Raw genomic sequence first — 144,179 nt, 5'->3', positions numbered from 1 at the left:
TTTTTTTGTCATGAAGAGAAAATGAAGAACGATATCCACCAGAGCTAAAAAGATACACAGACGTTTAAAGTGAGCTAGATTAAATATAGGGACAATGTTATGTTAAGTAGTAATTCTCAGTGTGGGTTTATGAGTGTGGGTTTTAACAGAGACCACCAAAGATGTGAAGCTTTTGAATTCCACCAGTAGTTTCCAGACATTATGCAAACAAAGTAAAAAGTAATGTTTTCATTCCTGCTCCTACTTTAAAGCAGCTATTTGGTCATTTGCAAAACAGACTTTTTATGTTCTGCAGCCTTTAGCAGTAAAACTGAACTATATTTGATGCAAAGTCCGGCTCATAATTTAGCTTTATTGTTTAGTTGCCGAGTAGCGCAGGGCCGAGTCCTTCACCCTAAAGAAATCTCCCTCTGCAGCCCATCTGCTGGGTTGCTGCACTAAGAGCTTCCACTGCAGCTGAATTTGCACTGATGTAATTATGCGTCTAAGATAAGCTTTATAAATTTGTGATCGTCTACTTCTGAATATGGATTTCTTTAGGGGGACACACCGTACATTAAAATTCATGATATTTCTGTGTTTGTCGTGTACTTTAGGGAGAGTTTTATGAAGCAGTTCATCGATCGTCAGCAACAGGATACCAGCTGTCTGTTCCGGCGTCTCCCCTCCGCTTCATCCTCCTCTTGTGACCACTCCAAACGCTCAGCAATTGAAGACAACAAATATATTGACCAAAAGGTGCTTTCACAGACTTCTTTGCCTGCTCGCTTACATGCTATTCCTTTCTTTGTCTCTGTGACTGTAAATATACAGCAAAATGAAGCAGATTGCCACGTTGTACCTAATATTTACAGCTGTGTAGGTTTTTTTTTTTTTTTTTTAACTGACCGTGCTTTCTTAGCTTCGAAGGTCAATATTTAGCATCCGAGCTCGTAACCTCCTGGAGAAAGAAACTACAATCAATAAAATCCTACGGTAAGACACGACTACACCTGAGTAATTGTGACAAACTGTGCTAAATTTGATTAATACACGTATCGTACGCCAGCTAGCGCATCACAGTGAAATGAGGATATTAATATGCTGCAATAAACTATAATGTAACTTATATTTCTGTAACATGTTCACGTTTCATCCGCCTCTGTTCTAAATTTAACCTGCGCGTACAGACATCTTTTGACCATCTACTCCCTGCTTTTAGGCAATCAGTTATTTGCATGTTTTTGTTTTTTTACAGTAATTCATACACTTTCAGTTTTATACCTTCCTTAAAGACTTGAGTTAAATGTGTTTACAATGCATTATCCATAGTCATAAAAATGCATCGTGGGCTCTGTGTGGGTGAAACTAATAATGTGTGTACATATTAGGTGTAGCTGTGCCACAGCAGCACTCTTGTATTGTTAATGCTTCTCTCTGTTTTTTGTTTTGTTTTGTTTTATTCGGCACACACACACACTCAGACGCACACACAGGCCCACTTCAGACTCATTTACTGTTGCGATGAAGTAAATGGATAATTTGCTGTTCAGCATGGCAGAGCTGGCACTAAGTGCAGATTAGCTTGCCGGCACCGTGTCCAATCCGTCCCCCCTCCCCTTCCATTCCAATATTCTGTCAGTCTGAAAGATAGACAGCTTATCAGTAGTCATAACACGATCTGTCTGGCCAGCCATCCTCCACACAAGCACACAATTAGGCTCACATACCAGCATAGTCAAACACACGCGCAGTCCAGCATACGCAGGAATTCATGCGTGCTTATTGCCAGTAAACAAGCAATCGCTCAGAGTCTCCATAAATGATTAAAGTACACACGTTGCTGGTGCCACAATGTCATTAGCTCTGTTCTGGTACATGGCTCTGCTGTTAGTCAGAACAGACAGTAATGATCAGAGTCTCTCTCTCACTCACACACACACAAACACTGACTAATGGAATGATTCAAACCAGTTTCACAATGGTAGACTGGGTTACTACAGTCCTCTTATGGTTCCAGACTGACAAAAGCCAGAGATGACTTGTTACACTAAAAGATGGACAAGAGCTAACTATCTTGTCACACTAGGGGTGGGAATTCTAGTGCAACTTATGATATTTTGATATCACGATATGCTACAACAACACAGCGATTCTTAGGTGCTTGCAAGGCAGTTATGAATGATTAACTAAAGAAGGGGAAAATACTCTTAAAAAGGCAAAAGTGTATTTATTGGCAGCACTGTGGTGTCAGTGTGTGTCTGTACTGAGCATTATTTAATATGAAATTTTTATTAATGTGCCAATTCAGTTACTTCTCTAATATTATGCCCCCCACTGTCAGAAATAGCTGCCATTTTCCTGTCCTTTGAGTTTCTTCCTCTTCACTGCAAGCTGATTAGCTTCAGTTAACTGTACCCTCATTCACTGGATAAACAGCACCGTCTGGAATCATGAACTAGTGACTCTGGTGAAGGACCATGTTTAGAGCATCTACATGTCTTTATAAAAAATTGGTACTTGATAACAAGAGGTAGCAAGGCAGTATATAGTTTTATTGGTATTGCAAACTGTATTGTGTCTGTGTTTCCAAGCGCTTGCACAACACAGCGGATACAAAGTGGATCTTTTGAAGGCCAGCCTGCCAAAGAACGCTCCATACTCAGTGTCCAGCATCACGTGCGGCAAGAGCGCAGGTCTGACGTACACTTTGATGCACAGACAGAAACTTGGACACTTGTGCTTTACTGTCGAGACCTTGTATCTTATGGTCTGCTTTTTGCGTCTGCAGATCTCTGCGACATGGTTCTACTAGTCAGAGGATCAGCCGAGGGAAATCGCTGGAGACTCTCACTCAGGATGTCAGTACAAAGTCACATCCCAGCACATACTTTGCACTAGGCTTGTTTGTTGCCAGATAAAGCGCTTCTGATTCTATGGTCCTTAAAAATATATCTCAGTATATGAAAGAAGTGTAAGAAGATGACAGGGAATTTCTGTAATTAAAAAAAGTCTCATATATGTTGTCTATTTTTTTCTTTCCCCAGCATTCCAGCACAGTGCGTTATCGTAATGCCCAGAGAGAGGATAGCGAGATCAAGATGATCCAAGAAAAGAAAGAACAAGCTGAAATGAAAAGGTTTTCACACACAATATTATAATTACGTTAAATCAAGTTCTTCACCAAAAAGTAACTCAGTTAAGTATGGCTAAACAATGGTTTATTCTCTGACGTGATTGATATGAAGTCACTGGTATTTTCTCCACGTCTTTGCTTGTGTGGCTGAGCAGGAAGGTTCAGGAGGAGGAGCTGAGGGAGAACCATCCTTACTTCGATAAGCCTCTTTTTATCGTGGGGCGTGAGCACCGTTTCAGGAACTTCTGCAGGATGATTGTTCGAGCTCGCTTCAATGCGTAAGACTGGTCTTAAATCTAAACTAACAGACACACACACATACAATGTTTATATGAATCTTTGTAGTAAGAAAATGTTTTGAACCTTGTGTTTTCTGTCTGTCTGTATGTTTTTTGTGTGTGTGTTTTTTGTTTTTCTATGACTTCATATGTAGATCAAAAACTGATCCAATAACTGGAGCAGTGAAGAACACCAAATACCACCAGCTGTAGTAAGTGTGATGAATTATTGATTGCCTGACTCTCCATCGATCTGTTCATTGTGCAACAGTGGAATACTCATTAATTCTGTGGCTTATTATTTGTCTGTTGTGCTTCCCCAAACTGTGGTAAGGAATGAAAATTGTGAAGTGAAGAGCTGTGAAATATATTTCACCCATTATGCAGCCTGATAGTAATTCAGCCGAGCAGAGAAACTGATTACTGAAGTGAGAAGCAGAGCAGTCCTTTGTATCAGATACCGTTGGTGCCTGGGGACATCTTGCTGTAAAACAGATCGGCCTGCTCACACGTACACACAGACACACACACACTAAGATTTATTCACTCTCACTTTCTGATACCTTTCCCCACTCATCCTTGTTCTCTCTTTGTCTTGCCGTACCTATCTTTTTTTATATTGTATTAGTGTTTTTCTGGCTAGCAAACCAAATTGCTCTCTTGGCCTACTTACTGTATACCAAACCTACTTTTTCTTTGCGTGAAATCTGATGTGCGTTTCCCTGCAGTGATCTTCTGGGCTTAGTCACCTATCTGGACTGGGTTATGATTGTTGTGACCATCTGCTCTTGCATCTCCATGATGTTCGAATCCCCCTTCACCAGGGTTATGCACGCCCCCACCCTTCAGGTATTAAAAAGATGACTGATGGTTCATGAACAGTCAAGCGCAGGGATAAATGCACTAAACCAGTGGCGTCTGTTTCAGATTGGGGAGTATGTATTTGTGATCTTCATGAGCATTGAGCTCAACCTGAAGATCATGGCCGACGGTCTGTTCTTCACCCCGACAGCTGTCATCAGAGACTTTGGAGGCGTCATGGACATCTTTATCTATCTCGTGAGAAATCTAATATAAATATTGCTTCATCGTGTTTTTCCATTTAGTCGAGTGAGGCTACATAGACCAAATGCAAAGAGATTATGCATTTTTGTTTGCTATTAACTATTATAGGAGTATTTTGGACCTTTTAACATTCATATGACTTTCCAGAAAATTTTACATCTGACAACCACCTCACAGATTTGTTGTTGCTGCAAATGTTGCCTTACTTAGTGTTATGCAGTAACCATATGAATCAAAAACTGTATCCAGTTTTAGTGCCTTACTATCATGATTTTTTTGAAAGCTGCAGTTTTGATGTGAAATAGAAGTGGTCAATAGAAGAAATATTTTATGCTGAATGTTATTCAGGCTTCAGAGTTGGAGAGTCTTTGGTTTGGGTTCAGTAGATCAGGTTTGTCCAATGTTTAGTACTGAGAGAAATGAAAAGAGAATGGATAGTTTCAGTGTTGTTGTTGGAAACTAAAATATGAATCACGTTGCTGTAAAATCAGTAGGATGCTATTCATGCTTGCTTTGCTGTGTTCGCTGTAGGTGAGTCTGATCTTTCTGTGCTGGCTACCTCCTGACGTTCCTCCTGAGTCTGGGGCTCAGCTGCTGATGATGCTGCGCTGCCTGCGTCCGCTCAGGATCTTCAAGCTGGTACCCCAGATGAGGAAGGTGGTGCGGGAGGTTCTCAAAGGATTCAAGGAGATTTTTCTGGTTAGCACCTGTTTGCATTTTCCACCTGTGTGTGGCAGAGTGTGTGACTTTTTTTTTTTAATATACCAGATAACAAGACAAATAGATTATTTTATCTACAGTAGCGGCAGATTATTGTTTTTTATTAATGAGGGAAACAAAATAAAAACCTTCTCGTGAATTTCGATTAATATAACTCAGTCTTCTCTTACAGGACTTACTATTTTTGCAGGAGAACTATTTAAATAGGGTTCAAATATTTGTTTAAATGAAAATGAACTTTTCTTACCTTAAACTTGATACCTTACCTTCAACCTGACCGCCACACTGCTTATAAAATAAAGTGACACTGCTCAGGAATTTCAGAAAACAAATGGGAAGTTGTATAAAATACAGTAAATGCAATAAAGGAAATAAAGACACAATACAGTGCTTTAAAGATCATAATGCACAGCATGTCGAACAGAAACATTTTTTTGGTACCAGTCTGTAAATAATAAACAGTTTGAACTTGATGACGTCAACATCAAGAAGGATTTTGACGTCATTTCAGTTAAGTTGACCAACTTAACTGAAATTTCTCATCCATGGGATAATAAAGGTTTATTCTATTCTATTAATTGAAATTTAGAAAGCAAAATATTTTCCCATTCATGCTTGTTTTAGCTGCTCAAAAGTTTGAGGTATTCCCTATTGTACTTTTTTGTTTCATATCTGCCAACTGAGACTGCAGGCGGAGTGTTTAGTACTTTTTTTTTTAAAAGAGTGTATTAAATAATTAATGCCCAAATTTCACTTTTCTTTTTTTTATTCATCTGATCAGTGACTTAGTGATGGCTTAACTTGCATTAGTGCTCACAGTGGCTTCTTCTTATACCCCATTATGTATATTAACCAATTTTATTACAAACTGAGCTGTCCGTTTTTTCTAAACGGACAGCATGTACCAGCTTTTCTGGAAACTGAATATAGTTATAGTTGTGTTACAATGTTATAGTTACAAGAAATGTGCTGTAGTTATTGATTTTTACTCTGTCTGATTGATTTTCCTGACGGAGGTTTCTACATCCACTGCTCTCATACTTGGATTATGTTCAACTTGTGTCTTAAATTCCTGATTGATTTTTCTGCAGGTTTCCATTCTGCTCCTCACGCTGATGCTGGTGTTCGCAAGCTTTGGAGTTCAACTGTTCGCCGGAAAGCTTGCCAAGTGCAACGACCCCAGTGTTCTTAAACGGGTACAGCAAGAAACTCCTCACTGACCCACTGTTCTACACTTCCTGCAGAGAACTACAGGCTGAATAAGTAGAAGGGGCCTCCCCAGTCAAATCAATAAACCAGTGTTTCCTTTTATCCTATTTTCTTAACAACAGTCCTCACGCTTTTTTCAGCTTGTGCTAGAACAAAACCTTTTATTTTATAAACAGTTGTTCCAAGATAATTGACTATATCTAGAAAAGTATTTCTTATTTAAGTTAAATGCAAGTGCTTTTTATTTAAGTCTACTGTAATGCACTAGACTTCATTATTGTGAAAGTCTTCGGGTATATTATTTTATAAATCATGAATCCAAAAATAGCCCTTTTCTTCCATTTCATTAAATGTTCTGATTATTGTTCCTTTCTGTGTTTTGCTGTTAAACTTTGTGGCCTGTCACAGGAGGATTGTCACGGGATATTCCGAATAAACGTCAGTGTTTCCAGAAATCTGAACCTGAAACTGAAGCCTGGAGAAAAGAAACCAGGTTTCTGGGTACCACGGGTCTGGTAAGACTTGTTTTTCTGCTTGTGTGTGCATTTGTTTTTGCACAGCCAGTCATTAATGCACACATTATGACCTCTTCTAGGGCCAATCCACGAAATTTTAATTTTGACAATGTGGGAAATGCCATGCTGGCTCTGTTTGAAGTGCTCTCACTAAAAGGGTGGGTGGAGGTCCGAGATGTCATTATTCACCGTGTTGGACCGGTACTGATCCTTAACTTTTCATATAACAATGAATTTTCTCATTTTATGCCTGCAGTGCGTCAGCTGCTCTACACATTTTCTAACTCTTTGTGTCTGCAGATCCATGGCATCTACATTCATGTCTTTGTGTTTCTGGGATGTATGATTGGACTCACTCTGTTTGTGGGTGTTGTCATTGCAAACTTCAATGAGAACAAGGTAAGAGCCGTACTGCGTATACATTGTAGTAGATACACCTTCTTGCCTTTTATTGCCTACCACCATACTGTGTGGTATGTGGGGCATTATGGTGTCACTCTGACCACTAGTTAAACAAAACTGGCCAATTAAAATGCATCTTGTTTTAGATTTTTGTGAGGCGTGTTTCCCTGTTGTTTGGCATCAGATAGAATAGTGCAACACAAATTAAACCTGGTGATGGTGCAGTTATGTGGTACTCCGTCTAGGCCTCTAGGCTTGCAACCACGAGGAGTTAAGATTGTGTCTCATCTCAACAGGGTACTGCTCTGCTAACAGTGGACCAGAGAAGATGGGAGGATCTAAAGAGTCGATTGAAAATAGCCCAACCTCTACACCTACCCCCTCGCCCAGGTTTGAGTGCACATAATAAAATAACATAATACATTTCACCAATGGTTTGCAAAACACAGCTGCAGGCAGCAATAAGAGAACCAAGAAATAGGAACATTTTTTTAAATATACTTTTTTTGCAACATCCCCCAGTGACTGTGTGCAAAACCTGGTAACCAACTACAAGTAACGGCTTACTACTCTGCCATAACAAGTCACGTTTTGGGGATCAAATAGTTTTTTCACTCAATGACAGGCAAATCAATTTATAACTTTTATGCAATGTCTCCCCTAATCACAGTTTTGGTAAACTCTTTTATTACAGCAGTTAAAAAAAGGTTAAAATAGTCAAACATTACAGTTGAAAAAAAAAACTAACTAACTAGCACATCGCACATATAAGATGGCATTAAGTGGCTCAGTATGACAGTGTTATTCATATGTGACCCGCAACAGCACTGGAACTCTCAGTCACGGAATTACATGTCATTGCTTTCTTTTGCTGCCTGCAAGCGGAAATATTTGTTCAGACTTTATCTGATTTTCCTACCTGAGTTGAAGAAAACTGCCAGCTTTATTACAAAGTAAAATCATGCGGCTTCTCTCCTTTTAGTGATTAGAGTCATGAGAACAGTAGAAGTGCCTCAGAGGCAGTGTGGGAAATTGCCTGTTAGTACAGTTGAGGCTGAGAGCTAACAGAAAATCAATCGCTTAAGTTTTAGTCATCACCGCCGCTTATTCCAGCACCATCAACCTGACTTTGATCCTCATCCAAAGGTCTTCAGTGCAGGCACCACTCACTCACTCACTACCCGTGGTTCATTAAAACACTGAGCTGGTCTGTGCTCACACAGTCACATCCAAAGTACTTACAAACACTCTTTGTGGCCAGCAGTCATATAGTATATAGACTCACAACCTGCAAATTTCATTGTTTGATTTTCCTTGTTTTTTCATTTGATATTAAATGATCCTTGAAAGTGGGCAAGAGAAACCACTATATAATATTTAGGAACATTTATATTTTTGAAATATGATGCTTAAGTAAGTTAAAAGTGTCTCACAAACACAACACAACACGTCATGCCACTAAAGAAACAGCTGAGAAACAAAGGCATTGACGTTTATCGGTCTGGAAAGAGTTACAAAGCCATTTCTAAGGCTTTGGGACTTCAGTGAACCACGATGAGAGCCATTATCCACAAATGGAGGAAACTTGGAACAGTGGTGAGCGTTCCCAGGATTAACCTATCAAATTACTCCAAGAGCCCATCAACGACTCATCCAGGAGGTCGCAAAATAACCCAGAACAACATCTGAAGAACTGCAGGCCTTACCTGCTTCAGTTAAGGTCACAGTGCATGTTTCATCAATAAGAAAGAGAGTGGGCAAGAATGGCCTCAGTGGAACAATCCAACTCGAATATTCTGTCGACTGACGAGAAAAAAGTGGGACTTTTTGGAAGGTTGTAGTCCCGTTACGTCTGGTGTAAAATGAACAGCATTTCAAAGAACAGTCAGTGAAACATGCTGGTGGGGCTTCCTTGCTGCCTCATGATGCTGTCATTGATGAAATCATGAATTTTGCTCTCTAACAGAAGATCCTGTAGGAGAATGTCCGGCCATCAGTTCATACCCTGAAGTTCAAGCACACATTGGGTAATGCAGGAGGACGATCTCTTAATGACTCAAAAAAAGACAAAACAAAATGAAGTTTTTGGAGTGACCCAATCAAAGATCGTCTGATTGAGATGTTTGGCATGACCTTTAACAGGCCGTTCATGCTCAAAAACCCTCCAGTGTGTCTGAATTAAACAATTCTGCAAAGAGGAGTTGGCCAAAGTGATCTGAAAGGCTCATAGAATAAAAGTCGCAAAGACACTGCATTCAGACTATGAATGTATTCTGCCTTAGATAACTTAGATTTGATAAGATTAGAAAGGTTTTATAAATATGCTTAAGAGGATCAACATTTTGGTTCATAGAAGTGCAGAAGCTGACGTTTGAGACAGCCTGTCTAAAAAACTTGCCAAATTCACAAAAACTTAAGCATGTTGGCATGTTTTTCCCTTTATCTACTTGAATAAATATGCTGCACTAAAGTCTCATTGGCCAGGTAATAATAATCGAACAGTCTATGAGTGCCATCTGTTGGACAGTAGGGGTTACTACTGAAAGTTAAATCACCCGGGTTATTCAATACAAGAGCCTTTTCAGACATTTATAACTGATCACTGATGATCAAAAATGCCACAATTCTCCAAAATCGTTGTTTAGGTTTCACTGAATTTTTTTGCCTTCTTTTGTGCTTGACAGAGAACGGAGGTTTCCGGGCCAAGATGTACGACATTACTCAGCATCCCTTCTTCAAACGGGGCATTGCTGTGCTGGTACTGGCACAGTCTGTCCTCCTCTCAGTCAAGGTAACACCTCATTTAACAGTATATGACGCCGTATTACCTGAGAGTGCTTCTAATTGTCTTTGTTCAGTTTACACTCTCAGCTGGCTTTTTAATTATCGCAGATGTGAACCCAATTTTATATGTATGAACTGACGTCGGTCTTTTTGTGTTTTTCCTCAGTGGAATGTAGGTGATGACGGCGTAACATTTCCCCTTGCCACTATGTCTGTAGTTTTTACCTTCATATTCGTCCTGGAGGTGAGCCTGTTTTGGGGGGGATGGGTGGGGTATTTGTAATGTACCTGAGTGGCTTTATTTACTTTACTGCTGCTGTTGTTTTATAGGTGACAATGAAGCTGATAGCCATGTCCCCCGCTGGTTACTGGCAGAGTCGACGAAATCGGTATGACCTCCTGGTTACATCGCTCGGTGTCATCTGGATTGTTCTGCACTTTTCCTTACTGGTTAGAAAAATCTGTTAAAGAAATTCAAATTCAGTCAGTATTATTGATTTTTTTTCACTACAGCTAAAATTACTGTACAATTTTCTACTCCAGAATGCGTACACCTACATGATGGGCACATGTGTGATTGTCTTCAGGTTCTTCACAATATGTGGGAAACATGTGAGTACATTAGTCAACAAAAAAGATAAAGTACTTTATCCAAATAGATTTTCTAGTGTAGGAATAAAATTCTGCTTTTTCACCTTTGTGTACGATCTTAAAGGTGACACTAAAGATGCTGCTGCTCACTGTAGTCGTCAGCATGTACAAGAGCTTCTTCATCATCGTGGGGATGTTTCTCCTTCTTCTCTGCTATGCATTTGCTGGAGTTGTTCTCTTCGGAACCGTCAAATACGGAGAGAACATAAACCGGTAATCATTGCTTTTCCGATCTTTATTATGAAATTTCCCACTCGTGGGACTAATAAAGGTATCTTATCATTATTATTATTATTATTATTATTACTATTTTTTTCAATAAACAATACAGGATGTAAGCAGCGGGTACAGTAAAGGAGTTCTTTACACAGTTGTGTCAGTGTGTCTATCTCCTTCAATCGCAGGCATGCCAACTTCTCCACAGCAGGCAAGGCTATCACTGTTCTCTTCCGTATTGTCACAGGAGAAGATTGGAATAAAATCATGCATGACTGCATGGTAAGATGGGCTGCGGGTCCAGTGCACTTCCCCATAGACAAATGTGAAGTGGTTTCTGGGGCCATTTCAGTGCAGTAGGAGGATTTGATTGTTGTCTTTAGTGCTCACAGCATAATATTGTGGTTACTTCTTTATATTTCTATTATTTGGCCATACCCCGCTGATCTCAATGTTGCAGTTCTTCTTAAACCACTTTATTAAAAAAACAAAAAAGAGGACCAGTGGACACTGTTAATATTAGCCATATAAGTAAATAAGAAAACATGTTTAACATGGTTTCTTAGAATATTTGATGTTTGTTTTAATATCTGTTGGTTGATGCAATTTTTTCCCCCTCCCCAGGTGCAACCACCATTTTGCACCCCAGATAAACATCGCTACTGGGAGACGGACTGTGGCAACTATGCTGGAGCACTCATATACTTCTGCTCTTTCTATGTCATTATAGCCTACATCATGCTCAACCTTCTTGTAGGTCAGTCAATGTTTTGTTATTTATAACCTTGTAATGTCATCTTATTGACTCACCTTTAATGTCGGGTCCAAAAACTAGGTAACTTGTTATATTTTATGATTTGATTTGGGTTAGTACAGTTTAGTTTAGGCAAAAGGATAATGATATCAATATAAACTAGAAAATGTATTTTCTGAAGAAACTGCAGTGCGAATGCTGATAGCTGAATGTTTTAAGCTGAAATGACATAAATGCTGAATTTAAGTTAAAAATGTTGAATGAGATTAAAAATACAGAAATTTTCAGAACAGAAAATTCAGAAAGTTCAGAACTGCTAAAAGCCGACGTTCACACAGATGAAGTTGAAAAGTAGGTGAACATGTTTAACCTCCTAAGACCCGAACTCTTCCACGACATGCATTTTTAATTTCTCCTTGATATTTGGGCATGTTGAGGCCCAATTAATGTAAAAACAAAGAATTACCAGATTTTTTTTTTAACCTTTTTTTTTTTAAAGAAAAATAAGAGCCACATATGAGGATATTTGTTTAAAATTTTGATAGAACAGTAGCAGTATAATGTCCTCGTAAGTAGAAATCAGGCCCATGTTGAGCAAAATTGAGTATTTTGGTCTAAATAACCCAAAATGTGATGTCCACATATGTGGACGCCAGGTCCTAGGAGGTTAAAATGTAAATTAGAAAAAGCTGACTAATGACAAAAGAAAAGTTAGAGTCAGAAAACATCTGAATGACAGGAGCGATTTAACAAGTCAAATCAAATCAAATCAAATCAAATCACTTTTATTGTCATATCACATGTGCAGGCACATTGGTACAGCACATGCGAGTGAAATTCTTGTGTGCGAGCCCCACAAGCAACAGAGATGTGCAAACACAACAACACAAACGAGCAAAATACAAGAATGGCCGACCTGAAACTAATAAATATATGTACAATATATAATAGTGTATGCATTTCTGGATGTGTATACTAAATATTTTCCTACATGTGTGTATGTGTGTGTGTGTGTGTGTGTGTGTGTGTGTGTATACACATTTTTACAAATTAAATAGTAAAAAAAATAAAATAAATAATAATAATAATAATAAAATATATAAAATATACAGAGTTGAATATGTGCAAAACAAGTGGGGTCTTTCCTGCTGTTGAGACAAACTCCTGACTAAAAATACAGTGTATTTTTATGGGTCGGTTAGAAGGTTATCCCTCTACTTGGATTTTCACAGTTCAAAAAGTTTACTTCTCTGAGCATTGAAAGACACACTGTTGGAAAGAGAACAACGATGGCCACGTTTTGAGGGTAAAATGAAGGCTGCAGAGCAAACACTGTGCACACAGCAGCAGTTGAAAGAAGTTTTTAAGATTAATCTTAGCATAAAAAATAGCATGAAACTTCTATTTTCAGTTTTCCTTCAGTTCCAGTTGGGAACTGAAGAAAAAGTATAACGTTTTAAAGTTTGAATGGTGGCTCTAGGTCAACGAATGTGGAAGTAGTTAGAGTTGAAAAATGAGTAAGTTGAATGAGAATTTGAAGATTCCCCTACTGAAATACATGTCACAATGAAAACTCATAGATAGAGGAACTGGTATTATTGAATATTTCTGTGTGTGTGTATTAATATCTCTTTTTGTGTCTGCAGCCATCATTGTGGAGAACTTCTCTCTGTTCTACTCCACTGAGGAGGACCAGCTGCTGAGCTATAATGACCTGAGGCACTTTCAGATCATCTGGAACATGGTGGATGACAAACGGGAGGTGAGAAATTAGCAAGAGGAGAGTGGGCACAGTTACCATGGCAACATCTCTGGCCATGATAAAACCATAGTTGGTGGCACATTGACTGTTATGAAGCAAAATACTTTTTTCCCAGCTTATTGGAACACACTAGTGGCCAAATATGTTTGCTTAGAATGTCGTCCCCAGTCGCTGAGATATCAGGTCACTTTCTGTTTGGGACCTTCATAGTTCCTTTGCTATGAAAATCAAAGTTTCATAAAATATGATTTAGGTTGTTGAAGAACTTTAGTAACAATCTTAGTTACTTTGTGAGTAAAAAAATCTAAATGCAGCTGATATTTTACAGCTTTTGAAATACACCTAAATCCCAGGATTTCAGGCTTTTAAAGTTCGTTGCATAATTTCTTAATTTACCCCGTGAACTGTGTGACCATCTCTCTCCAGGGTGTAATCCCCACATCCAGGGTGAAGTTTCTGCTTCGTCTGCTCAGAGGCAGGCTGGAGGTGGACCTGGACAAAGACAAGTTGCTGTTTAAACACATGTGCTATGAGATGGAGCGACTTCACAGCGGAGGAGATGTGACCTTTCACGATGTGCTCAGGTGACTGAGATCACACATAGATGCAGAAGATTAACCCTGAAATAAGTACCTTCCATTGCTAGTGGCCTGGGATAATTTAGAAATAGTTTTTTTCTTTAGTAAATGTACCTGTGTCACAATGTCTAGAAAACATTCAAGAAGCTTTTGTTTAATGTTTTGCTGTGTGATGCATATCATAAACTTTATATCTTAAGTGTTGCTTGCAGTTTAGAAGCTGCTTGAGTGGTAAGACTGGAAAAGCACTTTATAAATACAAGCACTTTACAGATATGTACCTGTCTGTTGGTGCTTTGCACCTGCAAACACTGGTGCCCACAATGTAAGAAATTAGAGTCCATTTCTTCTGAGCCTATTGAGATTAAACTGAGACTAAAGCAGAGATCAGAAGAGGAGTTTGGAGGTCATATATAAACATGTTCAAATCCACACATATGCTTTTTTGCCACTGCTTTGAATCCACTGACTAGTTTGCAAAAAACAAGTTTTGTTCCTTAAGTGTTAGTTAATATTTAATGAATATTGATTATTATAAAGGTTAGTGATCTTAGGTCTTATATGGGACGCTCTCCCTTCTCTCTGAAGCATTAATTAAGGATTGATCATACATCTTTTAATGTCAGACAGGCTCTTATTACATTCTAAATTAATCTGTAGTTCAAAATGTGTTGTAGACATTTATCAGGGAATTCTGGGCCCTGCTTTAAAGGCATAGAATATGGTCAGTATGGAAGTGTTAAACAGTAACCTAAAATTCATATCAAAGTAATGAGTCACATTGTTTAAACCCGAATCAGGGGAGAAAAACCTCTTTTAAGTGCTTCTCATGTTTCCAGTATAAACAGTTGGCAATGTAGAGAGACGCAAATGATGTCATTTTTTAAATATCTGAATTTTTTAATCAGGTGACATCACATTCACCACTTTTAATTCTACCAAACCTATAACTAAATATCTCTCTTTTCTGTATGTTTTTGCATGTGTGTGTGTGTGTGTGTGTGTGTGTGTGTGTGTGTGTGTGTGTGTGTGTGGTTTGTTGTTTGTGTATGTGTGTAATCGTGCAGCATGTTGTCATACCGCTCAGTGGACATAAGAAAGTCTCTCCAGCTGGAGGAGCTGTTGGCAAGGGAACAGCTGGAGTACACCATTGAGGAAGAGGTTGCCAAGCAGACCATACGCATGTGGCTCAAGAAATGCCTCAAACGCATCCGGGCGGTTAGTGTCTTAATAGAAAACACATAGCCATGCTTTGTGTTTTGTTCCCCTGCAGTATCCGCAGTATTGTAAACATGCACGACACTGACCACGAATGTATGCGTGCGTTCACAGAAGCAGCAGCAGTCGTGTAGCATCATTCACAGCCTGAGAGAGAGCCAGCAGCAGGAGCTGAACCGGTTCCTCAACCCTCCCAGCATAGAGACCACAGTGCCAAGTGAAGACCACAATGCTAACAACCCAGACAACCCCTCACAGCCTGAGGTAAAGCCCCGCATCTATACCACCACTCCATACACAGCCAACACATGCTCACAGCGTGATTTATAGCAAGCACATAATATAATCTGCGGGTGTGCGCTTGCATTGGTGAAACAAAGGATCTCTCCTCTTTGTTTAGATGAGTGGCCTCCAGCAGCTTCGGAGCCCCACGTTGTCAGACAGAGGAGGGTACAGGCAGGACTCCTCGGACCTGGGGAGACCACAGAGGAAGCTGGGACAGTGGCGGCTGCCTGCAGGTGTGTCTGCTGTAGTGTGCTGTCTAAGTACTGTAAGAGGCAACATTTCTTTAGAGGGCGTTCTGTAAAAGTGAAAAGTTTTTTCCTCAAGTTTCTCTCTGCCGTGGGAAAATCCAGGCAGTCTGTTTATGAGCTTCAATGTTTTAAAAAAGACATCACCTCGTCTTGACACACTCTCGCGTACAGCGGCACGCAGTGAATGTCCATTTGTGGTGGAATTGGTAATATAACATCATAAATTACATGCAGACATCACAAGACTCAGGGTGTGAATGTCTTTCATTCTCAGGTCGCACGAGTGTCAAGTCTATTGTTTGCAAGATGAACCCCGTCAACGACGAGGCTTCTTCAGGGTCAGAGGTGAAGAAGTGGTGGACCCGTCAGCTGACCGTCGAGAGCGACGAGAGCGGCGACGACCTCATTGACATTTAGAGATGAGCTGCGCGGCATCCTGCGGTGTTTTATAGATGAGCTTGGAATCTTGCTGGTTGACTCCAGTTGTTTCATTTTCTCTTGCTGTAACCCGACCAATGGAAACAAAAATGTTTAGCTCTTTTTTTTCTGATCGAAAAGCTTGGCAGGCCGTGTGCGGAGGCTGTCGATGAGCCATCGATCCGGCAGACAGAATTTCTTTAGGTTTGGCATCGGAATGACTGTTTTTTCCACAGTTTCCACTCATTATAATGAGGACTTTTTTCTATGCAGGCACATATGGTGTTAAAGATTATTCAATGACCGAGGCCATGGCGTGTAATACAAACCAAGAAGCTGCTGCTGTATGTGTTTTCTACTGTTTCGTGTCAATATTTGACACTGGCCATTGTGCTGTTGCAGCTCCAGTTTCTGACATCCTTTCATGTTGATGCTTTGTCTCTGTTCTTCTGTTTTAGTCAGTGTTTTCCCATGACGTCTCTGGTGGTCTTCAGTATTACTCATATAAATGTTGATTTCCTCATAGTCACTTTATACTTAAACCAGACCTCTTGTTCTTGTTGGTGGAACAAGCTACATAAATGAAACTTTTAGATTGATGACTGTGAATGTAATTAATACATCTATCCGTATTTGTGTGGCATTAAAACGTTAACTATTTTGTAAATTATTATAAATTCTTAGCTTTATCAAGTATTCAATTCTTCTATTAAATAAAGGCCCAAACTTGTTGGGCATTTATGAGGTAAAAGACTGAGCAGACTGTTTTACTTTCCTTTACATTCAATTGCATACTTTTACAGGATACCTTCGAACAAGGCAACTTAAAGATTTATAGTTAAGTTCTTAATATAACCAGTCATTTATCTCCGTTCTTAGCAAGTTCGATTATGGGGTAAGTCACAGCATAAACCACGTAATATTCCACTATAAAATTTGAAAAGCATAAAAGCTAAAAATTTTTACATTTTTTAAAGCAGTTAGGTGTCTATAATGCATGGTGTTTTAACAAAAATCAAGGCCCTTGTGATTAAATATGCTGTTCACAGACAGAAAATAGATAGGGATAGATAGGAGCTATACGGTGGTGGTGTCCTCTCACAGTCTAAATATATAGGTGTTTTAAGTTAATTTGGAGAACTGGCCGTGGGTGTGAATGCGTTGGCCCTTTGATGACCTGGCGACCTGTCACGACTGTATTCTGCGTCTTGCCGGTGTCAGCTGGGGTAGCCTCCAGAGCCCAGTGACTAAAATATATAACAGTTTTATTCAAGAACCAGAAAATGCTGTCATTTCTGGCATTTGCACTCAATGCCATTGCCATTTTAGAATAGGTCACTGATGTCTTCAGTGGAATTGCCAAACAAGTTAAGCTTTGAGCACATGCTGTACAGTATGATGCTAAAACGGATTTAAAATTTCAACCTTTCAAACTTCCAAAAAGCATCCAATAAATTGAAAACCTGATCTTTTAAAAGATCATTTTAAATGCCGGTTTAGTGTCATGTGATACAAACTCAACACTGAAACAGAAATGTTGAATTTTTATTGTTCTGAACATTTAATTATCAGGAGCACATATCCCCCCTTCCTATCATGACTTGTTTTTAATTCCAGACGAGTTCACTTTATAGGAAAATTAATTAGCCTTCTATCTAACATATGATTAGACTAGCAACGAGGGTAATTGACTGAACAGATGCTGTTTAATGATTCTCCTCATATGGATCTGCTCAAAGAAAATGGTCTCAACACTGTGTCTGGATTACACTGCCCTCTCCTGGACACAAGCGGTCCTGATGAGCCATACTGTGCAACTTTGATCAGTCTGGCGGATTCTACAGCTAGGCTGACGGGAGGAAGCGAATGCATTATTTACTCCTTCCTCTCCTTCTCGCTTCCTCCTTTGCATATCACCCCTGTTGAGTTACTGCTTATCCTGGTGCTCAGCACTTTCTCCGTTTCACAGCGATGACCTATGATGACAGCCCTGTCGTCTGCTATGAGCAGCTTGCTGTGTATCTAGATGAGCTCAGTTTCTAGCCAACCATCCAGGTCAGTGTGTGTCCACAAAATGAAATGTAGCCGGTCCACTGTGAGCACAGGGAACTCTGCCATTCGCACAAACAAACAGATAAACAGACGTGAGCGTATAAGCCTCTAATTTATTTCTTGTGTTCCTTTGATCATGTATAATGACTCTGGGTCATACTGGAGCTAATTGACTAATGCTCTCAAATTCATACTAAAGTATTTTCCCTTAACAAGGGTCCTTGTTAGACACAGAATTAGCCCATTAAAAGAGACTGGGTCTTCATTTGTCCATTCAAAAGCCCAGTAAGTTTCACAGTTGATGGAGTGTGTATGGGGTTGGCTGGATAATGAATGCAAGGGAAAGCAGAGAGAGAGCAGAGAATCAGCTGCCTGTGGGACGCCTACTTGCTCTATAGAAAGCATGACTTACTCACACATTCCACTCTCTCAGTGACTGAGTGCTCTCCCCGACATATGGTCCTGTAGGGAAACAGTGTGACATCAACCTTCTTGCCAATCAACTGTCTTTATCTTTTCTCACTCTTTCTTCTCTTCAACCATCACCTCTTAAGCTCCACTTAGCTGAGAGCTAGTTCATCAAAGGTTTTTTTTTCTCCATTTTTTTTTTTTTGCTCATTTTCGCCCTGCGTGGTAGAACTCTCTTTTTTTGTCTTTTAATTGCCTCTGCATCACACTGGCTCTTATAGGGCCTGTTGTTTTTACCCTCTCTGTTGTAATTTGCCCACCTCTCCCTTGTGCATGTCCACTGCTTATTTAGGGCCTAATTGAGGCACTTTGGTAATTGAGGAGGAAGTTCTTAAGAGCTGAGGGAGTGAACGAGTGTCTGTGAGTTGAGATTACCTGTAATTAAAGTACATGATGGCTTTGATAGCTTGGTTCCCTCCTGTAGAGAAGCCCCATTCAAACCCAGGCACTGGCAACACATAGACTAAAAAAAATTCCTTCCCTGTCTGTACTACAGTCTGTACACACACATACACAGATGTGAACACTACATGCATGACAGTCGATAAAACCGACACATGCGTACTGTATAGCATGGTAAAATTGTTGATGATGCTTCATGAAATAATTAATAACTGGTTCTAACGGAGGAAACTTTGGAAATAAGATAACATTTCTAAGATACTTGTCATAATTCCCAGCTCACACAGGGACACTTTTGAATATTAACCAAAAATGAGGTGAGAGGTTCCCCCCAAATGTGCTTAATGGTTTCAAACAACAAACAAGTGAGTCCTCATAAACCTTTGATTTGATCTGAGGAACCTCAGCACATTAATGCCTCCTCACACTACAGCTACTGTCCAGCTACTGGTTTTTACCTCATTACTTCCGGTGCAGAGTTAGAAACACCAGAGAAGCGAAGGAAAGCTTCACCCGATTTGAAGTGGAGCGTAACTGAAGATATTGTCATCTGCATTTAAGAGAAACACACAAAAGGAAAGAATGCCAAAGATGCCATAAGCTGAGCAAATAGGTGAGACCATATCAGAGAGAAGAGCCGTCTACACAACCAGTGACTTGAGCCTCAACTGTAAGATTGATGAGAATACATTAGTGACTGTTCATTTATCATTTTGGTACAAAACTACACAAGGAAGGGTTATGGATGGAGGACTATAGATATATATATATATATTATATATATATGCACTCTTTGCTCTTCATTTTAAGCTCTCATCGTGCCGATTTCCTCCATTCGACACATTCTTGCCCTCATAAATAAGGTGGTGATGGTGCAAATTAGCCGCCTGTATCTCGTGTCAACATCTACCCCAGGTCTAAGCCTGATCCTGTCCTTGTGTTTTGAAACAGATGGCTACTACTACAATAAAAAAAAGTAGCAAATTATTTTAGCAGCAGGCAGCGAAAGCAATTAACAACTGGCATAATGTGTTGATTAAAATCCAATCCAGTCTCAATGAAGGAAAAAAAAACCCAACTTTTTTTCTTTTTTTATTCAGTCGCTTGGCGTCTATCCACCCCTCAAAGTATGCTGACCTTGACCTGATCACAGCTGTTGTTCACTTACCGTAGAACTGAAATATGATTTGTTGAGCTCATCCAGCACCACTGGTGTAACTGCAGCATGAGAAGCTTACCTTATGAAAGAAGTTGTCTTTCATGTCATTTCATAAAGAATATAGTGTTTCTGCTGAAAACCATAGTCAAGTTACGGCTCACCCTCCCACACAAATTCAAGCTACCATTTTTTTCTGGATTCTTTTTACTCTTCTCAGCCGATTCAAGAGTCTGATTTCTCCCCAATTAAAATAAAGACCTTCCATTTCATCAAAAACACTTCAAATTAAAAATGCTTGAGGTGTGTCTCTCAGATTTACACTGCGACTTTGACGCCGTGACTCCTCTGCTCCAAATATGATGAATGCACAAAGTCATTTTCAGGCTTTTACCTCATGTACCTCATCAACAGCAGTCAATTGCCACCCCACTGAACAGTGAGCACCGAGTGAGAGGCTTTACTTTGTCTTTGAGCCAGAAAATCTCATTTTCACTAAACACCTAATCAGTCCCATTCATCCGGCTATGGTTCCCTAGTTCCCCAGTCCTACACCTGGCTTTGCCGTCTTTAATTACTAGGAGAGTGGCTTTGTCTGATCAGGAGCCAAGATTAGAATATGAGTGGCAAATTCGGAAAGAAAATCATACAGGGTAAAACCAAGTCAATTACCCACCAATCAAAGTAGAAAGGCCTGTAATTGCAGGGAAACAATGAGAGCCTCTGCTTCAGTCTGAGCATTGAAGGTATTATTAGCAAGAAATAATGCCCACCTGCAGGGGGTGCTATGCTCAAACTATTAAATTTCACTGCAGCGAGCAATCTTTGAGATCACTGGAAAAGCATTTTTTAAATGCGACTATAACCCTCAGTGAGACATTGCATTATAATTTCATGTTTTTACTCTGCTATTATGTCAAATTGTGCATATGGCACTTGTGAGCAAGGATGCAGAAAATGGTTGAGACATTATAAAGAGGCAAAGCTTTTAGACTGCAATGTGCAAAATAGGCAGAAATAGACCAAGTACATGGAAATTACTTTTGCAATGTACTAGCAGAAGCGGCGTTATTGTACAGAAAGAAACAGTCTATCGCAAGAAAGATATGACTGTAAAATCAAACGATTCCTTCATTTCTTTGTTAAGATCGATGTCTTGTCACGTTTTTCTGTCCCAGTATCCTCTCTAGGGATTTTTGGAGTTCTGTATCAGCCTGAGAAAGTCTTCAAAGAGAGGAAAAGAAAAACAAATAGCAATGCAATGTTACACGCTACAGTGGGTTGAGCTAAAGAAATCTGCCTCAGGAATATTGTTCACACAAAAGAACAACATCTCTGGATGTATCCATATGTAGGTTCTTATTAAAATACAAAAGAGTACATATATCATTTCCTCTGTCAATGATTTTAATGATTCTTTAATGTATTTGTCATGTGCCCCTTAATTTTACTGTGCCGTCATTGCAAGCCCAGACCCTGAGATCGAGTGTATAAAAGCCCAGGAAAAGAAATGGAGTGGCAGTGACAGATAGGCTGCCAGCTGACAGAAACCCCCACCAGGCTGCAGAATGGGATAGTTTGGGACAACTCAGGTACAAACTGACAACTTCAATTTTGCCTTTCCTTTGTTTTTGTTTTTTTCTTCTTCTCTCTCTCTCCTTTCACTTCCTCTTTGTGTGGTTGCATTTGAAGACTCCCAATTGCAATATCAAAAGAGAGCGCTGTTGTCATACAGTTTGTTTTCCAAATGTAACCTTTTGCTGCTCCTCAGTCACACTCAATTCTTCAGAATTCAAAAAAACAAAAAATAGAAGAAAAATCTATCTCATGTGCAGGGCATGCAGATGCACATGCCTACATACAAACAGACGGGTACACGGACACACGCTCCAAACAAACAAAATCAAACAACATCAAACGGCATCAAAGTGAAAATCAGTGTCCTTCATGGATTGTGTGATGTTACAGATTATTTTCTGCTTGGCTTGGCATGGCTCTGATTTTTTAAGACAGTGTAGATCTGATCTGAAAATAACATTTTGAAATTGGCATGACAACTTCACAGCAATTAATTTCACACTGGGGACAGGACCTGCCAGGAAGAGAGAATACCTAAATGGCTGACTACAAGTTTTTTTTAAAGGGTAAATACACATTTTAAATTGCTTATTTAATTTACTAAATACTATAACATACTATAAATATATATTCTTTTGCTTTTTTTTCTCAATGTCATTCGATTTTTCGCGCAGCTCTGATGATTGGATGCAACACACTTACTTAAATTTCATTGAGCAAACCCAGTTATCACAAAATACTGTTGTGCCCATCAATATTGTACTTAAAATCTATATGTATCTTCCAGAGGAGGTTCTGCCTTATGTACTAGAAACGGTAAAGAAGGCAAAGAAGCCAGTCAGTGAGTGTACCATCAAATGGTTTGTTAAGCTTAACCCAATCCTTGAGGATAAAGTTGGAGCAGTGTTCACGCTGCCAGAAACAGGCCTCTTCAGTCTCCACACAGCTCATTATTGCTGATGTGAGTCGGCAAAAAAAAAGAAGAAGAAAATCATGGGATTAGCTTGAATGTTCTGTAAGTTTGCTGACTTTGGGCGTGCTGTATATGAATGACTGGACTTACCATAAAACAGTGCAGGAGTAATGGAGACCAAGGGATTGAGGCTCACTGGAGCGCAGACAAACACAGTCTCCGGGTGGGAGAGGGTGAAGCATCTTGGAGTTCAGACCGGCTCGCTTTTTCCTGTTTGAAAACTTGAAATCATAGGATAATGATGGTAGAAATATTATAAAATGAAATAAATGTATCTCTCTTTATAAATGGGTTCAAAAAGAATTGAAATTTAAATCACATATAATTGATTGTGCAATCATTTATTTCCTATCGTGACCCTGCTGTAAATCAATCATGTGACTATTTTTCTGTCTTTTTTTAAACTCACATAGAATAGAAATACTCTGCATACACTGTTAGTCCTGTAAAGTGCTCCTATTTAAACTGACTGTTTGCAATAGCTCGCTGGCAGTTCATGTTTACACAGTAACTTACCACAGTAAATATTTTATTGGCATTTCCCGAGTTAGGGTTAAACCACCAAAAACTTGAAGCCTGCTTGTTACAGTATCTCCACTGTAAGTGAAGGGCAGGTGTCTGACCGCCGGCCACACTGTACAGGACCAAAAATGACATCCTTTGTACATTTTATATTTTGATTTATGTGTAACCTGTGTTGGCCCTTTTTGAAATAAACTCAGTAGAGTGATATTTTTTGCTGGGAAGTATTATATTGTATTATATTTCCTCAGAAAAGCTGAGAGCAGAAGCAGAAATATGTGAAAAGTGCTGATTGTTTGTCTTCCTGTCAGCAAGATTATGCAAAAACAACAAAAAGTGCAAAGCCATATAGAAGAGACCTTTAAAATGCTCTTTGCTTTATTACCAAGTAGCTCAAACTGCTTTTTAGTTTACCGTAACAGATTTCTCTCTCCGGTAGTTTTGCTGCTGTTCAGCTTCTTCAAATGTGAAGTAGGTCGGTAACTTTGCTCTTGCTCCTCAAGTACTCCCCTGAATGCTGTTTGTGCTGCTTTTTCTGACCACACAGTGAGACCTTCAAATAGACCCCCCCAAGAGTGAGAGAAGCATCTCAACACATTACCCAACATGTTATAGGTTTGGCATGAATGGAATGATGATAAGAACACACATTAGTCAGTCCTCTCTAAAGTGACATTTACTGTTATGTGGTTTGTGTTTCAGTGACTTGAATCTATAAATATTCTCATTACCGGTCACTTTTTAATATCGCTTTCTTTTGATTGACAGCAGTTCTTCTATACAGTAGAATATAACCCTGCAAGTTGATTTGGGAGTTATGTTTTGGCATTTTCCATTGAATTCTAAAATCCACAGTTTTTATGTGTTCCAGTATTTCACCGTAGTAGTATTTCACTTCTTTTGCAGTTTCCATTTTCCTGGTTAGTTTTCCTTGTGTTTTAATGTTTTTACATTCCTTGTGTATGACATCTGCCTGTTCCTTAACTCTGTATTTGCTTTTTTCTCTCTTTTTTTAAGTTTTACTTTTCTGCCTACGTCCTGTCTATTCTGACTGCACCGCTGGCTCTCTACCTGCGTTTGATCCTTTTGTGTGCATCAAAACTTCAGATTTTGGACTTTTACCTGCCCCTGGTGTCACGTGTTTCGATCCTCTCCTCTTTGAACCACCACATCGCATATGGATTCATTATCAGCCGACATATTCCGCATGATCTTGGTCTGCATGCAACAAAGAATACTTTCTTTTGTCATTTTTTTCCGGTGTGACTCTGCTGCTTTTGAATAAAACATGATTGCTAAAATAATGTGCAACGGCGCTCTGAGCACTGAGCTAGCAAGGGATTCATTAGGATGAGTTTGAAGATAATCCAGCAGTGGAAGTAAATGCCAGCATCTAAAAAGTGTCTTTCTCACAGACAGTGATCCAACCACAGAACAACCAGCATCAATTAAAAAAAAGGAAATAAATCTGTATAAGCAATGTTCAAAACCACTTACACACATAAACCCTTCAAACGAACATCCACCTCATTGTTTAAAGAAACTGGAATTGGAACATTTAGTGTTTCAGATACCGTGTCTAACAAGTTTATTCAAATGTTTGTAATTAATCTACAAAATTATATTTGCCTAATATATTGACTATTTATCAACCAAAATACCCCAAAGCAACATTAAATGTGTTATCATTTAATTTTGAAGGGACATTATAGCACATGTAAGTAAAGTGCTACATAGCACAGCACATAAAAACATAGTAGTTTTGGTATAAAAGACCTTAAAGATCATTTCTCAGTCACTACGCCTGATGAGACCCCGATAAAGTTTTATGTCTTTGAGCGGTAAACACTGATGTGCTTAAATGTGTCCTTTCTGATCTTCAACATTGTTACCTGTTTATTAAAGGATGTTTAATGTTCATGTTTCAAAGACATCATACTTGAAATACTCAAAGTTATGTATGTCTACTTGCTAACTCCTCCCAGGCACGTGAATCAAACGGGACCAAACTTAAACTTAAACTACCAGGATTGTTATCGAGTATGTAGCTTTTGGAAATATTTCTATAAAACTCAAATCCTTGCAAATTATTTATACTAACTGATTACATCAACAGTTCAGCACATCTGTAAATTGTCGTTTTAATGGCAACATTTCGTGTACGTCACATGTACTTTGTTGGCATAATGTGTACGTTATGGGTACGGGTATGGGTATATGGTACATGTACGCTGTTATTTGTAAATAAATGTTACTGAACGATTTTTAGTGCAGCAGCATTTTGGGGTAACTGGAATGTGTTGTGATGGATGTCTAAAAAAGTATATAAATATAAAAAAGTGTTCGTCAAACAGTGAAACTGATTACTTTGTCTTAAACAATGAATATGTATCTTGCGAAGAAGACGTACAAATATATGTATTGTTCATTTGTTTGGTGTTTATGGATAGCTATTTTTGCCATCTGGCTATATACGATACTAAAACCAAGATAAAAAGAATAACATTAAATCACGTGAGCGAAGCGAACAAAGCGCCACATGCCTGGCAAAAAAAACTGGGCGGGTTTTTGCTAGTGTACATAAAAATATCATTTTTAACTCTAATGAAGGAAACATAAAAAGCGTCCATGGAGAATGTAGTAATGAAGACTTTCTTTTTAATAGACACTATGGTCTTTTATCTACATTGTAATGTCTCTGATGTATTCCCACTACATCATTGTTACTGTTGTTCAAGATAACTTCAAATAAGGACGTTCTTCAAAACACAACTTTCAGGAGAATAAAAGCAACTTAACAAGGAAATGTCATGTCATATAAGAATAACCACACATGTGGTATGATGCTGTACAACACTTTCTTAAATGCAGTCGTGCCCTATGAGTCACTTCCCCTGTATATCTGTGTATATCTGCACACATTATGAATGCCACGCTGGAAAAATCTTTTTTACAACTCAAGCTTCTTTTGTGATAAACATTGCAAAGAAGAAATGAACTTCCATATACCAGTCACTCATCCTTTGTGAATAATACTTAAGGACTCATTAACCCCTAATTTTATCTCCTAAATGTATGATTTCAGCATCTTAGGTCTGTTTTCAGCACGACATGAAACACCAAAAAACCAAAGCATAACTCGACACAAGTTCTGTCTGAATCAAGTGGTGATTTACACCATTGTGTAAAAGATTTTTAAAAATGCAGGTCCAAGACCGATGGCAGTTTTTGATGATCTTAACAAAGATTTCTGCCATGTACAGTAATAGACCTTTGTGGCCAAAGCAACTCTCAGCTGTACGCTGAACACTAATGACTCATAAAGCCTCACCGCCACCTCAACTTGACAAATGGCAAATGTCAGCGGCATATTCTCCTGGTAGGCATAATTTTATTAAGTGCAAATATCACTGTGCTCCTTAGGAGACACTCAAAGGTTAGACCAACAGCTGTAGCAGTTTCATGTGTATTAGCTGGGATTTTGCAGCAAGTCAGACTCCCCTGAGTTGATGGACACAACCAGTCAAGCATGAGGACGGATGCTCTAACTAAATGCAATAAGGAGAGGCTCGGGCTACGATCATGTTTATTTAAAAGTCTGGGACAATAACCTAATGGAGGACAGTAAGGTAAAGGGTTTGGGCAGAAGAAGGGGGGCTAGTGATGAGAGAAAGGCAAAGACAGACTGGTGGTATATAGAGGGGCAGATCATTTTTTTCCCCGTTTATTGGCTGTGGTAATTTGTTGACTCACTCATCCATGAAGAGTCTTTATGTTTAATGCAGGCCTCCAGAGGGGGAAGGAGGGAAGTAGGGGGTGTAGGAAATGGAAAGACAGGCAATAGGGGGTTACGGGGTACCCTTAGAGATTAGCCTCCACCTCTTAGTGCGGGAGACGAAGGTAGATGAATATCAACCCTTAAAGTGGGCCTCAGATGCTAATCGGGGGTTTCATTTTGGCCTGACCCTGCTCACTAAACCTATCTAATAACTGATGGAAATGCCCTGAAATAAATGTTCAGATTTTGTGCTAAAGACTGGTCTGACCTTGCAGGTGTGTATGAACAAAATAAACTAAACTAATTCGACATCAACGTAATACCAAAGCGCAAAAGATGGAACCTTTGTTGAAATAATATGTATCTATGGTTTATGAACAGCATTCACTGATAATAATTTCTTCTTAACTTCCAGTTCAATGTCATCCAGCTGTCAGATGTATATCTGGACTTTGACGTGTGCTGTGGTCTGACATCCATCATCCTTATCCAGCTGTTAACGGCATGCATGACCTGACCTGGCCCTCGGAAGGTTCATGCCCACGAACATTTGTGGCCCACTGTTGGCCAAGGATCCCTGTGAATCCCATTTACAGAAGGGGTTACTATTGTCTGTTTTGCTTAAAGAAATGGGAATCTCAACCTGTCCTTAACATCTTCTGACGAATGCCAAACCTTAAACCTATCGTATTTTTAGTGTAGTTTCACACTGTGAGGTTTCATGGCAAATAAGCGTTAAAATAAGTTACTTTCTGTGGCAGTTGTTCAAATCTGCTTACAAAAGCTGTCTGTTAAAAGAGAAAACTAGCACCAGTAAGCAGGATATTGACACTTGATATATAGGCTACAGAAGAGTTTAGGTCTGAGGGTTGAAGTGTAAGAAGTTTTATGGTTGAGAATTTCATACTTCCCAAACTGTCCCAAGTATACACAACAAAACGCTAAGAAGCAAAAAAAAAGACAAAAAAGTTATGTTTGCAACAGTTTTGTGTGAGATGTTTGTCAGAACATAAAAGTCCAGTGTGCAGCATTTGATTGACAGTTGAAAATTATATAGGAGGATTAATAGAACTGGGATTTCACTTCACTTCTTCATCCTAAGTCCCGTTAGAATTTAGTGGCAGGATTTTGGCAGGTCAAAAACTTGAACTAGAAGAAGACTCCCAAGGACAAGTGCAGGCAAACTACTACTAGGAGCAAAAGTTCCTGGAAAATGCATATTTAGATAACCGGCATTTACTGGTGAACATGGAGAAATAGTTTTAGGTCAGGCATCATCAAGTGATGCTAAGCAAGAATGAGCTAAATTTAGAAGATCTCCAGTTAGGTTTTTTATGAAGCTGTTTTTATTGAGAACAGAGCAGAGCAGTTACTTGAAAGGTATGAGCATTATAAAGGCTGTTACTAAATGTAATCTGAATCAAATTAACCTCTATTTAAATGTGAAAAATTATGAGGTGGACCTTTGTAAAGGGGTCCTTGTCCCCCAAAATAATGACAATCCCTCATTTACATGAGGACTACATATCAAAACAGAAGTTACAACTGATACCAACTTATCTGTATTGATAATCGTACTGTACTGCAACAGAATCCAGCAGCAATAAAAAAAATGTTTTTTTCGTCTTTACTTGCTACATGCTTTTTAAAGATTAAGCTTTCTGTCATGTTACTCCATAAACGCACAAAGTTAACAATTCAGCTTCTTCTGAGATTCGCATCATATTAACTTCAGAACAAAGATGAGACTAACATTTAACTCCTCTTTCTTAACTTTCATCTATTTTGGTCCCCTTTGTTGGTTTAACATTCCTTGATATGTACGCTAGAGGTGTTACATTGCCACGAAACAACATCTCTTGGGCATCGAACTACATAAATAAAACTGTGAAGCTACCGGCTATAGAAACTGATGCTCATAAAGGAATCGGTGGATTGTTCCATATACCCTGTTGCCTAAAATAGCACATCTCAGGAGCATGATACATGATGTGCAAAACATCTGTGGCCCTGTATGAACCTTCTCAAGCGCTTGGTGAATTCTGCCTCTAGAGCAGGAGAATCTACACATGCAGACACATCAAGGCCGAGATGTATTTTCATTACCCAGCTGGTGTGTCTTGATGCTCCTCAGGGCGTGTTTCTGTTTACTGTATTTGTGTGTGCATGCATGCATTTGCACCAGCATGTATGTGTAACCATGTGCGTGTGTGTCCCAGTATCACTTCTTAGCACTCTCTCTCTCTGCACCAGTGCTGTCATAAGATAATGTGACAGGGTGTCAATCATACCAGGGCCTGAGGTACCGGGGCGACAAGAGGGATTTTGGCAGAACACTTTTGTGAGCAACACCAGGAAAGGGGCAACAGCAGGGTCCGCAGTACATAACAAATCAACTTAACCACAGCCACGTCACACACATCCTTTCTTTTTTTTTGCCCCCTGCAATTTCCCTCTGGCCACTTTCAATTCATGCGGTCATTCTCCCGCTCTGAATCCTGACCCCTGTAAGAAAGAACCTGGTGGGAGTCACATGCAGACAAAGCATTTTGTCATGCCCTGAGAGAGCCATCCCTGGCAACAAGGGAATGATCTGATCCACCCCATCTTCATGCCCAGGGGCCTAGATTGTACAGTAGACTAGCTGGGTGCTGCCACTCTTCCACTCTGAGCCGTGATGTGTTATGATAGCTCCGTCATTCTATGAGGCAGGGCTACAGACACCTGTGGAGGCCCTGGATAAAGTTGATGAGGTTGGACAGGACTTAATCTCTGTCGCTGTCCATACAAGACTGTTGCTGACTGCAGGTGTTAAACAATTGTGGCAGTTTTGGATGTTTTGATTTTATTTGGTTTAGTAAGTATTTATGTTGCTGGATTTCATAGTTTTGATAATCAAGCAAATTCCCTGATGCTAACATGTTATAATATTGTTGTGACATAGGCCTCTAAAAATCTGATGTGGCCACTCTGACACCACCCATTGTTTCTAAGAATGGGCTTTTTGTTTGTTTGAAACAAGTAATTAAGACTAAGTTGTAGATGAGAAAAAAATACCAAACTCATCCTGTCAGAAGGATGCTTTCATCCTTTGGGTGGCACTGTCACTTGGTGTTCGCTCTCACTTCCTGTTCCAGCACCCAGTGGTGTTTTTGTGTATCTTGTCTGCGTAGCAATTTAATTAAAACTTCTTATATGAACTTCTTATATCTTATATAAGATTAACTGCAGACTCGGCTTCCACCCTTGAAAAACCCGTAGCTAGCCAGGCCCCTGTAGCCGATGCAACCGAAGGTAGCGTAGGCCCCAACAGCTGCCCCCAGCAAACTGTCCCAAGCAACCGGGGAAACAGGATGGCTGGGTGACGGTGAGGAGGAAGCATAGTCTTAAAGAGAAGCCACTGGTACACCACCAACCCAAAGCACCTTGAGGCAACTGTTGTTCTGATTTGGCGCTGTATAAATAAAATTGAATAGAAGAGAAGAGAAGCCCAAGATACTGCACGCTTAAGCTAAGTCACTTGCAGGTATGGGAATCGAGAACTAGTAGTTCAATTCCTTGGAAAAGGTTAGCACTTAGAAACCAAACATTCGTTTTGAGAGAAACCTGGTCTGTTTTTAAGAGCATTTAATATAACCAGAGGAAGCAAAAGTGGTTGTTGGATTGTTTGAAAGTGATAAACTAATAGAGAGAAGTTATATACTAGTGGAGATTTTTGAAAAGAAAAAGAAATGCGTGCTTATGCATATCAAAAGTGTCTTAACCTGACAGAAGTAATGAGATTTCATAGAGACCGTTTTGCACAGATATTCTCTTTAGTGTGTTTTGAGGACAAATTGTATGAAAACCACTGTTTTAAAAAATGCTTCTTTTTTGTGATCAAGAGTCTTACCTCCATTTAGCTATTAGTCCATCTTTTATATACAATCTTTGCTTTGAAGGTTTCTATATCATCAGTAATATGAAATCATATATCACCGTTATTGTTCAAGTGGATTATTGATTTGCCTACTAACCACGAGTCTAATGATTATGTGGAATATGAAAGAAACCGCCTGCACCAAGCTATAGTATGGTCTTACTTTGATTTAACGTGATAAATCATCTGCCCCAATGAACAATCCAGTTATCAAGGTAGGTAGGTAAAAATGATAACTTTCTTGTGTGGACTAAACCACAGCTTCAAACACCTTCTCAAATCCAGTGATTAATATTGCACTAGGACTGCATTATTTATTATTTACAATAAAGAAATACAGCCTCTCACACATGAATGGGAAAAGCTATTTTGCCCAGGAGTTATCGGTGCCCCTGATGAATATCAAAAGAATCAACCTGACCAAGGAAAATGCAGTAAGTAGTGGTACTGTCAAAGAAATAAGTTATATATGTAAGTGCGAAAGTGACCACGGAGAACTTTTCAACCCTTTGCCTGATCCACCGTAACTGTAACCCTCCCATTGTCAGAAAATCAAGATCACGTTTTATCTTAAAACATCAAAACATCAACTTCACTACTGGATCTGGATGTAATAACGCCTACTGAATATTGATTTTTGAGTTCCCTGAAGACTCTACTTCCACAACAAGGCTCTTTTTTTCTTTTGCTGGATAGAAGTTCCACAGATATTCTCATTATGCTAACAATTACAGAACAAGACAGTGCTATCTTCTCCTGTTTTGGGAGTGCGCTCGTGTCTTCACTTATGCTATTTCATACCCAGTGGCAGATGACTAAGAAAGCAAGGTTTATAGGGAATAAATTCCAAATCTAAGTACGATATGAGTGGATGCGTGCCTGCAGAGCTTCTTGATGGTGACTATCTGGTCTTTAAGTGATGAAGTACGAACCCTGTTTCTGGGTCCAAACTACTAAGGCTGTTGTGTTTTTAACATGTTTTAATGCTTCTTTATCTTGTTCTGTTCAATCTGAACAAGCCCCTAAAAACAGTCAGTGATCACTGTCGGCCTCTCTCGATTTTTATTACCACTATTCATTTTAAAGTTCAGTTTTTAAAACCTTACGATGTAACTACAGCCCAGCCCACGCAGGAGAATATTAATGACTAACCTCGTATTGTGGATGGATTATCTCAGTTGTTCTCCTGACTGAAGTTTGGTGCGTTTACAACATCCTGCCATGTAATTGCATTTGTCCCAAACCATCGGGAACCCTCACGTTAACTTTTAGCGAGTGAAAAAAGTTAGCGTTCATCCTCCAGCTTCAGTGTGTTTATATTATGCTAACATAGCTGTGTAGTTAGCACATCGTTATATATCAGCTGGCCCAACTTCAGTAACCCTACAAAAGTCACTGCTGTTTAGTTTCCTGTCTTCATTTATGTCGGAAGTGACAGCAGAGCTGTACGTTTTAATTTTTTCAGAAATCCTTCAGTCAGAACATGCTATATTGTGTTTAGGTGGAAACTAGCGAGCTAACTTTAATTTAATAAAATCTGTTTTCATGGATGCCTGGATGTTAAACTTAACTGTTACACCTGGTAAAGCAACAACACTGATCATTTTATTAAAGATAAAAGAATTTAGACAGTTTTTAACTCTCAGTGATGCGGCAGTGATCATTTGATTTTGGGACCTGAAGCTGAGTTTGGACCTGGAAACAACTAATGACGTCAGACTTAAAGACTGGACGACAGTCTCCCAGGTTCACATCTTGATGTAGAGGCCTTGTCACAGAGGTCCACCATTCCCCTGAGTTGTCCCTTTGCTTTTTGAAGAGAACAAAAGAATTCACCTTCAGCACCAACTGTCTAATAGTGCTCAGAGTGTGACTTTGTGAAAATACACATATGCACACGTGCTCAATATTTAACAACTGTGTGTAGAAAGCTGAATCAGTTTTATTAACTCAGATGTAATAGAAGCTGCATGAGATGATTATTATTTAGGCACATGAGGCATGTGCTGATGTTAAAAACAATAATATAAAATTATCCATGCAAACACACTGCTTTAGACTAACAGACACACAAATTCCTAAATAGGAAAAGAATCAAAATTCAAATATTTCTAGGCGTGTGCATGATCCTTCATATAATACATTCAATATAACCCATGTTGCCCTCAGCATACACTGCAATAATAAATACAACAATTAAATAAAACAGGCGTGTTCTCACATTTGTCTGGGAATCAAGTCCTAAAGAAAAAGATGTGAATACTTTCCAAAAAGTCCAGGCATAAACATTAGGAATACTCTGAGTCACTGAGATATTTAAAAAAGGAATTTTTTGCTTATCTTGCTGAAAGGAACCATCTTGTTGTAAAAATACTGAATTTATCTTTCAACCTTTGAAAAAAAATCGACGTTTGACATGTGGACAGTCTTATAATGAAGCTGTAAACTGTCCATCAGAAACAAAATTGGCTTAAGAATCAGTTCTACTGCATATTTCCTTTATGAAGAAATTTACTTTGTTTCACCATAAAATGCTTACTTTGCACTTGTGCATTATTATAATGTGTCATCTCATCCCTTTTTTCTGTAGGCAATGGATATTAGCCACCATCTTAGCTCTTTAAGTGATAGTTTCTTGCTCCTGCCTGCTGTGTTTCCCCTCATTAATGGAAGCTATTCTCCATCACCATCCTCTATGAAGGGACTCTCCTCATGCAGGCCAAAGCACTTTGACAAGAATAAAATTACTGTTAGCTTACACACCTAATTAAAGTGTAGCTAGTTTGCTTTCAATAGAGTTGATGCCATTCCACGGGGCTTCGACTGGAAATAGCTGCACTTACAGTCGATAGATGGATGCTGTATACTGTTGCCTTCCTCCAGCTGCATCTGTCAGACAGAGTCCAGCTGTTTTCCATTCAGCTGTAGAGCACATCCATAACCCAATAACTGCAACACTTAGTGTCAACATCATGCCCTGTTTCAGATACTTTTGAAGTACATAAACTCATCCCACATCCAACTCCAGAGAGCAAAAAGTACGGTTTTGTTAGAATTTGTTCACGTTCATTATGAGAACATATTTGTCCAAGCTTGTTAACTGAAGTGAAACTGAGTAGCCAAGGCTGAGAAAAAACAAAAAACACTCCTGCTCAAGAATAGCAGGTAAAAAAAAAAAAAAAAAGTTGGCCATCTATTTAAATACTATGCTTTGTGCAATTTTGCACATGCGTATGTGAGCGTAGGTTTTGTGTGCTGCATATCTAAGTGAGTGACAAAAGGTGAACAAATTAGCAGTTCTTACATGCAGTTTGGCAGGGGGAGGTTTAGAAGAGCCTTGAACATCAGCAGCTACTGATGAAGAGCTTGGAAGTGCTTGAAACAGTGTTTGATTTTCCACGCAAAGTCCCTGTGGCTCAGCTCAGATTTGGATTCAGCACCTTTGAGGTGAGCATTTCAAAAGGAAGCAGTTCAACTCCATCGCATCAATAGTCGCTTACAAGAAGTTTTTGAGGAGATGAAACGCGTATAACGATACAGTGCTGTCTTTAAGCATAAGTTTGGGGATTGTGATATTAAGAAACTTTTGATCAGAAAAGATGAGGCTTACAGCTGTATCAAAATAATGAGTGAGGAGCGCCTTTTAAAGAGGTTCAGATGGGGCGTGTGACAAGTGATGACTCAGTACACAGTTTTAAGTCAATTAAATCTCCCTCACCTTTGTTGTAGATGTCTGTTAAACCTCTGATACTCAGACAAAAATAGGAATGTTTTTCAAGAACGCTTTGGAATCCAGTGACTTTCATAGGGGAAAGATGTAGAAAATAAATGGCTGTTGCATCTAGGAAAAAGACGAGAAAACTTTAACAGCTGAATACAGAATGCATTTTATGTTACTGACTAGGCTTAAACAAAAAAAGGATGAGCTATACAAGCAGTTTTCTTCGAAACGTGATTCCACTCTACCTTTAAAGTCAATCTAACCTGTTTAGTCTGTCATCGATGTACAGTATCCAGTCACGATGAAAGAAAGAACACCCTCCGTCAGTATATAGTTGATGCCCTGCCACAATTATATCAGTCTAATTAAGGTCTGGTCATCGCTCCACCGCTGTGCTTGACAGTTGGTATGAGGAGTTTGTACTGATATCCTGTATTTGTTCTTTTTTATTTTTGTTTTTTCCAAAATGGGCACTCTGCATTACGGCAAATCAACCTGCAAATGTTTGCAGTTTGTTCGGATGCATCTTAGCAAACCTAAGTCTTGATGCAATGTCATTTTAGAAAGAAGAGACTTTTGCCTGTAATCCTTTTAAACAAGCCATACTTGTTTGGTCTTTCAGTCTGTTTCTTCTGCAATGTCATGACCTTTAGCATTTAACGTGTTAACTGAGCCCTGCAAAGGGTTCGACTAAAAGCCTTAAGTGCTAAGTTATCAGCTAACGCTAGCTTGGTTAGCTAGGTAGTGTTATCCATAAACTGTAGCCTAGCTGCTAATTGTTTAAAGCATCAAAATATTAAACTGCTAGAGTTTCACTAACCAAAACTGAAGCACAAAATTCCTGCAGTTTTTACATTATACCCAGTAGCACAAAAGAGGTCGTGTTCAGTGACAAAAATGGCGTGTTCATTTTGATTAAAAATGTGATTTAGTTTTAGTCATAATTAAAGCATTGAAATTGTTCTAGTTTTAGTCTAGTCTAGTCTAAATATCATAGGATTATAGTAGACAAAGTTTAGAGTTCATTCAGTTGACCAAAATATAAAGCGTAAAAGTTTGTTGTCATTTTACTAGTTGGTCCACACGGTTTAAAAATTGTGTGTTATTTTAGTTTATATCAAATGCTAAATTTATACATCTGCTCTTCTCTTTGTTGTGTTTCCACGTGTTTCGTGTTTTACATGACAAACACAGAGCGTGAGAGCTAGTTGTATCCCCTGCCCCCTCAAAAAAAGCTGTGCTGTTTTCTGGGGCTAATAAAATATCGAGTAATCTAGTATCACTATACTTGATCTCAGTTCTTGTCCTTGTGTATTAGTGTTTATTCAGTTATCATCTTATTTTCATCAGAAAAAATGGTTGTTAATGTAAACTATGAAAAAAATGTACTGGTCAATGAAATTAACACTGCTTCAATGAGAAGATGTGAAGGATAGCTGTTAGCAGCTAACTCGTAATACCAGTTATTCATAAAGGCCAAACCTGTATTTTGTACCAGACATTAAGCATAAGCATTTAAAAACTAAAGTCTATGGGGACTCACTGGTATTTGAGACTTCTGCATTCATGTTACAAGTATCACTCCCAGAAACAGTAAGGGTCAGGCAGAGGATATAATATGGGGTATTTTTTCAGGCCCGAAAGTTGGTTCTTCAGTAGGCACAGCAAAACCATGTTAGTGGCAAAGGCAACAGAGATACTTACCTGCTCGATCATCTTGATTTCCTGCTTTCCCGTCGTTTTTTTAGTGACTTGTCACCATTGTCTTGGCTGGCCCTGCTCCCAATGTTTGGGTAAAGCCAATATGCAGAGATTCTTTGTATGTGTTATGCATGGCTGTTTTTTTCTCACATTGGTGGTTAATACAGGGAGTGCAGAATTATTAGGCAAGTTGTATTTTTGAGGAATAATGTTATTATTGAACAACAACCATGTTCTCAATGAACCCAAAAAACTCATTAATATCAAAGCTGAATGTTTTTGGAAGTAGTTTTTAGTTTGTTTTTAGTTTTAGCTATTTTAGGGGGATATCTGTGTGTGCAGGTGACTATTACTGTGCATAATTATTAGGCAACTTAACAAAAAACAAATATATACCCATTTCAATTATTTATTTTTACCAGTGACACCAATATAACATCTCCACATTCACAATTATACATTTCTGACATTCAAAAACAAAACAAAAACAAATCAGCGACCAATATAGCCACCTTTCTTTGCAAGGACACTCAAAAGCCTGCCATCCATGGATTCTGTCAGTGTTTTGATCTGTTCACCGTCAATATTGCGTGCAGCAGCAACCACAGCCTCCCAGACACTGCTCAGAGAGGTGTACTGTTTTCCCTCCTTGTAAATCTCACATTTGATGATGGACCACAGGTTCTCAATGGGGTTCAGATCAGGTGAACAAGGTGGCCATGTCATTAGTTTTTCTTCTTTTATACCCTTTCTTGCCAGCCACGCTGTGGAGTACTTGGACGCGTGTGATGGAGCATTGTCCTGCATGAAAATCATGTTTTTCTTGAAGGTTGCAGACTTCTTCCTGTACCACTGCTTGAAGAAGGTGTCTTCCAGAAACTGGCAGTAGGACTGGGAGTTGAGCTTGATTCCATCCTCAACCTGAAAAGGCCCCACAAGCTCATCTTTGATGATACCAGCCCAAACCAGTACTCCACCTCCACCTTGCTGGCGTCTGAGTCGGACTGGAGCTCTCTGCCCTTTACCAATCCAGCCACGGGCCCATCCATCTGGCCCATCAAGACTCACTCTCATTTCATCAGTCCATAAAACCTTAGAAAAATCAGTCTTGAGATATTTCTTGGCCCAGTCTTGACGTTTCAGCTTGTGTGTCTTGTTCAGTGGTGGTCGTCTTTCAGCCTTTCTTACCTTGGCCATGTCTCTGAGTATTGCACACCTTGTGCTTTTGGGCACTCCAGTGATGTTGCAGCTCTGAAATATGGCCAAACTGGTGGCAAGTGGCATCTTGGCAGCTGCACGCTTGACTTTTCTCAGTTCATGGGCAGTTATTTGGCGCCTTGGTTTTTCCACACGCTTCTTGCGACCCTGTTGACTATTTTGAATGAAATGGATTGATTGTTCGATGATCACGCTTCAGAAGCTTTGCAATTTTGAGACTGCTGCATCCCTCTGCAAGATATCTCACTATTTTTGACTTTTCTGAGCCTGTCAAGTCCTTCTTTTGACCCGTTTTGCCAAAGGAAAGGACGTTGCCTAATAATTATGCACACCTGATATAGGGTGTTGATGTCATTAGACCACACCCCTTCTCATTACAGAGATGCACATCACCTAATATGCTTAATTGGTAGTAGGCTTTCGAGCCTATAAAGCTTGGGGTAAGACAACATGCATGAAGAGGATGATGTGGATAAAATACTCATTTGCCTAATAATTCTGCACTCCCTGTATTAATTTTTCTGGAAGGTGCATATATTTTAAAAGTAACCACAAATGAGTAAGCACAACCATTTTGCAAGTTGTGGCAGGGTTTCTTTCAAGGTTCTTTCCTTTTTTACCCTTTAACTGTTTGTATCCTTGTAGAATATTTAAAATTAGCTTCAGGACTTTCTGGATTGCACGTTCACAGTGGGAGCCATAGGAACTAATATGTGCCAGAGCCTTCCTTTGCTCAGAAAACAGTCTCAAATCTTTGAAGCATGTATTCCACGAGACGTTGGAAGCACTCCTTTAAGTCAGACCTTTGTCACAGCAGACATTTTGACATGTTATAGCAGGAAAAGCACAGGTGTCTTAATGATGGCTGCATTCAGCTTATGAGAATTCCAGCTGTGCGTGCTGGCTCTCTGTCATGGCTTACTGGGGCACTTAAAGAAACTGAGCCATTGTTAATGAAATTTATTTCACCTGTGCTTTTCTTGCTCCGACAAGTCAAAAAGTCTGCTGTGAAAAAGCCCTATTCTGTTCCATGTTGATATGATTGCATCACGTAATTTCTGCAAACTTGTCAGGTGCACATTGATGCTGTGAATCCTTTTCCACACCATATCACAAAGGTGTTCTATTGGATTCAGATCTGGTGCCTGGGGATACCACTGTAGTACACTAGTGACATTTTCATGATGAAACCAGTTTGAGATGGCTTCTGCTTTGGGACATGGTACGTTATCATGATATAAGCAGCCTTTACGAGATGGGTAAATTGTGACTATAAAGGGATGCCCATGGTCAGCAACAATACTCATACAGGGTGTGGTATTCGAATCATCACTGAAACACTCATTTCCACCTGATAGGTTTGCCTTTTATGGCAAATTCTGACAATAATGTCTTTGTCAGGGCAGAAATGTTTTTAAAAAACTTAACTTTCAATGTCATTAACATAGGTCAACACACATCTACCAAAACATAGAAAAGACTAGCTCAAAATATGACAGACAGAGAAAGTGTGACTTCATTACTACACTGCTGTTGCCTAGCAAATAGCTGCTCACTGCTATAATTATGTTCAAAGTGTCATACATCGAACCTTTAAATGGACGGCCATACTGGGTAGATGTGTTTTGCAGGTTAAGTGGAGAGTGGGTGTGTAGTGGTTTTTAAGCAGGGGTGGCAAAAGTACACTCATTCATCACTTAAGTAGAAGTTCAGATACTTGTGTAAAAAAAAATACACAAGTATCTGAAGTACTGATTCAACTTTTCATTTCTACTCAAGTAAAAGGGAAAAAGTACAAGCTGTGAAATGTACTCTGTGAAAGTAAAAAGTGTCTCTGCCAAATTAACTGAACCTCATGACATGTCATGGCATTTGAGTCTCTTTGTCCTTGCTTCTCTTCTGCTGCGCTAGGTTAAGTACTGTAGCCACGACTTATGGACATCTGCACCAAAAAACCCTTTAACACTCGAGTATTTTGCTATAAATGATGCATAAATTATGTATTTTTGTTGCTCTTTCATCTCTTTCTGTGTGATAAGCACCACTTGTGTGTGTTATTAGGCTCAAATCAGTTTGACTGCACAGTGATAGAAAATAATAACTCCTCTCAAATGTTGTAAACGTAAAACAAGAAGCTTGTTTTGAAAATGTAATGAGTAGAAAGTTGAGATAATTGTGTTAAGTTGTAGGGAGCAAAGTATATGTAACATGTCAACTGGTACTGCCTGCACACTAAATCATCTCCATTTGAGACTGAGTTTGTTTCTTTTTTCTTTTTATTTGGCCTGTCTTGCACTCAAAAAAATAACTCTTTAAATGAACATAAAAAAATCATGGAAAGAATTTCCACGTGATTAAATTGCTTTATTTTAGCATTATGCAATTCTGTTACTCCAACTTAATGCACTCAAGTTGGACCAACTTAATTAAAGATTGATGAATCAACGTATTTACTGCATTTTGATCCAATATATTTTAATAGTGTTGATCCAACTTAAAGAGTTTGGTTCCAACTCAATTCAGTAGGTTTTCTCCAACTAATTTACTAAATTTGGTCCCAGCTTAAGTTAATTGAGTTGAACCAACTCATACAAATTAAGTTATTCCAACACAAGTCTTTAATGCTAATAGAAAGCAATTTAATCACGTGGAAATTCTTTCCATGATTATTTTAAGTTAATTTAAAGAGTAATTTTTTGGAGCATTTAACAAAGTCTAGAGTCTGGTTAACATACATTTCACTATTACATCTAAAAGGTAAATAAAAATTTGTCATACACATCTTTTTGTTTTCTCCAATTTATTGAATTTATAGCAAATTTCACATAATGTATAAAGAATACATGAAATGCAAGTACAAGTTACATAACAGAAAAAAAGTAGTGGACAAAGTGGAAAGTTAACCTGTTAAAACAATTTTTTAACAACAATGAATGGCTGAATCAGATGATTTTCCGATGACCAATACAACTACTTTGAAGGTCAACAGATGCACTTTCAAAAAAGAAAATATCTGCAATTATTTTAGGTTCATGGTCCAGATACATGGTGTAGCTGTTGTAATGGAAACATTTCTCAACGAGAAAATAGTGTTTTGAGAACCTGTACTTTGTGTGCTGTTGGATAGTTCGTGTGCATCTAATTCCATAAGAATCTTCTGCAGGACCTCAAAGGTGTACCTGAGTTCCAGAGGGTAGCTCAGGTTCAGTGAATAGACCAGACCAAGCAACATTGTCACTGCAAAAACTACATTGCCCAACTCACCCATCACTTCCACCCCCTCTAGAACAATCACAACATCCTGAGGGTCATCGCCAGGCTCCGCACCCTCTGATCGAATGACACAGATTCCAAAGACTGTCTCTGCTATGGCAGTGGCGATGCTTTTATCAACTTCCTGTGACAATAAAACAAACAAAAAAAAGATAATGATTTCTCACTAATGTCCATTGCAAACAGTTTTAAAAGTAAATATCTGTTTTACATTAATGTAAAATACCTAAAAGCTTTATTCATTCAAGCCTTATAATAATGTAAATGTAATCAAAAATGACTGCCCGATATTTTTCCTGACTCAAGAGAAGTTCATTCAATACCTCAACAATGTCCTGTCTTTCAAAATCTTGAGTTGTGACAGGGCTGACTGTGGCACAGGAGGTAGAGCAAGTTGTCTACTGGTTTAATCCCTGGCTTCTCTAATCTGATACTAAAACTATCAATGGGTAACATACTGAACCCCAAGTTGCTCCTGATACATCCATTGAAGTGTAAATGTTACATAAAAATCTTGTATGAATGTGTGTATGAATGAGGTTATTATAATGATATTATAATAATGATAGTATAAAACACTCAAGAATGGTGTGTGTAGTATCCAGTGAGAAACATAAAGCTCTTACTTTTCCTATTTTAAAAGGTATTTTTTACAGCCACCGGTAATTTATAGGAAAACCCCATCCCCTGAAACTTTTTGTATGTAGTTCAAGCTTATCTTTGATCATCTCCTTAGTTAAGGATACAGGTAATGTCAGGGTCCTGGGACTGGGCGACCCAGGATCCCTGAGCAGTTATGAATTATATTATTATTATATGTATTTTGGTGTTGCTGCTGCTCTTCTCCATGCTTGTGTGTGTGTGTGTGTGTGTACGTACGTCTGCGGGGATGCTTGGAGGATGGAGCTCAGCCACCTGCAGGCCTGAGGGGTGTGGCCCTGCGGAAGGACTGGCCACACCCGAAGCCACACACCTGCCGCTGATCAGGGCTCGTCGGGGGAGCTACTTAGGAGAGTCTTGGAGCTCCCACCGACGCGGGATCATTGCTTGGGACTCCACGTTAGTTACCCAGTTGGGGTTTTGGTCGTGTAGTGTATGCCTGCCATTGTTCAGTGTCCTGACTGCTGCCGCTATTGTTTCCCGCAGGAGGAGCGTGGAAGGCTTAAGGAGCAGCGAGCACCGGGAGTGCAGACACGGGAGCAGAGAGCACTTGGAGGACACGACACGGGAGTCTGGGGAGAAACACGGGGATTTATTGTTGTTTGATATCACCCTCTGTAAATAAACGCACTGCTTGAACTTTGAGCTCCGCGCCTGGGTCCTCCTTCCCCACTTCCCCACGGTCTGCCAGCCAGACCGTGACAGAATGATCCCGCCAACCACCATGGACCCAGCAAACTCAGGAGTTGCCATGGAGGAGAGATCGCTCGCGCAGCTATGGGATTACTGCCGGAGCGTAGTCCAGGCCGTAAATCCACACAGGAGACACATACAGGTAGTGTTCCTTGACAATCACCTCACATCCACTACCTTCACCACGAACATTCTGGACATTAACAAACTTAGGCACCTGGTCGCTAGGTTAAGGGAGAGCTCGAGTTTTGAACTATTTGGCTTGGGTGGTCCGAGCATGGACAGTTCGGCTGCTCTCCTAGAGACTGTAGCCGCTTGGTTTTTCACGCGTCGGCGGAGGGTTTTCCCGTCGATGCTCGCGGCACAATCGTTTGATCCGCCGTTACGGAAGGCATGCCGCACTCTCTACCATCATCCCATTACGCCTCAACCCACTCCTGCGGTTTCAGCCCGGTCAGCTGGCAACGGACCAACAGCGCTCATCACCGCAGTGAGTAAACCCGACTCGTTTGTGTCTATTAATCATGTCATTGAAAATCACAACCCAGATGAACAGCAGAAGACTGTTTCCATACACCCGGCCCCGCCTTCACGGAGGAGAAGGCGTCCTCACAAGCAGCGTTCAACCACATCCACACTCACTCCTGTGCTGGTCGAAGACTCAGGACCAGCGGCTCTGGACGCCACAGTGAGTAAAATGGACTCTGCCGGTGTTATAAATCCCCTTCCTGAAAACATAAAAATAGAAACTGTTTGCTGTACCTCCAAAGACTCAGCAAATATTCCCTCTACGACTGTAAGCTGGGAGCTAGGGGGTTCCGAGCATACAGACCCAAATGACTTTTTGGCTCAGTCTGGCCGCATGGAGACGGAGGTTCTCCCCAGGGCCTCCCCAGAGACCGAACTGGAGGTCCCAGTTGCCTCTGGACCCCTGGTATTTGTTGGGCCAGCTGTAACATTTTCATCCTCTCCACCCTTCATAGTAGCCATCTCACCCTCACCTCAGCCTGCTGCCCAGCTGGTAGCTCAGTCTTCAGTCCAGTCAGCCTCTCACCTTCATCCTCAGTTGGAGGTCGATATGCCGGCCGGACCACTTCTGCCATCATTTCACCCATCTGTCCCTGCATCGCTGTCCAGTCTACCGGGAGTAGCTGCCACACCATCGTCGCCTCCGGATCATCCATCTGTGGCTGAAGCACAGCCGTCAACTCATCCGCCTGCAGTCGCCCCTCAGCTGTCTTCTTCACCGGCCGCTACGTCACCACCCGCACCTGCCCTGCCCGAGCGGGAGCCCGGCGAGCCGGAGGAGCTCGCGCTGCCGGAGCAGAAGCCCGGCGAGCCGGAGGAGCTCGCGCTGCCGGAGCAGGAGCCCGGCGAGCCGGAGGAGCCCGCGCTGCCGGAGCAGGAGGAGCCCGGCGAGCCGGAGGAGCCCGCGCTGCCGGAGCAGGAGCCCGGCGAGCCGGAGGAGCTCGCGCTGCTGGCCGAGGAGGAGCTCAGCGAGCGGGAGCCGGAGCTCAGCGAGCCGCCGGCCGAGGAGGAGCTCAGCGAGCGGGAGCCGGAGCTCAGCGAGCCGCCGGCCGAGGAGGGTCCCGCTCGGCCGGAGGTCAGCGGACCGGAGGGACCTCCACGTCTAGCGCGGCCTCCTCGCCGTCCACGTCCGGTGCATCCACGTCAGCGATCGGCGCGTCATGGACCTGGTGCCACGCCTTGCTGTTGTTCACCGGAGCAGCGACGTTGCCACCGGACCCGTGGCAGGCCACCAGAACCGTTTCGCTGCCACCGGACCCTTGGCAGGCCGCCGGAGGAGCAGCGCCGCCGCCGCCACCGGACCCGTGGCAGGCCACCAGAACCGTTCCGCCGCCACCGGACCCGTGGCAGGCCGCCGGAGGAGCAGCGCCGCCGCCACCGGACCCGTGGCAGGCCCCCTGAACTGTTTTGCTGCTGCTGCCGGACCCGGGGCCGTCCGCCGGAGCTGCTACGTTGCCGCCGTTGGGCTTGAGGTAGGCCCCCTGAACTCTCTTGTTGTGTTGATGGGCCGCCTGTGACTGTTTGTGGCGTCTTTTCGTTTTCTTTTTGCACCGCTGCGGGATGCGCGGTCTGACTCTGAGACTGTGGACTGGGTCGGTTTGTTTTGTTGTTTTGCTTGTTTTGGTTCTGGCCCTCCGTCCTGGTTCCCCCGCCGCCCGCCCTGGGGTGGTTGTGCTGTTTTTTGTTTTGGTTTTGGGGTCGTCGGGAGCCGACCCTTAGAGGGGGGGTACTGTCAGGGTCCTGGGACTGGGCGACCCAGGATCCCTGAGCAGTTATGAATTATATTATTATTATATGTATTTTGGTGTTGCTGCTGCTCTTCTCCATGCTTGTGTGTGTGTGTGTGTACGTACGTCTGCGGGGATGCTTGGAGGATGGAGCTCAGCCACCTGCAGGCCTGAGGGGTGTGGCCCTGCGGAAGGACTGGCCACACCCGAAGCCACACACCTGCCGCTGATCAGGGCTCGTCGGGGGAGCTACTTAGGGGAGCCCTCAAGGAACGCCGGGTGGCGTTCCTTGAGGGGGGGATACTGTTAGGAGGTGGTGGGTAGGTGTATTGTTGTTTGGGTTTTTGTTTGGGTTTTTGTTTGGGTTTTTGTTTTCTTTTTGGTTATAGGTAGGCGAGGCGGGGCTTGATGGCATTCCAACACACCTGCGAGGCATCGGACGTCATCAGTGAGCGCTTTTAGGGAGCAGAGTCACGGACGTCTGGTGTCGGAGTATTGTCGCTGTCATAAGTGGTAACGAGTTAGCACAGGCTGCATCTGTTGATTTTACGCTGTGGAGCTGTATGTTTTAAGGATCCACGTTTTGCCTGCTTCTCTTTGTCTTAGCCTGTTCCATCGCCTGCCCGCCTACCTAGGATTTTGTGTTGGCTAGTGTGGATCCGCGACGGAGTGCCACGTTTCATCAGGCTGCGATCACCGCAGCGGCTGTGGTTTGGGTGGTCAAGTAAGCTCTCCAACTCTCTCCGTCCACTTGTGTTTAACGTTCGGCTATCAACGGTACGCCCTAAGCTCTGTTTTGTTCCTTGTTGTCAGGAAGCTCCGGTGCGTCTGCTGCCTACCTGCCTGCCTCGGCTCCGTCTCATCTCCTCGGTGTTTATCTCCTGGCACATTTTTATCCATCACTGTATATAGCCCCTTCCCTTGTAAATATCCCCCTTACTCGTGTATATAAACTTGCATCACAAACTATTTTTGCGTCCGTGTGTGTGTTTCTGCACGTAATCCATCTGTGTAATCCAGTACACCTGACAGAATACTCCGACCACTTTGATGGATTCGGCAGAACACACAGGTCCCACGTCCGGCGATTTACTCCAGAAACACGAGGAGTCTTTGTCAAGCTTGTCTCGGCAGTTGGCGGCGTCCGAGCAATGGGCGGGCCGGGTTAATGAGACCCTGTCAGCCATTCAAGAGACTTTGGCTCGGTTAGTTCCTCCTACTGTTCCCGCTGCTCCTGCCCCCCCGCCCGTACCGGCTGCCTCACGGGGTTTGGGCTCGGTTCGTGACCCCGCTCCCCCGGCTCTGGTGCCTTTTACGGGAGAGTTGGGCCGTTGCGGGGGTTTTTTGATTCAGGTTTCTCTGCTTTTTCAGCGGTATCCTCAAGCGTTTTCCGATGATGCTTTTAAGATTTCTTATGTTATCGGTGCCCTTCGTGATCGTGCTTTGGACTGGGCCGAGTCTTATCTCGCTCTGCATCCCGTGGAGACTGTCACGTATGAGCAGTTTGTTCGGGATTTTAAGGCTGTTTTTCATCACCCCCTGCGCTCGGATGAGGCCGCGCGGCAACTGCACGGGCTCCGCCAAGGGGGCCGGTCGGTGGCGGAGTTTTCTATTGATTTCCGGGTTAAGGCCGCGGAGACGGGGTGGGGTGATGACGCGTTGCGCGGGGCTTTCGTCATCGGATTGAATGATCACATGAAGGATGAGCTCGCCACTCGTGACGAACCGGAGAGTTTCGAGGCTCTAGTTAATCTGGCTATTCGTATCGATAATCGCCTTCGCGAGCGTGAGAGGGAGAGGGGTGGCCGGTTCCGTGCTGGGAGTGGTGAGCGCACCGCGGGGCGCACAGTATCCCGTCCCCCTCCTCCCGGTTCGGCCCGCGCACGGTCTCCTCCGGCGCCCGCCGCTGAGGAGCCTATGCAGTTGGGTCGTACACGGCTGACGCTGGAGGGGCGTCGGAGGCGGTTTGAGGGACGGTTGTGTTTGTATTGTGGCCAGTCGGGCCATTTTGTGTCCACCTGCCCGTTGCGGCCAAAAGGCGGTGCCCACCAGTAACGGTGGGGGTACTGGTGGGTGGCACCTCCTCTCTTTCCCAAATTCCCCGCATGCAGCTTCCTGCTATCGTGAACGCCGCTTCTGGCACTTTCTCCACTAACGCACTTTTGGATTCTGGCGCTGAGCAGAATTTTATTGACGGCGGTCTTACGCGGCGTCTCGGTATTGAGACGAAACCCCTGCAGGTTCCCGTCTCCGTTGTGGCTCTCACCGGTCAGTTACTGCCCTCCGTCACTCATGAGACTGAACCGGTTTCGTTGATTCTTTCTGGTAATCATCGTGAGGTTCTTCGTTTCTTTGTTTTTTCCTCTCCGGAGTCTCCCATCGTTTTAGGTTACCCGTGGTTCGAGCGTCATAATCCTCATATCAATTGGTCCTCCCGTTGCATTGAGAGTTGGAGTAGCCACTGCTTGTCTCACTGTTTACAGTCTGCTCTTCCGCCTTCGCCTGTCTGCTCGTCTAAGCTGGCGCCCGAGGAGGTGGATCTTTCATCTGTACCTGAACAATATCATGATCTGGGGGCGGTTTTCAGTAAACGCTGTGCGCTCTCGCTTCCCCCCCATCGTCCTTATGATTGTGGCATTGAACTGTTACCTGGAGCTCCTTTGCCCACCAGCCGGCTGTATAACCTCTCTGGTCCGGAGAAGGCAGCCATGGAGAAGTATATTTCGGAGTCGCTGGAGGCGGGCCTGATTCGTCCATCGTCTTCGCCGTTGGCGGCGGGTTTTTTCTTTGTGGATAAGAAAGATGGATCTCTCCGACCCTGCATTGATTTTCAGGGTCTTAATGACATTACTGTGAAGAACAAATATCCTCTTCCCCTGATCTCTTCTGCTTTTGAACCTTTACAGGACGCGGTCGTTTTTACGAAGCTGGACCTTCGCAATGCGTACCATCTGGTGCGCATGCGCCAGGGAGATGAGTGGAAGACTGCCTTTAACACTCACCGTGGACATTACGAATATCTGGTAATGCCTTTTGGCCTGACGAATGCGCCGGCAGTCTTTCAAGCATTGATTAATGATGTGCTTCGGGACTTTTTGAATCGGTGTGTGTTCGTTTATTTGGATGACATCCTTGTTTTTTCGCGGTCTTTTGAGGACCATGTTCAGCAGGTGCGCAGCGTTTTGCAGCGCCTTCTGGAAAACAAACTCTTTGTGAAAGCGGAGAAGTGTGTGTTTCATGCTCATTCTGTGTCGTTCCTGGGCTATGTCCTTGCTAAGGGGCGGGTGGGGCCTGATCCTGGCAAAATCAGAGCGATTGCTGATTGGCCGACTCCTTCCTCGCGCAAACACCTGCAGAGGTTTTTGGGGTTTGCTCATTTTTATCGCCGATTTATTAAGAACTTCAGTCAGATCACCCTTCCGCTCACCCGGCTTACGTCCTCGGCTCGAGTTTTCAGTTGGTCTCCTGAGGCCGAGCAGGCGTTTGCTCGGTTGAAGGAGTTGTTTTGTTCCGCGCCCATTCTCGCCCACCCGGATGGTGCCAGACAGTTTGTGGTGGAGGTGGATGCTTCTGATGTGGGTGCGGGGGCGGTGCTGTCGCAGCGCTCGCCCGATGATGGCCGTCTCCATCCGTGCGCGTTTTTTTCGCGGCGGTTTTCTCCGGCTGAGCGGAACTATGACGTGGGTAATCGTGAGCTGCTGGCGGTTAAGCTGGCTTTGGAAGAGTGGCGTCACTGGTTGGAGGGGGCGGAACAGCCGTTTGTGGTTTGGACGGACCATAAGAATCTCTCTTACATTCGGAGTGCGAAGCGGCTTAACTCCAGGCAGGCCAGGTGGCAGCTGTTTTTTAGCCGGTTCCATTTTACGATCTCGTTTCGCCCGGGTTCTCGCAATGTTAAGCCGGACGCCTTGTCCCGTCAGTTTTCCCCCGCGTCTGAGTCTACGGGGGTGGTTCCGATCATCCCCTCGTCTTGCGTGGTGGGGGCCGTGACATGGGAGATCGAGAGCCTGGTGCGCCAGGCGCAGCGGCAGGATCCGGACCCGGGTTCGGGCCCGCCGGGTAAACTGTTTGTTCCGGCGGCCGTGCGCGCGCGTGTCTTGCACTGGGTGCACGCGTCTCGTTTTGCTTGTCATCCCGGCGTGCGTCGTACGGTTTCCCTGTTACGGCGCTTCTTTTGGTGGCCCGCTTTGGCGAGTGATGCCCGCGAGTATGTGCTGGCCTGTGACACTTGTGCGCGCAATAAGAGCCGTCATTTGGCCCCTCCCGGGTTGCTGCATCCCCTGCCTGTCCCTGGTTGACCTTGGTCGCATATTGCAGTTGACTTTGTTACCGGGTTGCCGCGTTCCGCTGGTCACTCGGTGATCCTCACCATTGTGGACAGGTTCTCCAAGGCGGCGCATTTTGTCCCTTTGTCTAAACTTCCTTCTGCCCTGGAAACTGCTCGCGTGCTCGTGGATCACGTTTTTCGGTTACATGGGATTCCTTTGGACATTGTGTCGGACAGGGGGCCTCAGTTTGTTTCTCGGGTGTGGAAGGCTTTTTGTACTGCTTTGGGGGTGGCGGTGAGCCTTTCCTCGGGCTATCACCCGCAGTCTAATGGACAGACTGAAAGGGCCAATCAGCAGTTGGAGTCCGCCTTGCGCTGTGTGGCCTCCTCTGACCCCGCTTCCTGGAGTGGTCATCTTGCTTGGATTGAGTATGCTTATAACTCTCTCACCTCGGCAGCTACTGGGTTTTCTCCGTTTGAGGTCTGTCTGGGATATCAGCCGCCGCTGTTTCCTTCTCAGGAGGCGGAGATTGCGGTTCCGGCCGTGCGGGATCATCTACGTCGCAGTCGGAGGATTTGGCGCCGGACTAAGGCGGCGCTGCTCCGGACCGTGTCTCAGACTCGCCGGGCTGCTGATCGGAGGAGAACGCCTGCGCCTCAATACACCGTGGGCCAACAGGTTTGGCTGTCCTCTGCAAATGTTCCTTTGAAGTGCGTGGCCAGGAAGCTTGCCCCTCGCTTCCTGGGTCCTTTCACCATCCAACGCATCATCAATCCTGTTTCCGTGAGGCTGCAACTACCGGCCTCCATGAGGATTCATCCTACGTTCCATGTTTCTCAACTGCAGCCAGTTTCTCGCAGCCCGCTGTGCCCGCCCGTGGAACCTCCTCCGCCCGCCCGGGTGGTGGACGGGGGTCCTGTCTATTCGGTCCGGCGGCTGCTGGATGTGCGCCGTCGTGGCCGAGGTTTCCAGTTTCTGGTGGACTGGGAGGGGTATGGCCCGGAGGAGCGCTCCTGGGTCTCTAGGGCCTTCATTGTGGACCCGGCGCTTATTGTGGATTTTTACAGGAGGCATCCTGACAAGCCTGGAGGACCGCCGGGTGGCGTTCCTTGAGGGGGGGATACTGTTAGGAGGTGGTGGGTAGGTGTATTGTTGTTTGGGTTTTTGTTTTCTTTTTGGTTATAGGTAGGCGAGGCGGGGCTTGATGGCATTCCAACACACCTGCGAGGCATCGGACGTCATCAGTGAGCGCTTTTAGGGAGCAGAGTCACGGACGTCTGGTGTCGGAGTATTGTCGCTGTCATAAGTGGTAACGAGTTAGCACAGGCTGCATCTGTTGATTTTACGCTGTGGAGCTGTATGTTTTAAGGATCCACGTTTTGCCTGCTTCTCTTTGTCTTAGCCTGTTCCATCGCCTGCCCGCCTACCTAGGATTTTGTGTTGGCTAGTGTGGATCCGCGACGGAGTGCCACGTTTCATCAGGCTGCGATCACCGCAGCGGCTGTGGTTTGGGTGGTCAAGTAAGCTCTCCAACTCTCTCCGTCCACTTGTGTTTAACGTTCGGCTATCAACGGTACGCCCTAAGCTCTGTTTTGTTCCTTGTTGTCAGGAAGCTCCGGTGCGTCTGCTGCCTACCTGCCTGCCTCGGCTCCGTCTCATCTCCTCGGTGTTTATCTCCTGGCACATTTTTATCCATCACTGTATATAGCCCCTTCCCTTGTAAATATCCCCCTTACTCGTGTATATAAACTTGCATCACAAACTATTTTTGCGTCCGTGTGTGTGTTTCTGCCACGTAATCCATCTGTGTAATCCAGTACACCTGACAAGTCTTGGAGCTCCCACCAACGCGGGATCATTGCTTGGGACTCCACGTTAGTTACCCAGTTGGGGTTTTGGTCGTGTAGTGTATGCCTGCCATTGTTCAGTGTCCTGACTGCTGCCGCTATTGTTTCCCGCAGGAGGAGCGTGGAAGGTTTAAGGAGCAGCGAGCACCGGGAGTGCAGACACGGGAGCAGAGAGCACTTGGAGGACACGACACGGGAGTCTGGGGAGAAACACGGGGATTTATTGTTGTTTGATATCACCCTCTGTAAATAAACGCACTGCTTGAACTTTGAGCTCCGCGCCTGGGTCCTCCTTCCCCACTTCCCCACGGTCTGCCAGCCAGACCGTGACAGGTAATCCTTCACCAGCTTCTCAGGATCTTCATTCAGGTACACGCAAAGACCTTTGGCGATGTATTCTCTTCTGATTTCAACAGCATCAGTCTTTATACACAGAGGGGGAAAAAAACAAATATATACGGAAATCCATCTCAACGACCTAGCAGTGGGATTAAAGAACTTTTAGTTGAATTACCAGGAATTTGTGAGAAATACAGAGGCTATTGTTTTACAGTCTTAATCTTTTCAAATAGTATTTATGCATTTTAGACAAGTCTGTCATTTTAATATTGTTTTGTAATTTGTGTATTAATTTAATCATGCCATACCCCCAATTCAAGAAAGTTTAGATGATGTGTACATAAAATCAGAATGCATTGTTTTCTTGGTCTCAAAACTATATGTCACTTACAAATGAATATATTACATTTTTAACATGGGAATGTGATAATTTTCAAGAAAAATATTAGCTCACCATGAATTTGATGAACTGGCCTGCCAGCTCTCCAGACCTTTCACCACCTGATAAGATTAAACATTTATTATCTTTACAGGAGGGAACTGCAAGTCTCCAAGTTTATTAAGTAGAAAAATATTTAATTTCAAAAAAATTAAAAAACAGGAAAACATATCTGTTCATGTTTTGTGTTTCCTCCTCAGTGTACTAAAAACACATAAATTGTTAAATAAACCACTGTCCATCAGTTGCAACTTACAAACTTACAAATTTCAACAACCCACACATAAAATGTAAATTTATCACAACAGTCTCTGTGGTACAGCCAAACTAGTTTATGTGCAGAGGTTAAGTTATAAACAATATCTATATTTGGAGTAGCTAAGTCTTTCATATTAGGCTATCATGCTAGCATGACATTGTGCTATATTCTTGCACTAACGTGTTAGCTACCTAGAATGGCATAAACAAACAGATATTTTTTAAAAAAAACAAATGTGAATAAATAGAACTGAAAAGAATCAACAAACTAATGATACCTTTGTGCAAAAAGTATTTTCATCAAGATGGATGAAGATAGATTCACTCTTACCTTTCCAAGATGACCGCGAAGCAAACCATGTGCTTTCCTGCCTCTTGTTGTTTAGAATCTCACGTGATCTTGTGATATCGCGAGTCTTTAAGGCAGCTAACCACTCTTGTTAGATTTTATCATGTCATATCAACAAGAATGAATTTAAGAGGCGCTAAGTTGGTAAATTTCATGTAGATCTTATATGATTTTATTACGTTCACCTTAGAAACATAAATTCATTGTGTTCAAATTACATGTTAGAGTCTTGTAAATGCAATAACCACCAAATTTCACTTTTTTGAGTGTGTTTGGTACTTTAGCAATCCGAATTGTTGTCTGAAGGCCAGGATAGAGCCCATGACATTTATTTTTTTAAGTGGAGAAATGCCATATTGTTCCACTTGATTAATCTATATCATCATTGTTTATTTATTTTCTTTTATTTTAAGTTATTACAAATTGGACAGACAGAGGGGAAGGGGGGGGCAGTAAAAGAAGACACTGCGAAAATCCGTTGGATCACCTGTTAAAAGAAGAAAAGAGAAAACAAACAACAAGAGAACAACACAATGTAGAGAGAACAACCTAGATACGTGTAAGTAACATTAAATACAAAATATTGAATGTTATTAAGCAGCACGCAGGACCGACAGTGCACAAGACGCTTTAAGGTAGCAGCCAAGGAAGATATAGTTTCTGTACGTGAGCACCCGGGTGTACACCTGTGTGCGTGAGCGCGCCTAAGTTCAAAAGGTTTCTTCATATAACGATCTGCTAGAAGGTGTGGGGAGCCATAGCCCTCCCCCCCAGAGCATGAAGCGGCCGCGGAGGAGACCCGGGCCCGGACATCCATAGGCTCCCCAGAGTGCAAAAAACCTGGTCCTCCTTGGGTTTGTTTCACAATTGCTCTGAGCCAATGACCGTGTTTGGGTTTGGTTAATTGTATTTGATTGCTCTTACACTCTAGTCCACTGATATGCCCCACTGCAAACACTGCTGTCACAGTTTCTCTGCGCATGTTATAAGATTTAAGATGGTTTATATTAAGAAATATTTTAAAGTAGATGGTCTTTTTGTTCTCCTGTGAGTTTTACAATGAAGACCACATTGTGGTCCCTAACGCCCATGAATAATGGGAGTCAACTGTTTGTGCTACAGGATGAAGGAAGAGTTGGCTTGCTGAGACTGGGGAGGATTGCCAGCCTACCCCGTACAGTGTGGTGGGACTAGAGAGTGTAGCTGACCTCTGGCACAGCTGGCCCTGGCCTTTGACTGTGTGTTTTGTCCTTTATGCAAGTGGTGCACTGGTCTGTTTTGGCTCTTAACTTTTATGCTAATACTGTAGCCGGGGCTGTTTCCATTTGATTTTGTGTGATAAATTATATTTAAAATTTTCTGATTCAGATGGATCAGACTGTTGCTCAGACCTAGAACATGTCTGACCAGGTATCTGGTACGTGTTGCATACAGATAACTGAAAGTTCTACTTAAGTGCCTGGACTTTGTTACCTCGGCTGTTGAGTTGACTGATATGCAGTCCACGCCCCACGTGGAATTTTGGTTTTGTGCCACACGTTTTACAGTGTGACATGTTTTTCATTTACAGACGGATGGCAAATTAAAGGAAAAGCAAGCACCAAGCAAGAACCTTAGATTCCTACTGTGAGGGGAGCCTGAACTACACAACCTAAAAATTAGTCTAAATGAAAGCAGATTTTTATAGATCAAACTTGAGCATACTTTCACACACTTTAGGGTACTTACTACCAACTGAAAACATCGTATTCTTTGGTGAGTTACAGCAAATAAATAAGCAAAAGTAAAACTATGTATTACGATTAATTATTATTGTCTGAAGCCAAAAATATTTGATGCTTGAGGTCTACAGGGGAAAAACACATACTGGCTCAAGATGTATTTTTCTACATCAAGAAAAATACATTGCATCTATTGCATCTATTTTTACCATAATAATGCATGCTCTTCTTACATATCTAAACCGTGTCTGTCATTAGTAAACATCTCCTTAATAAACAAGACTTTGGAGACTATCACTGTATGTCACCCACTGTGATCAGAGAGAAGAAAACAGCGCCAACTAACATTAATAGTTAATGATGAAAAACACATGCAGGCTACATTGTTCATCTAAGGACATTGCGTGCTGCTTAGTCAATTTATTTACTTTCACGCCATTTGACCCTGACCTTTCCTCTCTGCTGTGATTCTGTGTCAGACTGCACACAATCAATGTCTGTCCCCTTCTGCGTGATCACAAAAACAGTAGACGCTCCCTGACAGGGACTCCACTGGCAGCCCTGTCTTCTTGCATTTGGGCCACTAGATCATCCATTGGTGGTACTGGGACATCCCCCTCATTATCTCCTCCGCCCCACCATTGCCGTTTCTGAAAGCGATGCTAATAACATGAATTCCAACAGATTGACATGGGTGAAGAGCCAGGAGATGAAATCCATACTTCATGCATTTTGCATGTAGAGGTAATTAGAGGATTTGGAGGGTATTAAATGCTTCTGCCAAAGTATCCAAGTTCCTGATGAGATGGTAAAACAATCATTTTGAAGTTTATAGCATTAAAAATAGATGTTAAAAGAAAAAAGGGAGTAAATAAAGACTCATGCTAGTACTTTAAAGTGATTTTAAATGTTTTAGTTGACGAAGAACATAGATAGATAGATAAGGTCATGTTATGTAAAGCAGTGATTTGCGCCTTCAGTTTTAATGTAACCTTCAAACCTTGAGGTTTAATCCAACTGGTACAACCCATAAAACTGCCTGTGACGGTACCAAGGGCTATGTTCTGAAGCGTAGCCTTAATTATGCACACTTTCTTGCTGAATAAGTGTCTGATTTTCTAACTATCCTTGAGACCCATGTTTAAAGGTCTAAGAATGTGCCCTTGACAATCTTTCTCCCCTCTCATCTCCCAGGGCCCCTGACTCTAGCCATTGGGGAGATCGCCTGCCTTCCCTAAGCAATGACAGGTGAAATGGAGCACAAAATCCCAAAGCTCGCCAAAAGCCCTCTCCACAAACGCAGTACCTCTGATTCTTACATACACTTATCTTCACACGAAAACACAGACGAACCAGTGTTTGCAACACGCATACCTATTATCCTATAAAATAAACAAAACCAAATAAAAGGTGAATAAAAGACCGCACACTCGTGCTTTTCCTACATTTCTTAAAATTGTCACTAGGAGAAACTTAAATATAATATACCGTGTTTTATATTGTGTATAGTAGAACATATAATAGATTGTTACCCATATATAATGTCTGAGGTCAATGTGAACTTGCTAATTCAAGGCATACATTCTCTATACCCAAAAACATTAAAATCAACCAACCAACAGATCAGAGTGACACTATTTAAATGCATCACAATTTCCTTGCCTTTCCTTCAATGACCTACGGTATAATGTCACACAACAAAATAATTTCACTATTATAAGGGGAGATGTGCATATGATGCTATTCTTTTAAATGCAAATAAAAAAAATACTTGAATATATTCTGTTACACCTTACAATACTTATCTCGAAATGAAATCAAAACACATGCATAATGCTTTGATTGAAAAACACATCACATGCAGGAATGATTACCCCTTCTTCCTGTTATTGAAGCCACTTCATAATTTGCATGACCAAATCACCCAAAAAACAAATTGCCTTCCTTTTCAGTCATACTTTGCAGTCGAGTGCTTTAACAAAACCACAGTTTAAGGTGATAAACGAGTTACTAAATTACAGAAACATGGCAGATTGTAATTTTTTTGAATGTTTTTTTAACACGCATAACTGAAATGCTGGCAAGACTGTTTTGCACTGGTCTCTGATCTGATGTTTCAGCTGCTCTGCAAAAACAAGGATTGACAATCAATGACTGGATTATTACATTGTGTCAAAGGCTGAACCAGCGGGAGTTGCTAAACTGAGTAAGAATGTCAAAGGAGGAACACAGATACATTCAAAAAAAAAAGAAAGCAACAAAAAATAATCATAGTTGAAGAAAAAGACAAATTTAACAGACCTTTTCACAGCAAAAAAAATAAAAAAATTGACTTGTCACAGAAGAAAAGAACATGAATTGCTAATACCATTTAAAACAGTGCTGTTCTGTTCTCAGACATGACACTGCGACAAGAAGCCAGCATCAAAAATTAGATTATTCACATGCTTTTCCTAATATAACATGTGTGATTGGTAATGTCTTACATAAAACTTAAATTAAACCAGGTCTCTCCAATTACCAGGACAGTGCTTCCTTTTTAAAGGCGAATCCCAGCTAAAGCTCCCTTTGTGTGAACCAGGAAAAGGGTTCGTGTCATCGCAGCATGACACCTGAGCTCGATAGGAAGAGCTGATCATGGATACTTTTATCATAATCCAATTAATGTGAGATGCTTCGCTGTGTGGAGCCAGTCTGTTCTCCTCAAGGCAGTGTTCGAATTAGAAACAAAGATCCAGTCCTGTGGCCAAAATACAATCAGTCTGAACTGTAGGACAGTAAAAGAAGTTTTCTGTGGCTCATGGCAAGATAGATTGCTAAATGAAAATTGAATATTCTATGTTGAATCAACATTTTTACGGAAGTTACAGCTTACGTAGTGAAATCAACATATGTAGTGCATCAACATTTAAGTGCCTGAGTGTATCACAGAATCCAAACATATGTAAACAGACCCAAAAATTCTAATTGATAATCAGTAACTTTTCACAACGGTTCTAATGAATGCTATTAATGGAGAAAAGTACAACTGTGGACCTCTCCTCGGGAGATCTTGAGCTGTAAAATGCTCTTCCTTTAGAGTCACAAACACAACTGTAACTCCATTTTCACCTCAAAAGTATGAAAGCAAAGGGGCTGGTACTAATACAGTAAAGCCATTAAAAACAAATTCAAAGCCAAGAAAGACGATACACAAGGACTGAAATGTTCTGGTATAACTGGACAGAGCCCTTCGATAAATTGGTGACCTGTACAGTGTGTACCCTTTGTCTTTAGCACTATGACAGCTCAAAGAGGCTACAACCAGGACCCTGAACTAGATGAGCGGAAGAAGGTGGATGGATGGATTTGCACTTGGTTCTCAGCACAAAACTGGAAGGCTATTATGACCTCTGTAATCAGCTAAAGAGAATCAATAGTGAAATCAGAAAGGTCAACTCCAACTGATCATGGCAGATGGCTACCCCTCGCTGCCTGGTTCTACTGGAACTTTCTTCCTGTTAAAAGGGAGTTTTTCCTTCCCACAGTCACCAGGTGCTTACTTAAAAAGAGGTCATCTGATTATTGGGGGTTTCTCTCTATTATTATAGGTTCTTTACCTTACAATATGAAGTGCTAAGAGGCAGTTGTTGCAGTGATTGAATGAACTGAATTGATTTGAATTGAATAGGACTTTTTTCTGTCCTTTCTTTAAGGCTCATTTACATACTTATAAACTGTTGGTAATATAAAATAGAGCATCGTCTTAAAAATAATCTCCAAAGTTACCCAAAGCCATCAGCGTAAAGCTTCAAAATAAAATGGAAGTTATTCCAGGGGGACAGAGCATTTTGATAACAAACTTTGGCCTACATTCACTGTTGTCCCCCTGTTATATATTATTGGAAGAAATGTTTTTATGGCTTTGGAGAGCCTTGTACTGCTACAGCATCAAAGCGCTCTCCTCTGCTCAACCCTGCACACTCGTGTATCATTCATCTAGCAACAAGTATTGGCTGACACTGAACACGTGACTCTGACGCTAAAGAGGAAGTCGTTTACTCTAGCGTGCACATTTGTTTACAGCCTCGAGTACTCTGTCCGTACCTCGGCAGGACTGTTCTGTGCGATTCAAGGGCTTTGCTGATTAGTATAATAGTCAAAATACTGTCCGAGCGCCACTGCAACTGCGCGCCTGTCATTTGTTTAGGAGCAGCAGAGACCTTTTAGCATGTCTCAGACATGCTAGCTGGCGACACACGAAGAAACCTTCCACGTTATACTGTGATGCCCCAGTGACCGCGTCATCATCGTACCTGTACATCGCCGCATTTGCATGCAGGTGGGATTCTCATGTCTCTGAGCGAGTCAACGTGTACTACCCGTTAGCTTTCTGGCAGACAAGCTAACATGGAGGTAACACAAGACACCGTGACCTCTCAGACGATGAACTGAGACAACAAGGTGTGTATGCAGCGTTTGCACTGTGTTTATTACGCAGTTATCAGTTTTTACAACCTGTGATTTGAATTGACTTCCTGCACCCATCTCTTCTCCTCAGGGATAATGAAACTGAATGACCAAAGACCCAGCAGTGCACTATGGCATTGACTGAAGTATACTGGGACCACCACATACCCCTGCCAAAGCTTGCTCCTGTTCAGGCCAAGGTCACCGTTGCCCTGGTGGCACTCCTGTGCTTCATTAACAGTTATGATGGAGACTTTGTATTTGATGATTCTGAAGCAATTGTTAACAACAAGGTGAGTTTTTCATTCATCAGCAGCTTGACTCCAGTTACACACTTACACTGGCAATAACCGTCACTCATTTTGTTTTTGTGGTTGCAGGATTTGCGCCCAGCAACACCTCTGAACAACATCTGGAGCAATGACTTCTGGGGAACCAACCTGAGTAGCAACTCTAGTCACAAATCCTACCGACCTCTCACTGTCCTTACATTCAGGTAAGGAGTCCTACTTAGTGTCTGAGTTTATACACACTTTATACATTCACAGCTAAACTAGTAATCAGATTCAAATCAGTTTAATCTACAACTCAGAATAAACAGGTCCACACTGATTTTTGTTTTGGTTGCGGAGGTGTGTCTCAAAACATCTGTACATGCTCCCTTTGTACATTGTAAATGTGTGCAGATGTGCACTCGTCTTCTTTACAAAAAGCCAAACTTGTTCTCTGTTGAGATTTTTTTTTTAATACAACTTTTTGGACTTCTAAAATGATTAAAAAAGCACTACACAATAACAGGCACTACTGGACTTGAAATACCTATATGCACTCACTGGCCACTTTACTACCTTGTTAGCACTATTCTGGATCCCCTTTTTCCTTTAGAACTGCCTATGTTCTTCATGGCACAGATTCAACAAGTTGCTGGTAAAATTCCTCAGAGATTCTGGTCCATATTGACATGATTGCATCACACAGTTGCTGCAGATTTGTCAGCTGCTTATCCATGATGTGAATTTCCCTTCCCACCTTGGACCAAGTGATCTGACTGTGGAGGCCTTTTGAGTACAGTTACCTCACTGTCATGTTGAAGAAACCGGTTTGCTGGAAGCAGCCATCACAAGACAGGTGGAGCTGACGGGAGTGGCACCTGGTGTGTGGTATTGCACCTAGTTTCTGCCGTGTGATTTGTTTTATTAGAAATTGCATTAATCAGTAGCTGAACAGTAACTAATAAAGTGGCCAGTGAGTGTATATTAAAGGATTTGAATAGACATGTGACTAAATGTTAACACAGCTGTTGAGAAAGATAAAAGCATAGCACATTCATCATTTTTGCATTTTGCATTGATTCAATAATCTGTTCTATCAATCTAATCATTAGACCACATCGCATGTGCACAGTTGACCTGAAACCTTCAATCCAAAAGAGTTCAGTCAGAATTTAAAAAATATGTGCTTATAATTTCAGCCACACACATTAGAGCATCATTCTTCGAATACTTACTCCTCTGTTAATTGCCAAAACCTCTACATGGTTCCTGTCAGTAGTTTAACCACAGTAGGGACTTGACTGAAAAAGCATAACATCATACTGTTTCTGTAGGTTACTTCTTCCTGCAGGAACTTGCACAATATTTTAGGTCAATCAGCACCTGTGTGCATGTTCTGACAGCAGGAAATCTCTCTATAGTTTCTCTTTCAAAGATGTTTTCAGGGTGGAGGAAAGGTACTTGATCCCCTAAAAACTGCAGGGAAGAACTCGACAGCAAACACAACCACTGGAGTCTGGTGGATAACGACAGACTCGAGTAACAGTCTTCTCCAGTCAAACGTTACCAACAGCTGCTTAAAATTATCCACAGGGAAACACCAGAGACGGCATCACCACTGCTATATCAGTCTGATGTTAATATATTCATCACTTGCAGTTTGAAGCTGTTGCAAATTGATTACATCACCTTGTGAGGCTAGTTAACCTGCAGTGGAAACCGAAAGGATGATTAGGGGCCATTGCTGTAAACGTTTGTGCCATTTAGGAGTTCTGTTGTGTTTCTACAGTGGGAAGGTGCCTTTCCTCTATTCTCGGCATATAACTGTGCAGTTGATGGTGGTTATTGATGACCCTCACCATGTCCCATTGGCTTCATCGTGTCACATTATGCTTTATAATAGCTTCACCATACTCACACATATACTTTCCTACACCTGCTGTACATTCAGCTCTAGTTTTTCTCTTGTCTCGCTGTTGCAGGCTGAACTACCTCGTAGCGGGAGGCCTTCACCCCGTTGGCTTCCATGTGCTGAACATCCTCCTCCATGCTGTCATATCCGCCCTTATGATTGACGTGTTTGCAGTACTTATTGGTGGACTGGCCTACGATGAGAAGGGCAGGATACTGAACCACGCTCCGAAGACCTCTTTGCTTGCTGCCATCTTCTTTGCCGCACACCCAGTTCACACAGAAAGTGTAAGTAGAGTTGAAGTGTTTATTTATATGCATAATATTATAAGTAAAGAGACAATCAAATAGTTCAGTATGCATTAAAATCATCATACACATGAGCGTGTAAAGATTCATCTGTATGATTATTGTGTAGTTTGGACTTATTTGAGCAGTAGGCGTAGTCTCAAAACTGAAAATACAGTTTTGCATTAAAACGCAAACAGTAAAGCTTAAAGAAAAACAATTATAGATATATAGATAGGTACTTTATTGATTTCACAACCGGAATTCATGTGTTACAACAGCAAGGTAATGAAAAAAAACTAGAGTCTAAATAAACATAATTAAAGTGGTACACAGCCATGATGAGCACCTTATTTAGTGAAATAAAAAGGTTATATATGCAACAGTGATTAGAAAAACAAAGACTTTAGATTTTACAAGAGAGTAGTAAAATACCATTCATAAATATCTTTACGCTATGAATCTAAGAAATAGCTGCAAGGAGGTATAATACAGAAACGTGTGATGGTTTAAGGTAGGACATTTTTAGGCTGTGTGGTTAGGAGATGATACACTAGTGAATCCTTGATTCTGTTCCTATCCTGAATTACTTTTTACTGCTCTTTCACCAGTATTTCACATTTATTTCTACAGCTAACTTCTAACAGATGACATTTAGCTAGTAGTGTTTGGCCATGGTGTGTTTAGGTATTTCTTTTTATATATTTAAAATATTTTCTTTCTTTCTGCATGCTGGCGAATGAGCTGTTAAGTCAGCTCCAGGTTTTTATTTGAACTTGGTTGGGCTGTTACTGTTAGGGACCTGTGCACCTCAATGAGGTAGTTTTGATTTTGGGCTACAAATAAACCTTTCCTAAAAACATGGTTTCATCACGGCGTCAAGACAAGCCAATCCAGAGCCTCCAGTGCTTCTGTGCCAAGAACAAATGCCCCATCTCAGCTGGGAGCGTGGGCCAAGGTGCGTGCGATAGTACGACCTGACTATTAGCCACGTTGGGATGCTTATTGACCTGCCCTCATATGTGTTTTTCTGCTGTAAAGCATGGCTGGAAAGAAGCAATTCCCTGTCCATTTCCCTTTAATCATGCAGGGCAAGGACTGGGTAAGACCTGGGGGGGGGGGGAGGGAGGCAGACTGTCTGCTTGGGCCTGCTGTATGTATCAAAGCAGGCAACCACAGGATGCCAGCCATACTTTACACACACACACACACACACACACACACACACACACACACACACACACACACACACACACACACACACACACACCATATAGAAACACACACACATAACCGTGCTACACTGGTAATGAGAGTTTCTTCTGACATCTTTTTAATAAGCTTCCTTTTGTACTTGGATGCATTATGCAAAACTAATATATGGTGCATGTGTAATAAAATGAATAATTTCTAAAGAGGTTTACCAGATAATGTTGTTTCTTCAAGTATTTTTTGTAGTTTAATCAGTCCTTCCTGTCTCATGTATCATAGCTTTTTTTTCTCTCGCTTTTCTCTGTTTCTCATCAAGGTCGCTGGCATAGTGGGCCGAGCAGACCTTTTATGCGCCCTCTTCTTCCAGCTGTCTTTCCTCACCTACTGCAAGGCTTTTAACAAAGGTAGGTACCTGACACGAGTATTACTCTTTAGGTACACAGTAATTCTATACTGCACAAAGCGCTTTCCATATGTCACTGGCATCAAAACGTTATCGATCTGCCAGCATTCGATGCATCTGTCTGAACACCTACATTTCAATCCTTTCCTGTCTCTGACCAGCGTGGTCTTGGCTTTGTGTTCTCAGGGAGTGACAGAGATGACAGGTTTTCTCTCCAGTGGGTTGTGGTCAGCCTCTTGCTGTGTGCTGCAGCAATGCTCTGTAAAGAACAAGGCATCACTGTCTTGGTATGAAGTCCTTCTGTAAGGTCATTTTTAGATCTGATGTTTTCATCCTGTCTCGCCATCCCACTGTAATTCTTGCAGGAGAAGGAGAAGGAGTCTCACATTTTTTTACATATATGTATATATGAAATGAGCTAATTCGTTTTGTTGCTGACCTATATACATTTAAATGCCATTTCTCCTTCTTTCTCTATGTATTTTCCTTCAGGGTGTGAATGCTGCCTTTGATGTCCTCCTGATCTGTAATGTTAATGTGTATGAACTCAGCCAGAGGCTACTCCTTAGGAAGAAATCATTTGATGTGAGTTAGGTTTGCACACCCTCCCCTGCTTTTCTGTCATAAATTATGCACTGCTTTGTATGATTTATGTCACATTTCATACACTGTCTGTATAAAGTAGTTTGCAATTGAGTACATTAGCGATTAAACGGTGACTGAAAGTAACTAACAAGCTTTATATTTTTAATTGTAAGTGACAAGTGGTAATACTCTTGTGACAGGTAAGTGAGTTGGTGCGAATGGGCTTGCTTACGCGACTGGGTCTAATGGGTCTTGGAGGCCTCCTGATGCTTTACGCACGCTGGAGGATCATGGGAACAGGACCGCCAGCGTTCACTGAAGTAGACAACCCGGCTTCTTTTGCAGAAAATATCATCCTCAGGGTAAGAAAGATTAGTTTGTAGAGTTTATTTCACAATATTTATTCATGCATTATAATTACAGACAATTTTATCTTTAAATGATTCTGATTGATCTATGTAATTATAAATTGACTTTTACTGAAGCATATATTCCGTTTTTTTCATAATTTCAGTTTAATTCACCGTCTAATATCATGTTTGTCCTGAGTAATTTGCATGGTTTTTAAACACTGTTTACTTCAGAATTTTAAATGCTTTTCCCCTTTTTCTCCGCTGGTTTTGTTGCTGCTCTCTTCCTTTTCTGTTCCGTTTTGATTGGCAGATAGTGAACTATAATTACTACTACTCCCTTAATGCCTGGCTGCTGCTGTGTCCCTGGTGGCTGTGTTTTGATTGGTCCATGGGCTGTGTGCCTCTCATTAAGTCAGCCACTGATTGGAGGATAGTCTGGCTGCTGCTGCTCTGGTGCATCCTGGTAGGCTTGATAAGCCAAGCCTTATGCTCACAGGACAGCCAGAGGAGGAGGTGAGTGAGGAAAGCCATCTCAGATTTGCTGGAATGAAAGATGAAATAAAGTACATGTTGACTTCTAAAGACGTATAGTTGATTGTGACCATAAAAGCATATTCACCGCAGTGTCACCAGTGCACAACGCATACTTTTTGCTTGGTTTAGCACAGACTTGACAATTTTTTTGGGTCCAGTATTCAGATTCTTAAGATTAAATCTCAGACCACATGTTTTTAGATGCTATGTGTGTGCTCTGTTTTCCTCACTAGGACTTTGACCCTGGGTCTGGTGCTACTGGTGGTCCCTTTTCTGCCTGCGAGCAACATTTTTTTCAGGGTGGGCTTTGTCATTGCTGAGAGAGTTCTCTATCTGTCTTCAGCCGGCTACTGCCTACTGCTGGCATACTCTTTAGGACACTGCTGCTGCCGTTGGTCCAAATACAGGGTACGCCTAAATGATGCCAAAAAGATCACAATAAAGCAAAGGACACCAAACACTGAAGCAGTTTCTAGTAAAGGTTTATTTTCCAAAGTTGTCGGTTTAAACTGTCTTGATTTTAAACTCAAAATCTGCTTTTAAAACCAGCTTTGATAATTCAGTAACTCGCGATGCAGGGAAGGTACAGATATGAGAAATGTCTAATGACTTCCCTATAAAGGGACGATGACAGCAGGTGGTGTCCATGTGCTGCAGAAATACATTTTGCAGGTTATTAATTCAGTGTCACACATCATTTGACTTGAAGCTTAATATTGTAATGCTTTATAGCACTTGGCTGTTAAATGGTTCCTCTTCTCTTTTTGCAGAAGTTGCTGTGCGTCATGGTGCTTGCACTGTTGTGTGTGTATGTAGTGCGCTGTGCTCTCCGCAGTCACCAGTGGCGTTCAGAACAAAGCCTCTTCACCAGCGCCCTTTCTGTCTGTCCGCTCAACGCCAAGGTAAAAAAAATACATAAAAAATCAGTGATTTGCGCTTTCCCGCCTCGCTTCAGTTTGTGCCAGTAAATTATTTTAGTGCACATTTGAAAATGAATTCTAGTCATAGACACGTCCTGATGCTTTAAGTGCTAATGATTGTTCCCTCAGGTGCATTATAATGTGGGTAAGAACCTGGCTGACAGAGGGAACACCACTCCAGCTATTATATATTACAGAGAAGCAGTCAGGTATGTGTCCTTACAAGCAGTTACGACCTACTACATTTCTGACAAAGAAACAGTCATTGACTTGTTTGTTGCATGTTATTTATGGCTTTCAGGCTACACCCTACATACGTCCATGCAATGAACAACCTGGGGAATATCCTGAAGGAGAAAAATGAACTTGTGGAAGCAGAGCAGCTGTTGTCTAAAGCTGTTTCCATTCAGTAATGTTGTTTAACATCAAAGTTTAAACCAACGAGCTCTTTTAACAGATTTAGACTCCCTGTTCATGGCTTTGTGTTCTTTTTAAAACCGTGCAGGCCTGACTTCGCTGCAGCTTGGATGAATCTGGGAATAGTTCAGAACAGCCTGCAGAAGTTTGAGGAGGCAGAGAAGAGTTACTGGAACGCCATCCGCTTCCGGAGAAAATACCCAGACTGCTACTATAACCTGGGACGCTTGGTGAGGTCCCGGGCTCAAACCACGCAATCTGCTTTTGCCCGTTTACCATGTTCACTGTGTAAGATTAAGCTGTTAGCAAAACAAAACAAGGATAAGACAAACTACACCTCTACATGAAGCAGCACTAGCTAAAAAGTGGCGTTTTTAACTCTGTACGCTGACTGTTCTTCGCCAGATTCACTTAGCTGTTCTTCTTTTGCCATGTTTATATTGGTCAGCCTCAGGGAGGACGCCCCTGACAAAAGCCCCAAATAATTCTAACACGTTGTGAGGCGTCCCAGATGACGCACTACACAAGCTCATGTGTAGTGTTGTTTTTATGTGATACATGTTATATGTTTCTCTTCTACAGCTTCAATCCACAATTTAAACTAAATTAAAAAAAAATAGAAATTGTCATTGAATTCAAAAAGAGTTTTCTAACACTGTACCTCATATTTCAGTATGCCGACCAGAACAGACACCTGGATGCCCTAAACGCCTGGAGGAATGCAACTGTGCTAAAACCTGACCACAGCCTGGCGTGGAACAACATGGTCATTCTGCTGGACAACACTGGTAGTGGAAAAGTGCACCTGCTCACACACAGACATGCTTTTAATACAACAGACACTAGACTACATCTATTTTATTGTTTTATGTGATGCGTTTTATTGTGTTTGTTGTTAAAAACCAGTAACTGATAACATTCAGCCTTTTGTGAATTTACATGAAAATGAGTCACTTTACTTAAAAAAAAATAAAAAAAAAGAAAAAGGAAAAAAAGCCTCTTTTGTGGGTGCACTTTGTTACAGGATTCAGAGCCAAGAAACAAAGTGTTGTTATTTTTGGGAAGGCAGTAAATCTAAATGGCCAACAAGATTAGACCGGAAGAGCAGGAATCAGCAATGCTTGAAATTTATGTATTAAAGCTTTGTGTTCTGAGTTTTGAAGGCAGTCTTCCCTGCCGTGTGGAGAATGCTCTGATTTCCAAACGCTCGAGCCGTTTTGTCAGAAGCTGCTCCCGTGGGGGCGGAGTCTCCCAGGAGGGTACTGGAACTGTCCAATCAGGGCCCAGTATGTTCCTGATCAAACGTGGGCAAGCACAGCCAGAACAGCGCCCCCTCAGAGGTTCCCCCACCGCATTTGTTCCCCAAATCTGACAGAAATAATTCTACCCATCTCCCCAGCTCCACTCCAAACACACAAAAAAGAGAGGAAGAGAAAAGAAGAACAATAGGTGTCATTTTGAAAAAGTGAGGAACTGGGAATATTGTTTTCACTTTGGTCTTGGCCCCTCCTTCTTTGTTTTGATCATTACACAAACAAAAGACGGGATCAGTGTAAATTTAGGCACAGTTGCGCATGTAGTCATGTGTTGGCGAGCTGTCTGAAGGGCATGGGCCATGACTCAGGACATGACTGCCATTGTTTTGCCCTCCGTTTCTCTGTCTGTCTGTCTCTCTCCATTTCTGGCCAGACATCAGACGGATCTTTGACAGAGATCAATAACCCAGTGGGCCTTGTGTTCATCCTTAATTAGGAGACTAAACCAATCCTCCATGTGTGGAGAGAGAAAAACTCTGCTCTAGATACTGCTGACAAATAAAGCACACGCTCAGACTCTCTGTGTTTTAGCCGCATCTTTGAATTTGTGTTTTCAACAGTCTGAAACGCTTTCATGTTGGGCAGCATTTTTAACATAATCCCCATGATTTCAATAGGCTTTGTCGCATAAATGTTAGCTGCCTTGCTGTGTAGATTACACTAACAAATACATAGCATAGATTTGCTGTGTGTATATTTGAATTTTATTTTCTGACATTTTTAGTAATTTTTCGTTCTCTCTGCAAGGTAACTTGGGTCAAGCAGAGCTGATCGGCCGAGAGGCTCTGAGAGTCCTCCCAAACGACCACACCATCATGTTTTCACTGGCTAATGTCCTGGGGAAATTACAAAAATATGAGGTCGGTAAACATTAGTACGCATAGTAGGCATTATAAGGATTTTATCCCTTACAGTACTCTGTCTGCTCTGAAATATGACTGGGACTAGTAAAGACAATTCAGGATGCGCTTTTTTTCCCCCCTTTGTTTTATCTCAGGAGTCAGAGGGCTTCTTTCTTCACGCCCTCCGGATCAACCCAAATGCTGCTAGTTGCCATGGAAATTTAGGTAAGGCGATTTTGGTTGTGTCACATATTTTACAGTGTTGCTAAGAGCTTCCAAGCACTCAGAAGCAACAAATATATATATATATATATTTATGCTTGCTAGTAAAAGTGTTATTGTGCAGTCTAGCTGTACCGAATGAGCTAAATGAATAGAATTAGAATCAGTGCAGCTTCTCAGCTTAAAGCAGCTTTCGTTCTCTTTTTTCCCCCTCAGCTGTGTTGTATCATCGCTGGGGGAAGCTGGAGCTGGCAAAGAAACACTACGAGCTTTCTCTAAAGTTGGACCCTGAGGCTCCTGGGACCAGAGACAACTACAACATGCTGCGACGAAAACTGGACCAACTTAAACGCAGCACACCCTGAGGGAACCCACTTTGACTCCTGCCTACTGAAGAACAAATTGTTTCACTTGATATTATTTGAGCTCACACTAATTCTGGCTTTGAAACATTTGGAAATAAAGACCACGATCTGTTAATAAAGCTTCTGTTCTGTTATTTATATAATAAATATAAAAGAGAGAGGGGAAAGGAAAATGTAAAGCAATACAATGTTTTCTTTGCTAGTGTTAAAATGTGCATTGATTTCATCAGATGTGTCCAGGTTAGGACTGTCAGATGCCTGTGCTGTTTTGTTGCCCCATTTGAAGGCCATGTGGACCTGATCCATGTTGAACCCCGTTCTCTTTTCATCTTTGACCCCATGTTGTGTCAGCTGGATAGAGCACCGTGCACGTGCAGAGGGTCTGCTGTAACATTTATTTGGCTTGGCCCTTTTTCAGGAGTTCCAAATGTCCCTACGCTCAAAAGCTAAAATAGTTTTGACCAAGAGTGCTCGTCTGCATGTGGTCATAGCATCAGTGTTTCTTAATGCCCATCTTTTTAGTTCTGACTGGGATTGCCCTATGAGCTATAACCACCCCCGCCTCACCTCTTTACTGCTCCTGTCACCACTGCAGTTAATGGGGGAAAGGTGTTGGGGTTTTTTTTATTTTTTTTTTTTAGCTCTGACATTTTTCTCAAGTGTCCATGAGAAGATGAGAGGTCAGCTGAGACAGGAAACCCATGGCCGGTGCTGTATGAAAACAGCTCTATATCACAGAACCTTCAAAGGGAGACGGAGATTATCTCCCGGGGGGGGGGAGTATGCGTGCACGCACGCACATACGTTCCCGCACATGGGCCTGCTTCTCTTGAAGAACACTGAAGAGGGGAAAGGCAACCCCAGTGTGGAACATCAGTCAACAAGTGTGCACCCGGGGTCAAAGTTCAACCCACTTCTATTTTTTCACCTGCTTCCTACAGCTTGCAGGAAACTTTTGAAGCCATGGTGGGGTGGTATGGCTTTGCTTTAGGGGCTGCTAAGTTTGTTTGCACATAAAGTACAATACACCACTTGATGCTTTGATGCTTGAAAGATGTTACTGATAACATTGTGGGGGTGGGGGGGACAGCACACACGACCATCAATATCCTCTGTGTATATGAACTCTTAAATATGAGTCATCACGTGAAGAAATGTCTTTGTTACTCGCCTGTTTTCATTTTCCTTTAAGTCCGTGGTGGATGTATAAAGCATCTGCAAGTCCCAACAAAGCAAAAACCTATAGTGTATACACAGCACACTCAAGCATTGTTTCGTTTGAGATGAAATGCGTTTCAACAAGACTGGCAAAGGTCAGTGCAGTGAAAAGACTTCATGCTATGGAGCGAATGCAGACGCAAGGAGATCAAAAAACATTTGGATAGTGACATTCAGCACTGAAAGCGTATCCCTCGTATTATTTTTCATCACGCCGTGTAACGCGCAGTGCCGCCAATGTACGATTGGCCACACAACCATCAGCTCTTCGCTTTATGTACTTATGGATCCTTTCTTTACTTTCTGTGTGATCCTTTCATTCAGTGCCTGCAGCTGACTGTCTAGCTGCACAGCTGTGCTGGCACACCAGTGGGGGAGCCCACTTTTATCATAATCATTCTTTGAATACCTTTCATTATCATAAAATATGTGAGTATTAAAGGGATGGATTCACCGGCCCCGCCAACATCTTCATTATCCATTCTGACTGACAAAAACCTGCTGTCCTAGGGAGTGACATTAATAAAAGATGGGATACTACAGCCTTATGAAGTCTTCTCCTTGTTCTGTGGGTTTTTCACTGTACACCTTTTAACTGCTTGGATGCTCCATCACAATGATATAATGAAATCGTCTCCCAGGTGGGGTTCTTTATTGTGTTCTATTAATCACACTGATGACTTTTGATCATTATAATCAATGGATTAGGCGGAATCGCGTCCGATTCTTCAAAGCCAAAACCGCTCAAAAATCTGTAATGCCAAATTCGACGAGGCGTTTTTGTTTTGATTGCCATGAAACTTGTTATGAAAAAACTTATTGTCACCCTTTTGTCGCCGCGGCGTATTCGACAGGGGAAAAAATGGAAGCAGGGGAGCACTAATTTGAACCCAGTGAGGGTGTTTTGGAACAGCAGGTGTGCTATTTTGCATCTGATAAGCAACCCCCCCTCGCCCCTCACCACCAACAAAAAAAAGAATCACAGGGCTTATCAGAAGTGCTACATGACAATGTGCTGAGGTATTAAATGAAGCAGCGATGGGAATAAATGTGATGGTCACCCTGAAAAAATGACTTGGAGACTCCCTAAATTGGAGTGGAGTTCAACTATGCTGTATGTGTGGAAAGGAGCACACACACACACACGGTTGCAAACATGCTCTATAGCTATAAGAGGGGTTTTGAGAGCGTTCTCATCAATGTGACAGGATGCGATCAAGGGCAGTCCTGTGATGCGTCTGCTGGGCCTCTTTAGGGCCCTCGCTGTCCCTCCCTTATACTCCCCCCAACCACAACAATCCTAATGGGCTCTGATGGGCACCTCCATCTTGCCTGTCTAATCGATGTAAATACTGCGCATTTGAACCACATCCTTCCCACCATCCCGGCCGGCCCCTCCCTCTGTTTCTTATAACAGTAGGGGTCAGAGGTTAGGCTGACTGAGTGGTCATTAGAATGGCATTCCTTATTAGAGGAGCAGCTTGTCTGACACCCCGTCCGTATCCTGGAGAGGGACCCACCCTGTCCGCTTCATCTAGATCATATTACATGACACGACCTCACAACAGATACTACCAGTGCACTACAGCACTGTAGGCCACTAGGGCACAGTGGCATTTTCAGAGGGGTCTCCTCGCCTGTCACAGCGCTTCCCTGACAGCACTCTGTCTGTCTGGCTTGGATGGACTCTGTCATTTTAAGGAGGGCTACTGTCAGTGGGCATTGGGACTGTCGCGTCTACATGCCCTGGCATTTTCAGCAGCGCTCTCTGTAAGAGAGCATCCCTGCCATCCTCTCGAGAGTCCGTGATGTCGTGGCCAATGATTAATAGTTAGAGATGGGCTATAAGTGTCCAGTGTGGCCAGATGCTAGTCGGGGCTTTGTTGTACTGATATAATGGACAGAGTCTGCCAATTTGGCTCCCTGACAAAGCCTGGAAGTTCCCCAAGATTGATTCTGTTTCTATGTAGTGGTGCCCTGGGGGCTGAATTTTGAGGATGCGCTCTTGTGAAAAATGTTGCGGTGTATTATCTTCAGCTGAGAAAAGCGCTATGAATGATCACGGATTAAACAAAATGGTCAATATACCAGCTTACAATTATTTTATCACTTTTTTTCTAAGCAAGGAAAGTCTCTCTGGCTGTGTATGAATTGGTGGGTGGGTGGGTGGGTTGGGGGAGGACTGGGATAATTTGCAGCGGGAGCCCTATGAGACTGTTTTGCAAAACAAAACGAAGCAGCCAGACCCTTATTGAAAAATATAGTGCAGTGAGACGGAAATTTATTAACTGGCACCAGTTAATGTGTGCATTATTCATTTCTGGTGAGCATGAAAAATGATCTAAAGAGGTTTGAAATTGCAGACGCACAGGCTGACTGCACAGTGGCTGGGGTTGCTGGTTCGTTTCATCCTCTTGCAGGGGTGTTTGGGCGGAGAGGTGGAGGGCTGGAGAGACAGAGGGATGCAGGATGGAGGGGAGGAGTGTGGGCCCCTTTTTCTGGACAGTAGGGCTTTCCAGTAACAGCTGTGCTACTCTCACGAGGGGGCGGCAGCAGCACCGGGAGAGAGGCTGCTTGGGACAGATGGATCAGCACCACCTCCCCTCTAACCTCCCCACCACCACCGCTCTTATTAAAATCTCCAATACTACCACAAGGTACTGTCTCTAGGTAGACGACTATATGTAAATAAATAAGCACTCGTGTTGCACGAGGGTGTTTAAGTAACTGAGAGGATTTCTCATCGCTTTATTTATCTGTATAAAAAGTATGGCTCATATGAGTAAAGTAACTCTTTAGGGGAAAAAGACTTGTGTGTGTTTTGCGAGTTTTTGGCTCCAGTATTTCTTCTCTCCTGTCGTTCCCACTACTTTCTTTCTCTCCTTCTTCTCTACAGTAAGAGTTGGTGGGCAGGAGTTGGTGCCAGTGGCATATGGCTCGCCACTGTGCTAAACATTCATACAAAAGACAGGCCCATCAGTCATGGCTGTGGCCGGATGAGGGGAGAGAGCAGGCCACTGATGAATGGTGTTTAGGACTTACCTGCTGTTAAAACATTACCTCCCAAACATCAGCTCCCCCGAAGCACGCTGAACATTAAGGACTGTATCACACTGTATTTTAAAACACAACCCTCGTGAGCGCACATCATGCACGCCAGGTTATAGCAAATAATAAATTTGCTTCCTAAACCCTTTGCACAGAACCCCGGGTCAGGCCTTCATAGACCAATTAATGCAGAGCATCTGCTGTATAGAGGTTGCACGGAAAAGAACTTTTGAGCCATTTTAGGCTATTAAATAAGGAGGAGAGCCGGTTCCTGCTTGCTCCAATAGCTCTCATTGCTAGAGTGACCATGGAATGGGTCTCCTCGATTAGACCGAATTAATCCATTCTTTAGGGATTCTTTTTCTGGTTCTATGGCGAAACCAGCACGCCTTTGTTCTTCCTTGAGCCCCGGTGTTTTTTCTGCCAAATTTAACAGAAGGCTCGGAGGGTAACAGGGGTCCAACCCAGTATCACCTTCTGGAGCAGAGCAACTAGCAGAGAAAGACAATCAGCCTGAACCCTGCTGTCTGCAGCACAAAGTGAAAAGACTCTAATTGGGCTTTTTTACGCTGCATTTTCCTGCAGGATTGCTGGATCATGAAAAAGCAATTAAACCTCAGAGACGCAATTCATTCATTCTCATTTTTATCCTTTCATTGGAAAGAGACAAATTTGAAATCACTTATGCAAGTCAAGACTTATGCTTTTTGTGATATTTTTTCATTTATGGCTTAGAAGGATTCCTATCTCATACTTGGACAAATGGAAATACAGTTAAATGACAAGAAAATGATGCTTCATCAATAAGCAGGTCTGTGAATATAAACATATTACATATATTATTTAATTTTTTTTTTTTAAAGACTTCATCAGTTTCACAGAAAGGATCTTAAGATTTATTACAAATTCTGACAGGACTGTAGTTCTCGGTGTTACACCTAGAGGCAGTGCTGCCCACAAAACCCCGACCTCAGGACCCGAGAGAAAAAAGTGAAAAAACCTTCTTTATGGGATATTGCTCATCGTGTACTTCTGAGGGGAAGAATACATGCCTGATTGGGGGTCACAGATAAAGAATCAAAGGAGGCTACATGTCTAAATAATAGTTTTAATGTCTGTAAGTGGAGGGGAAGCGCATGGCCCATTACTAACATAAATGTGTAATACATGTCATGAATGAAGATTTAAAATCTTTTATGAATTACAGATTGCTTTGCTGATATAGAAAATTCAGTACCAGAAGGATCAGCCCTGTAGAAAAGGGATAAAGTGTAATATCATCTGAGAGACTCTGTTCCTAAACACATTATGTGACTAAATAATTTGTTGATATTGAAGCTTAAATTAACTTTTGATGTCTCTGTTGTAATTTATGCAATAGCATTTTCCCCAGAAAAAAATAGCTGAAAAAGGTTTTCTCAAATATAGGAACTGCATTAATTTCATATTATTATCACACAAATAAAAGATGTAATCAAAATCTGCCAATTGAAAAAAGGGAAAAAGTTATAAAGAAATGACAACATATTAAAAATAAAATTTAAAGTTGAGCGTATTTAAAAATTGAGACTATACTAATTATAGTTAAATTGTATAATACATTTGTTTTTATTATTTGACACAACTAACAGAAACAAGGTGTTTTTGAATGTTTAATTTTTAAACTTATAATGTGAAACACACAAAATGACTGTTAGCCTCTCGTCCTGTTTTCAATCCAAGCAATTTAAACCAGGCGCTCAAATATCTGGTAACTACAAACGTTCCAGTCCGCAGAGTCCATACATTGTAAATCAGGTCTGTTAATGCACTCTACTCTGCTTGCAGACACAGAGAGGGACAGTGGTGGGTGTAACTGCACACACACACGCACGCCCACACAAAGCACACACACACTCACAATGACTATGCTGTGGGGTTGGCCTCGCATGCACTTTTGTTTTCCCACCATGCACAAAGTGATCAACTATCACACCCCAGACGGTGAGATGTCAACATGAAATACCTTCATTTGCATCAACTTTAAAAACTGCCTGACTTCTTGTTATGCCAGCGACCCACCAGCGTCTCCATAAAATTCACTTTAGCCACGGGGGTCCTGAGACCTTGCTAAATACTGCCCCAATACTGCTGTCAACAGTCCGTCAATCACATGACAAATCCTTGTGATTAAACAGAGCTTCACTGGCTCCTTCACAATGGGCTGGAATTAAGTCTGGATAAGTCTCTGCTGCAGAATTATGTCATTATGCAGTTTTCACAAACTGAACCCATTTTTACAGCACAGAATTTAATCAAATCAAACTTTTAAAATCTTTTATGTAAGCCTTTAAATATTAGTGATTTTGTGCATTTCTAACTTTGGTTTAGATTGACATTTTTGGATATTTAATTAAATCCCTGCAAATGCAATGATCTGCAACAGGAAAAAAGAGCTCAAGACCAACAATCCATGCACAAACACTCACATAAAATAGTCAAACTTGTTGCTGTATTTGTCCAAATTAATTTTATACAATTACTTTAAATAATTGTCCTTTTTCAGATTTTTAATACAAAATATACACATTATAATAAATTATACCTCTTTAAAAACATATTGGGTTGTGTTCTCTTTTGTTTAGATTTGATTTAATAAGTAAACCAGCAAAAAAAAAAAAAAAAAAAAGAACTCGCTGCTGAAGGAAGCAATGAGTGGACTCGTACAAATCGAAGTGCAGTGCTAAGAAGCATCTAAGCAGCCTGCAAAAGCCTCAGACAGACAGCCGAATAAAAAGGCAGCTCAAAAGATAAGAGACAACATCTAATCTGACTCAGATAGCTGATACAGCCCAGCCACATCTAAATCCTGGAGGTTTGGTCTGAAGAGGAAGGACTTAACTTAAAGCCCCTTTCAATGTGCTAAATGTGTTTTTGTAATTAAACTCATACAATTAACACTGACAAGCACAGGTCAAAAAGAGCACAGATCCTCTGTTCAAATGAACCTCTGTGAGTGAAACGGGACATAGAGGGAGGACAAGAGGGAAAGACAGAGAAAGCCCGAGAGACAGCACATGCTGCCGCACTACACAACTTACACGAGCTGCTCGATACAGGGACAGAAAGAAAGCAGTGAATGAATGAAGGGAGAGGTGGGGAGAAGAGTGAGGGAGGCACCGTCATTCAAGCGGTATGGATTTCAGTATTCAGGCTATATAGTGCTCTGCAAGTTAACCTCAAGACCACAGTGTTTATTCAGGGACTGTGTTCCAGATCTGGGGGGATATCCAGTTCCCTGACATCAAAGTAACAGAGCTGTTGGAACAAAGCTTTTAGCTGCTCCTTAAAGCTCGACATTAGGTGAATTGGAGCAGCTGTGGCAATATGTGACAATATTTTTACTGTAAATAAAACTCCACATGGCCCGGGGTAATGGATAATTGTAATTTTAATGTTTTAATGTTAAAAAAAAAAACCTTCAGTGGGACAACAACGAAACAAAATGTTAATTTGTTTCTAAGTATCACTTGAGACAGAAACTAGTGTAAATGCAAGGACACCAACTTACACACTTAGACTTTGAATGAAAGTTCACAAACAAATAAAAGGTTGGAAATGAATACAGTGAAACCAGATTCAAGGAGTTATGTAAAGTTCCAGATCTCACAGTGGATATTTACCTGTATCAATTTCATTGAAAACATACCAATTGCATTTTCTTGAAATCTTAAGTGAATGATGTTTGCCTGTTACATTTCTATAGCTTTTTCAACTTGATATTACATTTTTCTGTTGGATTTTTTTAAACTACATTTTAAAATTAAATTTATTACTTAAAGTTCTGTATTATTTTAATTTATTCCTGTATTAATGCTTTTGTATTTTTTAATTGGACCTAAACAATTATATATAAAAGCTATAACAAAAAGTCGATACTTACAATGCTGGCAGCACCATAATGGAGCATTTGTCAGTAATGAGTGAAGCAAGGCCTGTGTACTGAAAATGAACAGAAATCTTTCTTCAGTCGTTGTGTTGAGTTATTTGTTTATTTACTCACAATTTGCATTTTATTTTCTGTGTAAATGTTTTTTCACAGTCATTTCTTTTTTCTTTTCTTTTTTTTTAAAGTAACACACTGTTCACAATCTCACAACAAAGCAGCAATTTGTTGTTTCTTTGTAGCACACAATTGCTTTTACAGGAGTTTTGTTAAAGCACAGGATATGCATGTGTTTATTCTCAGTCTGAATATGCAGAATGCAGAGCTCTATTTACATGTGAAAAAATAACAACTGCAGATGTGATAATGAGCATTTTTTTTTATATATTTTCTTAAAATCACTGAAAGAAGCAGATTTTCTGTGTGGGATGGAGGGTGGGGGGGTGTTCATGAGGGAGCCTCTGCACATCTCCTCACTGCACAAACAGCTAGAAGAGCTGCTTTGCTGCCATGATCTTAGTAGGTTCTTAGCGTGTGACCCATGTCACGGGCATCATGGCCTGATGGACACAGCTGTCTTGCCGCAGGCAAAAAGGAGCAAGGAGGGATACTGGGAAAAGACGGGAGAAAAAAAAAAGAGAGACAGACAGAGAGGGCAATAGATTGTGTGTGTGTGTGTGTGTGTGTGTGTGTGTGTGTGTGTGTGTGTGTGTGTGTGTGTGTGTGTGCGTGTGTGTGTGCGTGTGTGTGTTTCGCGGAAATGTTGATTGTCCTCTGGCACTTTCTGGGGCATGTGCCCACACAGCGTGGCATCCCGCTCATTCGGCACCCCACGCTGACCCCACCGAAAACTCCACACAATGGACAGAAAAGCAACAAAAGTAAAGTCAGACAAATGCTTTGGACACAGAAGGAAACAGTAACTCTCATGTCTCTGGTCCATGTACTGCATTAGAGCACTGAGACACATTTCCATGAAACACTTGGGGCTAAATATTCAGGCACACACTCAGGTGCTCGGCATGGACACGTCACTTGCGACATGAGGAAACAGGACTGGTGAAATTGCCAGTCACCAAGGAGGAAGGCACACAGTTAATCCCACGAGGCGTCCTCGTACAAGAACAATGGAACGAATGCAAATACCGCAGGAGTTGGCTGGGAAAGTCTGGGAAACAATGACGCTCATGTAGAGTAAAAATTTTCTATTAAGCTGTGCAGGGATTAATGCTTGTTTTCAGAATTCAGCTGAGACTTAAACGATTATCACAATGTAAGTGTCAGTGTCTCCAAATACTTCTGAAACAGAGAGCTGGAGGGAAGCTTAAATTCACCACTAATTAATTAGTATTTTATTCTGATAAGGACATACATGGCAAATACGAGGAAAATTATCTGTTAAAAATGTGCAGCAACGGATAACTGCCGGCTTTTTAATTTCAGTGTGTTTGAAATCATTAGTTTGGATTACTGAATTTTGTAAATAAATAGCATAATATTAGAATTTCCCCATAACAGCTCTGCTCTAAGCAAATAAGTTTAAAGTACAGAATTATTTAAGTGTTTTATAATTTAGCACACCCTCTTAAGCTTGGTGAGGCCCTGTGTACGGCGGGCAGACAGGGCCTCACAGAGCCAAGCAGGGCTGGACAGGGAAGGGGAGGCACAGCGCGCATGTTAGCAACAGAGGAAGGAGCCACTCAGACTGGAGGAGAGCCACATGTGCCGGGCCACGGAGAGAGGCTCCGACACTGCTCATACTGTCAGCGTGCTGACATATACATACGCAAACATTTGCGAAGAGGAGCAGAAGCGCACACATACACACACCAATGCACGCACACACTGCAGGGCCAAGCCAATTAACACCCTGCCACAGCATAGATCATATACGAAGCAGTCGTGGAACAGGAGGGCATATGTGGATAATCATACATGCAAATTAGATGAACAAGAAAGGCACCTGAATTCTGGCAACAACTCGTGAAAACGCGTCAAATACAGCGTCCCGTCAGAGTGGGTATTCAAAGAAGAATACATGTATTTGTGATTTACTGGAACATTTTGACACGCTTTTAATGAAACTCGTAGAGGTGAACTTATTTTGGTTGAGTTAACCGGGGCAGAGTGGTGATTGCTGACTAATTTGCAACAACATTTTCAATGTCAAATGAGGAAAATAAAAAGAATATACACATCTCTTACATTTAAGCCACAAATATAAGATGAAGCACTTAAGGGTCTCAGGAAGGAAAATGACTGTCTTCCCTGAAATTTGACTCCAGAACCAGAAGATGGCAACATACCTCTGGCTGAGACCTTGCCTCCCTATACTCCTTTAGCTTTCTTTTATGCATTCACATGTTCACCTAGTGCTTCATTAATTTATTTATTAATTTACTTGCACTGCAATACAAACATTATAAGTCTTGAAGAGAGGAGCAGGTAAATATAGTGAATTATTCACCGGGTTCCTGACTTGACTACTGGTGGTTAGGCAAGATAAAAGCCAGACAGACAAATCCCTATGGTTGGCTTTGAGTGTGTGCTGTATATACATGCGCGCATGCATGCACGCCTGTGTGTGTGTGTGTGCGCGCGTATATTCACTGTATATTCACAGCCTGTAGGTAAAAGGAGATGGATTGGTGATTGGATGATCGGTGTGGTAGCTGCAGCTCCCCCCCCCTTACATTTTTAGCTCTGAAGATCAGTTTACTATTCTTCACTATTCCTCGCTGTTTTGCTTCTTCTTCCTCTCCTCCTCCTTCTCTTCACTGTATGACGTTTGTTACGTAAGCCTAACGGACGGAGACCACTACGGGGTTCCAACATTAACACCCAAAAGCAAAAGAAATCAGAGTCAGCCCTGACTAATGCAGAGTGGGTGCCTTTCCAGCAAGCGTTTGTGAAAAAGAGACACAACTGAGTGAATGGTAAATGAGCCTCTCAGTTACAGTAGTCGGTCCCCACTATATGACAAGGGCTGATCCACATTACCCACTCCTCGCAGCACTGACTGTCACTTCAAACAGACTGCGCTAAGATGAGTCTATTTGCCATAGTAAACAATTTAATATTTGATGCATAGTACAGTAAGCAACCCACCCCTTGTGTTTTATACCCCTCTCCTCTGTTTGTTTTCTTGTGTGTGTTTGTGTGTAGTGAGGTGGGAGTAAGGGTAGGGTGTGTGTGTGTGGGGGTGGGTGAGGAGCGGGGGGTTGCTGGCATACTCAGCAAGGGTAAATGAGGCAACAAGAGTATTTGAGTGCATACATAATCTCTCAGAGAGATGACGATGGAGAAATCGCTGCCTGCTACCAAACACTCAGACAGCAGTAGGATCTGTTCATCCTCACCGAACATGATAAACATGTAAAAACTCTCGTCTTTTTATCCAGGTCTGTGGTTTAGAATATACTCCGGTTTAGAGTTTTGACAGATTTCTGTTCAATAAAATAAATAAATAAATAAATAAATAAATAAATAAATAAATAAATAGAATGAAAAAAGAAGGATCGGCAACACCATATCCAAAAGAGACTTTGTAAAGATGATTTTCTGAGGAGTGAGGGCACAGTGAACCCAACTCTAAGCAGCACAGAGTTATAATAATTAATAAATCTGTATTTTCTGTAAAGACATTTCACATCAGCATATCAAACTGCGCAGTTCTATTTAGTCTTTGCGCTGGGGGTGGTTGGTGGTGGGTTGGGGTGGGGTGGGGGAGTGATGTGGGTCCATGCCAAGACAGCCCATGAGGGCAATGTGGCACAACCAGGAGGTAGGAGCCAGTTGGATGGCTGAAGAGTAAGAGCTACAAGCAGAACAATTACAGCAGTCACTTAACATCACAGTGTCTGGTTGAAGCAATGGCACAGCAGGATGCCGCAGGGCAAGAATGAAGCTTTCATCCAGCTGGTATCACAAGATCAAACTGGTCATGCCAGAAATGACAAAACAATATGCTGAGCCCAGTAAAAGGTTTTACAACATTTTTTTTCTCTATCTTTCCATTGCTTGCATTGATTTTTTGGAATAACTGAGACTTAAAGATTCACTCACCTGTTACCACTTATTTGAGAAGATGATAAGTCCCTAAAATAAACGAATTAAATTAAAAATCTCTACTAATTCTGTACTCTCATCACTTTTTTTTGCATGCTTGCCCTCAGCATTTGTCATGTGACACCTGTCAGCTTAGAGAAGGTCCAAAAACATACGTGATAAGCATTAAGAGTCAAACACTGCGGATATTTTGTCAGCTTTCAAAGTAAAATGGAACATCGTACAGCTAATGAAATACTTTGGGTCCAGATGGAGACTGTGACTGGAGCGAAAAAACTAAAAAAAAAAAGAAAAAAAAAAGGAAAAGACTTGACTACATGTGCCAAGATAACCACCCACAGACATGGCCATTCAACGGCATGTGTTTACACAGACATTAACATATCTGCATGTAAACACTCAAACACAAACGGGAGCGGAGGCAGCTGACCGCATTTGCCCCTCGTCCTCAGGTTCAGTGGTGGCCGCTCCTGCAGCCTCACCTCCCCCTGTCAAGTCTGATTCTCCTGGTAGGATCCATCATTTGGTTGGCAGTCTGGGTGCCAGTCAGCAGCGTCCCAGGGGACTCCCAGGCAATGGGAGCCTGGAGGCACTGGGCTGAAGCCTCCACAGCTTCGGCAGCAGCTGTGTGGGAGACAGAGAGAGGTGCGGCACAGATGTGGGAGTCTGGAGGCAACAGAAGGTATGGCTGATTTCAGCGTCGGCCATGTTTGTTATTATACCTTTTCCTGGGAGGAAGAAGCAGGCCCTTGATCTGGCTCGCAGCTAAACACTTAGCCTTTGTTCCCGAGATGAATAACTGCAAGGAGAACGAGGCAAGAGGGAAAAGAGGGAGAAAAGGAAAAGAGACTTGGGGCCAAAGGAGAAATCCGGTGACATGGTGCAGAGTGAGGCTGGTCATTCTATACCCCGCTAAAGCTGAGCCCCGTTTACAGAACGAGAGCCACTGACACATCTTTGCCATTAAAGCTCACACGCATTATTTTACAATGCCTAAATTCTAACAACATGACAAGCCAAGCTTCACTCTCCTGAAAAAAGAAGTCAACATAACATTAATTTGCATAAAGAACAAAGAGGTTCGATGCCTTTTTGTACGTTAATTCTCTTTATTAAAGTACAAAAAAAGATGTCTCAGTTTTCTGCCTCTCCACTTGCATTTACCAAAGGTGGGAAGGGATCCAGCCCACCATAAACAAACTTGCTCCGCTGACTCTCAGTGGACCCATGTGATGAATAGTATCAGTCAAAATCACTGCTAATGCTCATAACCAGATTTTCACAGGGAATTTTGCACAACTTCATTTTGTAGTAACACTATCCACCTTGTAAAAATGAACACTCTCGTCTAACAGCACAAGTGAGAAATGGGATAGTTTTCCCACTGAGTTCCCAGATGTAGGATTGCCATTGTATTCACACACCCGGTGTTAGCCCAAGACGGCACCCTCAAATACAGCTCTGTCTTGGCTTTGCAGAAAAAACAAGGCTGTGATATGGAAGAGGTGGCAGTGTGAAGCTGTCAGTACAAAAAGCTTATTTATACCAGAACGAGCCCAAAAAGCAGAATGGCTCTTCTCACGTTGCATTTAAGAAACCGTTCTCCTAATAAATATTTGAGTTCCCATGATATGCCTGATGCTGGAAAATGCCGTGCATGTGCATGTGCACGTGTGTGTGCAGTACAGCGGAGCAGAGTACATCTGCAGTGGTAAGGAAACAGTCTGTTAGCATACAGCTTTGACAACTCCATCAGGCCAGTCTCAAGGTAGCTGTCAATCACAACAAATCATCTCATCCCTCAGCGCTGCGAGGACCTCTCTCCACTACTACACACATGACAGGCCCCTACAGCTCTATTTACCCATGCACACCCTCCCAGTGCCAATTGGTTTGTAATTAGAAAACAGTAAAAAGAGAAAGGGAACGGGGGTTGCTGCTAAAAAGTAAGTCGGCAACAAGTTTGGACACAAAGCGAGTGAATGGTGCCTTTCAGTGGCTATATTGGCATTTGAAGAGTGGGTTGGCGCTCGCATGGTGGCGGTGCATTGAAAAGCGAAGGCATTCTTATTCACTCTCTCATTTAGGGGACAATGTAAGTGTGTGTGTGTGTGAGCGTGCGCAAGTGTTGGGGGTGGGAATGGAGAGTAAGGTTGTCTCACACACACACACACACACACACACACACACACACACACACACACACACACACACACACACAATCCTGATTTGCAAGACTCATTTTCAGCTACCTATAATTAGATTAATGTGGTGATGGCATAGCACAAAGCCAGGCTCACACCACTTCTATCCGAGAGCATATGAATTAGGGACTAAACACATCTCTATTCCAAACAGAGAAAGCGGCGGTGTGAGTGTTTAGCGTATCCTTTATGATGGGGAAAGATGTTAATTGTGTGCCATTACCTCTAAACTGTTTGCTTGTTGCATTAATCACTGTGCTAATTGATGCAGAAATAAAATTGTTGCCACGGGCGAGGAAAGGGAGTGAACCAGAGTGCGGGATGGCAGATAAAAGATTATCGTGGCGAACATATGGAGATGGCACTGCTTTGAAAGTCTGCTCTATATGCCTACCCACGCCACATGGACTGGTGAGTGGAGTGCCAATAGCCCAACCCGGTGAAAGGTTTAGGCAGAATGACACAAAATAGGTGATATGCAGGTCCACATATTTGGGGGGGAGGATTTAATTGATATAGCAACTTTTATGGTACAATAATATTGACTATGGCTTTATTGATTTTATTAAAGCATATTTTCAAATATTGAACACACAGAGCTATTAAGTCTTTGACATGACAAGTCAGGCGCTTAATAAGAGATTTTAAGGAGGATAACAGAAATACTGTTTTCTAATATTCATAATAATTGTGTCACTGTGCCATTATGCAGCACATAAAATAGCTTTTATTTCCATATATTATAAATAGCTAATAACCCGTGAAGTTGTTAAATCAACTGCATATTTAAGGGTAATAGGAAAGTAATAGGAAGGATTTATATTATGCTGCTGCTACGGAGCTTGAAGCATCCTTTTTCCCTTTCAAAGTCGGCTTGAGAAAGTCAGGTTTTGTCATGCAGATAATAATTCCACAGGCTTTTCCAAACATCTTCAAAATTCAAGAATTTCCAAAGAGTCTACCTGACATTCAGCAGGTAAAAAAGATGTGCAGGTGCCAACCGCAAGCACAGAGGTTTTAATGTGTGGCTGCATGCCTCGCCGCCTCCCTGACCGCCAGTGCTAACAGGGAATAAACAGAGGCAGCCATTTAAAGGGCCGTGAGTCCATAAGGAACAGGGAATGAATGAAGAGATTCAGAAAGCGCTTCAGAGGCCCTCACCAGCGGACCAGCCGCCGCCTCCAAACCTGCTGTGTTTTTGTATGCAGATTCCCCTTGTCAGAATTCATTTATTCAAAGGAAGTTATCCAAGAGTGCGGGCTGCGAGACCAAAATAGTTGCATTCACAGTCGTCTTGAAAAACATTTTGGAATGGTAATGCCATGAGAACATGCCATTTATGTGCCTGTGTTTGCGTAAGAATCCGATCCAGCGTTCCCCTCGGCTTGCTGGCCGGGAGGCACAGTTCACAGAGACAGGAGAGCACTGATGCCACTTACGGGGTTCAATAGCCTAAATCTCTTCTAGGAACACTTTTTATATTGCCAGGAACATGTAGCATTGGCAGTCAGTATATGCAGCAGTTTGATCCACTGGTGGAAAAAAAAAAAATCTATATTTTTTTTACACAGGTCATAAGATCATTCTGTTCGCAGCCAATCTTCATAAAATTGCAACTTTGTTTATCAAAATAGATGCTCTTGGTGATGATGACAAAATTGCTTGGCCTAAACAAAGAAACGACAAGTCTCTGGCGTTTTTACAATAGCTGAAACCACAGAGTCACAATCTTGTTCTCTCTGTCTGTCTCTCGTTTCTCCCTCCCTGCGTTTCTCTCGCCTTCTCTCTCTTCCCTTCTCTCTCCTGCTCTGCACAGGTGGTAGAAGCTTCCTGGTAGAGTCTTTTTCATTCCTTTTTGTTCCCCTCCAATTGCTCTGATCGGGAGCTGTTGATGGTGATGACAGTGTTGGCCGTCCATTGATTTGCTGTGGCCCCTAGTTGCGAGTTCACAGCAGATGACACTCTTCCTTTGGCTTTAATTAGAGCTGGCCCCATCTTCTCTTCTTTCGGCCCTGGATGTGGTTCAACACATGAACACAAAAAGCTCCTACACACAAAACTCCCTGCTAGGAAATAGCCAACACTTTGCTACTGCAGCTAGTATTTAGTGCCCTTGACTATGAAACCTGTATAGGTTGTGTTTCTTGTGCTGTAAATAAAACCATACTGTGAGCACAACAGACCTTTCTATTCTAGAGTACAGAAGCAATGTAAACTCTTTTGTCCTCTTGTGCATACATTAAACTGCAGTAGATGAATAAATTGAGATACAAAGTATACACATTTAAGCATTCACTGTACACTTTTATTTTCCCGATCCACAGGATCTACATGATAGAAAAAACAAAAGCAAAAAATCTCAAGAAACTGGCTGGATGGGAAATTTTGTTCATCCCCATCTCACCCATGAGGCTTTGTCCTACCCCCTGCACTGTCATGAGATACAAGGGCCTCAACTTACCATCTGTCCTGGATATGAGCCACTCCAAACCTTGGGTGGAGCGCAGCGGAGGAGAGAGTGGACAGAGAATCCGTGGTCTGGGCAGGGGCTATTATCTCAGTGGTCACGGGTCCTTGCACATATTTCATGCCTGCTCCCAGGGTGTCTTCGCTCAGCTATTAGCACACTGTATTCATTTAAAGTGCTCGTGGGTCACTTGTGGCCTGCATAAAGCTCTTTTGCTGATAAGAAGCAGATGAGATAAGAAGCACAAAAGGTGAGATCTGAAAGACAGTCACAACACAGAGAACATTCAATTATACTTCTGTGGTGTGTCCAACACCTATTGCTTAATTGTAACATTGTGAATTTGGGGGCTTTTTCCTCCTTTTCCTCCATTTTTTCTCACTTGCATGTTTAAAAAACAATGAGGTGACAACTCCGGCGCAAAACAAATCAAAGCAAAATTTTGCATTCCATGTTGCAATTTAAAGCAGACATGTTCCTAATTTGTATTCCAAGCATGACAAGACTATTAATGAGACTCACTGGCAAATATGTTGTCTTGGTCTTTCTTTGACATACTTAGTTCAAAAGTGCATACTGTTTATTTCCTCACACTAGGCTGCAGATTACATGTGCATGCCGGGGGTCAGATAGCTGTCACCTCATTATGGTTTTGTAACATTTTCCAGAACAAGTTTTGATAGATAACATGAAACATGAGAAGGCCCTTTGTCTGTTCTAATTATTTCTAAAGTGAGGTTAAAGGTACTCCGGTGAAGGTACTCCTCATTCTAACTGTAAGTCTGTGATAAAGTTAACAGCAAAAAAGAGTTACATTGTTTCACATCACTGAAGATCAAACCTATCCTGCCTCGTGGGACAGTTGGTTTGAGGAATAATGTCACCCAGCTCAACACTTTTTAAAACCCCAGAGCATCAAGCTCATAGAGGGCAGATGAAAATTCACTTACTAAAATGAATTTTCTGCTCCGCAATGCAAGTAAATAATAATCTGCCATCTCAAGCAAAAATAAATAAAATAAAAATGTGTTTTGGTATTTTTTCTGTTTTCTATTTTTTCTTTTTTTGTTAGCATTAAACATGTCATTTTGCAAGTAAGTAAGATATTATGTTAAGCATTCTGTGTGCTAGTTATCCAGTTTTTTTCTTCTGTTAGTTTAGTGTGATATCTAAAAGAGCAGATATTCTTAATGTGTTCATCTCAGACACACAGGTGTTGCTATAAGCATAGATGCCCCACCCACCTGCTGTTAAAATCTTTTTTCCACAGGCAACCAATCAGAAGAATGTGGCCTTATCTGCATAAGTATAAGATCAGTACAGGACCAGTAAAAGATAAGATAAATAAGATTTACTCTGACTGTGACTCATGCAGAAGTACTTCTATGGAGTTGGAAAAGAGCATATTGGTGCATAATGCGCAAGGGTGATGTTTTTAAGGAGCACATGCTAACCAAGAGTTTCCCCAACTAAATTGTGAGTGCAAGTGAAAACCACAAAAAACGTCTAGTTTTCTAACTGTCTCCTGGTTGACAAATTTGTTCTTTGCATCACTGCCACATGTGCTGACTCCTTATGGAGATGCTGTCAAACCCGACACTTAGCTTTCAGCATCCAGTATTGCTGCTGTCAGTACATTGGTACCGTTGAATGAGAACATGCTGGATGACGACACGATCCTGCCAAACGTCCTAAAGATACTGGCACGACTTTGGTCTATGGACACGCCAGTTTACAAAAGCTCGCCGCAAACACAGACAAAAATCTTCGAACACGTGTCCACATGTTCAAAATGCACATGCTTGATCGCATGCTTGCAGAGAAGCACATAATCAATGCAGTCTTTCAGCAAGCCTGACCAGTGGGGGGGCATGACCTGCCAGGTGACCCATGCATGTCTCCACCAGTGCCAGAGCATGCCCATGAGTATGTATGTGTCTATTAGTGTGAAAGTCAGCTGTTCATCCAAGCGAGTATTGTGTGTTTCAGTTTACAAGTTTAGCAGCGTCACTACATAATGAAGCTGCAGCACGTACACGGTCATACAGAAAAAGGTGAACGGTGTACTTCAGATATTCCTAACTCATTCTGTTCCCACAACAATCATACCTCTCAACACACTAGATCGATCCTCCAGTAAATCTTTGTCAAACCCTTCTCTACAGTCAAGGGTTAGAGTTGAAGACATCCTGATGACATTAGTAGGGAACAGAGTGGAAGTCCAGTCATAAAGCCAATCAGGGGAGTCCTCAACGGGCCTCGTAAATCTTTTTACTTTGTAAGGTTACTGGGAGGTCTGGGAAGTGGAGATTTCCCACTTATTATTCTCGGGAAACCACAGACAACCTCCCTCTGAACTCAGGTCAACAAAGGTTATGACCTTGGGATGATCATCATTGTTGTTTCAGTTACCATGGCACTAAAGCTCCCCAATGTGAGAGTCATACACTTACATATACAAAAAAATCAGTTACTATTTAGACCTTCATACATGTGGTACCTGTAATATTTTAGACAAAAGATCCATTCAAATAATGATTCTTTACAAGCATCATCTGTTAATCAAGTATCCTGGTCGACTCAGAGAACTGTTCTAATGATACTGTACAGTACAGTTCTAATGAGATTATGACTTTACAATCAATTTTTAAGAAATCAAAAGTTGCTTTATGTTATTAGAGTATTATTAGTATCAGTTAGTAGCAACTTTGCCATTAGAGAAAAATTACCAAAACATCTAAATTAAACATAATACTTCTATGTTTTTTAAAATGCCTTAAAGCACCTTACCACACGATTTGCAGACACGTTTTTCCATTTGCAATTATCTGTGTCTGCTGTGTGTGTCTGTGTATAATTTTTCTTTTTTTCAATTGCACCTATCTACTAATATTCTTGACAGCTTAACAGGCATAAAGACACATTTCCTGTGAAAGATCAATCATCACCACCTCCAAAGTGCGGTTCTCCAGGACCAGCCCGGTGGCATCAGCACATGGTTAAGCTTTATGAAAGAACTCTGACAGGCTTTCAGAGTCACCTCAGGACATTTCAGACCCCGAGAGGATCAGCGGGCTTCCAACAAGTGGTCTTCAGGGCACCTCAGGCTTTCATACTGGGAGAGCCTCTAACAACTGAACCACAAGAAAGCAAGTGACAGGAGCCAAAGAGCAAATACACTGCAGCAAATATATCCCTGCATCTTGTTCCCGTATTTTGTGGTACATACTCTCAATTCAGACACAAACACAACTTTTGAACTGCTTTTTTTTGTCCAAAACGCAGGGCCAAGTTAAATATATATTTCTTTTCTGATGGGTCCGCATTGTTTAGACAGCAGGATCAAAACGTCACTATGTGTCATTAGTATGTGAAACAAGCAGCCCATTTCCCACACTGAACTCAAAATCTGAAGCGAAAGGTAGACAAAGCGCACCTTCCACCTCACCTCTAGCACTTAAAAAGTTTCCCCCAATATATCTAAACGTCTTTTTATGACTTCTGTTCCACTTCTAGTTCTTGTAACAGCCATGTAGGCCATGCCAAATGTGCCCAGAAATAAGCTGGGCCTCCCCACTGTCTCTGAGATTGCCCACCCAGGAGTCTGGCACACGCCACAGTGAGCAGGAGGCCCTCTGGATTACAGTAATACACACTATCTCATAATGGAAAGCTGCCGTGCACATTTCGCTCTCTCTGCCCTCATTGTCCACACTACCAACTGCACAATCAGGATATGAGACTGTGATTGCACCCGTTAGCATGTGTGAGTTTACTGGTGTGTTGCTCAACCCCCTCCCTTTTTCAGGGCTTGGCGCTGCTTGGCTCCAACAAGGTAAAAAGTGAGTTAAAAAAAAGGTGCTTTATACTGCTAATAATTATGTTGTGACAGGTAAGAATCTAGTTCATCACATCATGGGCTCTTCCAGCTAAAAAAGCTACTTCAACCTTTAGACATAAATAGTTTGATTAATTGAAGGCAGCAGAAGTCGGGGGTCACGAGGAAACAATGGCACTTAACCCGAGATAGTAACATGGTTAAATAAACAGTCCGAGTCCAAATAGGGACGGCGTTTGGACCCGCCACAGGTTAGGCAAACTTTGCCACTTTTCCTCTCACCCTGTAATCATCAGAATGTGTAATTAAGTGGGAAGCTGACCTACAGTTTGGAGAGGAAATCCAGACAAAGTTGAAAGCCATTAAGGAAAGGGGGGGGGGGAGGACAGAGGCAGGCATGGAGGACGTTGCACTTTGTTAGTCAGCCTTCCCTAGGTGACTAACAAAGGTGCAGGTGGGCCAGGAGGATGGAGACCTATTTTACCTTGAGTTTAGACCACAAGGCCACCACAGACTGTACATAATTACACCGCAGAGGTTATTTACTCCACTAAGTGGCTTGCCTACCAACCCTGTTGGTGAGTGCACACTAATCAGGCCGGTGCGCCAAACAATGGACCATGTGTGCCTCTGAGTGTTGTGGGAGGAGCAGAGGTGACCATCAGACCGCCACTGATCAACACGGGCAATATATTTCAAAAGGACTCAAAAAGCTCTGAAAAGAGACTGAGGCAGACAGACAGACGGACCGGTAAGGGTCCGATAAAGTTGCAGATTGGCACGTCTTAAAACCTATATTTAACCAGGAGGTTCAAGAGGATAAAGGCGGATACAGTGACACTTAGGACAAGCATAGAACAGATGCTTTCTCACACAAGGACAAAAAGGATTTGAAGACTTCAATAACCCAAAGGTCTCAAATAACCACTTTATGGAAATGGTTTTGGTCTATTATTTTCTGTTACTGCTCACATTACTGTATTATATTTCAGTGATAGACCCTAAAGGTAACAATTGTATGTGAAATAAAGTAAAGTAAATAAAAGATACAAAACAAATGGCAGGAAAGACTTTAAAGGATTCCATTTATCCAAGTACAAGTAGCCTTAAACCAGGACCATCAAACATAAGGCCCGGGGGGCCAGAACTGGCCCTGCAAAAACTCCAATCTGGTCCACTGCATGAATTTGGGAATAGTGAAGGAGAGCATAAATTTTGGATTTTTAACTGTAATTCCTCAAGTTTTATAGCTTCTTCTACATTCATACTGCATCAGTAATTACTGGAGCAGGCAGTAATTACGTAATAGCAAAACAATTAAATGACAGAAATGTTCCTGTTTTTTCAGTATCTATGTTTTAAAATCGTTTTGAGTTAACAAAATCATTTTGTTTTATAATTTTTGCAGAATATATCTGGAATTTTACACTCTTTTACACTCATTTCTTTATCATTTATAAAAAGTGAGATCTGAGGTTTAAATTGCACTTCTTTTTCTCATATTAAGACATCTATTTAAATGTGGGATTTGGGATTAAATGTGTAGTTCAACTTCTTTACACTGACACTGACAGAAAAGGGCCACAACTTGAGGTGACAGTTGATGTGATTTGGAGCTATATAAATAAAACTGAAGTGAACTGAGATCAAAGTGGACTGTATGGGGCTTTCAACCATAGTGAGCGTCACCTGGTCAATTGTGGTTTGTTATATGATCAGATAGCTTATCTTTAGAAATGGAACGGAACAATTTAGTACTAGTACTGCACGATTATAGCAAAAATTATAGTCGAAATTATTATATTATGATTACATAGAATATCATATCTTCACAGAAATTAAAAACTGAGTCCATTTTCTTGAATCCTAAAGATATTTTAGTAGAAAACCAAATTAATAAATGAAAAAAGGTTTTGTGGGAGGACACAGGGCCTCCCAGATGAGAGTTAGGGGTTGTTTTTCACAGTGAAGCACATTGTATCAGAGAAACTGGCAGACCCCACTGGCCAGAAGCCTGTTATAGCTGGCAGCGGCCTCCACCATAGGAGGCCCTGTGAAATGCACAGGAGGCACGGGAGAATGCATCACTGACCCTCTGTGATCCCGAGACAAAGGAGTGCGCGCAGCAGGCAGCCATTACTAAATCTTCTACAGGTTTTCCTATGCAAACCTTTCACAAGTTTGCTTCCTCTAGATAGAGCTTGCTGAACAAAGACTCTCTGTCAAACTGACTACACATGATCATCATGCTTAAAAAGCATTTTTGTTCTTGTTACATGTCAAATTTTGGATGCTAACTGCTAAAAATTTACAGCACTGTTATCACTGTTTCCCTTTTTATATACCAGCCATAATCACAACAACTGTTGTCTCAAGACCCAATATCGTTAACATAACATAACAACATAACATAACATAACATAACACAACATAACACAACACAACACAACACAACACAACATAACATAACATAACATAACATCCTGATTAGAGCTATTCTTCCCACCATTAGTATGAGTTTACATATGAGTTTCACTGCTCTGCTATGATATATGTATTGCTAACAAGCCAATCACTCCTGCCAACAGAAGCAGTGGAAGCACAGAGAACCATTAAAGGCCTGGCTCCAGCTACAAAAACAAAACCTATCCACCTGAGACCACAGAGGGACAGGATGCAGGCTACTTATAGCAACCCAAAACCAGCGCACAAGAATAGCAGGAAAAAACGGCTCTGTACGGGAGCTACACTTAGCCTTTTGAAGTGCGCCACCTCTAAACTATTCTGAAAAGGCACCCCAGCATCTTTGAAGGCAGGTTATCCTCCATGGCCTTGTGTCCTGTTGTGGACGAATTGTTTCCTCTTTCACTTTGTCTCTATTTCCCTGCAGAAACTGACACTGTTTTATTGTTCTCCTGGGCTGAACAGTTGTCATGTGGCAAGTGAGGGACGGGACCTCTCGCTGGTCTCTTGTTGGTGCAGGAGGACAGTAGGTAGCCAACAGGTGACGCAGGAGTGGTCATCCCGAAGAATCGGGAGAAGGATGGCCCCCTGTTCATGGCTACCGTTTCCTCTGTCCTCAAGGTTATGACCTTACAATGGCCTCTTGCCTAAGAATGGACCATTTGAGTAATTAATCAGTCAGCAGTAAGTGATCTCACTGCACAAACATGGCCCAAAAATACGGAGGACACCGGCATGTTTTGTTGTTTTTCTTGTGGTTTAAATGGTTGTGGTTGTAAATACAGAAGATTTATGGTACTCCCAGGCAGGGGGAATATGCACCTGCTAGGCTGTAAAGGGAAAAAAAGACAGCTTTCAGACTTTTACAAGTTATTGTAAGTAGCTTGAAGTGAAGTGATCTTTACCGATGCTTTATGGCTAATATGTGGCTTAGAAACAACCTGTTATATTTATTGCAGACTGAATGTGCTCTATAATGCAATAAAATACATGTGTTTGGTTTTTCATACTTCAACAGAATAAGTCATACTCCTGCGGTGTAAGAGAGACAATGCTGCAAGGAAAGAAAGAAAGAAAGAAAGATATTTTCACCTCCGAGCATTTAACCGAGTATTATCTGTGTAATCTCAGATAGAAGTACAGTACATGTGCTTCCCTTGACTCCCGTGGAGACGTAGAGTTTGCTTTACACTCAATATCAGGGAATCTAATTGCACTTACAAATCATTCCTTCGTTCCTTTGGCTTGCTTCTCTGGAGAAACTCTGTGGCAAATAGTGTCTTATCACACCCCATCAGGTTTATTACAGGCACCAAACTAGAGGCTCAGTCCTGGCAATATGATGCAGAACAGGATGTGAGGTCAATCTTTCATCATCTTTCTCTGTCATTGAATGTTTCTCCCAGGTAACGGGGTTATCTGAAAATCTTTACATTTGTCTACGGCAGTGTTCGTGTGTGTGTGTTTGTTTGTTTGTTTGTGTTTCTGTCTCAGCCATGAGCTGTTTTCACACATTGCCGCTCTTTTTCTGGACATCGCCCAGTGGAGCTGTATGTCAGAAAGCGAACGTCCAAACCAGTAATCAGACATTAAACGGGCTTTTCGCTGCCAGCTCCCTAGCAAAAAATTGTGATATCTGATTGATACAGAGTGGGCAATCGTCCACAGAAATCACAGGGAGCGTGCTGGTATCAGTATATGTTCTGCCTCCTGCACACTCTAGCCACGTCCCATTCCTCGCCTTGGTGGGGGAAAATTGTCTTGATTCTGGAGTCAAAGTCAAAGTCAAATTTTATTTTATTTTATTTAACCTTAAGTATTAATAATTGCTATCTTTCTCAGTTATCTGACCTACCTGCCCTGCCCCATGAGATTCTTCTCTTATACCCTCTTACTCTCTCTTATTCTAAATGCACGACGGTGAACATGAAAAATATTATCAGCAGACAAGTAATGTTTCTTGCTGTGATGATCTGGAATGGATTATTAACCTGATCTGAATGGCAATGAGTATTTGATCAAGAAACATTGACTCATGTCTTGTCCTGCTGTATCACACCTGACTGGCACACATTTCTCCCTGCTTAGCCTTTCCTCCTCCACTGTAATAGAAATTAGACCGTTTACTAAGACTACACAGGGCTTTCTGACAAATACTCAAAGGAGGAAGGGATTAACCTTTGCTGAATGCGACTATGAGAAGAGGCGTTTGTAGTCACTAGGTGAGGATAACCATGGATGGTTATCTGTGGCATTTGATCCAGGGTAGAGGTCAATATGTCTGACTGCTGGCTTACATTAAATGCACTGTGCTTTTAACGATTTCTGGTTCTTGTCACACAACCACATAGAAAACAGTTCAACGAACACTAAACACAAGAGCAGAAATCAAGGGCACATTTATTTTGTCAGTCTCAGATTTGTTACTGAGACAGAAGAGTTGGACAGTGTTGAGCAGGGGTGTCAAACATAAGGCCCCAGAGCCAGAACCTGGCCAACAAAGACTCAAATCAGGCCCACTGGACAGCTTTTGAAAATGTGAAGGGATGTATAGATTTTATACTTTCAACTGTGTTTGCATACATTTTATAGCTTTTTCTATTGATGAAGACTGCCCACCCCATTGCCCTTCATACTACATCAAAGTAATTAACTAGCAAACAATTAAATGGCAGGAAAGTTCCTGTTTTTATTTTTCCTCTATTAGTGAGTCCACAGTAAATTAACAACACATTTATAATTACAGGGCAGTGCAACGAACTGAATGAATAACATTTATCATGTAGTTTTATTGGTCTGGCCCATTTAAGATCAAAGTGGAGTGTATGTGGCCCACAATATAAGATGAGTTTGCCATCCCTGGTTTAGAGCATGACCTGTGATACAGATCAGACTGGAGAATTTTAGCCAAAGTGGCTGGTAAGAAGGAATCTCCAACCTTTATGTTGACATAACTGTCTTTGGTTTGCTACTATTTTTCCAATTGCAAACGTGAGCTTATAATTTTATATCTGTACTGGAACATATTTTCTTTTAAGGGTTTTTATTTGCAGCACGAATAAAAGACCCTTTACACTGCTACATTTTGTTGACTGGATGAGGAGGTTTGAGAACATCACATTTTAAAGCACATGTTTGCTATCTGGAAACTGATTTGCAATTTTGGCATTTGTGATTTCTCAAAACTTGGCTTTTTGGCTTGTTTTCCACATTGCACATTGGAGCAAATGAAAGCCTTCGTGCACATACATTTTCTTTTAGTGCCAAATTGTCATTCACGAAAATTAAGAGAGCTAAACAAGAGAACTTAAACTATGGAGTATTTCTTGTAGTAATGACAAGAAATGAGGATAATGGATTGTTAGTTCATTTCATAATGATGCTAGATATCCAGGGAAGTGTAGATAGGCACATTAGAAGTCAAAGACGGTTCTAGAATAATAGGAAGGCTCAGAGATAATGTACTCTCACAAGGGGGCCACGACATTAGCAACAGCCCAGCAGGACTCAGCTCGCACGTGTGCCAATGACGCATTAAAATCTTCAATGACAAAAGATACAAGAGAGGTATTTTTGTAGGCATATTTTTTTGCTGCCATCATACATCAGATGCAATACTGTACATTCTTCTGGTACACAACCAGTTTTTGAGGTGGTTAGTGGTGGCTGGTCAGTATGGGTAAGGAGAGGGCAAGGAGGACACACTGACTGGAACCAGTGAAGATTTATTATATGAAAGCTGCCCTCCAGAATGCCCCAATTATTACTAGACTGTTAGATGTCTTAAAAAGCAAAAACGAAAAAGCGATGGAAATTATTGCTCTGTATTTTAAAAATAATGATTTAAAAAAGACTCTGTACAGGAGTCACAACTCTTTAATCAGCTCACTGTGATGAAAGCTGGGATCCAACATGAACCATGAACATGAAAAGATGAAAACACAAATAAGACAAAAAAAGAAGTAGAGATGACATTAACTTCTGCTCAAACGAGCACAGCGGGAGAGAACCCAAAGTATTTAGCACCACTTTTTCTGTCTTTTTGAAGTTGTTTGTCAATTCACGGCATCCAGTGCAGTATTTAGTGCCTTCAACCTCTATCTTCCCCCGATGGCACTAGTGCAGGGTGAGTGTAACAGTGGACCTCTACTTCATTAAATATTAATTTATTCATTACATGTTAACTCTGTGAGACCTTGGAAGGAGACGCCAGGTGACTCTTCTTCATTTGGTCCCCACTGCTCTCCGCTGGGCCCAGGAAAACCACAGTAATGCCACGCAGCTGGGGAAGTACAGAGCAAATTATTCAGCTCCATAGAGACAGACTCTTTGTGGTAAACACGCGGTGGGACACTAGTGCTGTCATAATTAAATCTGTAAATCCATAAGAGCAGGGTGCCTCCACTTGGTACACAAATATGTAGTGTGGGAATCACAATCAAACAGAATCCCACTTGAATATTATACAAAATATAGCTTTGTGAATCTCTTCTCTAAAATTTCAGATCATTTTATACTCTTCTGGTTGGTATGTTTTCATAGATTATAAAGTATATGGCACAAATAGCAATTGTTATAGAAGAAAGGAAAAACTGAGCAATGAGAGTGGGGAAAAGTTAGGCGTGGCGGTTGGGCAGCAGAACTTTCTAACTTCCTCATAGAGGGCAAAAGACCGCTCAATCTTCGACCGAGCCATGACAGATCAGAGAAAAAGACGCCAGCGAGCATCAATTCTTTGCTTCTCTCGGTGGCCCATCAATGGGGGAAAATCCCCAGTGAACAGGCAGCCTGGCTAATCCACTGCTAAATGACACCTCCAGACGCTAATGCCCAGACTGACCACAGAAGCAATCCGCGGCAACTCCTCCACACATGTACCCACTGATGCTTTTCAGCCAAGGGAACTTGAAAGGGCCGGGGCCGTCTCTGTCTCTCTGTGTGCCACCTGCTTAGCATCCCCGCGCTGCAAGCTGCTATAGAGAGACATCTCCGGCAGAGGAGAAAGGCCCATTGTGTCCAGACGCCTTTGAGGGCATTGTTCTGCTTCACTGAGGCCAGGCCGACATCTGCACCATTCACGCCGAAGGAAGTTGTAATCACTCCCCTACTCTTAGCTCTCTGGCTCCAACTTCATACCAAGAAGGCTTGTGAAGTTGGGCCTGCGGTAAACAACGGGGCGAGAGGCGGGGGAGTGGTTGCAAAGGATTTGGAATGGTGGCTGTTTTTGCTAAGCAGCATCAGTTTAAATAGAAACTCTTACACAGCCCCATACAGGCCCCCTGATCCCCACCCTTGCTTCTAACCCCCCACCCCGCAACTCGCCCAAGTGCTCCGTCTCCATAGCACAAAGCCGAGAACTGATTTGGGGTTACCTCTCCATCAAAAGCGCTGATTAATTGCTTGTCTTTCACAAGTAGGCCAAGATATTTGAAATGTGTCCGCGTGAATTATAAAAAGCGTCAGGCTGCCGCGCTTTCAAAATACTCTTTCACTTTCTTTTCATCAGTTAAAATAATGAAAAGAAACGGGAGGGCTCTGAGGGCAAGGAATGTTTCAGTGGTCAACTTGCAAAGGGGTTTTTATGTAGTTTTCATTTACATATAATTACACTTTAATAGAAGCCTGACTGGCGTGGGGTACGAGAGTGACCGTGCGGGCTGCTGAGGAGACCCCCTATGATAGAGGATGACAAGCTGTAGTGCTAGCTCCATCTCTGGCTAATTAAACGAATCAATTAAGAGACTATTGTTGTAACTGTGTAACTGATGTTCTGCAGTGGCAAAAATGGTCTCTTGGGGAGGCCTTCCAACCATATTAAAACTGCTATCCACTACATCTCTATCTGATACCAATATAGACACTTATTTGCGCCTTGCTGTCATGTCATTGGAGGCGGGCACATTATGGAAATTGAAATGGAGGGGTTGAGGGGAGCAGGACTGAGCTCAGTGTGAAGCGGCGGGGTTCACTTCCCATCACCCTCCAAGGAGAACTCGCTTCAGCAAACTCCAAAGTCCCTCAAAGTTCCCTAATAGCAGAGCTAGAGCCAGCACACCCAGCTGTGTGCATCCAGTCACTAGGTAAGGGTCGCGCAATTAGCATACTCCTCCCTGCCAGGCAAGTCGCGTTGATGCAGATAAATTATCATATTAGATTTACCCTCCTCAGTTCAACTGATTGGCTCCCAAATTGTTTTAGATGGCCGTCATTAATCCTTAGCATAGGCTAAGTGCTTTGGCTTCAGATCTGATTGCACTGAGGCGCCTAGGGTCAAATTAACAGAATACTAATGTCTGAACTCTATCTCATTTGCAGTTTCACAATGCTGCTTCTATTATAGGCAACAGAAAAGAGTCAATTGCCATTTGTCTAATGTAGGATTTAGAAACTCTCAAGATGATAATTGAGGTCCAAGGTAAGAGCAGAGACGACGTTATTGAGTGAAAATATGTATATAAATGAGAAGCAGGGAAAAAGAATTACCAGGAAAATATCAAAGCATAATTTCATTTCAAAGATGCGAAATGTTTCAAATGCAGCACTTATTATTCCATACGTTCATTGCAAAAAAAAAAGTAATCACAAGAAAGACAACAAATGGCACTTTAAAGCAAGCAGTGCTGGTGCTTAGATGAAACAAACGCCCACCCCATCCTCAACCCCTGCTTTGAATGTGCCTCTGTGTTGAGAGAGACTGACAGATTTATGAATAGACTGAATCAGAGTACTTGACTGAGAGTCCAGTGGATCCATGTCCAGTCTTTGTCTTTGAAAGCTGACCCTGTTTGTTTAAGTGCTGGCACCACATGAGTGGAATGAGACTCCCTTGGCGCCTGAGCTGTCCTGGCTCTTCTAGCCAAAGTCAGCATTGGCATGTTGCTGGGACCTTCTGAAGGAGATCAAGGGATTATCCCCACCTCACACAGAGACATATATTCAGTATATATGTATATAGTTTCAATGGACCTGTAAAGTTTCAAACATCATATCATGGGGAAAATTGTACCTGATAGTCCTGTGGTATCAAGCCTTGAAAAATCCCACAGGAGGACAGTCTGAACAGGCTCAGCTGAGGATGTCAGATCCTGGGAAGCTCCCCAGGATTGCACAGACACTGTATAAATAAAACTCTGAAATATCAGTTGTTAGATCTGCAGATCCCAGGCTAAAATGCAGACCAATATTTGTGGTTTCTTTCTAAGAATGTGAAAATAATACAATGGTTTAAGGTTTTACAGGTTTAAAACAAGCTGATCGTGGCTTGTGGCTGGTTGGAGTCTTATCATGTGTCAGAATGCACAGCTGATTCAGGCTACCAGCACAAGAACCAACAACATTGCTCCTAGAAGTAAAATTTTAATACGATGCAGTGTCAGTGATCTATTTTAACACACACACACACACACACACACACACACACACACACACACACACACACACACACACACACACACACACACACACACACACACACACACAGAGCATTTTAAGTAATAATAAATAGATCTTTAAAGAATCCTGCAACCTAAAATGTCCAGGATGCCACACTATCTTTAAGCAAAACTGAGCTGATAAAAGTATTATTTATGTAAATATTTTCTTCTCCTTTCATGCAATAAGCTGAACATTAAATTATGCAGTGAAAGATTTTGATAATCTATTCCAGCAACTAAAAAGTTTTCTCCAGTTATTTCTATCAATTTAAAGAGCAGTAAAGAGAGAACCCCTGAAGTTATAACATGGTATGATGCAGCTGTTTGGATGAACATTTGCACAGGTACTAAATGGCAGATGGATGATTTTTTTCCTCATAAATCCAGTATTATCGATCAGCTTAAAGAAGGCCTACACATCAAATGTCAAAATATAGTCAAAAAACCTCATATTCCTTTAAAATAAAATGTATTTATTTGTTGTTTGCATGAATTCTTATTGAAAATACACTTTTACTTTACTACTACTTTCTGGACTCCAGTTTATTAAGATTATATATTGCATAAAACTGGTGACAGTGATACATTGTAAGGTTGGAGTGGTAGGCTGTCATTACACAATTTAAACATGCTAAAAATTGAACTGTAAATGGTAAATCTTAAACATAAAAGCAAAATCTCGTTTCTTCAAATGTATCCCCTACCACATGAAACACGCCCACGCAGTATACAGTCTGTATACTGTGACTGTGTAACTGTATAGTTAACTCTATTTATTTATCTAAAATCACATTGTGTTTTTTCCCTGTAATAATAATGCTGAGCATGTCTGCACTGTTTACATATTTGGATATTTTCTCAATAAAGATAAAAAGCCACTCCAAAAAGCTTTGTTAGTTGCCTAACCGGGACCGAGGACAATTCCAACTTCAAAGTCCAGATGTACAATGGGACTTTGATTCTGTGTGTGTGTGTGCCTGTTTAGGTCTGCTAATAAAAACAGATAACAAATTGTCTGATGGGCAGAGCTTTCATGATCTATATTAGTTGCTAATATTTTTAAAAAGACAAGAGTCCAAAACATCTTTGTATCGAACTGCTGCATAACAAGGCGTCTTGCAACTAGACGACCATATTTGATGTTTTATTCCTACCATTTGAAAAAACCCATACAACCCTACATGGTGGAAAGCTTCCACCTAAAAGTCCGTTAAGAATTCTGAAGGAAGTGACGAAGAATCACCTGACTTTCAATAAGGTTTGAGTTTAATTTAGAGACTTGATAATGATTGGAAATTCTCAAATTCATTAACTCTTAAAAGTCTCTTGGAAGTGCTTGCAAAGGCTGGTCAAAAGATGCCATTAGGAACTGTCACCTGATGAAAGCTCTTATTAAATTTCTGACTCTTTAAACCTGTGGAAGCACTCAGCAGTGGGCAACTGACTGAAAATATGTTGGGGAAGGTAAGAAATCTATCAAAGTGACTCCAGCTTGCAAATTGCAGGAAAAAGGTAAAAAAGAAAAGAATTAAGAAAAGCAAGCTCTGCTGACAGGCGAAGCAAAACCTGCGTTTCTTTGCAAAAGCAGAAGAAACAAGGGTTGCATCATTCCACTATGTGGCAACACTTGCAAGAACAGGTTTATCACAAAAGCCAACATTGGAACTATGAAAAGCAACATCTGGATATGCCTGAGTAAATTTAGAAACACATGTTCTGTACAGATGCTAGTTAAAATGACCCGTTTGGCTACAATACGTAAAGAAATATTCGGAGCAACATTTGATGAAAGCAAAACTTTCCAAACTTTCAACCGCGAAACAGGATGGTTTTCTTTGAGGGCTTTGGATGACATTTTGTGCAGGTTTGTGCTCATTGTGAAGAGATCTGCAAAAATTACCATAACTGAGCAACAAGTAAAATGCACAAAAAGTAAAGAAATTTGTGTTTGGTCGATTATTTCTTTGTTATAATGATGCTTCTTAGAAATAAATTGTATACCAGTGGTCCCCAACCCCGGGGCCATGGACTGGTACCAGTCCATGAATTTAGTACCGGGCTGTGAGAGTTGAGGCTCGAGTGTGAAATTTATGGTTTTCAGGGTTTTTATCGGTTTTTATCATTGTTTTTTTTTTTTTTTTAAATCTCTTTTGATTATTATGAATGTGTTATGAATAAATCTTCTTTTTTTTGGTATCGGTACTGGTTTTATTTTGTTGTATTTATCCGCAAACATAAAAGGCCGGTCCGTGAAAACATAAACCGCAAAAAAGGTTGGGGACTGCTGTTGTATACCATTGGAGAGCCTGTTATTTACCACTTAAATGGTGCCACATTTCTAATGAAAATTTATCACTGAAACTGGTGTGATGGCCAAACCCATGGCCACACTCTAAAGTTGGTAACTGTGTATTTTCATTTCTTTGTTTGAACACAATAACACACTTTAGTTTCCAATAACTTTATTGATTGGTTTGGATATATTTGTTCTATTTGTAAGCGTGCACATTTAGTTTGCTTATGTATTCATACCAGACTATACTGCACTGTTTGTTGTTTACAGTTGTGTTTTGCTTAGTTACCCTGTGACTCCTGTTTTCAACTCGGTCCATCACACTGGTATTGACAGATAAGATTTGGCCGAACAGCTTATTCTGTGACCGACACAACCACACTGGCTGACTTGTGACAACTGCTGGTTAAGGAATGGGATGCCATCCCACATCAGTGTGTGACCAAACTGGTAACCAACATAAGGAGGGTGTGTCAGGAGGTGCCAGTGACTCCTGTTTGGTGTCATTTATTGTATTATAAGATTTATTGCCAAGAAACATTGTTACAATAATCAACCTTTTCTGACGTCATAGTTTATATTAATGTTGGTAGAAGATGCGCGCCTAAGGTTCAGTTCAGTTCTCACTCCTGGCTTCCCCAGGTACAGACTTTTGCAATCGCTTCACTTGGACATCATCATTACCATAATTGGACTGTCATACATATGCAACATTACAATCTCAAAGTATCTAGTGGACAAATAATTTTAATCAAGAAAGAGCTGTTGCAAAATGAGCATTCTAGGTAGTAGGCAGGCATGTTTACAGGGGTCATAAGAGGCAGTCAGAACTTACAGAAGTAATACATTTAATCAGGTTACTTTATGTCCATTGTTTTCACTCTTTGATTAAAACACACCTCTCTTGAGGGCATTTATGCCCAGCTGTGTTTCTGAGCTCTGAAACCCTGTTCATTGTCCTTCAACTCACTATGATTGTGTGACCATATCTATGTGTCTGTTTAGGTGTGTAGAAGAAGCCTGCCCTGTATTTCTTTTTTGCCTCTTGAGCCTCTCTCTGCGCCTTCCTTATACCTGTCATCTGGCAAGGCTAACCCCTGGTAGCTCCCCGCCAAATGCACACACATAAAGGCTCGCACATACACACATTGTGAATCCCCGCCAAATGCCCGCCCTTCCAGCCCCTGCGCACGCCAGCCGGTGTCAGCGAATCAGCTGAACCGTCTCCGCCCTGAGAATAACCCCATGACAGACAGCCCTAGTGGCCTCCCCTTGTCAACACAGCCTGCCTGGAAAGCTGACAGCCAGGGCATAGGGTGGACAGGCTACTGTAGGCAGGAGTTTACACCGGGCTGGGCCTGGAAAGGATGGGCCTTGGAGAAGAAATAAGAGGTGTGAGCTTGTAAAAACAAGGCCGGAAAAGAAGAGATCCTACAGCTAAAGACTAGAGCAGCAATTGAGCATACGACTAAGAAGCCTGATGCGTGTTATTGAAATGTATTTGAGTTTAATTGTTTTTACTGGTAATAATAAACCAAAAGACAAAGGCAGAAAAAAGAACTCACCTGTGGATGAGAATAGAAGGATTATAATCACAGAGGTCAGCTCCTGTCAAGGTTACTGCAGCAGTTTGGCTGGCAGAGTCGAGTGGCCAATCCCTGCAGAGCAAAGATTGAAAGGTTTGGGTTGGCTTGCAGCCTGGAGATTGTCATTATTCTATCATCTCTTCCAACAATTAGGTTAAAAGACAATCCCTTCAGCGTTTATAAAGGACTGCTACTCACACATTCAAGGTATAAATCTGAATTATTTCTAGCTTTGAAAGAATGATGGACAACACATCACAGAAGAAATCATCAGGTTACTATAACAAAAATAGAATGCGCACAGAATGACTGTCATCATGAAAAGTAACCAAAAAAAAGTGCTTCAATTTTTTGGGGCTTGTTACTCTTTTTCTGATTGTGTCTCACCTCTTTTTACTTTGTGTAAAATTTGAGTATCAGGTGTCACGTAGGCCTAGAGGGAAGTGACTAAACAGCATATGTTAGGCAAATTCTCTTTCCACCGCAAAGCCTTTTATACAAGTACATCAACCAATATTCTGGTATTGTGTTATTATTTTAGGGTAGTCATCTAACAAACTACACAGCAACATCTACTACATGAAAAATCGGTGAGCTATTTGATGTTTTTTGTTGCCTACTATGTGCAATCAGTTTCACACTGCATTTAAAAATGACTGCAACAAAGATTCCTATTTGTTCAAAGCCTAAAACCGTGTGTGTGTGTGTGTGTGTGTGTTTTCAGGGAGCCATCAGTTCTTGTTTATGGGTGATCTTTCTAAATTCTGAGAACTGTCAGAAAATACAAGCACTTCTTCTCGTTAAAGCTAACAATAGCATTATTAGGAGAAAGACAAAAAAGGAGCAGCAACTTTCACAAGTCTAAATAAAGGCAAGTAAGTAAGGGAGGAGGAGGAGTGCTTTAAACATGACTGTAGGATTACACAGAAAGCCAGTTACTGTGAGTACTGACATAGTTTTAAACGCACATCTTCACTTAGCAAAGTGCAAACCTGCAACCAAGGAAACGCAAAGACAGAGGAGTGGGAGCAACTTAGTGAATCTGCCACGCGTATACACAAGCACAGAAACACGCCTGCTCACACTCTCACGCGCACACACCAACTGTGTAGATAAAAAGGCATCGTCACATGACAGATTCCCAGCAGATTGTACATGCAGAGATCTTAGGTTTTAGCTTCTGTGCCTTTTGACTTGAAGCACATGCATCCTCAGAAAACACTAGCTGCAGCCTAAATCAAAATTCAGGATCAGGATTATGCACTCAGTCAGACATATCTCAATTTCCAAGGTAAAAAGAAACAGAAATTCTTCAGGGAAGATTTAAGTGAGGTATTTTTAAGGTCTTATTCCAATGTAGCTCATTTGAAGTCTTTGAAGCCTCCTTTACTAGCGAGCTTTGAAACGAATCAGAGCGGTGCCAATGAAGCCATCAGTGAAGACTGACACAGAAAGATAGATGTTTATATGGTGCTTCACTCCAAAGGAAGTAGTGCAGCTTCTAGACTTTTGACTCTATTCTTTGTTTGGAACTGTTACAACAGTGGCATGTTATCTTTACACGCGCCCTGCTGCCCACCTTTACATTTCTTATGTAGTGGCAACCTGTTACAGAGATTCTATCGCCAATCTTATTTTTCTGTATTTCTTTTAATGCGAATGCCCCGGGAAGTTGCATCCTTTACTTGTGAAGGACTGACGAGTGAAAAGGAGCATAAGGTTTGGGCGGGCAAGGCAGAGTCGAGAGCAGTGGGACTACACGGCTTAAGCCAAATACATATTTATGAGTAGCATCCACCCACAAGCATGACTTTTCAAACCCAGCCAAGCTCGGGCAGGCATGCAGGCATGCAAGCTGGGCCAGAACAGGGCAGGCTGATTAGGCCAGAATCTGCAGGGGTTTGGGTTTCTACTCAACTTTGTTTATGTGCTATTGTGTCCTCTCCTTTCATTACTCTTTCAGTTAGTTGACTGTCCAAAGAAATATGCAAACATTTTGTGAAATTAGAATTATAGAAGACATTGTAGATGAAAGCTGAAATGCCGCAACCTTTAGGTAAAGGGTGGAAGTTTGGAGAAAACAGAGAGAGGGGGTGGATGACGACTTCCTCTAAATGGAAAAAAAATTGGATGGTGTTCATTTAAAAAAACAAAAAAAAAGCACCTCCAAGTGAAATCTTGCTGGCATTTCTCTTTCTTGTGTCTCGTGATCGTTTCCTCCTCAAGGTCATTGTGTGAGCATTTAAGATCTGGCAGCATGGGGATAGAAAAGGCGCTCATGTAGCAGTGACTTGGAGGAGCAGTGCAGTGGTGTTGGCTATCGACTGGTCCATCCAGTGTGGCTCCTACCACAGTTTGGGCTCCTTCACCCAGTTCTTCAAGGCTGCCTTTAATCTCTCCCTGTGCCTCCCAATCCGTGCCTTTGATGTGGAGATGCCCTTCCTTCACTTACTCAATATTTGATCTATCTTACTTCATACAGCTAAATCCAGTTGAAGTGGATTCACATAGACAGGGTACTCCCTCTCTTCTTAGTTCTTCCTACCCCTTTTCCTTACTTGCTCCCATGTTCAGCAAAATGATCTCCTAACCAGCCACACACACACAAAGAAAATCCCCTTTTTTCGTTGTCACGTAACATGGAGCCGAAGTGTTAATTGATAGAACAGTCGATCGTGTCTGCGTCTACACACGGCACAGAGAACATACAGTAGATCGACATGTAAACGGGCTGAAACGTGTGCTGCGGTTGTGCTCACTCGCTCTGCACAGATACACGCGCGCGCGCAGACACACACATTGCAGTGTCTTAATAAAAGTCAACCAGCTGCTGTGCTCTCGCCCACCACGTTGAGCCAGAGGTGTAAGTATCAACTATCATCTCCTCCCTGGCTGCACCCACAGACGAGCCTACGAAGTAGAAACAAGATACAGAATTACTGCCTGTTTACTTCAACTGGAGACCTAACACATGTTGTGTAGGAAGGCAGACTTTATTGTCAGCATGACAAAAGCAGTGGCTGTATTTCCATAAACATCAACAACAGATGTTTCACTGCACAACGACTTATTGCTGAAAGCATGCAGTCAGATTATACAGTTTGCAGGCATTGCTGACTGCGTGCATATACTGTATACTTCTGTCTCTTTATGATGCACACTGGCCGATGTCAAGGAGTGACCCTGTGCTTCATTTCTAAGTCTTCTCTGTGTCAGTAAGGCAAGGAGACATCCACCATATGGCCTTGCCTTCTGCATCCTTATCCCTGCATAATTACAAGCCTATACGTAACATTTCAACTGAAACAAATAAAAAAAAAAACATAAAAAAATAAGACCTCTAAACGTGCATATCTAACAAAGCTGAGCGAGCTTTCCTTTATGTTTTGATGAAGAGAACAGCTCCGTTCCATACCAATTACGATAAAGAAAAGCCAAAACACAGACAGCCACAAAACAAACGAGCAAACCCGAGATTTGTTTGTGGCATGTCTCGGATCAGTGAGGCGCTCTGCCACCCGCTTAACAGCTATCACAGAGTCCTTATTCCAGAGCAGAGGGTTTGTGTAACACTGAAGCCAAACCGTCTACTATTCTATCCCACATTAGTTCCACTTAGTTGGGTCCCAATGACCTATTCAATGTAAATGTACTGTGCAATAATGAGTGGCGGACTGCAGCAGCTCTTTAATGGGTGGGTATGTGCAAGGGAGAATGAAATGACAAGGCAGAAAGAGAGAGAGCGAGAGAGAGAGAGAGAGGTTCATGGCCTTTCGGGATAGGCTTGTTTAAGCAGGGTAATGATGGGAAAGTAAATGGCTTTAAAAGAATAATTAGCCTAAGATAGAAAGAATGCCAACCTTGTTTCAACAGATACACCTCTTCAGATGGCTAAATAAAAACTCTGCCCGGCTACTGTTAGCTGTCCAAGGGTGACTGGTGTTTTTCTTAAGTCGGATTTCAACAAATGATCACAGACCAAGAAAAAACACAGGAGGATAAAGGGGAGAAAAAAAAAGAAAAATGATCTGTGATACTCTAATGGCAACAAGATGGCCTCAAAGGTAAAGGACTTGCAAATCAGCCAGAGTCACACCTCAAAGCTATACGCACTGTTTTGATTTGAATGTTGTTTAAGTGAGAACAAGCCCAAATTAATGAGTGAGGTGAACAAATGATTGCATCAGAGACATATTAATGACTTATGTGTTAAGAGGAGTATGACAGTCTCTTCTTTGCTTCATCTCATTTGGCAAGAGAAGGTGTTTGGGGGGGGTGCAGGCTTTTGACATAGCACCGTGTAGGCAGCCAGAGAGTGTTAGAAGAACTTGAGTCAATCTGTCATGCTCTGGGACCGCCTCTCTTAATACCGCTTTAACCTAATGACCCGAGGTGTAGCTATGTGTGTGCTGAAAAGAGCGTGTGGACATTTTTCTGCCTATGTTTGAAGTGTGTGTGTGTTTTTTTTAAGTGATGAGAGTATACCCGTAGGTCCTTCGGGTGCTGTTTGATGCTAGGTATTACATGCGGGTGCCAAGTTTTATCTCACTGGAATCCCCTCTCTCATCCGCGTCCCCTCTCCCACTACCCGTCAGAATCCCATTGCAGGAGCTGGAAGACAGGACTGTTACCTTTGAGACAGACACCAAGCAGATCTCAGGTTGAGCTCCCTGTTACCATGCGGCAGCCATTGGAAACAGATGGTCTCCAAACAGCCTGTCATGTTTACTGCTGCTGCCATAAAAGACAAGAGTCCAACAACACACTCCCTCAGGAGCCCCACGGGATCGCACAGGGGCCCGCAAACAGCTGCCTGGGGGGTGGGAGGGGTGGGAGGGGCATTGGCCCTGCACCTTTAAGCACACACGCACACACACACCTATACTCACACCTTGAACTGACTCCTACCTCAACTACTATTCAAATGCCTCTATTACCAAACACGTAGCGCGCACATACACACCCAAAAGAGCGACACAAAAAAGGCCGGGCTCGCACTCCAAATGTCCTCCACCAAGCCGTCCGGACATGCTACATTTACTGCAATTAAACAAGCATGCCATTTGAATATCTGATGACACCTTGCAACCTGCTCCATGGGCTCTGAATATAATGGTGTCCCTGTGGAGCCCGCGAGAAATTGTCCATGTCACAGTTAATGAAGGGAATTTGCATTGTTATCTCAATTAAGGCAGTGGAATAATGAAGCTCACTTCTGAATTAGTTAATCGACAAAAACTTGTACAAATGTGTTTGCATGGCCTATAGGTATGGCCCACAGCTAATGTATATTCTTCAGGGTTACCGGGGTTACGTCAGACCAAGGGAGTGCAGACGGTAATGAGGCAGGTGCTACCGGACAGTTCTCTTCCTCTCCTCGGGAGGCTAGATGCTACTCTGACCTCCCAATGCCTCATCCTCTGTCTCTTCCTCCGTGTCTTGCCATGTCTCACCCACCTCGCTCAATTACCTCTCCCCCCCCCATTCATTTGCATGGCACATCAAATGCACAAACCAGAAGCAGGTAGCAGATTGGAGGAAGAAATCCAGGTGTTTTGCCTCCACCTCGCATCACACTCCTCCCCGCTCCATCAAAATATCAACCCTGACCCTAGCCGGAGCTTCTGGATACAGATACTAGTCCAGGCTAAGTGATAAAAGGCTGAACGGGATAAAGGAAATATCTATTTGCTTGAGTACTGTCAGGTTGAAAAAAGCTTTGACATAAGAGGATAATGTTGAATTTAGACTTCCCATTGATCTGCTGTGACAGTTTAAGTGGCCGCTTTGGTGTGGTTTGTGAGGAGCGTATTCTTGTGTGTGAAGACTGTTTAAGTGGGTATTTGTAAGAAGTAACTAAAGGCCATCACTAAAGGCTTGCACAAGTGCTCTTCTGCTCTGGGGGCCTCAAATGGCCAATGAATTATTTATAACAGCCAGGACATGAGCTGATGTTGGGCTAGAGGAGGGGTGGCACCCACACACACTCACTCATAAACAAACACACACAGTCACGCCCACGGGTGTGCGTGTACATACGCGCGCTCACTCACACCCACACACACACATACACACAATGTATCCTCTTAAGCGGGTCAGTGTGCCAGACAGCCACAGGCTAAGCAGACAGCTCACAGTCAAAGAACACTGTGGGACAGTAGATAGAACAAGACTGGTCCGAGGGGAAGTGACGGGTTTGATTGTTGTTTTCTGCTCAATCTATTGCCTGCTTGAGGTAAAGTGAGTGGTAAATCTAAGAAAGCACACAGAAAAACAGTGTTTCATATAAATAGTGTACTTACTGAGTTTCAGCTCATCATACAGTCCATCATCTTGGCATTGTATTTATTACTGGTTTTAAAAGAGTAAACAGTCGACTTGAAAGTAAATGCATCCTTTGCCTCCCAGTATAGACATGTTCATTATTGGCACTATCTCATAAATGTACATAGGTAGCACTGAAACGTGTGTGCATAACTGAGATTTGGAAAAACCCTTTCGTGCAGTTACTAATAAAATAGAGCAGATTAAGACACTCATCATATTTACGCTGTGTAAATCCTTCATCCTCCTATCATATATGAATATGACTTCAGGGATTAACATAAACTCCCTCGTAGTCTTATAACACGGTTATAATGGTGTTTTAAATATCAGACCCGTTTTCAAACAGCAGCGAGTCATCCTTAAAATAAAACGAACTGCACAATACTGCCACAATAACCACAATATAATGAAGATGAGCACAGTTAACGTAACTGTATGTTTTTTCCCAGTTTAATCTTTGGTTTCTTAACTGCATTTTTACTGCCATTTGGCATTTGACATCAAAACTTGACGCATTTATTTCACACATTTTTGACATAATCTGATCCAAATTATGCCCCATTTTCCATACCTGGGAAATAACGTCTTCATCGCAGCTTTCTATTAATTAAAAACACAAGAAACATAGGAACATATTATGAAATCATACATACATACATTTTAGAGAGATTCTTGTGTTATTTAGAAATGTAAATATCTTATGTTGCCATGTTGGCAAGGTCTCTCTTCTTTTGTTCAGTTAAATAAGAGGACATTTAATGAATATTTGATTTTCTTTTGCTACCTTTAACTTCTGATGTTGATCTTTGAGATTCATGTTGTCTTCAAGGTGAGCTCAAACTCTGGAAGAAACAAAACAAATAATCTTTTAACATGTTGTTGAATGCAGCTATGATGAAAGAAGACAGAAAAGACTGTAACGAGGAAAGAAAAGAGAAGAATAACCTGTGGCTACGCGAGCCAAAGAACAACATCTAATCTGAGGTTCAACGAGGGTTAAGTCCAAAACAAAACAAAGTGAATGTGGTTGTCAGTAATAAAAGCTTCATTAAAAGGTCAGAGGTTGGAGAGGTCACTTAGATGGATTCTCCCCACCTCTGAATTGTCTCCCTCATTCCCTGCAACACTAGAGTTGCATCCCAGCAGCCTCTCTGCGGTGATGCAACATGGCATCTTAAAATAAGCAGTTTACATTGAAAGGTCAGCTGGGGGAGGGCACCTCTCTGAATCTGTGGCTCAAGATGAAGAGGACATCCAGGCAATGACGATATTAAAGCACAAATATTATATACACGCAGGCCTGTCTGTCTTTTTCCTTTTTCAGCAGAAGGTACATGCATCCTGTAGGTACAAACATAAATACTGTGCATGTAGGCATATGCAGAGGGTTTCATTCTCTCTCAAACAACACAAAAAGTACACAAACAAGTGTATAAATACCAAAGATGCACAGCTCGCCTCCTAAAGGTTAGTCAAATCCAAAAATCAACAAGAGCAGAGTTTAAATGCCAAACAGTTTCAGATGAAGATAAAGTAAGATTTCCATTGTTGCAAAGGACCCGCAAAGGAGGTTAACCTGAGAAGCTGAAAATAAAAAAAAAGGTAAAAAAAAGAGTGTTAAGTCAAGCTGACCTGGGATGCAGTTTAAAAAAAACCAAAAAAATGTACTACGCCTTTTACTAATTAACTTAGTTTTAATAGATTTTATAATGAGATGTATAAAGCAGAAACAGTTGCAAGGTTGAATATATATCTATATATACTTTAATTATGTGTATGTGTATGTGTATGTGTGTGTGTGTGTTCTTTGAGTGATAACTACTTCCTCCTCTGACAAAGACCCACAGTAAGCTGCTGCTTGATTAATTCTGATCCACTTAATTAGAAAGCTGCCGATTTCCCGCGTGAATACTGATAACACGAGGAACTGCTGTCATTGACTGTTATTGACTGATGGGTTCATTAAGACTAAGGAACGTGGATCTGAAACTTTCTTTCCTTAAAATACACACAAATACACACACACACACACACACACACACACACACACACACACACACACACACACACACACACACACACACACACACACACACACACACACACACAGAGTGAGACAGAGGGAGAGAAAGAGAGAGTGAGAGCAAAAAAAACCTCACTAACCATGAAAGCTAATATGGGATCCTCACTTGTAGTTTGGTTACATCTCACACACATATGTAAAAGCCAAGTTGTAAAAAGCAAATAATACAGACTTCTTAGAAGTTAAGCGCTAAATCTGTGCGATTGCAAAAGAGGTGCAATAGAGCTGAAGCAATGAAGATGCAGCGGGACGTGTCCCATCCAAGAATCTCCTTCTTCCTGAAGCAAAATCTATGCTTATGTGTGCCGGAAAACCTTATGTGAGCATCAGCAGGAAGTTCTGACAGCTGCAAACGTGCAGGTGCAAATTCTTTCTGTTACCATGAGCACGGAGATGCTTTCACGGCTGTCGAGAGAGAAAATGTTCCCTCACACTGCACCATATTGTAAATATGACAGAAACATGCAGAGACGCAAAGCTGCATGATTGAAGTGCTGGAATACCGTGACTCCTGTTTACTTTTATTTAGGTTAGGTTTGTCAAAACAATTTTTTTCCCCTTTTGCTTGCTTGTTAACACATTCCCATCGTATTGATTACACAGTGGCAAACAGAGACAAGTGCAGACCTTTTCAAAGATGTGAATAAAGATATCAGTCAAACGGCAGCACAATGAGCGGAAGATGGACAAGCCAATATTAGGAGTATGTAAGGAATGTGCACGACCGCTTTAGATGGATGTGTGGAGGTCCAGAGGGCACTCTTTCCCCCTGTGGAGATCTCTCTGGTAGTGCAGACAGTGATAGCATGGACCCCTGATCTCCACCACCACCAACAATCTCTGTTTGTCCAACTCCTGCTGATCGCCAGCAACTCTGCAAAATGCTTCATCTTTCCATACTCGTGGTCTTAGCTTTTCTCTGTTTGGCTCTGTTTCTGTTGTTCTTGCTTACATGACTTTTCTTACCCTCTTTGTCATAAATCTGCGCCTGCTTCCATCAATAGGAACGCGGAACGAACTGACAGCTCTGTCAGGGACTGGTGACATTCTTCTCTTCCTTCCACATAAGGTATGCTGATGTTTACTTCAGCATCCCGTAACTCAAACACGATTAAATCATTGCGGAGAACGAACGGGTGACAGGTCTGCTAAAATCTGTTGCCAAATTCAGTATAAACAGATGCAGTAAAACAGGACGATTCATCATTCGAATTTGAACGTCTGTCTGCTTCACTATAGGGGCCCAAATGCATACATACTCCCTAAGTGAATTGGTTACAGGCCTCTTTTCTCCTACACACATCTCACTCAAATCAACTTAGTCAAAATTGAAAAGCCTCGATTATGTGTAATTCTGATATATTGCTTTGGTTTATTAGGAGAAAACACAGAACACAGAAATATGATCTATTTCTGTGGTGCTCCCTTTGCCATTTTGGCATCTCCCACTCACCCCTACAAAACCCAATAAATGTGAGTCTTGTGCATAAACACGCACACACGCACGCACTTACAAACAGATCTGCACACATCGTGCGGCAAAATAAAACAGGTTTGGCATCAGGTTCCCTGCGTTATAAGTTCAAATTTGCCAAATTTAGGTCATGTATCAATCTGAAGGGAGACGGGAAGGGAAACAAACTATTTTCACGAGAGACGAGCTGTATCGTTCCCATCTGAGAGAGGTCGTTTGCATAGCTTGACATTCACAGTGCTTCCCACAACCCTACAGTTGCCGGCCCCAACCTCCTTTGAAGTCAGCTAGAATTACTTATGACACAATAAGCTGCAACAATGAAGTAACAAAAGAGACCAGAATTTAAAGGGCATTCCTCTTTACCAAACTCCACCCAAAATACTCCACGGACTCTCCAGTAAGACGTGCCTTTTGACGTGTTTTACTGAAGATGCGTTAAAAAAAAAAAAAGAAGAAGAAAAAAGGCAAAGATTCAAAAGAGCTCGCAGGTGGTGCGTCTACCGCCACCGAAATGTCACTGCGGTTTGAAAATGGAAAGTATACAATAATGCTTTTAATATGCTCTCCCATGATTAACATCTCAGTGTAATCCAGGCTTGGCAAAGAGACTTAACCAGAGCTTCCACACTGGCATCAAGCCAGACTGGCGCTGTGACTTGTCTTCCTACAGACAGAGGGATGAGCTTGGGACGAGATGGGAGACGCGGGGGCCTGGATGGACTGGCTGCAGAGACAATGCTGGCACTGTGACAACAAACACCGATCAAGACTAATCTCGTACTCCTAAATACGACGCACACATGCACACGCACACATACTCTGGAAACTCTCATTTCATCATTCTTCGTTCGAAAAGGTTATTTACGTTTTCCATAAAAAGTTATTTTTGATGTATTTAGGGGGGTTTTGTGAAAAAAATAAAAAATTTACCAAAAGAATGACATGTCACATGTGACATTACTTGGCATATTGTGCAAATGACAATCATCACTCTTTACTAATGATGAGTATTATTTAGAAAGTAAATCTTGCATTGGATATTCACGCTTAGGAAATGTATAACCAAGAACAACTTTAAAGCTAACTTTGAATTCATCTGAGACGACCAAAAGTCCATCGCCAGCCACCGCCATGTTCCACGGTCACTTAATTGGACCCTTTACTTGCCAGTTACTGCTACAATCAAACTGGGCTTATGTATATTTTACCAGAATCACTGTCACTGCAGATTCCCACATTTCTTGTATCTATATTTGACTGGGTGGTTAGGAGAACGAGCGGCACATTTGGACATAAAACACTGTTAATAGTCAGAGCATCATTAAGGGTTCTTTCCGCATAACCGGCTTCATGGGGGCAGAGGAATGATCAAGAATAATGTGCGGTCCTTTGTAGCCGCCCAGGTCACAGTCTGCATACAAATCTGCAATGAGGAGGAGAGGCAGGAAAGGAGTGAAGGCTAGGGACGAGGCAGGGGGATCTGGAACAGTGGGTGGGTTTGAGAGGGGAAGAGGGAGAGAGAGAGCGAGAGAGACTGGGGTTGAGGATAACTGATCACAATAAGGCGGGTCATTTCTGTGTAGCAAGTTCAGAGATTCTGTGGGCCCTTATGGGGAAGAGGTGGAGGGAGGTAAAGGGGAGGGGAGGCTATTTGGGGAGAGGTAACAGGGTAGAGGGGGAGTCTTGCGCAGGCTGAGGCCCAGAGCTGTATTCAGTGGGGGTAGCCTGCTCTAGCTCCAACACTACTACAAAGCTGGACTCCTAGGGTTCATGAATAAGGCGAGGAAATGATCAGAAAAAAAAGAAAAAGGACCCTAAGAGATGTTTAGACAGATGGCCCACTTAAAACGACGCAAGGACACAGACAGAGAAAAGTGATTTTAATGAAACTTCAAATTTGGCAAATAATTGATCTTTATTTCCCCCCTTAAAAACCCAGCAGAAAGGTGAAAGTAAATTTAATGTGTTACAAGTGCCTTTCCAACAGACATTAAAAGCTACTGGTTGCTTTAAATCCTTTAGATTGAATTAAATTGACATCATGAGAAGGAGCTGGAAAAGAGTTGGTGTGAGGGGGTGGGGAGGAGGGGAGGAGGCAGGGAATCAAATGGAAGGCGTTCAGAAAAGAGCTGTGGTGCCAAAGAAAATAGATAGCAGGGGACTCCTCTCCTCCTCCAGTCGTTCTTAAAGGGCCACTGAGAGGCTCTGAGGGAAAACACGCTAGTCAGTATTTTTAGAAATTTCATTTGATTGGATTCTGGCAAACATCTCTGCTCTGGGCCTTCAGATGTAATATCAAATGTTACTTGCTGGGGACAAGACGTTGTTTTATGAATTTAGCGAGCATGAATTATTAATGGCCAAACTGCAATCAAATATCTAAAATGTGCAACTAATTATTTGATGGGGGGAGCCGAATAAAAAGGTATCGCTTTTGTGACTCTGTCAAATTAATGCTGATTATTTGACCATGTCAAACCTTCACACTTGAATTCCCTCAAAAGAGAAAAAAAGCCAGGGGAGATTTTAAATGCTACCATAACAGAGGGCTACCGAAGGCTTTGAATAGAGGAGCTTAGAAAGTGTAAGGTGCATTGCAAAGGCACACTGTATAACATATAAATAATAATAATATATAAATAATAATAATAATAATAATAATAATAATATAAATAATAATAATAATAATAATAATAATAATAATAATAAATCATTAAACCTACAGCTTAGACAGAAAGGACAGGGAACTCCTGGGGTGTGCTTCACCACGTTAACATTGCAGTGTAGGTGCAGTGCCAAGCTCTACCTGTCCTTTATAATCATAATCCATTTCCACTGCTATTGTCCTCCATGGAAAAATCTCGCTCCACGAGATCACCAAATGAGTGAGAGAAAGACAGAGAAAGAGCGCTAACAGTCTAGAAATTGTGTGCGTGTGTTGAAGGCAGGAGCTTTCACAAAGTGAATGCCTATTAGAAAGTGCCCCTGAAATCAACCTGCCTATCCCACCCACAGTCTCCCCTCGGCCTCACCCAAACCTACCAGGGCCTAATCATACGCTTGGATTTCTTTTAGATGACATGACCATAGCATTGGAGCAGTAGCTGTTAACTGCCCCTTTTCTAGAACAAGGAATTACATTTAGAACGGGGATGAAACCAAAGCCTGCTTGATCCTGGGCCCGTGCTCCAGTCCTCAGCACAACATTTAAGCTTTGTTTATTAATCCCTCTAAGACACACTCTGGTGTTGGTGTGTAGTTGTGTTCATGTATGTTTGCCCAAAGGCCTGTCTACCCTGCTCGGGGTCTTCATTTCTCAGTGAGTGAGCAATAGCTGTTCTGCTTGGCTGATGAAGGGAGCAAAGTGTTACGCCTCAGAAAATGGGTTTTCTGGATTTTGCTTAATCAGATTTTGTGTTTGAAAAAAACAAACATATGAATGATATCAAATACATGCATGAATGGAATTCTTCTTCTGTAATTTTATATTTATATATATATATTGGTTATATTTGTTTGTGTGTGTTTGTGTGTGCAGTATATTTTGTTTGAAGGGGTACACAGTGGCTCACTTAGACCCAAGTACCCTGATCCTTCAAGTGTCCCGTGATTATGATAGCTGCCATTACCACAAACACTCCAAGTGAACACACGGTACTGTAGAGAGAGACACATGGACCACTATGGCCTCAACAGCTCACCAGTATTGATTTTCATTTAAGTCTTACAGGTCCAGTATACACCTCTAACCCCCTGCCATCCACAATATTTACCTAGTTGCCAATATTTTGTCAGGGTGCTGTGGTGAAAGCTATGTGTACAATGTGGCTGAGAGGCCTGTCCTTTGACATCTGCGCTGGCTCTATTCAGCTACGCACTACAGGGGAGCCACGTATGAAATGCCCTCTTCATTTGTTTGTTTCTGCTCTATCTCCGTCCACCTGCCTCTCTAACTGCCCTAACTGCATTTCTCCTGCCTTTGCTCCTCATCGCCTACATTGTGCTTCTACATTGGAAATAATGGGTTTCCTTTCTTAATAAATTGCGTTCTTACACAAACTAAATCATCACCAAACAGAACAACACAGTGGGAGAAACAGACATAAAGGAAAGATCATGCATTTGTGTCTTACAATACACTTACAGTTTTTCAAAAGGTGTTTCTTCATGTCTGTCTACAGAGGATAGTCCTTCTTGTTCTTAATATATTACAATGATTACTTTGTTTACTGTTTTTTTTTTGCACTTGATATTCAGAATTAGGAATATCATCAAGAATGAGTTTATGGGAACTTTTGACAATTCTTCAAGAAGTGCATTTGTAAGGTTAGACATTGATGTTAGATGAGGTCTTTTGTCGAGTTGTTTTAGGGGTCTGTACAGGCCAGTCAAGTTCTTATGGACCTTGCTTTGTGCATTGTTGAAACAGAAAGCCCCAAACTGAAATCCCCACTGTTCTCACAAAGTTGGGAGCATGAAATTGTCCAAAATGTACTGTCATACTGAAGCATTAAATGGCTTTTTCAACTAGTACCTACTTGGCTCAGCTTGACTCGACTTGATTTTTTAGGGTTCTCCATTAAGGGGTAGTACCTGGTAACAGGTGCTTTTTTTAGTACCTGCTTGGCAAGGTTCCAAGAGATCTGACTCATTCCAAAGACATGACATCAACAGAGTGCATTCCACCGATTGGCCAGTCATGAGAGTGACATCTTCACAAAAAATCAAAACCATGATCCAGAAATGAGGTGCAAACACTCACTGGATTACCAGAAGGTGAAGTGTGATTTCTCACTCCAGAGAACATGTCTTCATGGCGCTACGGTCAAGTGACGGCATGCTTTACACCCATTCATCCAACGCTTTGCATTGCACTTTTGCAGTGTGTAAAAGAATAAGTCCGTCCATCCATCCATCCTTCTTTTTACCAATTATCCAAGATATTATGGACACCATCCCATATATTACACTGGAAATAAATGAAGTCTTAAAAGTAAAAACATTTTCCAAATAATTATCTTAAATAAGCATAACCAGGCTAGAGGCTCAAGCCAGCCCTAAAAGCCAGATGCTCTCCAGACAGCTGCAAGTGTGGAAAACCTTTGCATGAATCCAATGGTAAAAGATTAAAGATCAACTTGTAACGGTATAAGATGCTTATATTATGAACTCTCCCAATATTTTTCAGTATAAATATCGCGAGAGTCAGGTCAGTTATAGACATCGGACATGTGCATTCTCACTTCCATCAAGTAATGTCTAGAAAAGTTAAGAGCTGCAGAAAATATGTGTGAAATTGTCTTGAAGCATGCTCTATCATCCAGTTAAGGAAATCCCAGTTCATCCAGACATTTTATTTTTAATGGAAGAAACGTTTCATCACTCATCCAACTGATATCTTCAGTCTCAGCTGACTGGAGGTTTCCTCAACTTTATAAACAGTACATTTGGATAATGACCACATCTAACACCATGTCCTAACAAACTGTTACAACCATTGATCAGTGGCCTTGAATACCATTCGCACAATACCCATTTCGGCCATGTGCTCCTTTCCATTAATCTGATGACATCTCAGCATGCGAGGTAGGCACCCTGGTAACTTTTCTGTAAACACTCCTATGGCAGATCTACTAGGATGGACCTAGAAGCATATAAACACTGGACAAATCTGACCTATGCTTGAACGACAGAACAGCCAGCGATGTCAGCTATCCGTACCTGAAAAGGGATTTAGATAAAAGACAGAAAAGATTTTTCATTTTAGATGCTTTTTCCATCAGCATCGTGCATGGGTTAACTCTCACACTGTGCGTTGCGGCAGGCAATATATGATATTATAGCAACCACCTTATCTGAATATTCATGCTGGCACATTTCCAAGTCCAGTGGTGAAGGAGAAACACGGTCTACGGTGCAGATTAAAAGCAGGAGTCAAAGTCCAGGGGAGGAAGGGTGGAGGCGTGTGTGTGGTGTGTGTGACTGTGTGTGTGCAGAGCGGTGGGCAGATTTTAATGCATGGTCAGAGGCAGGCATCATCGATTTCAACGCTAAGTGAAGGACAAGGAGTGCAGAGCTCGATTCCAAATCAATGATACAGTCCAAAATGTCTGCCACGCCGAGTGCAAGGCACCTAGATTAATGTGCAAAATGAGTGGCACAAATTTTGTCAGACACACACATGACAAAGCCTCCAGGTGTGCAAGGAGAGGAAGACAGTCACTCAGACAGACTCACAAAGTGAACCAGACGGTGCTATCCCCTGTGACGTATATAATGTTGTTGTTTTTTTTACCCCCCATAATTTTAAAATTAAAAACACAGGCTTGCCTAAGAAATTGCATGGCATATGCAAAGGACCACCACTTACGGGGATCCTATAGAGACCAAAGCAGTGGGTGTGATGGACTAATTAAGTAGGGCCTGTGTTCTCAGACATCAATAGGTTCCGTCAGACTGCACATAGCTTCCCATGCCCTATCATAGAGGGAATACTGCTGATTACACACCTGCACGTATGCACACACTTGAAAACATGCAATGGTAAATCTGTATGAGGTTAACATTTGTTTTACAGATAAATATATCTTAAATATACGATTTACATGAGGTTCAAAAAAGCTTATTGTTTCTGCTTCTTCCACTTTATATTAAATAGTTTTTTCTTCATTGCTTGTAATCACATTTAAATCAATAAAGTTTCAAAAACAGGAAGTGAAAAGAAAGATGTAAATCAATTTACTCTGATCCTTTGACTGGTTAAAGAGTTGGTCAAAAAAAAGGAGAAAGAAAAAAAAAATGATGTTGCACAAAAAGGAAGAAAAGGGAAACCTCTGACTGTTATCCGAGTGGAGGTGCAAGCAGAAATTAAAATGTTTCATATCGAGCAATCTGAAATGAATTGGGTGAGGCAAGAAGAGAGAAAAGAAAAATCAATGGATCTCTGGCTGCGGTGAAAGGGACGGCATCACGAATGGGATTTGCCAGTGGGGCACAGCAGCTGCCAAATAACCTAGAGCTAAAGAATTACAATAATACTGATGAAGTGTGTGAGGGCTTTTAGAGGCATTGCTGGAAAATTGCTCTGATGGAGGCATAACAATGCAGTCTAATTCGAGTGCCCTCTGTACTGCTTTGAAAAGGCACAACAAGATGTAACACTACCCTCCAAAATCAGCTGCAAAAAGCAGCAAAAGGCAGAGTGATGTGTGGGCAACGGTGCTTCCACTGATGTATGGGAGGAAAGGTTTTACATCTTAATGTGTTTGCAGGGCTCTCTTTACCCATATATAACTCTACAGCTGATCATCACGTGTCAAGTATCAGGGAACGTCCTTGCCTCTACTCCTCCACAGATTTTATTATTCCAGCTGTGTATTACGTGTTGATGAATACAAAAAAGGAAAGCGAGAGCAATGTAAGAAAAAAAAAAAGCAGTATTCATCCATTTCATTTTGAGTATGCAGCTGTTAAACAAAAAAGAAAAAGAAAAACAGAGGCAGGAGGGAGAGATGAGACGGGGTGAATAAATAGATGAGAGGAACAAGCTCCCATCATCTATTTTTATGCTGCATTTAATTTACATTTTCTTTTTGCTGCCGATAAAAGTGGACAGGGAACACAAGGACGGTGACACCCAGAGAGCTCCCCAGGTCAGAGGGCAGCAGTTAACCTGTCAGAAGCAGAGTACTGATTAGAATAAATCTACACACTCACTAGAGGTCAACTCCGGCCTCTGCTACCAGTCTGACCCACCACTCTTGCAGGCGCTGTGTGTGTACATCTACCAGCTATGGGTAGTGAATGTGTGTGCTATAGTGTGCATACACACAGAGTGTGCGAGGGTCTGAATGAAAACATGAATGTGCATTAGTGTTTGCTTTACTGAGAGAGCTTTTACTTTTCATACAGTATGGGTTTTCCCTGCTATAAACAGGCGACGTCGTGCCACCTTAGAGCTAAGAACTGCACGTTTATTGATCTCTTCAAGGATTTTTGTACAATGCTTTTAAACAGTGGCTTAAACAGATCTGCCATTGTGATGGAGAGGTTCTTGTTTTTAATTCGGCATTAGTACGACTTTCTTATATTTTTATAACTTCATGGTTACACAATATTGATTTAATATTCCCTCAAATAGTTTACTGTTTGCCAAGGAGTGCTCAGCTTATATTTCAAAGCACACTGCTATACATCATCCTTTCTGCTTCGTTTAAACGTGACCAAAAAAGCCACAGTTACGAGGACATTGCTCTATCAGAGCAAAAGAAGACATCCCACAAATAGATCAGTAACACTTCTTTCCAGCAAATATTTATTATAAATATTTACTGCCTGTAAAAACTGACTACTACGAAAAAAGTAAACCACCAAGCTGTTGTCCACATCTCTTCTTTAATGTGAGTAGAAAGGGAGGCCGTGCTCTGTGGGATGGAAATCTAACGCACATAAACACTAGACTTCATCTCTGGGGCTCAGAGGGCAAGACCCTGTGGCCCTCTTACAGAGGATGAAAGAGCTATCGTTGAATAAAAGAGCGAGACTGCCAGTGTACACATACGCGCACACGAGCAGATGCGTGCGCGCACACAGAATACCTCATATGAAGAGCTGGAGGCTATCACAGTGTGAGCTACCATGTGGAATGTTGCTGGGCCCACACCTATGGAGGGTGTAAAGCCTTTGCTGAACGTGTAGGGTGAACTGAGGTTACCCACAGGAGAACTGGAAGACCAGGGTTGTACAATCACAGTTAATCAGTTATTTGCTTTCCTTTGCCTTTTATTTGAACACTTTTCTAGAAACACTTGAGAGATGCAACAAAGGAATACACTTCTTTTCTTAATTGTTACCAATGCAAGTGACAGCGTTAGTAGTACAAAAGTAAATATGTGCATGCAGACAATACATTTCTGTGCATCTGCAATTTTAAGCTACCAGAGAATGAAATAGCAATAATTTGCATCTGTTTGCAGAGACTTTATTCTGATTGTTTCCCTGTCAATACAAATGCTGTTTTTTGCCTCCAGTATGAATATATTTGAAGATGACCCAAGAGCATGTTTTCTTTAAGTTTTTTATGACCTGATCTGATTATACGTAAAGCATGTAGATAATTAATGCTTATTAGACCAAGACTGAAGCAAACTTGCAGGCTTAAAAAACAATATCTTTCATTGCTATTAAGTCTTAACAAGGAAGTCTGAGGTTAAAATCACAATTACCCGAAATGTCTGTCAAAAATAATAGCAGTGAAGCACAGATTGCAAAGAAAAAATTTTTTTTTAATGAGATCAGTTTTAATCACAGTATTAAGAAGGGTGATGAACCACGCGATGAAGCCATCGTCATTCATCCCTGCAGATTTCTTGAAGGAGGTAACATGTGATGGGGTTGTAAAAAGGGCAGAGAAAACACTCACACAGCTAGCTGTTGCAAACACCCTAGTGGATCTGCTTTAATCGTATCATTGTGATACGATTAAAGCTACTGTGTCTTCCTACTTCTAAATAGTGTATGTACCCTTAAATAAATTGCTAGTAGGCTAAATGGCAACTCAGCATGTTAAATATACACTACAAAGTCCATGCATAAGCAAAATGTAGGAATAGCTATAGAAGAAGCATGAAACAGAATCGTAAACGATCTTTAATAGTCTCAAATCTGAGAGGAAATCTTACAAGTCTGCCATCAGGCACTGACTTTCTCTCACCTGTGTGTCTTAAAACTCCAAATTGCAGTGAAATTCTTAAGTGAGGCAGGTGCTTATGCAGCAGCAGCAGCAGTGGCACACAATACCCACAGGTATCTCCTATCTCTTTCTTTGTGTGAGTCAGCCAGAAGAGATCAGTAGTGTCAGAACTATCAGGCCCCAGTCTCAACAGAAGGGTAGGGTGGGGTGGGAGGGTGTTTGGGGTGGGTGGAGGCAGTGGGGGTCAGGTCAGGGGAACTCTTTCTTCCTCTGACCCATTGTTCTTCCTCAGTTTGAAAACACACCGCGGCTCTTTCATCTGCGCCTCTGCACCGAGAGAAACAGGAAGTGTCTGCATCACAGACTCCATCCATCATCTCCAACTTAAAGACCTGTCACATTTATAGACTTTTGACTCTCATTGTTATCCACTTCGAACATGACTGACTCACACCATTATTCATGGCAATATGAACACAGTCATCATCATTTCTTCATCGTAAACATTTTTTACATACACACACACACACACACACACACATATATATATATTTATTTCATTTCTTGATTTTCGTTGGTGATTTTTATGGTTAGAGACTGACACGACAAGTGTTTCAATCTGATATGACTTGAGCTCTGCTACATGAGACGGGCAGAGCGGTTCACTCAGACAGGCTTAACTCTCCTCATCTCTCTTTCACCCAGCTCCAGGCCAACTCTAATAGCAATCAGTGAAGACCCAGACACAATGGCTAATTCAATTTCCCTGCACCAGTTTTCTCATCAAGGCTCAAGGTCCTGTCCCCAGCTGATAGGGGCCCCCAAAACATGTCTGGAAGTATGAGGATTTAGCCAGGCCATCAGCCACCCTTCTGTAATAGACACAGATAACCGGATTGTTAGAGGAGAAGTGAGGTGAGGAGCTGAGTGAGATGAGAAGCTCACCTGCCTGCATGCCCAAAGTGAAGGGCCTTACTGCAGCCGCGAGAAACATCGCTCTCCCCTATCCGCCACCACTTCCTCATCCTCCTCGATTAAAAAAGACTTAATCAGGAGACTTCAACTCACACTTTGCTGTCTTCAATGAGATTTCTGAGACTTAGGGCAAAAAAGGTGGAAAAAGAGGGGAAGAGACTTAGAAGGAGCTGGAGGAGTTCAGTGCATGTCTGAAGGGGGCCAAGGGGAGATTAACATCTGTGTGGCTTCAATTTACTTACCTGGGGTTCCCAAATGGTTCCCCGGCTGCAAAACGCTACATATCCCAAACAGCAAAAAAAGCGAGAGAAGAGTGGATAAGAAAAGAGGCGGCACCCTCCTCTCGTTGTCTGTCAGCTGGTGACCCAGGGGGCAGAAGTTTGAGGAGAAGGGATCAAAGACAAACTGAAAAGCAGAGAGAAGCAGTATGTGAACAAATATAGGGGGAAAAGACAGTCAATGATCTCTTTCTGTCTCCTTCGATCTCCAGCTTTTTTATTCCCCCTTCTCTTTGCTTGGCCTTTCAGCTCTCCTGGACAGTAACCTGCTGTCCGCACCAGTCATAGTAAATAATACAAGGCTAGAGTGAGGCCTAAGTGGGCAACAATCTCCTACATGCACTGGGACAACAGAGTAAACAATACAAACATCAGAGACACAACAGCCCTCGGGCTCTGCATTCTGGCTCTCACACAGCCTCTGTGAAGTGTGTGCGCGCATGCTTGTGTGTGTGCACGCACGCTTAGACTTTCTTTTTTCTTTCATTCTTTTTTTTTTTCTTTTCTTGCGTGTACATGCACGTTCAAATGTCATGTTCAGCAGTGTGAAAGCAGATATACTTGCGTCTCCAGCACCATTCGGGATCCCTGGTGAGAAGACATCTGATGGCAGATGCTGCAGTCTGATGGCAACTGAATTATCCAAACACACCAAACCATTACCTCTACCTAACTCAACTTATGTTCACACATAGCATAGCACACAAACACACACACACACGCATACACGCATACACAGGTGTACAAAAACATGCAAACACATATGCTTACTGATGCACACCCAAAAACATCACTTAAGAATCCAAAACAGCCAGGAAACAAAAAAGTGAAGGAAAAAAACTGACTCAATTCAGCATGCATCAAAACAAGCAAAGGAAAAGGCATCCTTTTACAACAAAGGAAATGGGCAGTAAAACCAATAGAATCACTGATTTCCATTCCTAATGCATCAGACATGGTGGGGAGATGTTGTTTCTGAGGTCTTGAATGGCGTGCCGGCAGTTGTCATCTGTCTGCTGTACTGTGTGTTAAAGCCGGCATGGCAGCCCAGTCCAGACTGGTGTACAATGAGCTGGATGCCAGCCAAAATGTCTACTCTCCGAACATCACACATTTCAGACGTCCCTTTTAACTCACGCAGGATGGAGGAAAGGCCGAATTTGAAGAAAGGAGGTGTGGAGGGGGTGGGAGAAACTAAAGAAAAGAAGATAATTTAATTTGTTATGAGCATGAAATAAGAATTAAGAGGCTGGAAATTTCCAGAAACGTCTAAAAAAATAAAAAAAATAAATCAGACAATGAAATAACACCATCAGTGTGATTAATGGAAATGTCAGATAATTGTTTTCTGGCAGCATTTCATTATTCTGTGTCCCCTCTCAAAAGCCTCAACCAAAGCAAGAATTCATAAAATATGTAATTTAGCTCTGACCTTTGGCAGAGTTCAGCAGGTCCCCATCTGTGTGTGAGGAGCGGAGAGGAGCAGAGAGAGAGAAGAATGATGACCCCTTTAACAGCTTGCCTGCGACTACCTGCTGATCCAAAAACACTGGCCAGACATGAAGCCCCTGCATAGTCAAAGGATCAAACAGGGCCAGAGAATACTGCTTATTTCAGAGAAACAGAAAGAGGGGGGGGGGGGGGGGGGGGGGTGCAAAGACTGAAGGGGGTTCTGGGGGGCTCCAGTGGTACGTTTTGTGCTACTTTGGCCACTAAAGGGGAAAAGGGTGGGTGGGGGTACAGACAGAAAACAAAAACATTAAAGAATAAATGGGCTTACGCCACCCTTACAGATAACCCAAGCCTTGACTGCTGCGAAAAGACCAAATTTACACAAACTGTACCGTTTGAAGTCTAATCCTCTTATACATTCTTAATTAAGAAACAACAGCCCATAATACTCTTTGCTGTGCTGACCCACACATGTGAAACTCATAAGTGAGGCTGTGTTAAGATACGAGGAGAAATGTTTTCACTCTCATCCAAGTACACATTCTACTGCACATAGTCAAACAAGATAATTTTGCTATGCAGCCGTTTTGTCATCTCAGTGACTAATATGATTAAAAAATATATTTTGTGAGCAAACAACGCTTTTAGAAATGTTGCTGCATTGTCACTGAAGAAATACAGCAGGAGCAAATGCATGCTAATAAGCTGTCTTGGATACTGGAGCCAATTACAGGTATGTTGGGCAGCCGTAAGTAAATGTTATTATTATAGTAATAGATAGATAAGTACTCTGGAGCTCTTTAGGCCACATCATTTCCACTCTCTACTCCTGAAGTTACACATCACACATTTTCTTCTTATCTCATCTCAGTGTGGGCCTTCTATGACTCAGAGATCCCTACATACGCACACGTCTGTGAATTTATGTGGCCTCACACACATGCGTGCACTCAGAAGCAGCTGGGAGCATGGGGCAGGATGACGTGAAGTGCCCACAATGGCTCCAGAGGGATTAATTTCTCCCACTTTATTTGTTTATTACTATGCGGAGAACAACTGGGGTGGCAGTGACACAACAAACCGGATATAGTAGTGAGTAGCATTCTCCTGTGGCTCCTGAAGCCTCGTGCTTGTCTGTATATTAAGATCAGTAAACGCTATATGCTGCGTTATACAGTGTATAGCACTGAGGTGGCGCTGTATACCGCTATAGGCTGCTTGGATCCAAAAACGTACATTTATGAAGGCAAATAAAGGCAAATAAAATCGGTGTAATTACCAGCAACATATTATTTGGATTTCCATGATCAATGGTGTCAGTGGGCTGATGTTACTAAATTAAGCTACTGTGCAGCTTCCCTACAGTTTAGTAATGCACAGGCATGTTTCACACTATCAGTTGTTTGATATTTTCTGTAATTTTCTCGATTGCCCATAATTTCCTCATTATCGGTGACCCTTTGAGCTCACTGTTGTATCTGTATAAATAATGTAAGCAATTAAGTCTTTGTTTTTTCAGCAAACACTTGTCTTCCACTTTTGCTGAAGCACTAAACTATCACACAACCACAACCACAAAGAAGTTTTCAAGCGTTTGTGTTCGAACGTTTGCATAAACAGATATTTATTGCTTTTATTTGCCAAGATGCTATTCACTTATGATAAAATATAAAAAAAATGTCTTCATCTTTTACTGGACTTTAAATAAAATGTTCTATATAATGTTCCGATAGTTGCAGGAATTGAACATATGTCAGTCTTCACAGTCTGCTTACATTACCCCAGTTTAGAAATACACTGTAACATATTACGAACATCTTTGCCAGCTAATACATTTACTGACCTTGAAGAATTACATGCAATTATATGAAGAGAAACACCTTTAAAATGATGGGAGCATGGGTGGAACGAAATGTCCAATTGTAGATAAATACTCCTAAATAAGTGGAACTTAATCTGGGCCCCAGCATCACCCTGGATGAGCTTGACCTCCTTTTTATATGACATCCAGAGATATTTTTGTACCTTCTTAAGCCATATTCCTCTCTTCTCACAGCAAGAATCTCACTCTGCCTATCTCATATGGGACTAATGAAAGTCATATTTACAGTACCCTAACCCACACAGGCAAGGTACATACACAAATCAGATGTGGTGCTGCGACTGGTTAATAAAATATATATCTAAAAGTGTGAGTGAAGAAAGGTAAAGTGGTAGCACTGCACGATACAGCCACCAATTTCTCTCTGATTATATTTAAAATATCAATACAGTAAAACAATCTGGAGATTTAGAAAAAAAAGTATTTATCTAAGTACTATTCTCCTACAAGGTATTTTTAATTAAGTTTAATTAAGGAAAATAAATGTATTATTCTTATACATGGTATTATTAGGAATATGGGCTCTTTTCTAAAATATCTCAACTCAGAACTTAAAAATAACTGTTAATAATAAAATCAACCTAAACAGAAAAACAAAGTCTAAATTTATGATCAAAAATAATCTATTGTCCGAAAGGTTTGCCCCCCTTAAAAAAGCGTGCAGCGAAACGAAAATACACTGTCATCGCTAACAATATCCAGCCAGCTGCTAACAGAAGGTTAACACCAAAGCAACTTAGGTCCACCTCAGCTAACAAGGTTATAGCGTGGCGGCAAACAACTGCAGCTTACTGTGTTGTGGAACTCGAGCTGTTCATCAAAATAGACTGATAGCAAGAAGGATCATGCAGACAATAAATCCTTTCAGCTTCTCTCCATCCTTCACTCTCATCAGAAGCTTTCTGTGTGAATAGCTGCACATTTGAACGCTATAACAAAGAAAAGCAAGCTACTGAATGTTTGCTACCCAGTTATTTATAAGTGTTATTGTATTGTGATTTAAAATAGCTTTTAGTTCTGTTTGTTTGCTTCCAGAGCCTATGTGTTCATCTGCATCTTTATTATTGTGCAGAAATATTTCATTGTAGTTCATTTATTATTCACATATAAATGTGTGTGTGCATGCATGTATAATGTGTTTATCTAGTCTGTTTTAATTATTATTATTTCCACATATGGCTTTGGTTTTCACTTTACATTTACTTAACTGTAATAATCTTGGGCTATAAACTGACTTGATACAAAATAACTGTAAAGCTCATCCAGTTACTAGCATGTCTATTATTTAAATCTTACCAATAAATGCATAGTTTTCCGTGGAGGACATTGCCACCAATATTAAGTAATCACATCTGACTGACAACAGTATTACTGTGCTGCCTGAGTCAGATTGAGTTAAACATAGCGAGACATCCACGCCATAGGGGAATACTGTGTCCCAGCAGCAGCAGCTACCTTATTCTGGCTAAAAGACTGAGATTTTAATCACATTCCATCACTTAAATAGCCTTAGTATTTTATAAGAGTCCCAAGTGGTATGTCTGCAGTTGTAAAATACTAAGATTGGTGTAGAAAAGTACTTTTTCAGCATGTGGTCCAATGCAACAAAACAAACTACAACCTCAAAAATAGGAAAACTCATTTGGAGGCTGTAGTTTAAGTCTGTATTTGTTGTTTACATGACCAGGAATTATGTTATAGGTTATATCATAGTTATTAAAGAAGTGCAGCAGGATGTTGTCAACAAAATAGTTACAATATAATTTATTTATTTTGGTCTAAAGTCCTCTTAGTTGTTACCTATTTAAGGGCTTGTACCTGTTTCATATGTACCAACACTCACAATAAAACAAATCCATACAGTAAATACAGGGAAAATACAAAATAAGTTGTGGGTTATATTATCCAGTAAAGGGAGGCCTCTTAAAAATGAGCATCAAGCTTAAAAAAAAGAATAAAACAAGAAAAAAAACATTAATTAGTCACAATGGAACAAAATCATCCCTCATTATCAGACTATTAGCTTTTGCATGGAAAAAGAATTTTCTTAATTTAATTTAGTAATGTCCTTTTCAGTGTCGTGTTTGTCCATGTTTTAATTTCCAGCTAATTTCCAGCTAACTGGCAAAATGATATTCAATTACTTAATTAAGTATGATCCAGCTGCGTGCCATCTCTCCACACCAGGGGCTGTCTCCCTGTGGGCTGCTGGTTTAAGCCTCTCTGCACTAATTATCACACTGACATTATCACACTGTACCTGGCATTCTCTGCTACCTTAAGCACTGCACCATTATGGACTTTTAACCAGAGCATCATAATAAAAGACAGCATATTATGTGCCGTCTTTGTCTAAAAAGCATGACAAGAGCTTCCAGTTATCTCAGCTCATAGAAAAAAAACCCATATTTTTTATGTATCCCAAAATTTCACGTAGCTTTTCATAACCCTTTTTGACAACATTTTGCAAATGACTACTTAAGAGTTGAAAATTTCAGTTCTTTTCAATAAAACTCCTCTGCACTCGTTTCATAGTATGAAAAATACAAAAATAAACATGGTAGCAGTGAGACAATGAAGATGTTTGCTATTATATGCAGAGTCAAAGGGATGCTATAGATAACCTCAAAGAGACATCCTGTGAGCTGTAATATGTCCCATAAATGACCACACATAAAATAAGCTCCTGTTCAGCAAACACAGACAGGTGAAAAACAGTTTTCCTGCTCCTACCAGCTCCTACTGCATTTAATGGTGAGGCGTATTCTCTATTTCCAGGCTCTAATAGGGTCTTCCATGGATGGGAATACCTAATTAAAAACAACTAGGGACCTAAGACGGTACACATAAAGTGTCCATCCCACCCATGTCTACCTGACAACTGACAGCCCAATCTGATTAAAGGCTGATGAGAAGAGGGGCCTCTGCCGGCCGTCCACTGCAGGCCAAAAGTGATCACTATGGCGATGGGTAATTACTGCTGTCAACGCATTCTCCATCCTGCTGGCACCAGCTTGATTGCGCTCGGCAACAATGATAGACAAGCTTAGCACGCTCTCCACCAACCACCACCACGCTCGTTCCCTCTTTGCTCTGTTTTTAGCTGACACGCAACGTTCACATGGCCACACAACACAGGGCAGTCATGGCATCCCAGCCCAGTTTTAATTGTTTCCCCTCTCCCTTCTTCATTTCTTCCCAGCCTCAGCCTCATCCCTCTGTTCCCTCCTCTGTTCTCCCATCTCCCTCTCCTCTCCCTCTCTCATGCGGACGGCCCAGAAGTGCAAGTGTTATTACATGAAACTCCCGCTGTAGCATTAATTGAAGGGAGATATGGTGGGACAAAAACGACGGGGGGTAGAGCATGTCCATTATCACTCCTGCTTTCAACAGGTCTCACATTTGGAAACTGCAAATTGCAAAAACTTGCAAGGGCAAAATGTTTGACATTATTTGATCTGCAACCATATGGTGCAAGCAGGGAGGGGGAGTAAACACACACACACACAACACACTCACACACAAAAACAGATAAATAAGTAAACAAAAGGAGCATGAAATGCAGGAACACGTGAGGAAATGTGGGCAAACAACTCAAGAAAATAATTATCTTTAAAGTAATTAATGAGAGGTTTTTTCTTGCAATCGTATGTCAAGTGCTCCCCCACCCCTGACTAACTTCTCTTCTTGGTTGCCTCTCCTCTGCCATGCCCTTGCTTCCTATCTTATGGTTGACTTTGACAATAGCCATACTGTGGATGCTAAACAGCCTATCCTGAAGTCTGGGAGGCAGGACTACAAGTTCACATTGAAAAAAACATAGCCTTCCTGCTAGCATTGTGACGGTTGATTTAAGTTAGCAGTATTAATGAAGCCGAGTGTAACTGGACAGGGCTTCCATATCCTCTCTTAATTACCTGGCTTTGTCTCTGCATGCTTGTCCTTAATCTGACCTAATGTGGCTAATAACTGAACTTGAAAACAATCAAAACAGCAATTAGAAACAACAGCCCAGAAATGCTGAATTCTCAAATTAATTCTGTGAAACTGTTGCTGCCTTTTATGACAGCGGGACATATTTAAATGACATTCCAGGTTTTGCAGATTAAAAAACAACTCTCAAATAAAGTAAAAAAAGAGAAAAGAAACAGAAAGAGGGGAAAAAGAGAACTGTAAGCGAAATCCTATAAAGAACAAAAGGGGTTCTTCTTCTAACACGGGGACAGAATCCTTTTTAATTTGCAATAAAAGTAGATTTCAAGAAAAAAGAATAAAGCGAATAACACATCAAAGATTGCGTTTGAACAGAGATTCTTATCCTCCCACGTTCACCGAATAACATTGTAGACCTTTGATACACTGACCAAATCATTTTAAAGAACAGAAATGTTTCTTCCTCCATGTTTTTTCCCCCCTTCATTTTCTAACACAAATACACCTTCAAGGAGGTCTTGTTTAAGCCTGTAAATTCCTTGAAAGTGGATGAAATTAGGATCTGCCTATTCCGGTTACTGTCCCGGCATGATACTGACAAAAACAGATGAGTGTTTCTCCTGAGGGAGAGGATTGTGGGTATGGAAGGAGTTAGCGCTGCCTGTTATTGCAGCTGATCATAAAAGGCTACGTGCATGGGAATTCCACTGTAAAAGCTGGAAAATGTTTGCTCCTATAAAAACATGTTAATGCAAAACAGTTAGGTGAAAGACAAAACTTAAGCATGGTTAATAAGGTCATAAAGTAGGTGAACTTGATTGTCCGCAGTGTGTTAATCAATGTAATTATTCTGAACATATGCTGCTAAGAAAAATAAAAGGAATCAGAAACCCAGAAATGTATTCAGTGTGGGTTTTTTTTGTTTTTTTTAAAAAAAAGCATAAACACTAATAAAACTTTAGTAATTGATAGAATATTAAAAAACTAACTGATAACATTAATTTTCCACAATTCCACTAAACCCTGACTGCAAACACACTGGGCAGGATTCTAAATCCTTGCTGATGTTTGATTGAATCGAGCCACCTCCTCTCGCTGGCCCCCAATGCTGCCTCGCTCCACCAATGGGGCACAGGCAAGCGGATTAACAGGAATCCTGAGAGGAAGTTTAAACAAGAGGAAACATTAAGTTTGAAATAAAACACAGGAAACAGGGTTAACTACAACTCCTCCCAGTCAGTGCCAGTGGTTCGGCTATTTTTTGCCCAATTATCCTTGGTTAACGGGATTAATTACTCTAAGTTCTTTTTCTTTTCTTCCTCTCAAAGCAAACGGGCAATAAATCCTTCTCTGTGCTACACAGTCCAAGAGGGCCACTCTAATTAGCATAACAAGTTAGAAAAACATTATGGCCTTAAAGTGCTTTCAGAGAAAACAACCATCAGTGGTGCACAGGATGCAGGACTGGGGTTTAAGGGGGGGGGGGCTATATAATTGAATAAAATGTTTGGAGAGGTGGGAAGATGGGCAAACACAACTAAGGGTCTGACTTCCACAACAACGACCCTATGTCAGAGGTATTAACACACATGCACACAAAAAACAGGCACCAGTGAACAGAGCGGGCCACCAAGATTGGAGTATTTGAGAGCAATTTAAACACAGAAAAACGTAACTTAATTAGAATAACTTGGACAACTTAGCCATATAAATATGGCAATATTTGTAAATCCAAAGTACAGAAAATTCAGTGCGGTTACGGCACTGTCGGCTCACCATCCATCGACTCGTGCCAAAACCCACACTGCAGAGTCTGAGGGCAAAAAACAGTCATTTTCTAGCCAACCTGTTTAGCATGAGTCCCACCCAGTCGTCTGCTTTCACTAACCTGTCCTGACAAGTACCCAGATTAACGTAATCTTATATCAGTGCAGAGGAGCAGAAGAGAGCAGATGGACCCCTGTGCCCCCCACCCCCAGCCCTCCACCCCCTTCACCCAGCACACACACACACTAGCAGGCGCACAAGCAAATGCAAACTCTCTCACTCATAAACACACATATTAGACTTAGCTGCAGAGTGCTTAGCATGCAAAACCTGGGCCCCAGCCACAGTAATTAATGTTCTCCCAGCAAATTGCCACAGCTTTGGATGATGCTGTTTGGGGAATGTTACCCTGTACATTCATATGCTGTGTCTCAGCGAACACTGTGGTCCTGCTGGTGTGTATGCGTGTGCCAGTTTGGTCATTTTAGCATAAGAAAAAAAGAGCAAAAAAAAAAAAAAAGGAAGGATCTTTTCATTCATTTTTCATATAAATAAATAAATAAATGATCATACAAGTAATTGAATAAGACAGTCAACAAGAGGCTGCAGGCTGGGGAATTGAATTTGGGATTTTTAACACTTGTCATCTGCTGTGTTGAAGTGAGCTTGTCTTTTTACAGTTTCCGTGGTAAATCTCAACAACTTTGCTAAACTGAACAGATGGGCTTGCTAATTAGCGGCGCTCAGGCTGTAAGTTTGTTTATAAAGAGAGAAAGGGTTCCAGACATCTTGACACATTTTATTAACATATCATACCTTAAAGCTATGCTTCTTGGTACCCACCAAGCTCTTTAGCTAAATGCGCACACACACACATGCAGAACCACACTTTCACACATGCACGTGCACTTTTATATAAACATGCCCATGTGCTTCAGTGCACACACATACACTGTACCCACCAGGGAAACAATAAAAGTCAGCCTTGCGAAACGGAACACCCTGTATGTATGCTCATGAATATGCACAATTAACTCCATGTGTGTATGTGAGTGTGTCCGTGCATGAGCGCATGTCTTTACGGGAGTGTAATAGCACATTTTGCACATGAGTGTGTGTCCACTGTATAAATATGTGTGTATGTGACAGATAGTGTTTGTTTATGAGGGTGTCACTGTGTGTGTCATGCACATGTCCTTGCTGGAGCAATGGCATGCTTCTCTCTCCACCAGGCCCCCCTCCTAAATTCACCCCCTGTGGTTTTGTCAGCTTTCACTATTGTGTGTCAGGACACTGACACTAGATGATGTCCCAAGCAGACAGGGTTGGTGAGCTCCCAGAGGGGCCCAGAGTATTCAGCAGCGGTTAGGATGGACCGAGGCTCTATCGGTGCCATTTAAACCTCCTGCCGGGCCCCACTTAGGACACGGGCGACATCGTGGCACCCACCCACCCACCAGTATGAGGATGCAGTGAAATGTGAAAAACTTGCTTGAGAAGTACAATGGCAGATAGACAGAGAACATTTCATTTGGCAGTACCTTATGATATGGCTGATATCACTGTTGCGCACACACACGCACACACATACCCCCAGACATACCGCAGCCTGGTGTTTCAGCAGGCACATATTGCCATGGTGATCTTGGTTAAGAGGCTTACATTCGGCCCATGCGGATGGTTGCTGGGGGACACTCCCATTGCCATGGTGATGGCTACTGGGAGGACACTCACATTGCCATGGTGATGATGGCAGGAGCCAGGCATGCCAACCAATGAGATGATGGATAGATGCCATGCAGGAGGCAAAGGGAAAACGTGACTAGAATGCCCGCTTGTTATGTCTACTGCCAAGGAGACTTTTCATAAATTGCATCTTCCTACGTGGTTGCATCCAATGGTGACCAGCAGCTTTTGTGATGTATGAAATAACAATTACATTTTTAAGAAACACAGAAAATAACGTTTTAATCTATAAAGACACATGTCAAATATAGGGGCTACTCTAAAAAATATATATATACATATAAAACACTACATTACATATTTAAGATTGGGGATGACATGAATTATGGATAGGAAAAATACAAACAAGGGGCTTTAAATTCTTAAATACTTCAGAGAAAACATAAATTTAGTACCGATGGATAAGTGTTGGAGACTATTTGTACTAGTAGTTGTATGTGAATTATGCATACCAGCTAATTCTATATTCCAATAGTAATAACAACAATAAAGAAGCGGCAAAGGAAAATGGATGGCAATCTGGTAATTTAGCTCTGGATAATAGCTAAAGCCATTTCGCCTGGCTCCCAGCAGAGGGAGGCTGGGACTGGGTTTAGGGCCAGCGGGACAGAGCTGGGAATCAAGGGACTGGGGCTGCCTGAAGGCATGGCCCAGGTCCAAATCAGGCCTAGTGTAAGTGAGTACCAAGAATTATTGTACGTGTGTTTACATGAGTATGAGCAACAGAGGAGGCGGGATAGAGCAGGGACCTCATGAGACCAAATCCACCCAGAACATAAAGTACACACATTTCTCCATTTCACCTGTCTCCTCTTTACTACTGAGATGTTTTTCTCTTGGATGCAGCGCCCTGCATGTCTTAAAATGCCTTCCCCAAGCGTACAGCAACCAGCCAGCACCTAAAAGGTCATTCACAACAGCCCATAGAAACTTCTCATCCAGCTTTGCCACTAATGCCTTAAACCCGATCAAATGCTTGCACACACTTCCAAACACACACCAGAATGCTCAGATCGCTACATGTTGCTTGTCTTCTCTTTGTCACGACGGCGTCTCAGCCAATAAGAATCAGTGCCGACCGTTATCACCGACCCTCAGGCAACGGGGCTTCAAAATTGCTCACTGACTGGACAAATCGTGTGTGTGCATTTCTGAGTGTATGCTCATGCACGAGCAACCGGGACGCACAGCTCAAAAAGGGGAGCCGTACTTTTGACTGCCTTAAATATTGCCTGAGTTGACGGGTGAGCTAAGATAAAAGATTTGCTTTTTTTCCCCTTATAGAGTGACACACAATTCAGCAAAGAAAGAAAGTGTTTATAATGCATTCAGAGTGTGTCATGTCAACAAATTTGTCTCTGCATGGGCAGGAGCACCTGCCGGAAACTATCTTATGGTGCACACGAGGTGGAGAATAATAGTGTTCACACTCATCCTGACACAGTAACACAATCACACAAGTACATAGCGTACTGTTTCCTGTATGTTATGCAATACAAACCATAAGCTCTCTGTGGCTGAATATTATCATAAAGCTGAATCAGTTGCTAAAACATGTTGCCTGTTACTCAAGCATTATCTATTCAATGATCCATACTCTGCAGACATAGTATAACACGTTGTAAGTATATATGGGACACAGCGTGATAAAAATCATGTCAGCTTGGGTTCAATAAAACCATTCAGCAAGACAGGAATGTTTTCTTAATATTTCACCCAGATGGGAATTAACTCAAACGCTGCAGCCGGCAGCGAGGGATCTCATACAACAGCTAATAGAAAAATGAGCTGTCAATATAATATGAATGAAAGACACAGATGATGTCTCAGAATTAAATAATAGACCCCTTGAGGTTTAATCTACAGCTCGTCATGATAATTGTGTGTAAGCAGGAGCGGACTAGCAATAACACGCAGCTCAGGAATTTGCTGTCAAGTCTCCCCACTTTGATTTACCAGAGTCAAACTGAAACAACATGTTTGCTGATCAAAAAGAAAAACGATGGAAAGAAAGAGGAAAACATGTTAAAGTGTATTGTTTCATTAGCCAATATTTCAAGTGATGTAAAGACATTTTCCAAAGTCCCATCCCACCCTATGTTTATGTGCGCAGAAAGCAAAAATTTAAAGCAAAAACAATTAAATCATGTTATTGTGTGACAATAAATGAGAATTTTATTATAAATACTGCCAGCCTGAAGTATGGAATCCACATGTTGTGTTTTCAAGGAAAATGCTTGTTTATTGCTGAGCTTGGAATCACTAATAAGAAAATATTAAAATTGCAGTGTTATTTTTTTAAATGTAAATATTTTTTAAATTTGTGGAAAACTAAGACGGAAATCTTTTTTTTTTTTTTAAATAAAAAAACATAAGTTAGCACATGCTAGCTAGCTTGGTTCAGAAGCCACATAATTCACTGTGATATTAAGTGAAATGCTAACATTTGCTAGGCTTAAAACAAAACGAGCTTAACCGAAAAACTGAATAGTAAAATCTGTAGCGTGTCTTTTAGGATAACAAACTACACCATTCAAACAGATGAGTTTTATTCCAATATATAAACGCTCCACGTCTCCATCGGTTATTTAGTTATTTAAATTGTTAGCAATACATACCATGCAAGCATAACATACCTGTTCTTCAGTGATCTTACCTCTTTGTTACCGTCTTCATAACTCTTTACATTTGTTTATCTCCATTTGATAGCAGCATCAGCTAGCAAGACATGTTTCCCAATTACTTCTTGCATCATCAATACCTTCATCCTTCATATCTTAAGTTCTAATGGTGACTTACTCCTGCTCTTACAGGTTGGAATAGAAATGAGTTATGTCATTCCTGGATCCAAAAAAAAGATCCAAACATCTTGATGTCCATTTCATGCATATGCAAAGTAAGCAACATTGTCAGGCCACAGGTTGCATATGATACAAAAAGCACTAACCAATTGAAACTGTACTATTATATGGACAACAGTAATTGTGGGCACTACAACAGGTACACTACACACCGGAATGTTGTGGAAAAAAATGGAATTATAGTAAATTTGATCTTAGCCATGCAGCTAACAAATGACCAGTATTTTTCTATTTACTTTATTTACTGAAACTGTAAAGGGCATATATATATATATTTTTTTTTTAGATCAGTGGCAAATTGCTGTGCAACGGCAACAGGAGACTTTGAGGAAATAAAAATGCTTAGTAATGTCTTTGCTTCCTTATTTGACCTCTTCCAACATAAATAGAAGTAACTATGTGTGGTGCATTATTGGTGGCATGCAAATCAACCAACGTGGCCTTAAGGGATGATTCAGGCTTGCCTGACCCAGCATTAACTATAAGCTAAGTAAGTTGTACGGTGATTTTGAACGTGAAAGAACAAGATATTGTATCTTCTTTAATTAGAAACCTTTGAAGACTTTTTGATGCCTCACCACCAGCATATTTATCCCAAATTTTAAAGACTGCAAATTATTATTAACATAATGTGCTGTAAATATGGTCCTGGGCCTTTCCGAGTCCAAGCTTGGGGAATTTTTTACAGTCCTATGATGATTATAATAGGTGGCTGTATACCATTTTTATTCAGCTTCATAAATATGAAACCACGCCGGACATAATGTAACATTTGCAATTCTTTTGTGATTTTATTTTAGCTTTCCATATACAAAGCCTTAGGGAAGGAAATATGTGTGGATTACACCTTTAAAGACACCCCCAAACTTGCCCAGCCCCTGAGGAGACCAATAGAGAGCTGTGTTACCAAAGTCCCTGCAGAGACAACAAACCATGTGAAGTGTGAAACCCCTCGCCAACATGAATTTAAGTTTTCAGAAACGTACATCAGCAAGAATGGAAATATTCAGGGAGAAAGAAGAGAACGGAGGGAGAGAGAGAAAGAACGGACAGACCGCTGTTTGACAAATATTGTGAGACGCGGTGGAGGGATGGTGGTGTTTTCATTGCTGACATCAACATAAATTTTCCTGGCGCGGCTCTCCTTGCCCAGCATGGGCTCAGCACTGGGAAACTGGAGAGGAAATTCTCCGAGCCGCAAGGGAGTGGAATCAAAGAGCCGGGACTCTGAGACCTCTGACACACTGAACTCCTTGCTGACCCCACAGCGCTCTACCTTACTTGCACACACGTAACAGACACGTACAAATGAGCTCACGTAGCCAGAGCATCCAAGATCGACAGGGGGCTCAAGGTCAGATTGGCACAAACAAAACAGCACGTATACACCGCTTTCAAGACGATTTGGAATCAGTGGTCACCATTTCTTGTCTTTAGTGCCTGATCTAGCTGAAGACAGGGCATCTGTTTCCACCATCTGATAAGCTGCGTTTGTCAACTCTGTGGCTCTTGGGGGTGGCGCACACTGGCCTGCATCGGAGCTGTGAGACGTTCAGTGGTGAACCAAAGGTTCAATGAGCCTTATCTGAGGAGCCTCATTAAAACTTGACAGACACACACTCATACACAGATCAGTGTGTGCCATACTGAGCGCATATGCACACGCACACACAGACACACAAGCAAACACGTGTGGCTTGAGATAATGATGATGTAATTAGCCCTGATATCCTTGAAATGCCGGGTGCCAGGAAGTGGGGATATGCTTCATGTCATCTGCAGCGTCTGAGTCTGAATATGTGCATGTGTGAGCACACTATGCCGTCAGAGTTGTTGGAGACTGTACAATGAACATGATGGCCGCTCTATTCATCGCCACAGTGAGTAGGCTTTCCGAGCCACCTCCTCCGAAAAGAAGCACATGCACAATGGTCAAAATAATGAGAAACTCTTCCACGCCATCGCACAAATACACAATCTGACAATTTGAGCAGGTGTGGTATAGGCAACTGCTTCACCAAAGGCATTTTTTGGAATTGGATTGCTGTCTGTGCCTGTTTGTGTGTGTGTATATATATATATTTATATATATGTTTGTGTGTGTGTGTGTGTGCATGTACACATACCTAAGACGTCCTTGATTAGGTTCCATGGCTGCATCCAGGGACCATTCTTGATTGGGCATCAGGTGAAAAAGGGTACAGCTGTCTAGACCCAAATGAATGCTGCTCCCTCTAACCCTGTGCGTGAATGTATGGGGGAGTGTGCGCACATTTGTCTGTGGTTGTATAGCTGAAAAGTCCAGGGCATGGGAGGGCATGATGAGTGGACAAAGCCACTTTGTGAGATGCCACCATAAAAACACAGTCACTTTGAGAGGAAGGGCACAGAGGTGAAGGAAAAAAGGGGGTTTACAACACTGCTCAACCATGGCAAGTTGTTCAAGCCTTCTTTGTGTGTGTGTGTGTGTTTAGTTTTGCCCTGTTACCCACTCATTATCAATGGGACACAGGCAACATTCGCAGGGAGCAAAGATGGCTTTAGTCCCAATGCACTATTCTGTTATGGGTGTAAATTAAAAGATGACCTTCAGTATCCGTGAAACAGTCATTTTAGAGTTCTGATTGATTCCAAGGTTGTTGATAGATGTTGTTAAATGCATGATTTATTTATTTTTTGGCATTCCTTGCCTTATATGTGTCACCTTCTAGCGCAGCAACAAGGTCCCCAAACAGAGCTCAAAACAGACGCCGGGGCCCAACGAGGTCTGTCAAAGTGTGCAGGCTGTTTTAATCCACTCTGCTGGAAGTCGCCTCTGTAGGCGTGTGGGTATGTGTGTGCTGTGTGAATGTCTGGAACACTGGGCATGATAAGCCACAACAAGATAAAAGGTGGCTTGAACAATGATGTCATGGATTTCCGCAGATTTTCTGTGAGGTTGCCAAAGTCGCACATGAATGAAGCTAAGGCCGCTGAAATGCTTTGGCCCTCCAAAGTCCCTGCGGTTTAATAATGCGACCGCAATAGCTACAAGATTAAACAGCAATAAGACTGAAGATTTCTCTTATCCAAACCATATTAAACACCCTAATATGTTAGTGTGCCACCTCTGCCTCGGCATATCTTTCTGATCCTTACCTCTATATACTGTTAAACACTTGTTCTCTCCTTCCATCAAGGAGGAAAGAGGAGGGTGACTAGAGGACTCCAAATAATGCAATTAAACACTGACCGCAGGGTTCAGTGCTGCTTATCAATACACCCAGCAGGGGAGCAAAGACCAACTCAAACCAGGGCTTCAGCTGTCTGCTCTATGGAGGCAGGCATTTTTATTAGAGTACTGCTATATGCTGCTTCCTTTAAAACTTGTCTGACACCTCATTACCTAAAATAAAACTGTAAAGCTACAATAAAAACCGAGCTATTAAGAGAAGAAGAACAAGTTATCATTAAATTCGGCCTAAACATTATCCATAGGTGTGCTGTGGGGCCGTACTCAGTGCTAAGGACAGGTGTGCTCTTCAACAAGTATGTCCCCTCTCTGCTGTGTTTCGCCGATGGCACAGCTGACCTCCGCGGGAGGCTTGTCTGAAGCAGAGCCAAACTGAGATATAGCACATCAGACTGGGAGCCCACAGAGCACATGAACCAGGCCTGAACCAGGCCTCTGCCACACAGTTGCTCTCCCAGCCCCACCCGCCCCTTGGTCAGCCGCTGACAAACCCTGAGCCTCTCCCTGGTTTTCTGTTTTCCCCAACCTGGACGCCAGACACCTAGAGGATAAACCCACTCATACATAATAAACACTGGCCCCAGGGCCTGGTGTGTGATCTCATCATGAATGTGTCCTCTGTAGAAAGAAATGTGACAGACTGCAGCGAGGAAGTGTGTATCGGGGAGAGAGGCATGTGCAGATAGCTGCAAGGGTGCCAAACAGAGTGGTACACAACAGCAGCGTGCGTTCTCTGTTGCTCAGTATGCAATGCACTACTGGCCCTCAGTCATCTGCATAATGAAAATGTTCACTTTATAGGCATGGTTAAATTGACATAAGGCCTAATCAGGAGAAATTGCTATCTTTGGACTACAGGGTACCATTGGTGAAAGAAAAAGCTCTGGGAAGATGGGAGATTCAGTTACAGAGCCAAAAGGGCAAGGCAATGGCAAGAATGCAGAGTTTCACATACTCTCTGAGAAAATATGCCAAAATAAAAAAAGGAGGATTGAGAAATTGATAAAAGGGGAGGATTTTTTTTCTCTACAAAGCCTGACTGGAGTGATGAGTGATTCTAGACAAACAGTGCCGGAGAGTTTAGTGAACAGAGCCAAGTACTTGGGGGACATGAAAAGCTGAAAAGCCCTGGCGAGGTGGTCCGGCTTTTTCATCTCTCCGCAGGCTGAGGAATCAATGGGAGCAGGGAGCGAGGGCAGCGCTGGATGACTGAATAACTGACACGCAGTGAGAGAGGTGGTGTGAAAGAAGAAGAGTCATCAAGTAGAAAGGGCTTAAGACTTTATTATTGCGTTGCGTTATCCTCAGCAAATTTTCCACTGCTGCGGTTACCACGATTTTCCTCCTGCCTCCAAATCGTCATTACCATCTCTGCTACGATGCATTGGCCTGGTGCCCCTGTGGAGTTCTGAGCATCCTAGTTAGCTCCAGGCTGTCCCACGCAGACCAGAGTGGGCCTCTCAGAGGGAAAATAAGCATTTCAACAGCAGCTGGACAAATGGACTATTGAGACAGGTGGACAGCATACGGATCATGGACACACACACTAATAGCATGGCAGGATTACCCAAATACACATTTATTAATTAGGTACACATGAGTTATTCCACATGTGGCTGAAAAAGGCTTGCTCTTTCTCATACAATGTCTTAGTTGTAATTTATATGCAGTAAGTGCCTTGCTTTTTAAGCCCTGTCCAAATCAAATATCTATTTAAATATAGTTCTGTAAAACTAAACACATATTTGTAAATTAAAAAAAATAGATATATTTTTAATTACAAATCCCACAGTCGGCCAACTGTAAAGGACACACAGAGCCTACTATACAGTGTATATCAGCCAAAGCAATTAGCCAAACAGGGGCTCACAGAGGTGAGCTTTGATCACAGAACTGTGAAATATTTATGAAGAGATGTGATACATGAAATGAGCTTCGAGAATGAGTATCTGTGGGGGTCCGAAAGAGTTCCCCTCAGAGGGACCTTCAGGGGAGGACAACTGCTTGGACACACAATGCACTTACTGGGTCTAGCTCCCCATTCAAAATGAAGGGCAAGAGAGTCCAGACAGGCCTAAAATGGCGGCCTAGTTTTTTGAGGCACAGAGTGGAACAGACAGAGTTAATCCACGGTTTGGAACAGGAGCGGAGGCAGCCACGATGCTGGCAAGTGCCGTACCGGGGGGACATTGAGCTGTGTTCTCCGCTGACATGCTCAGTTCCACTTGGTTCCACTCAGACAGAACACAAGAGTTTTAACACACTCAAGCATGCACTAATTAAAAATCTACACTCCACATCAGTGCTGCGGCATTCAATATGCTTAATTAATTCAGTCTATACATCACTTCAGCGTACGACGGACCCTAATTTTTAGACACAGCCAGAACACAGCATTCTACTTGTAACTGTTGCATTCAATGTCAGTGCCAGTTACACAAAATATTCATTTTTTTTCCAAGTCAGACTCAGCATCTAAGTCATTGTCAGTTCCTCCCAAATTATCGCTGGGATCAAAATCATTACAGCTCATTTCATTTTTCTTCCTTTCAATCTGTGGCTCATCTTGCAGAGGGTTTTGTGTAAATTATACATTTCACCCATGATTAATGTTAACCAGGTTTGCAGAGAGCAGCCCATCACATCACACTTACACCTTTACTTAATTAATTCACCCTGAGAGACTTGGACAAGGAAATAGTTTTACTATCCAGCCCTGGTTCTAAGCAAACTGCCCCTGGAATATTTTCACACTTCAGCATGGTGAGGAACTTGGGATTCTTAATGTAACCCTGCTTCTTTAGAGCGTGTTAGATCAGATGGGAAAGAAATATTAATCATTCCTGTGATTGTTCCTTCTGACATAAGTAGAAAGAAAGGACCAGCTCATACAGTTTTTGTTAAAAATCCAAAATACTGCAAATACTGCATACAGACATGGATCCATGCAATCATGCAGATTTACATGACCTGCTACATGAAAAGAAGAAAAAGAACTATGCAAAATATTGTTTATGTTTTTTTTCCAGGTGTAAGAAGAAATATTTGAAGTATCTGTGTTTTTCCTTGTGTTTTCCTTCTTTTTCACTATGCACATGCAGATTTTTTTCTAATGGAATGAAAATGATTGCTATCCACTGATGAGCCATTGGTTTAGCTTGGTAAAAATAATGGCTAAAAAATGGCATTAACACACATTAACAGAGTAATTTAAGCATGATGTAGTTTATCTTGTCTCTTGGTAATAAAGATCAAGTTAACAGAGATTTCAAGTACATATCTCTGTGTACTCTTATACATATCTCCATACAGTTTTTATACATATTTCTGTACAATGTTACCTGTATATATGAACTTCAGTTGATTATGTATATAGGACCACTTTGTGTCTTCCTTCTGCTATAAGAGCTGTTTAACACCCAAATTTATCATTCGTAGGATAATAAAGGTTTATTCTTTTCTTCTCTATTCTATTCCAGTCTATTCTATTCTAAGTAAAATAAATAAATAGATAAACAACTTTTCAGGGCAAAAGAGTGGAGATTCAAGCTGAAACCATCAACTTTTTTTTTACTTATTTCAGGCAAAAACACCTTTAAAAAAAGGGGGCACACAAAATGTTTGTGGATGCTCAAAAACTGTTTTAAATGTATCTGTTTTAGTGTGGACTTGCCCTCAGATGTCTCTCTCTCACTCTCGCTGTCTGTCTTTCTCTTATCTTTGGCTCAGCTTGGTGCAGAGGGCCCCAGCCCAGGTTTTCTGTGCCTCTGGCCAGGCCAGGTCCCCTTGAAGCAAGCCCACAGCATTTCTCTTCTGTTTGTTGAGAGAAAGTAGAAAGGAGAACCTTGTACATGACCCTCAAATAGGCTTTTATTCTCCGTTCATGGAGCACAGTTCATGTGAACTCCCTCGCTTTATGTCACACTCTTTATTTAACCCTAACTATTTGCTGAGTTTCTGCTAAAAAATCCAATTAGGTTAATTCGAAACAGTCCTGGTGTGAGAACTTTATCCTTTTGGTGCAGAGATAACTAAC

At 41.7% G+C, this 144,179-nt stretch overlaps 3 protein-coding genes and 3 long non-coding RNA genes across 12 annotated transcripts in view; 5 read left to right on the top strand and 1 right to left on the bottom strand.

Moving 5' to 3' along the window:
• Window positions 1-17,141, top strand: part of nalcn (sodium leak channel, non-selective) — a 65,551-nt gene extending 48,410 nt beyond the window's left edge. For 4 of the 5 annotated variants that reach the window (XM_040005487.1, XM_040005485.1, XM_040005486.1 and 1 more), the window contains 28 exons: window positions 597-738; window positions 902-975; window positions 2,574-2,675; window positions 2,771-2,840; window positions 3,027-3,118; window positions 3,271-3,393; window positions 3,549-3,605; window positions 4,122-4,242; window positions 4,321-4,452; window positions 4,990-5,157; window positions 6,270-6,374; window positions 6,796-6,902; window positions 6,983-7,103; window positions 7,203-7,301; window positions 7,601-7,694; window positions 9,989-10,095; window positions 10,255-10,332; window positions 10,419-10,538; window positions 10,632-10,700; window positions 10,804-10,952; window positions 11,144-11,237; window positions 11,580-11,712; window positions 13,356-13,471; window positions 13,898-14,055; window positions 15,117-15,267; window positions 15,382-15,531; window positions 15,668-15,785; window positions 16,075-17,141. In XM_040005487.1, the coding sequence (XP_039861421.1) occupies window positions 597-738; window positions 902-975; window positions 2,574-2,675; window positions 2,771-2,840; window positions 3,027-3,118; window positions 3,271-3,393; window positions 3,549-3,605; window positions 4,122-4,242; window positions 4,321-4,452; window positions 4,990-5,157; window positions 6,270-6,374; window positions 6,796-6,902; window positions 6,983-7,103; window positions 7,203-7,301; window positions 7,601-7,694; window positions 9,989-10,095; window positions 10,255-10,332; window positions 10,419-10,538; window positions 10,632-10,700; window positions 10,804-10,952; window positions 11,144-11,237; window positions 11,580-11,712; window positions 13,356-13,471; window positions 13,898-14,055; window positions 15,117-15,267; window positions 15,382-15,531; window positions 15,668-15,785; window positions 16,075-16,217 (3,193 nt within the window). In that variant the 3' untranslated portion in view covers window positions 16,218-17,141. The remainder of the gene's footprint in view (window positions 1-596; window positions 739-901; window positions 976-2,573; window positions 2,676-2,770; window positions 2,841-3,026; window positions 3,119-3,270; window positions 3,394-3,548; window positions 3,606-4,121; window positions 4,243-4,320; window positions 4,453-4,989; window positions 5,158-6,269; window positions 6,375-6,795; window positions 6,903-6,982; window positions 7,104-7,202; window positions 7,302-7,600; window positions 7,695-9,988; window positions 10,096-10,254; window positions 10,333-10,418; window positions 10,539-10,631; window positions 10,701-10,803; window positions 10,953-11,143; window positions 11,238-11,579; window positions 11,713-13,355; window positions 13,472-13,897; window positions 14,056-15,116; window positions 15,268-15,381; window positions 15,532-15,667; window positions 15,786-16,074) is intronic. The other variant, XM_040005488.1, reaches the window with a different exon arrangement.
• Window positions 17,142-41,987: 24,846 nt separating this feature from the next.
• On the top strand, window positions 41,988-44,376 carry LOC120717379 (uncharacterized protein KIAA0754-like). Its single transcript, XM_040005320.1, has 3 exons — window positions 41,988-42,037; window positions 42,125-43,837; window positions 44,007-44,376. The coding sequence occupies exons 2-3, from the start codon at window positions 42,345-42,347 to the stop codon at window positions 44,374-44,376; spliced, it is 1,863 nt and encodes a 620-aa protein (XP_039861254.1). The 5' UTR covers window positions 41,988-42,037; window positions 42,125-42,344.
• Window positions 44,377-45,024: 648 nt separating this feature from the next.
• LOC120717343 lies at window positions 45,025-45,555 on the top strand. The gene is made up of 2 exons (XR_005692181.1): window positions 45,025-45,310; window positions 45,400-45,555. It is a non-coding gene; the product is annotated as an uncharacterized LOC120717343 (long non-coding RNA).
• Window positions 45,556-50,088: 4,533 nt separating this feature from the next.
• LOC120717373 lies at window positions 50,089-50,619 on the top strand. The gene is made up of 2 exons (XR_005692186.1): window positions 50,089-50,374; window positions 50,464-50,619. It is a non-coding gene; the product is annotated as an uncharacterized LOC120717373 (long non-coding RNA).
• A 7,204-nt stretch (window positions 50,620-57,823) lies between these two features.
• On the top strand, window positions 57,824-68,015 carry tmtc4 (transmembrane O-mannosyltransferase targeting cadherins 4). Its single transcript, XM_040005706.1, has 18 exons — window positions 57,824-58,250; window positions 58,348-58,549; window positions 58,637-58,752; window positions 60,511-60,727; window positions 62,256-62,343; window positions 62,529-62,629; window positions 62,835-62,927; window positions 63,128-63,289; window positions 63,591-63,793; window positions 64,048-64,222; window positions 64,585-64,716; window positions 64,864-64,943; window positions 65,036-65,143; window positions 65,240-65,381; window positions 65,825-65,939; window positions 67,215-67,327; window positions 67,465-67,534; window positions 67,748-68,015. Exons 2-18 carry the CDS (start codon window positions 58,388-58,390, stop codon window positions 67,894-67,896), a joined length of 2,226 nt encoding a protein of 741 aa, XP_039861640.1. The 5' UTR covers window positions 57,824-58,250; window positions 58,348-58,387; the 3' UTR covers window positions 67,897-68,015.
• Window positions 68,016-71,295: 3,280 nt separating this feature from the next.
• Window positions 71,296-132,500, bottom strand: LOC120717599. Of its 3 annotated transcripts, none has more exons than XR_005692240.1 (6): window positions 123,235-132,500; window positions 109,551-109,608; window positions 109,338-109,366; window positions 102,419-102,511; window positions 84,821-98,241; window positions 71,296-84,371 (listed from the first exon to the last, which is right to left on the bottom strand). It is a non-coding gene; the product is annotated as an uncharacterized LOC120717599 (long non-coding RNA). The 3 variants fall into 3 exon arrangements; XR_005692241.1 differs by having other exon boundaries at window positions 71,296-95,409; window positions 98,134-98,241; XR_005692239.1 differs by having other exon boundaries at window positions 71,296-98,241.
• Between the last annotated feature and the right edge of the window lie 11,679 nt (window positions 132,501-144,179).

This window comes from Simochromis diagramma, unplaced genomic scaffold (assembly GCF_900408965.1).
Source record: "Simochromis diagramma unplaced genomic scaffold, fSimDia1.1 OVJJ01000501.1, whole genome shotgun sequence".
In the NCBI taxonomy this organism is placed as follows: domain Eukaryota; kingdom Metazoa; phylum Chordata; class Actinopteri; order Cichliformes; family Cichlidae; genus Simochromis; species Simochromis diagramma.
Note: the sequence above shows the minus strand (reverse complement) of the source record. Positions and strands in the feature narration are given on the sequence as shown.

Coding starts and splice junctions, on each gene's coding strand:
- LOC120717379 (XM_040005320.1), top strand. CDS start 42,345: ATGATCCCGCCAACCACCATGGACCCAGCAAACTCAGGAGTTGCCATG. Junction 43,838..44,006: donor GAGGAGCTCAGCGAGCGGGA/GCCGGAGCTCAG, acceptor CATCCACGTCAG/CGATCGGCGCGTCATGGACC.
- tmtc4 (XM_040005706.1), top strand. CDS start 58,388: ATGGCATTGACTGAAGTATACTGGGACCACCACATACCCCTGCCAAAG. Junction 60,728..62,255: donor ACCCAGTTCACACAGAAAGT/GTAAGTAGAGTT, acceptor TTTCTCATCAAG/GTCGCTGGCATAGTGGGCCG. Junction 64,944..65,035: donor TATTACAGAGAAGCAGTCAG/GTATGTGTCCTT, acceptor TATGGCTTTCAG/GCTACACCCTACATACGTCC.